General features: G+C 44.9%; 1 protein-coding gene across 1 annotated transcript; it reads right to left on the reverse strand.

Annotated features, from left to right (window-relative positions):
- Positions 1-24,928: 24,928 nt before the first annotated feature.
- On the reverse strand, positions 24,929-92,123 carry PLEKHG3 (pleckstrin homology and RhoGEF domain containing G3). Its single transcript, XM_073567292.1, has 20 exons — positions 91,779-92,123; positions 84,429-84,892; positions 79,213-79,313; positions 71,824-71,893; positions 70,017-70,063; positions 66,259-66,409; positions 60,709-60,840; positions 60,447-60,629; positions 59,151-59,243; positions 57,779-57,865; positions 55,835-55,868; positions 55,526-55,621; positions 52,721-52,747; positions 52,388-52,484; positions 52,287-52,297; positions 51,855-51,907; positions 49,135-49,473; positions 42,326-42,439; positions 27,917-29,336; positions 24,929-26,470 (listed from the first exon to the last, which is right to left on the reverse strand). Exons 1-20 carry the CDS (start codon positions 91,834-91,836, stop codon positions 25,596-25,598), a joined length of 4,452 nt encoding a protein of 1,483 aa, XP_073423393.1. The 5' UTR covers positions 91,837-92,123; the 3' UTR covers positions 24,929-25,595.
- Between the last annotated feature and the right edge of the window lie 52,056 nt (positions 92,124-144,179).

A 144,179-nucleotide genomic window follows, 5' to 3' on the forward strand; every position in this document is an offset into this window, starting at 1 on the left:
GCGAAAATTTTTAAAATTTTGCAATTTTCTAACTTTGAATTTTTATGCCCTTAAATCACAGAGATACGGCACACAAAAAGATTAATAAGTAACATTTCCCACATGTTTTCTTTACATCAGCATAATTTTGGAACCAAAATTTTTTTTTGTTAGGAAGCTATAAGGGTTAAAAGTTGACCAGCGATTTCTCATTTTTGCAACACCATTTTATTTTTACGGACCACATCACATTTGAAGCCACTTTGAGGGGTCTATATGATATAAAATACCCAAAAGTGACACCATTCTAAAAACTGCACCCCTTAAGGTGCTCAAAACCACATTCAAGAAGTTTATTAACCCTTCAGGTGCGTCACAGGAATTTTTTGAATATTTAAAAAAAAATGAACATTTAACTTTTTTTCACAAAAAAAATACTTCAGATTCAATTTTTTTTATTTTACCAAGGGTAACAGGAGAAATTGGACGCAAAAGTTATTGTGCAATTTGTCCTGAGTACGCTGATGCCTGATATGTGGGGGGAACCACTGTTTCGGCGCATGGCTGAGCTCAGAAGGGAAGGAGCGCCGTTTGACTTTTTCAATGCAAAATTGGCTGGAATTCAGATCGGACGCCATGTCACGTTTGGAGAGCCCCTGATGTACCTAAACAGTGGAAACCCCCCACAAGTGACCCCATTTTGGAAACTAGACCCCCCAAGGAACTTATCTAGATGTGTGGTGAGCACTTTGAACCCACAAGGGCTTCACAGAAGTTTATAACGTACAGCGGTACAATTAAAAAATCATATTTTTTCCACAAAAATGATCTTTTCACCCCCAATTTTTATTTTTCCAAGGGTAACAGGACCCTAAAAGTTATTGTGCAATTTGTCCTGAGTATGCTGATACCCCATATGTGGGGGTAAACCACTAATTGGGCGCATGGCAGAGCTCGGAAGGGAAGCAGCGCCATTTGACGTTTTTGGCTGGAATTGAGATCGGACACCATGTCCCGTTTGGAAACCCCCTGATGTACCAAAACAGTGAAAACCCCCAACAAATGACACCATTTTGGAAACTAGACCCCCCAAGGAACTTATCTAGATGTGTGATGAGCACTTTGAACACCCCCGTGCTTCACAGAAGTTTATAACGCCCAGGCGTGAAAATAAAAAAATCGTATTTTTTCAACAAACATGATCATTTAGTCCCCATTTTTTTATTTTCCCAAGGGTAATAGGAGAAATTGGACCCCAAAAGTTGTTGTCCAATTTTTCCTGAGTACACTGATACCCCATATGTGGGAGAAAACTACTGTATGGGTACACGTCCAGGCTCGAAAGGGAAGTAGTGACGTTTTGGAATGCAGACTTTGATGGAATGGTCTGCGGGTGTCATGTGCGTTTGGAGAGCCCCTGATGTACCTAAACTATTGAAACTCCCCACAAGTGACCCCATTTTGGAAACTAGACCCCCCACGGAACTTATCTAGATGTGTGGTGAGCACTCTGAGCACCCCTGTGCTTCACAGAAGTTTATAACGCCCGGGCGTGAAAATAAAAAAATCATTTTTTTCCACAAAAATGATATTTTTGCCCCCAATTTTTTATTTTCCTAAGGGTAACAGGAGAAATTGGACCACAAAAGTTGTTTTGCAATTTGTCCTGAGTAGGCTGATACCCCATATGTGGGGGTAAAACACAGTTTGGGTGCATGGCAGAGCTTGGAAGGGAAAGAGCGCCGTTTGACTTTTTCAACGCAGAATTGGCTGGAATTGAGATCAGATGCCATGTTGCGTTTGGAGAGCACCTGATGTGCCCAAACAGTGGAAACCCCCCAATTATAACTCCAACCCTAACCCCAACACACCCCTAACCCTAATCTCAGCCCTAACCCTAGCCCTAACCCTAGCCCTAACCCTAATGGGAAAATGGAAATAAATACATTTTCTTTTAATTTTATTATTTTTCCCTAACTAAGGGGGTGATAACAGGGGGTTTGATTTACTATTTATAGCGGGTTTTTATTTTTGGCAGCTGTCATACGCTAAAAGATGCTTTTTATTGTAAAAATAGTTTTTGCATCACCACATATTGAGAGCTATAATTTTTCCATATTTTGACCCACCGAGTCATTTGAGTTCTTATTTTTTTGTGGGACGAGTTGATGTTTTTATTGGTATCATTTTCGGCCACGTGACATCTTTTGATCGCTTTTTATTCCGATTTTTGGGACGCACTATGAACAAAAACCAGCATTTCATGAATTTCTTTTGGGGGGTGCGTTTACACCGTTCCGCCTGCGGTAAAATTGATAAAGTGGTTTTATTCTTCGGGTCAGTACGGTTACAGCAATACCTCATTTAGGTCTTTTTTTATGTTTTGGCGGTTTTATGCAATGAAAACAATTTTATATAAAAAATAATTATTTTTGCATCGCTTTATTCTGCGAGCTATAACTTTTTTATTTTTTCGCTGATGATGCTGTATGGTGGCTCGTTTTTTGCGGGACAAGATGACGTTTTCAGCGGTACCATGGATATTTATATGCGTCTTTTTGATCGCGCGATATTGCACTTTTTGTTTGGCGGTATGATAATAAATCATTATGTTTTGCTTAGTTTTTTATTTGTATTTTTTAAGGGGTTCGCTAAAGGGGTTAACTAGTGGGACAGTTTTATATGACGGGTCGTTACGGACCGAGTGATACCAAATATGTGTACTTTTATTGTTTTGTTTTGTTTTTTATTTCCAAAAATTGAATTTATTAGGGAATTTTTACAACCCCTATTCATCTGAACCCCCATCTACCCCTACCAGCTCATCCACACCCTCCCATCTAACCCTACCCATAGCAGCTCATCTACACTCCCATCTACCCATACTCGCTCATTTACCCTTACCACATCCGTGTGTCATCAGTGTGACATGTACTGGTGTAAGAGGGGGCCAAGACGGTAGTCGTAGCTGAGGACACCGGGGCTCTGGTGTCCTGACCTCCTCCCACAGAAAAACCATCAGCTTCTACCGGCGTACCTGTTTGAGGTGCTGGTCCACCGACAGGGATTCCACTGCGGTACGACCCAGCTCCTGCAGTTGGTTCCAGTGCTCAGGGTTGAAATAACGGACACAAATACCGGTTCTGATGCCAAATCAACGATTTCATTTTCTTCTTCAATGGTCCCAGACACATCAGTTACATTACGTTACGCCGCGGATGACGGGTGCAAGAGTTGACCCACTGGGCCGTGACGCCCAACCCTCCCCGTACGAGCACACCAGGTGGGACCAACTCCTATACAGGGACTGTTAGGGAGCAGGCTCAAGGAGTTCAAGCGCCACGGCAGCCAAGACCATGGGTCAGCTCAAGAAGATGGGCAGATGATGCAGAGCAGCCGGGGATCCGGACAGGGGTACAGGATAACCAGAGTCCGGAGGGAGGCGCGAGTAGGAAGCAGGATGGTGAAGAGACGCGGGAGGCCTGAAAGAGACTGGGCTGGAGCAGGAACTGCAAAAGCAAAGGACACACAGAGGATTAGCAGAGGATAATAACAGGCAAAACGGGGACCAGGGGTAGCGAGCGGAAGCAAGTGGGGCTAGCGGTAGTGAGCAGGGCCTGGACTCAAGGAGAGCTAACTCGATAGTCAGGCGCCTCCACTAAGGGAGGGCAGCTTGAAATACCTGGTGGGTGCCTCTGATAGGTCAGAGGGAGCTCCGGGTTAGGTCACATCAGAAGGCATATGAGCTGCAGGGACGCGCGGCCTGGCCCTCCGGCGCATGCGCAGAGGCATAGTGCGTGCGGTTGACGGCAGAGGAGAACGCCGGGAAGCCGCCTCCCGGAAAGCAGGCAGGAGGCGCGCGCTGGAGCGGTCAGCGTGGTGGACCCAGGGCCGATGGTGGTGAGTGGAGAGCCCTCAACGGAAGAAACCGGACCAGTGGCGGTGAGTATCGGACCGGCAGCGGGACCACCAGCGGGGCCAGGGGCAGCGCTAACAGTACCCCCTCTCTTACACCCTCCCCTACCGTGTTTTGATAAAAACCTAAGAATGTGTGGGGCATTGATGTTCTCCTGCGGCTCCCAAGATCTCTCCTCAGGACCAAAACCCTTCCAATCGATTAGAAAAAAAGTTTTACCCCTGACCCTTCTCGAGACCAAAATGTCTTTCACCTCGAAGGCATCATCATAACTGACAGGTAGAGGAGAAGAGCTTGGGGCAGAATGGAATCGATTCAAGACAACTGGCTTAAGGAGAGAGACGTGGAAGGTGTTGGGGACACAGAGCGAGGCGGGCAACTCGAACTTGTAGGCCACTCTGTTAATGCGCTTGAGAACCTTGAAAGGCCCAATGTAGCAAGGTCCCGGTTTGTAGGAGGGGAGCTTCAACCTAATATACTTAGCCGAAAGTCATACTCGTTGCCCCGGGAGATAAGTTGGAGAATCCAAATGCCTTTTGTCAGCGTGTCTCTTCATGCGCTCTCCAGACTTTTTGAGAGCTTCCTTAGTCTCAGACCAGATCTTGGAGAACTCTAAGGTCATGGAATCCGCTGCAGGCACACCGGAAGTAGCGGATATAGGTAGAGGAATACCAGGGTGCATCCCAAACACCACAAAAAATGGAGACTTGGCTGAGGACTCGCTTGAATGATTGTTGTAGGCGAATTCTGCCCAGGGAAGAAGATGGACCCAATTATCTTGATGAGCATTGGAGAACAGACGTAAATATGATGCCAGCACCTGGTTAACAAGTTCCACTTGACCACTGGACTGAGGATGATATGCTGAGGAAAAGTCCAATTTCACCTCCAGAAGTCTACATAAGACTCTCCAAAATCGAGAGGTGAATTGTACACCACGATCTTGTTAGGGTTCTAGGTAGGAACCCGAGAGTGGACTCTCTGGGTCGTGGCCCCAGAGCCCCCAAGGGCGAGCGGACCAGGTAATGACCACCCCCTATACAGGGAGCGTTAGGGGCAGGCCCAAGGGAGATGGAACCACGACAGCCGGAACGAACGGGACGAACCGGGGAGTATACAGGAGAGAAGGTCATAGAGCAGGAGAGTATACGAGGGAGGGTAAGGTCCCGAGGCAGGCGGAGAAAGGCAGGGAAGACTGGAGTGGATCAGGACGAGCGGAAACCTATAACTGAAATAGACGGAGGACACAAGGAGACTACGAGACACTGGAACGGGGAACCACTGCCAGCATACAAGGTGAGGGGAACTGCCAGCATACAAGGTGAGGGGGGAGAGGCACAAAGCACAGGGAAATGACAACTACAGAGGCAGCGGTGCAGGAGAGGAAGGTAGGACGGGAGGACGGAGGAGGAACCGAGAGCAGGGAGACACAGAACGAGGAGGCCAGGCAGGAGGCCGAGCAAGGCTGGCAGGGGCACAGAGGGAGCGAAGACACCTGAGAGTCAGGGGGTGACGCTGCGCATAGAGAGCTTAGCGCCACAGGGGATGACAGCCAGGCGTCTTACCTGTCGAGACGCCAAGTAGAAATACCCGGTGGGCGCCGCCATGATGGGGCAGAGCCACCGGGTCACGAGGTCCCAGGATGCCTGGCGGCCGGGGAAGCGTGAGCGCACCTGCGCAGACCTCCGAAGCGCCGTGACCCTGCAAAGCCAGGCGAAGGACGGCGTGAGAGTGGACAGGGAACGCACCGGGAGGAGGAGGTCCCTAGGTGAGATTCGGAAGGTGTAACAGATCTGAGACAATATGTTGCGGGAAGCCGTGAAGTCGGAACATGTGCTGGATAAAAATCTTCACCAACTCAGGAGCAGAGGGCAGCGCTGGAAGAGGAACAAAGTGGGCCATTTTGGAGAAGCGATCTACCGCTACCAGGATAGTTGTTCATCCGGACGAGCAAGGCAAATCCGTGATGAAATCCAAAGCTATATGTTGCCATGGAATCGAGGGAATCAGCAGAGGAAGCAGAAGTCCGGAGGGTGGCCGTCTAGGAACCTTGACCTTGGCACAAGAGGGACATGAAGCCGTAAAGTCAGTCACATCCTGACGAAGAGATGGCCACCAATAAAAACGAGCAATGAGGTCCAGTGTCTTTTTGACTCCAACATGTCCCGAAACTTTAGAGGAATGTCCCCAATGTAGCCCCTCTTTTCTGTCTGTCTCAGGAGCGTAGGTCTTGCCCAGAGGCGGAGTAATCAGTCTTACAGGAGCCACAGTGATGATCTTGGTTGGATCTATAATGTGAGTTGGTTCTTCCACTAAGTCTGTAGACTGCAGGGACCGGGACAACGCATCTGCCTTGACATTTCTAGGCCCGGGATGGAAACGCAGTTCAAAATCGAAGTGACCAAAGAAGAGAGACCATCTGGCTTACCAGGGGTTGAGTCTCTGGGCTGACTGGAGGTATGCCAGGTTTTTATGGTCAGTAAAGATGGTAAACGGGTGGACCGACCCCTCTAGAAGATAGCGCCATTCCTCTAGTGCCAACTTTATGGCTAGCAACTCGCGATCCCCGATGGAGTAATTACACTCTGCAGGAGAGAAGGCCTTTGAAAAGAACCCGCAGGTAACCAGGCAGCCGAACGGGGACCTCTGAGAGAGCACTGCGCTGGCTCCCGTGGAAGAAGCATCAACCTCCAGAATGAACGGTTTGATAGCCTCGGGACGGTGCAAAACAGGTGCAGTCGCAAAGGCTTGTTTCAAACAAGAAAAGGCTTCTTCAACCTCCGGAGGCCAGACCGAGGAGTTGACGCCCTTGCGAGTGAGGCTGGAAATACGTTTGATGACAGATGAAAAATATGGCACAAATTGACGATAGTAATTGGCCAAGCCGAGAAAACTTTGAATTACCTTGACCCCCACCGGACGTGGCCACTGAAGAATTGCCGACAGTTTTTCAGGACCCATTTCCAGTCCAGAATCCAAAACAATGTAGCCCAAGAAGAGCAAGGAAGACTGCTCAAAGAGGCACTTTTCAAGCTTAGTGTAGAGGCGATTCTCCCGCAGACGCTGCAGCACAAGACGAACACTCTTCCTGTGGGAAGCCAGATACAGGGAAAAATGAGGATGTCGTCTAGATACCCCACCACGCAAGAGTACAGCAGGTCTCGGAAGACATCGTTGACGAACTCCTGAAATACCGCAGGAGCATTGCAAAGGTCGAAGGGAATAACGAGATATTCGTAATGCCCATCCCGGGTATTAAAGGCAGTCTTCCACTCATCGCCGGGGCGAATGCGGACGAGATTATAGGCTCCGCATAGGTCCAACTTAGAGAAGATGCGGGCTCTACGTAGATGGTCGAAGAGTTCAGGGATGAGCAGCAAGGGCTACTTATTTTTCACTGTAATGTCATTCAGTCCCTGGAAGTCAATGCAAGGCCGGAGCGAACCGTCCTTTTTCACGAAGAAGAACCCGGCACTGGCAGGAGAAGACGATTTCCGTATGAAACCTCTGGCTAAATTCTCACGGACGTACTCGGACATGGCCGAGGTCACGGCTGGGGACAAGGGATAAATACGCCCCCTGGGCGGTGTGGTTCTGGGTTGCAAATCGATAGGACAGTCGTATGGGCGATGCAGGGGTAGTGTCTCTGCCTCCTTCTTATCAAACACGTCTGAAAACGACAAGTATGCGGCAGGTAAGCCCACAGGGCCTGAAGAGACTGGAGGGTAAGTGGCAGGACGGACAGGCCCCAGGCACCTCTCTTGGCAAGGATGCCCCCAGCGTAGAACCTCACTGGAACGCTAGGACTGGCTCATGTGTCCTAAGCCTGGGAAGGCCGAGCAGCAGAACATGGGATAGGTTGGGTAGAACGTAGAATGCGATCCACTCCTGGTGCTAGGCCCCAATTTGCAGACGCACCTCTTCCTTGACCGAGGATACGGACTCTTGTAGAGGCCTCCCATCCACAGAGGGAATAACGCGCGGAGTCTTCAGAGTAATCGCAGGAATCCGATACTTCTTCACCTCTTTCAGCCTAATGAAGTTCCCCGCCATGCCCGAGTCCACATAGGCCACCTCCGAGCCACGTCTCTGACCAAAAACCAGCTGACTAGAAAGGGTGAGACGATGAGAGGAATGGGACACACCTAGGAAGGCCTCTCTTACCTGACCTAGGTGGAGGAGTTTCACCTGGCAGGAACGCAGGAAGTGGGACGCGCTGCCACAATACAGGCATAAACCCTCCGTCAATCTCTCCTTCCGGCGTTGTTCCGCCAACCTGACCGCCAACCTGACCCGATCCACCTGTATCAGTTCTGGCGCCGGACTGGAGGACCTGATAGGACGTGGACTGGATGGCGTGTGAAGAGGAGATGGTCTAAGTGGTCTCCTCTCTCTCGCAGCCTCATGGGCGCGTTCTTGGAACCGGAGGTCGATACGTGTGGCCAAGGAAATAAGATCCTCCAAGGTGGTTGGGGTATCTCGCCCAGTCAGTTCATCCTTAATTTTGCTAGAGTCCACGCCAGAAGGCCCCAACCAAAGCCTTATTGTTCCACCCCAACTCAGAGGCCAAGGTACATAAACGGATGGCGTATTGTCTGACCGTAAGAGTACCCTGAGTGAGGCAAAAAAGTCCGGGCTCGTCAAAAACTTTTCGTAAAGTGTCCGTAAAGGTCTGGGCACTAGAGACTATGGGATCGTCCTGGTCCCACAGGGGGTTCACCCAGGAGAGTGCCTCTCCCTCCAAGTGGGACACGATAAAGGCTACCTTAGCCCGATTGGTAGGGTACTGATGGGGTAGGAGTTCGAAATGCAGCCGGCAATGATTCAAAAAACCCCTGCACAACTTTGGGTCGCCGCCATACCGCGGCGGTTTCCCAAGCCTAGGGGACGGGGCAGGGACAGGATCAGGACTGCGGGACAGGTCTCGCGAGGAAGCTGACTGTAGGGAAAACAGCCGATCGTCGACCGAAGCCATATAAGACAGAATATGGGCCTGGGTGTCACTTTGTTGAACCAGCTCCTACTGAAGGCTGGCCAATTGGGAGGTGTTATCAGGATCTGCGGCCTGCAAGGCCAACAAACGGGAGTCCATAGTCTTCATAAAAGACATTATATGGGTCTGGTTCTCCCATAGAAACACTAACTCTTTTTTGGCGGCGGCCCCGGCGAGGTCCATGGCCTGACTATTCTGTTACGCCGCGGGTGACGGGTGCAAGAGTGGACCCACTGGGCCGTGACGCCGAACCCTCCCCATGCGAGCGCGCCAGGTAGGACCAACCCCTATACAGGGACTGTTAGGGAACGGGCTCAGGGAGTTCAAGCGCCACGGCAGCCAGGACCAGGGGTCGGCTCAAGAAGATGGGCAGATGATGCAGAGCAGCCGGGGATCCGGAGAGGGGTGCAGGATAACCAGAGTCTGGAGGGAGGAGCGAGTATGAAGCAGGACGGTGAAGAGACACGGGAGGCCTGAAGGAGACTGGGCTGGAGCAGGAACTGCAAAAGCAAAGGACACACAGAGGATTAGCAGAGGATAATGACAGGCAAAACGGGGACCAGGGGTAGCGAGCGGAAGCAAGCGGGGCTAGCGGTAGAGAGAAGGGCCTGGACACAAGGAGAGCTAAGTCGATAGTCAGGCGCCTCCACTAAGGGAGGGTGGCCTGAAATACCTGGTGGGTGCCTCTGATAGGTCAGAGGGAGCTTCCGGGTTAGGTCACGTCAGAAGGCATATGAGCTGCAGGGACGCGCGGCCTGGCCGTCCAGTGCATGCGCAGAGGCATAGTGCGTGCGGCCGACGGCAGAGGAGGAGCGCGCCGGGAAGCCGCCTGCCGGAAAGCAGGAGGGCAGGAGGCGCGCGCTAGAGTGGTAAGCGTGGTGGACCCAGGGCTGATGGTGGTGAGTGGAGAGCCCTCAACGGAAGAACCTGGACCGGTGGCGGTGAGTATCGGAACGGCAGCGGGACCAGCAGCGGTGCCAGGGACAGCGCTAACACATTACAGTTCACACAGCATTCCTCCTGCACTTTTACATGCTTACTTTCTGTATCCTCACGCACATTCCGGGGTAGTAGCGCCCTTGGCGATACTGCAGCATCACTCTTGTAGGCCCTCAAGGTATAGGGGTCCCGTTCTTCCGCTTCGCCTCAGACTTGCAGGCTTCAGCCCTATTTATGATCTGTCACATGGTGAATACTCTGCGCCCTGCATGACTCTTGGACAACTTCTTCCTTTCTGTTCCTGCTGCTGTCATAATCGGCAGTTTCCCCAGGTGCTCCGATCTTATCCAACACCCATCTGACTGTGCCCGTGCTTTTCTGCTTTTCCACAACGTTGCGTAGCTGCTATGGCATCCTGGGTTTAGAGACCTTCTGACTTATTCCTATGACCTACACTTGCTTAACCTATAGCAGCTCCTCCTACAGTTAACCCTTATGTGAACTACCTATCAACTATACTGTTGTGAATTCACTTTCTGGTCTACCTCTGGTTGCTGGCAATGGTGGTGGAGCTGGTTGTATTGACAGAGGAGTCGTGAGTTCTCTTTCTGGGTTCCCTCTGGTGGTTGCAGGAGGTAATGAAGCTGATCTAATTAGCAGAGACCTGCCACCTGTTAATGAGGACGACGATTGGACATCTGGAGTCTCTGACTGGATTTAAGACAGCCGACTCCCTCTATCCCTGCTGGTGATTTTTCCTGCCTCCTGAGGTCTTAGTTTCCAGTTCAGTCCCTGCATTCTCAAGATAAGTGTTCTTTGCTATTGTTCACATTTGATTGGGTTTTGTCTATTCAGTTTTGTGTGGTCAGCCAGCCCCGGCTGGGGCTGTGCTGATCCTTAGGTTACTGTTTGTGCCAGTTTGCTTTTTGTCCCTTATTAGATTGGCATATTCTGAAAACAGAGCAAAAAGAGGCCAGAGTGCTGATATAGTGGGTGAAGTCTAGTGACTTCAGGGTTTTTTTTGCTATCAGAAGTGTTGGACATTTTTGCAGGGTTTTTTGGCATGATTGCAGACAGAGTCTTTCCTTTCCTGTCCTTTCTAGTTAGTGTGGGCCCCATTGTTTGCTCAGCCTATTTTCCTACCTGTGTTTGTGTTTTCATCTTATCTCACCGACAATATATGTTTGGGGGCTATCTATTCCTTTGGGGTCTGCTCTGGGGCAGTTTAGTTTTTCCCTTTTCGTGCTTTGGGCTTATTTAGTCCTCCGGCTGTGTCGAGGCGTCTAGAATCATCGTAAGTACGCTCCACGGCTACTGCTAGTTGTGTGGATAGGATCAGGGGTCTGCAATCCGCTTAGTTACCAATCTCTCTGGTTTTCTATGGCTTAGCTTGGTCTTGTTTTCCTCCTCGCTGACCCAATCATAACAGAATCACCAGCCTAAACCACAGATTCTAGGGTACTCAAAAGCAGGAAAGAATTGTAAAAAAAAAAAAAAGTGTCAGAATTTTTTTATATGTATTTTTTCCTCTTTTTCTCTGGGGCCATGGGACGATTTCTTCTTTAATGGAGATTAAGCAATTGTCTGATCGTGTTGAGCAGCTCGCTGCTGAAGTGCGGGTAATTTCCGCATATCTCGCTCAATCACATGCTGTTGAACCAAAAATCCCTACTCCTGCTGTGTTTTCTGGGGATCGGTCTAAATTTTTGAATTTTAAGAATAATTGTAAATTATTTCTTGCCTTGAAGCCTAACTCATCAGGGAGCTCTGTGCAGCAGGTTAAAATTGTCATCTCCTTGCTGCGCGGCGATCCCCAGGATTGGACTTTTTCTCTGACACCTGAAAATCCTATTCTGTCTAATGTGGACGCATTTTTTCAAGCCTTGGGGTTGTTGTATGATGAACCTAATGCTATTGATCAAGCTGAGAAAACCCTATTGGCATTGAACCAGGGTCAGGATTCTGCAGAGTTATACTGTCAAAAATTCCAAAAGTGGGCGGTCCTTACTACATGGAATGATGGTGCCTTGGCAGCTCTCTTTCGGAAGGGTTTATCAGAAACCGTAAAAGATGTTATGGTGGGATTTCCTGTTCCCTCTGGTCTTGATGATTCTATGTCATTAGCCATTCAAGTTGATCGGCGTTTACGTGAACGTAAAACTACGCGAGAGGTGTTGCCACCTTTTCAACAAATATCTGAACCTATGCAATGTGATAGAGTTTTGTCTAGGGTGCAACGTCAGGAGTTTAGAATGCGTAATAAGCTGTGTTTTTACTGTGGAGATGCCTCTCATACTATTTCTGTCTGCCCTAAACGAGAGAAATGTTTTGCACACACATTTGCTGTGGGCAGTGTACAACCTAAGTTCCTTTTGGCAATTACTCTGATCTGCTCCTTATCCACATTTTCCGCTAAGGCTTGTGTAGATTCAGGAGCAGTTTTGAATCTGATGGATTTGGACTTTGCTAAACGTTGTGGTTTTCCCATGATACCTCTGCGGACGCCTATTCCTTTGAGGGGTATTGATGGTACTCCTTTTGCGGGGACTAAACCTGTTTTGGACCCAGGTGATAATGCGGGTCGCCCCAGACCACCATGAAAATTGTAAATTTTTGGTGCTGCACAATTTGCATGATACTATTGTTCTGGGTTTTCCCTGGTTGCAAACTCATAATCCAGTTTTGGATTGAAAAACTGTGTCTGTGGTGAGTTTGGGTGGTCAGTGTGTTCTTAGTGACACTCCTGTTTTCTCCACCTCTCCTCAGTCTCATGACATTCCTGATTAGTTGGCTGATTTTTCTGATGTATTTAGTGAAAGTAAGTCTGCGTTTTTGCCTCCTCATAGGAGTTATGACTGTGCAATTGAGTTGATGCCCGGGTATAAATTTCCCAAGGGTCGGCTTTTCAACTTATCGGTACCCGAACATGATGCTATGCGATCTTATATCAAGGAGTCGATGGAGAAGGGTCATATTAGACCATCCTCTTCACCCTTAGGTGCTTTTTTTTTTGTGACCAAGAAAGATGGTTCATTAAGGCCTTGTATTGACTATCGTTCCCTTAACAAAATTACGGTTAAATATCAGTACCCGCTACCCCTGATTTCTGATTTATTTTCCAGAGTTAAAAGTGCCTGCTGGTTTACCAAGCTTTACCTCAGGGGCGTATAATCTTATTCGCATCAAGTACGGGGATGAATGGAAGACGGTGTTTAATACTCTGGAGGGACATTTTGAGTACCTGGTGATGCCTTTTGGGCTCACTAATGCCCCTTCTGTCTTCCAATCCTTTATGAATGATATTTTCCAGGACTTTGTGGATAAGTTTTTGATCATCTATCTGGATGATATTTTGATCTTTTTTTGGTATTGTCAAACCACTGACTGATCTGACCAAGATAGGCGCTGATGTGCTGAATTGGTCTCCAGAGGCTGTCTCGGCATTTCAGGAGCTTAAGCGGAGATTCACTTCTGCTCCGGTTCTACGGCAACCTGATGTCTCACTTCCATTTCAGGTGGAGGTAGATGATTCTGAGATTGGTGCAGGAGTTGTTTGGTCCCAAAAAGATCCGGTGACTTCTAAAATGAATCCCTGTGCCTTCTTTTCTCGAAAATTCTCCCTATCCGAACGTAACTATGACGTGGGGAATCGGGAATTGTTGGCCATGAAGTGGGCATTTGAAGAGTGGAGACATTGGTTGGAGGGAGCTAGACATCAAGTTGTGGTCCTCACCGACCTCAAGAATTTGATTTATCTTGAATTGGCCAAACGCTTGAATCCTAGACAGGCTAGGTGGGCCTTGGTTTTCACGCATTTTTATTTTGTTTTCTCTTTTCTTCCGGGCACTAAGAATGTTAAGGCAGACGCCCTTTCTAGGAGTTTCTTTGCTGATTCTCTTATTGTGACCGAGCCTACCACCATCCTAGGTGAGGGGGTAATTCTTTCTGCCATCTCGCCCGATTTGAGACACGCCCTTGAGGAATTTCAGAACAAACCTGAGCGTTGTCCTATGGGAAAATTGTATGTTCCTGACCAGTGGAGGAAGACAGTGATGTCAGAAGTTCATTGCTCCACATTGGCTGGTCATCTGGGGATTTTTGGTACCAGAGATTTGGTGAGTCGGTCTTTTTAGTGGCCTGCCTTATCTCGTGATGTCAGGAATTTTGTGCAGTCCTGTGGGACTTCTTCTCGGTCTAAACCCTGTTCTCGTTCTAGTGGGTTGTTGATGCCCCTGCCGGTGCCCAAGAGGCCATGGACCCATATCTCAATGGATTTTATTTCTGATCTTCCTGTCTCTCAGAGAATGACTTATCTGGGTGATTTGTGATAGATTTTCTAAGATAATCCATCTTGTACCACTCCCAAAGTTGCCATCTTCTTCAGAGTTGGTGCCCTTGTTTTTACAACAGGTGGTTCAGTTGCATGGGATTCCTGAGAACATTGTGTCGGACAGAGGAGTCCAGTTTGTTTCCAGATTCTGGAAAGCTTTTTGTTCCAATCTGGGAATTCAGTTCTCTTTCTCCTCTGCGTTTCATCCCCAGACCAATGGGCAGACCAAGAGAACAAACCAGACTTTGGAGTCCTATTTGAGATGTTTTATATCTGCTGATCAGGATGACTGGGTCTCATTTTTGCCCTTGGCCGAATTCGCGCTAAACAATAGAGCTAGTTCTGCCACTTTGATGTCGCCCTTTTTCTGTAACTTTGGGTTTCATCCTCGATTTTCTTCAGGGCAAGTGGAATCTTCAGCGTGCCCAGGTGTGGACACTGTGGTAGAGAGAATGCAGCAGATTTGGGACCAAGTGGTGGATAAGTTGTCCCGCTCTCAGGAAAAGGCCCAGCGGTTTTCCAACCGGCATAGGACCATTGGTCCTCGGTTTAAAGTGGGTGATATGGTTTAGTTGTCGCCAAAGAATATTTCTATGAAGGTGGCGTCTCCAAAGTTCAAGCCAAGATTTATTGGACCTTATAAGATTTTGGAGATTCTGAATCCTGTTTCTTTTCGATTGGCTCTTCCAGTTACGTTTAAGATCCATAACGTGTTTCATAAATCTCTGTTGAAGAGGTTTGCTGATCCAGTAGTTCCTATGGCGGCACCTCCTGACCCTGTATTGGTTAAAGGCAATGTGGAATATGAGTGTCATGTGGACCCGTCCTGTGTGACACGACCCGCAGGCCGGTAACTAAGACAAGACACGGCACGTGTAACTGTCCTGTGTGACACGACCCGCAGGCCGGTAACTAAAACGACAAGACACGGGGGAAGGGAAAATAGTTACAATGGTGGGCCCTGCGATAGGGAATGGGGACGTGGAGACCTCCTGCACTCCACTGAGTCAGTGTCCCTCATACTCCTAACGTTCCCTATACAGGCTCCTCACCTGTCGCCGAGCCGGAACCTGTCACCCTAGCACACCCTACACCTATCCCTTGCTAGGGAGCTGGGTGGTGCAGGCACTGGCCCCACCGCTGTACTAATACACACCAAGGAAAAATACAAACAGGGAAGCACCACTTAGCTTTGCTCTGTTGCTCTTGTTCCCAGCAACAGTCCACCACCAGAATGCAGTTTTCCTCCTGAATAGCTGCCACCAAGCTCTGTCAGAGCTGCAAGGAAATCCTCTCTGACTCCTTCCACACCAGGACTAACTGAGCTGCCAGGAACTCTCTCTCCTTCCTTCAACAGTCTTGGTTGGAAATGAGCAATATCATCAACAGTGATTGCAACACCTGACACACTTTTATAGCAGAGCCAGAGCAATCACACTTGCTTTATAATCACATGCACTAAACTAAAGAAACCAGAGTGCAATGATCCTAATGGCCACCGGGGGGCAAAACTAGAACTGAAACCACCACAGTGCAGCGACCCTAATGGCCACCGGGGGCCAAAACTAGAACTGAAACCAGCACAGTGCAATGACCCTAATGGCCACTGGGGGCAAAACTATTTTTAAGCACCACAGCTTAAGGAAAAAAAAAAGGTTACTAGTGCATTTTATCTGTCATGGTCCAGCATGCATCATGACAATGAGGTAGAGAAAATATTGGATTCTCGTTTGGCTAGACGGAGACTCCAGTACTTGGTCAAATGGAAGGGTTATGGCCAGGAGGATAATTCTTGGGTCTCTGCTTCTGACATTCATGCCTATAGATTGGTTTGTGCTTTTCACCGGGCCCATCCTGATCGGCCTGGTGGCGTGGATGAGGGTTTGGTGACCCCTCCTCAAGAGGGGGTGCTGTTGTGAATTCACTTTCTGGTCTACCTCTTGTTGCTGGCGAGGGTGGTGGAGCTGGTTGTATTGACAGAGGAGTCATGAGTTCTCTTTCCGGGCTCCCTCTGGTGGTTGCAGGAGGTAATGAAGCTGATCTAATTAGCAGAAACCTGCCACCTGATAATGAGGACGACGATTGGACATCTGGAGTCTCTGACTGGATTTAAGACAGCCGACTCCCTCTATCCCTGCTGGTGATTTTTCCTGCCTCCTGAGGTCTTAGTTTCCAGTTCAGTCCCTGCATTCTCAAGATAAGTGTTCTTTGCTATTGTTCACATTTGATTGGGTTTTGTCTATTCAGTTTTGTGTGGTCAGCCAGCCCCGGCTGGGGCTGTGCTGAATTTCCATCCTTATGTTATTGTTTGTGCCAGTTTGCTTTTTGTCTCCTATTAGATTAGCCTCTTTTTGCTCTGTTTTCAGAATATGCCAGAGTGCTGATATAGTGAGTAAACTCTAGTGACTTCAGGGTTTTTTTTGCTATCAGAAGTGTTGGACATTTTTTCAGGATTTTTTAGCGTGATTGCAGACAGTCTTTCCTTTCCTGTCCTTTCTAGCTAGTGCGGGCCCCATCGTTTGCTCAGCCTATTTTCCTGTGTTTGTATTTTCATCTTGTCTCACCGACAATATATGTTTGGGGGTTATCTATTCCTTTAGGGTCTGCTCTGGGGAAGTTTAGTTTTTCCCTTTTCTTGCTTTAGGCTTATTTAGTCCTCCGGCTGTGTCGAGGCGTCTAGAATCATCGTAGGTACGCTCCACGGCTACTGCTAGTTGTGTGGATAGGATCAGGGGTCTGCAATCCGCTTAGTTACCAACCTCTCTGGTTTTCTGTGGCTTAGCTTGGTCTTGTTTTCCTCCTCGGTGACCCAATCATAACACTATACCTAACAAGGCCCAATAGTATACCCCATCTAGTGGCCCACAACAGAACTACACTTACCCAGTGTATGGAACTACTGTATATGCTAACAGTGCCCTCCACTATTGAACCCGAAGGATGCACTGAATTACCATAATCTAAGCATTAATAAACGGCATACAATATAATACATCATGGTAACACATAATGTGGCAGTACCAATGAACAGAAGGTAATACACCATAGTGTAGCAGTACCAAAACATCATAAAATCTGTACATTATTTTCAATACTAGAAATAGGCCTGATGCTATCGCATCGGGAGTGCGGAGAAACATACACGTCACTGCTATTCCCCACGCAGGCACAGTAACAGCCTTGTTGTTACCGCGCATGCGCGGGTGGAATGCGCAGTTGTGGCTGTTACTATGCATGCGCGGGAATAGCGGTGACGTGAATGTCACTTGCGCAGGTGCAGTTCGGGGCCTTGGGTGAGCTTATCAGCAGCCCAGCCTCCAGCTCATGTCAGTTCTCCTGCTGTAATCATCCCAGCAGCAGCAGTAGGAGCAGCACTCTCCCCCCAGCGTCTCCCACACACTGCAGACTGCTAGGCGCTGCTCTGCAGATCAGTACTGTATGAAGACAGAGGTCATTGCTGCCCACACTGCAACAGGCACCGCTGCCACCCTGCCCGGCTCCTACCCACACTGCACGCCTAGGAGGAAGGTGTCTGATGGGATCATAAACTTCCTGTCTGCGTTCAAAGCCTCACTGGCTGCTGCACTGTAGTCACGTGATAAGGCTTATGTGCGTGGAAATAGCGGAGGTGACACTGCCGCGGTGCCTTAAGGGATTTGGGAACAGTGGCCAGAAGTCCCAACTGGGGATTATATATAGATATATTACTATTAGAACTCCTTAAAGGGGGTCCAGGAGATAATGATGGGAGTTGTATTAAGCAAAATGTATAAAATAAAGAGTTAAATTAAACAATTGGTGTGGGTTCCTGCATAATTTTAATAACCAGATAACCAGCAGAAGGGAAGTCGACTAATCTGGGGAAGGTAACAACATACCAAAAGGTTCTCAGGCTATTAACAAAAGCTCACAGCTGTTTGCTTAGCCTTTATTGGTTAGTTTACGGGGGATCCCAGAAAAAAATGAAGGTCTGGTCCCCTTGAAATTCTAAACCGCTAACGCTTAACACACAGCTATAGGTTGGTACTAATAATCTGGAATTCCTTGCCTGAGGAGGTGGTGATGGCGAACTCAGTCGAGGGGTTCAAGAGAGGCCTGGATGTCTTCCTGGAGCGTAACAATATTGTATCTTACAATTATTAGGTTCTTTAGAAGAACGTAGATCTGGGGATTTATTCCGACGGAATATAGGCTGAACTAAGTGGACAAATGTCTTTTTTCGGCCTTGCTAACAATGTAACTATGAGTAGTTTAAAAAGTGGGGTCACTTATGGGGATTTCTGCTGTTCTGGCAACTCAGGGGCTGTCCCAGTGGGTCATGGCACCAGCAAACCATGATAGTAAAATCTGCACTATAGTATGGCGCTCTTTCCCTTCTGAGCTTTGCACTGTGCCTGAAAAATATTTCCCAATTACATGTAGGGTATTGAAGATCTCATGAAAAAATGGCCCTCAGTTTGCTGTAAAACAATTTCCTATTAACCTTTAGCAAAACTTGGGGCTAAAACAACATTTTAGTGGTAAAAATGTAATTTACTCTTCACCGCTCAGTGGTATAAAATTTTGTGAGGCACATGTTGCGTCAATATGATCACTGCACCCCTAGATTAATTCATTGGGGAGTGTAGTTTGTAAAATGAGTTCACATACAGGGGGCTTCTGTATTTCTGGCACCTCAGGGGCTCTGCCAATGTGACATGGCACCCTCAAACCATTCCAGCAAAATCTGAAATCCAATATGGTGCCTCTTCCCTCCTGAGCTTTGCATTCTACCTCAAAAGTAGTATTCCCGCACATATGGGGGTATTGGCGTACTCAGGAGAAATTGCACAACAGATTGTATGGTGCAATTTTTCCTGTTATCCTTATAAAAATGCAAAATTTGGAGCTAAAAAACATTCTTGGGGAAAAATGTGACTTTTTTTATTTTCACAGCTCAACATTATAAACGTCTGTGAAGCACTTGGGGGTTCAAGGTGCTCACCATACCTCTAAATACATTCCATGAGGGGTGTAGTTTCCAAGATGGGGGTCACTTATGGGAAGTTTCCACTTTTGCTTTCAAAAAGTCAAATCACGCTCCTTCCCGTGCGCATAAACAGTAGTTTTCTCCCTGATATGGAGTATCGGCATAGTCAGGTGAAATTGCACTTCAAATTGAATAGTGCAGTTTCTCCTTTTACCCTCAATAAAATGCAATATGTGGGGCTAAAAAAACATTTTTGTGGGAAAAATGTGATTAATTTTTTTCATTTTCATAGCTCAACATCATAAGCTTCTGTGAAGCTACTGGGGGTTCAGTGTGCTCACCATACATCTAGATAAGTTCACTGAGTGGTCTAGTTTCCATAATGGTGTCAATTATGGGGAATTTTTGCTGTGTAGGCACATCAGGGGCTTTTCAAACGTGACATGGCATTTGCCAATTGTTCCAGCAAATTTTGTATTAAAAAATTCAAATGTTGCTCCTTCCCTTCCAAGCTCTCCTGTGCTCCCTAACAGTAGTTTTCTCCCTCATATGGGATATAGACATGCTCATGAGAAATTGCACTACAAATTTTTGTTCCTTTTTTCCTGTTACCCTTGTATAAATAAAGAAATTGGGTCTAAAGAAATTTTTTTTGTGAAAGTTACCATATATACTCGTGTATAAGCCGAGATTTTCAGCCCATTTTTTTGGGCTTAAAGTCCCCCTCTCGGCTTATACGCAAGTCATATACCAGGGGGGTGGGCAGGGGACGGGGAGCGGGGGCGTCAGAGATCATACTCACCTCTCCTGGCACTTCTCTGCAGCCTCTGTGTCTCCTTCCTGCATTCAGCGGTCACGTGGTACCGCTCATTAAACTCATGAATATGTGCATATTTATGAGTTTAATGAGCAGTACCACGTGACCAGCTGAATGCAGGAAGCAGACGGCAGTGGGAGAAGCAGGGGCTGCCGCTGCAGAGAAGACCTTGCGCTAGGAGCGGTGAGTATGACGGGGCAGTGATATTCACCTGTCCCCATTCCAAGCCGTGCACAGCTGTGTCTCCGAGTCCTCCTGCTGTGACGGCAGAGGGCGCAATGATTTAGTCAGTGCACGCCCTCTGCTGTCAATGCAGAGATCCGGGAGACAGCGGTGCACGGCTTGGAATGGGGACAGGTGAATATCGCCACTGCCAGGGGCTCCGGACACCGGCACCTGGCCCCCAGCGACGGAGAGGTGTCATTTTTTTCTATTGCAGCAGAAAATAAGGGGTATTTATGGAGCATCTTATGGGGTAGCATTAAACCTTGTGGAGCAGCATATGGGGGATATATATGGTGCAGCATTAACCCTTGTGGAGCAGCATATGGGGGGTATTTATGGGACAGCATTAACCCTTGTGCAGCAGCATATGGGGGGTATTTATGGAGCATCTTCTTGGGCCAGCATTAACCTTTGTGCAGCAGCAATTGGGGGGTTTTTATCTGTGGAGCATCTTCTTGGACCACCATTTAACCCTAGGCTTATACGCGAGTCAATAAGTTTTCCCAGTTTTTTATGGCAAAATTAGGGTGGGGGGGTCGGCTTATATACCAGTATATACGGTAAATGTAAATTTTTTTTCCACATTCCAAAATTTACTGTGTAGCTCCTGAAGGGTTAATAAACTTCTTGAATCTGGTTTTGAGCACCTTGAGGGGTGCCATTTTTAGCATGGTATCACATGTGGGTATTTTCTTCATATAGAACTCTAAAATTCACTTCAAATGTAAAGTCCCTAAAAAAAATGTTTTTGTAAATTTTGTTGGAAACATGAGAAATCGCTGGTCAACTTTTAATTCTTATAACTTGCCAACAAAAAATTGTTTCAAAAATTGTGCTGATGTAAAGTAGACATGTGGGAAACGTTATTTGTGTGGCATATCTCTGCGATTTTAGGGCATAAGAATATATAGTTTGAAAATTGCAAAATTTTCAACAAATTTCCTTTTTTTTTTTTCACAAACGCAAGTCATATCAAAATTTTTTTTTAAATTTAAATTTAATTTAATTTTTTCTATCTATAATGAAGTACAATATGTCATGGAAAAACAATCTCAGAATCAGTGCGATCCGTTGAAGCGTTCCAGAGTTATTACCTCATAAAGTGACTATGGTCAGAATTGTAAAAATTGGCCTGGTCATTAATGTGTAAACCACCTTTGGGGGTAAAAGGGTTAATGGCTTCTCCATTGCAAGGCGACATCGATTGCATAATCTGATCCTCCCAGCAGCTGTCACTCTACATACTGCGTCACAGTTGCCAAATAGTGAACTAATAAACTTTCAACGCCAAAAAATCATTTAAGGCAAATGTATAATGCATTGCCAAGAGGAACCACAGCAAGCATGATTGATACAACCATGTATGATACAACCTTATTCATGGCATGAAGAAAAGGATGAAAAGGGGCATTTATTTATTCAACAACTTTAGTCCCATTCGGGCTACTTCATATGCCAATTTTTTTTGCATATGTGAAAATTGGACCAATTCTCATCCAAGTCTTTGGTCCGAATTTCATCAGATTTTAGACCATGTGTCAGATTTTCAGCATACGTGTTTTCCAAAGAAAGTATTGAATCTGAACCTTGTTTTTGAGCTGTTCAGAATCAATTTTCTGTAATTTGTGACACAAGAGTTCATGGTTTCAGTGTTTTGCAGGATTGTTGCAATGCTTATGTGACCAACATGCATAGTTTACCAGTTGACCATGTTTTTTTGGCTTGGCTTTTGGCATTTGGGACGGCGATGACATGTTTGTGGAAAACCTGCCGAGCAGTTTGAAGGCCATGGGTTCATCCTATGTCTTCCAGTACCACTCATATTTTCATTTACATGCGTTGTATGTGGAACATCACCGACACTCTTCTAAATTTATTGCCTTTTACTGTCTTTTTGGACATTTGTTTGGCTAATGAATGAGTTGTGGCCAAAACTACTTTACAGTGACAACTGTATGTACATGGGTAGAGGGAAGACTACTTGTGATTATGAAGTGAGTGTAATGTTGATTTACTGAGTCTTGTTTGTACTAGTTTTGATGTTATAGATTGGCCAAATAAAGTGATCACCACAGACTTTGCTGAGAATATGTCTTAAGGACTGTCCACATGGTAATAAACTTTTTTTCTTTCCTCTCTTACTGGTTTGTTGCATCACTGCACTTTGAATTTCTACTTGGCACTTCCACCATCCCAGTGATTGACCAAGAAATGTAAGGACACCTATGGGTACACCTGATGACCAAGGTCATCCTTCATCCAACGGTGCAGGAGTGGTTGTTTATTGCTCAGGTCTTCCTGGATATTGCACAGTTTCCGAACTATGTTGGGACACTGGACAAAAAGCATTTTCAGCTTAAAGTCATCTAATTTAGGTTCCCATTTTTTAAAGTACAATAAATATTTTTCATTGATGCTGTTGGTCGTAGCTGATATCAATTAATGGCTTGTACTGGAGGTTGTTGGGACTTATGAAAGTGCGACACATGTTGGCATCTTCCACCCTTGTAGGGTTGGTCAGTTAGTGTTTGTTGCAGATGAAGAATTTAGACTGTTCATGAATGTAATGCGTCCCTTTCCTCGGCATGGGTTGAATATTCATAGGCACGTTTTCAACTATTGGTTTATATGAGCCGGCCTGTGGGCGAAGTGTGACTTTGGGATTTTGATTTCCAAGTGGAGAAACTTCCTTAGAAGCAATTAAATCAATCCTGATAATATCAGCGAGGTGATCCTGCTAAATTATAGTACAATCTATCATTCCACAGCAAGAGCTGGAACCTATGGCCTGTGCATCAGGGACTTATATGCATAATTCTTATGGTCACTTGAGGGATCATTCCTTAGTAAAATGAGCTTGATTCGTGGAAATCGTAAATTTTTTTTGTTTTCTTTTGTTTGGTATGATTTTCCGTGCTTCATGCAGTTTATGCACAGTTATTTTTATTTAGAGTTAGGAAAATCACAAGACAAGGACGACCCTTTACATATGTTGAAAACTTATGGTGCTTGTGCGAAATCAACAAATGTTTAATGCTTTGTCGATTGTCTCAAAATTGCCTAAATTAAAAATTGTTTTGGTTCTTTCCGTCGTTTGTTTTGTGTTGTGGCAAATGTTTACCCACTTTCGGGTTCCAACTAGGGATGAACAGATTGATCCGCAGAATGTTGATGTCAGGTAGTGACTAGGCACTGTGGGTGCCTACTCAATTCCTCGAACTAGGGGGCACCCTAGTCTATCCCTGTTCCCCAGAATGCTCATGTAGGTGGAGATGCCGGGGTCACGTGCCTTGCTCTGCTCCTATATTTACCCTTATCTGTTGCCTCCCTCACCCAGGGAGGTGTGAGACCGAAGTATATCCAGACAAACAAGGGAAGATGGACAGTGATAAATGAAAACTATAATCAATCATACAAAATTCACTCCCCAAAAGCAGAGTGGAACACTGGGGAGGTAAAGGAAGGTGAAACCAAATGGGAGAGGATGATGAAGATACAATCTCCTGAACAATTCTCCAAATGCCTACTCCAAACAGAATTTCACCTCCAACTCATACCCAGGCAGTGATAACTATCACTGGCAATTTCCAAGTGCCAATGGTGAGCATATAAATAGCAGAGGGGAGTGGCCAACACTGAACAGCTGAGGCAATCCAATTTGGAGATCTCCAGGAGATCAACTGAACTGACTAACCCTTGCACTGCCAGCAAGGAAAAAAACTGTACTGTTAAATAAGATGATGAAGCAGTTCTAATCAGTGCAGGAATTTGTGAAACCAGACACCGCAATCTTCTGTCGCGGTATCCCTGTGACAATTGAGTTCTAGTAGAATTCTCTGATTTTTCGTGGAACCGCGAATGACAAATTCTTTGAGATTAGATTTGCGAAAATCATCCAAAGAAAAATAAACTGTGATGTCATTTTTATGAAGCACAAATAGTTTGAAAATGGTACAAACTACTATAAAAACATAATATTTACTTCACTGCTCACCTCTCTGACTGCCCGCTATCTGGTCTTTCCTGAAGCCCCAGACTATAATGAAATATAGGCAGATAAGGGACATGTCAGCTCAAAGATGAGGTTCTGAGGACTGGACAGTGTGCAGTGAACCGGGGTAGGCAGAGAGGCGAGTGATTAGGTTTTTTTTTTAATGATTTTTACATCTCCAGTTTATTATGCTGTGGGGGCTGGAGAGTCCTGAGAGCATAATAAGGATCTTTGGATTAGCGGTGTGTTAATTTTTTGAAAATCAAATTTGAAGAGGAAAATAGGTTAAGTTGGCAAAATTAAAATGTTAAGTCTGCTCACCACTAGTTACAACAGTATAAGCCATATAATTTCAAGGCACAATAATTGCATAGATACAATGTCACAAGTATTGTGCCTCATATTAGTGTGTAAGACTTTGGTCTGCTTGTTTCAGACAAACCGGGATAAGATTACAACACTACATGACCTGGTACTACGTCAATCAAGAGGAGAATTCTTTTCTTTGGGTAGCTGAAACTTACCGGAAAGTAATGCTGAGATACCAATTTATTATTTATGATTATTTTATGGAAAAATAAATTGGTTTAAAAATTTTTTTCATCGCTGCTGTTTAGTTATGGCACATATCATGGACTGATATCTTTCTTGATAGGATAGCCATAAAAATATGACAAATGACATTTGTGTTAGCAAGCTATGCAGTTGTACAAGTAATATTTCAATGAGTTATTTCATTCCATTTATATTTTTGATCCAAGTAAATGCATTCATTTAAGAGATAGATTTATTTTTCGAAAACTGTAGTGAAAGGTTTTAGCAAAAAAACAAACAAAAAAACTATCAATATGATATTCAACGTAAATGATGACAACAATATACACACGTGTATGGTTAATAAAATACACTATATACAAAGAAGCTCATTCTGTCATTAAACTGTCTCTCTATAAATAGTGATTTTGCTGTATATTTCTGTGCTACTCATAAATATATAATTGTGAAACCTTGCGCATCTCATTATATAGAAAATCCCATTGACATTTTGCCTTGAAGGGAAATCAGTCAGCAGGTTTTTACTATGTAATCTATACATGTAGCAGTGGTCAGAATGCTGAGCTGTGGATAACCCCGCCCACACCCGATTGGCAGCTTGCTGACAATTTACACAGGAAGATGCCAATCAGTGGTGGGGGCGGGGTCACACAGATTAGCTGGACTTGTTTGCACACGACACCTAGTCCGGCAGTGATAATCTTCTGTTAATAAAACACTGATTGTATTGAAATGACAGCACACAGTCTAGAAAGTGACACATTCCTGGACTCAGGCTCTCTGCCCCAACACTATGCTGCTCTCAGATTAAAACAGCAACATCTTGCTGAAAGATTCCCCTTTAATGTGTATACATATAAATTCTTCAGTTCATCAAATAGTTAATTCTGAGTGCTGACTTTTGAATTTAAGGTTTGGAACTTCTCTCTTAAGTTTCTGACTCTATTTTGCAGTGCAATGTCATTAGTGGTTAAGACTTTCGGTTTTGATTGTTCTGGTGTAACGTCTGGTGTACCATCCGAGTTGAGGAGACTTTCCCTTATTTTATATTCCTCGGTATCCTGATAAGCTTTGCATCGTTCTATCACGGCTTTTATTGAAATCTTCTCTCTGCTAGTTGGGGATCTGATGTGTACATAGGTGTCATCTACATCGCAGACAGAGGCATCAGGGATCTTTTCCACAATTATTATTTTTTTGTTGTTGTTTTCTAGAGGAGCTTCCGCGCTAATGTAGTAGCAGTCATTTATCACTTGCCCATGGTCCCCATTGTGCAGGGCTTCAGGACTTACAGTCCTACTTGGATTTTGAACGTCTACTTTATCACAAAGATTTATTTCCTCCGATACACTTTTCATACTCACTGAATGTTTTATCTTCTTTTTGTATGAAGGGTTGATGTAATTTATGTTACATACTTCTGGCAGATTTCCCACATGGTCATCCATCAATTTATCAGGTACCGATAGGCTTCTGTTAACTGGAAGGTTTTTGACGAGCCCAGCTGTACTTGTGTACCTCGATCTCAGTTCTCGGACATCCGGCCAATGGAATATTTCTGTTGTGACCGGACTCAGGGGGCTTTTGCAGTCTGATTTTAATGGGGAATGTGTGTTGGAGCCATCAGGAGAATCGAATAATAATCGCCTGGGAGACTTCTCACTGTGTAAAGGAGAAGGCGTTGAAATTGTTGGGCTGCGTTCTTGTGAAACCATAGGATCGTCCATAGGAAAAGAAAGTACAGTCTTCAGTTTACCTAAAGCAAACAAAAAATAATTTTACAAACATTTCTAATCACTGCTGACATTATCTGATAATTTAATAAAGCAATATCTCCATATAAAATTATAGAAATGGCTGAGTGTAGAGATGGGCGATCGATTCGTGGGTCTCCAGCCCATCAGCCAGGTCAGTAGTATCTGGCCGCTGGATGGAAGAAGGGTGGCCAACTTGACTTTTTATTTTTTCTTGGCAGCTAATCAAAAAATAATGGGCAGACAATATTTTTGGAAAACCAAAATAAATAAGTGATCCATGTCTACAGCCCATAATTCTGATATTAAGACATCAGCTGCAGTCACTGTGAACTGTAAAATGAGAATTTCAAGAATAATCTGTATCATTTTCTTCAGGCTTCAAAAAATCACGGACACCTCAATTTTTTTTTTACGGACAGGGAGAAAATTGCCATATTTAACGGACTGTTATGGAATCTCTGGATGTCTGACAACCCAGGACAGGAGGCTCGCAAATCTCTTACCTTCTGTGACCCAGAGCAGCTTCTGATTAGCCAAACTGGCACGACATCATCACTGCAGCATGATGTTGATTGGTTTGGCTGGCTTATCACTGCACAGATGACATTGCGCTGGGGATCCCCAAGGTAAAAGACTCGCGAGTCTCTTGTCCAGAGAATACTGACCTAGCTGATGGAACGGAGTCCCTCAAATCAATCCACCCATCTCTAGCTAAATATTACCATGATTAAAAGATATTCTGAGGAGCAGTTTACAAATTTTAGAACTTTGTTTCAAGCACCTTCTTGCTGGGAACCTAACCTAATATGAATCCGCTCATTGTCTGAAAGCCTATATTTATCAGCCCAAGAGAGGAATCACATTAGGTTAAGTTCCCAGCAAAGAGGATCGCCTTGTCAAGGCCGCTGGGCACACATGAATTGGCCAATTTATGTGCTAAGAATCTTCATTTTTCCTATTTTCTAGAGCAGTAATGCAATTCCAAATTCATATATTTCTTGTCTGCATGCTATAACGTTACAGAGTGCAACTTTATTAGTTAGTTCTCCTTAGAATGGGTCATCAATGTCTTATTGGTAGCGATGCCAAAACAGACATTCTCGCCAATCAACTTTTCCCGATACCAGCTGAAACTGCTCAGTTGCGGCGCTCCGCAGCACAGCTCTGTTAACTGTTTAGTGACGGCACCTGGGTACTGTACATCCACCACCTAGTCTAGTCAGTAGGGGGCTGATGTCCAGTACCCGGCCAAGGCCTACATTCCGTTGACGGAGCCGTGCGGTGCAGCTCCACAACTCAGTACATCTAGCCGACAGCATTGGGAGTCACACCACCACCTATCAAACATTGATGGGCTAAAGTCCCGGACAACCCCTTGCTTATAGTTGATAAAAAGGCATTTCTGTGACTAAATGAATCTTTTGAAAATACTATAATATGCTTACATTTTCCTTCATTTTTTTCCTCTTTTACAGTAGGCAGACTGCCCCTTCTCATATCTTCCTCTATTTCCCAAAGACGCCTGTAAGCAACGGGTTTATTGCATTTAATCCGCTGGCTGTATTGCCTAGCAAGTTGATAGACTCTGTTCTTCACATTGTCTGACAGATTTACGTCGATATAGTTGGCAAGCTCCAGAAATGTGGGACTTTCCTTAGTAGGAGTCTTGTAGTCCTGATCACTAAAACTCTCATTGCTGCCCTGATTTCTCATCTGTTCAGGAGATGAATTGTTTGGTGTATGATTTTGGTATTCTTCTCGAATTGTACCCAAATCACTCTCCTCAATTATTATGAGCGGTTCATCAGACTGCACTGGATTTTCCACAAATCTTGATGGATAGATATTAGAGCTGTCATTTGCATTTTTACTTTTTTCAATTTGATCAAACACCTTAACCATTTCTGATGAACACTTGAAGACTTCGTCAGAAACCGGAAGTTGCTTCTCCAAAACATCACTCTTAGAAGATATACTGGGGAGCTGCATGGGTGTAATTGAGTAGGCTGGACACACTTTTTCTTCAAGAGTAGAAGCACCTACATATGTAGGGTGCTGGCTGTTCTCACCAATAGGACTACTGGAAGGTACTTCAGCTCTCGGTCTTTGATTATTACTTCCCGGGAGACTGTTCATCTTAAATATAGAGTTTTTAACGACTCCAGCCGGAATGTATGTTAAGCTTTCTCTGCGTTTGATGCTGAAAGCTGCATCCTGATGTTCTGCCTTGTCATAATATGTTTTTATCTTGTCGATAAGTTGTCTGTCTTGGTAGGAGAGAACCGACTCCCTTAGTTTACCAATTGGTCTTTGTTTTTCTTCAAAAACATTTTCCAAAGAATTAACTTTACTGATTGAAGACTCTACGCAAGACTTTTCACCATTCGGCAAAACATCTTGATGAGACTTTAGAAAATCAGAGGATCCATTCTGACACATACTTTTGTCTGAGCCATCTAAATTTATCAAACTGCTGCTCCTGCTCAAATGCCTTGGAGTGATGTACCCAATGACTTTTCCATCCTCTAAAGCCAAACTGCTCCTCCTAGAGAGATTATTAACAAATCTCTCAGCAATCACACTGGCTTGATCCAACACAGATGAAGGAAGGATGCTAGATGATTCATGGATGTTCGCTTCCTCTTCATCCTCTTCACTGCTAAAAGCCTTTATGTCTTCTGCATTATCGACAATCCCATTTTCCAGAGGCTTGCAGACATCAGAATAACTTTCTGTTTCTTCTTCAAATGGCTGGTTGTCAGTAGTTGCTAAAATAGTTTCCAGCGCAACTCCAGATGTAGTGATCATGCCTGCATCGTAAATGTCCTTTGGTTCAGAATTATTTTTTTCCATTTCATCCAACATCTGAAAAGAAACAAAAAATATGTCTAATTCTGAAACTTCATTTTACATTATGATGTTTGAACATATAACATAGCTTTACATTCTGCAATTATATCCACATGATTTCAGATAAAAATTAATGCTCAAATGAGCACTATTCATTTAAGAATAGGGGGTGAGCTGGTGCCATAAGCTGTGTGCTCTGATGGCACTTGTTTGAGAATGGATACTGTGAGAAAAAAAGTATTTACGGTACCTTTTAGTTACTCAGTCACTGAAAACTAATGGAAAACCTAAAATAAACACTATTTACCAGCAGATCTAGAGATAAGCTGCACCTGGCGATTACAGCACAGGCGTGACAATAGGGTGAAAAGAGACCTCCTTCCCTCTCCCAACCTTTTAGATGCAGCAGTCACCATTGATCACAGCATCTAAAGGGTTAAACAGCCTAGACCGATGCTAATAGAGACCCGGGCTGTTGCTTCAAGAGCTTGGAGGTCAGTTAAGAAGATCTCCTTTGGGGATCATGTCAAGGGCAGCTCCTGTGCATGGACGATCACAAAAAGATACTGGTACATCCATTTTCTCGAACTCCTTCCCAAATATAACATACAACGTGAAGGGTTAAATCTTGGATTTGACATAGCAATTTTATCTTTTATTGTTTTAGGATTCCTAAAATAATTTCTGGAATGGGTCATTTAACATTATGTTCCAGGTTTTTTTTACGGATAATTTGCATTTGAGCATGGGTTGCAAAAAAAAAGGGGGGAAAATAAAGACATTTTAAGTTTCATATTTGTTGCTAGATCTAACAACAAATGTGTGACGCCCAAAATGTTTTTATTTTCCCCACTTTTGTTTTTACTAAATTATTTCCTTTCTTCTGTTGACAACCATCCTTACTTCTAAATTACACTCTACCTTTCACTCCTATTATGGTTACTCAATACTTCCTATACATCAGTCTTTTGGTTATGACTTTTGTTTGATCATTAATATCCTCCTCCTTTGAACAATTCCTATGTATCCTCTCAATCTGTTCAATTGGGAGGTAAATCTATTTTAAATGGCCACTGTTAAAATCTGAAAGACTATTTGCATCAATAGTCTTCAAAAATAATTTACCGTAATTTAGTTTAAATTTTCCCATATTCTACAAAAATATGAAAATCCAGGAAGGAAATCTCTTCTCTACTTACAGTATATGTTGTTTAAACTTTAAGCCCCACTGAAAATTACTTGATTTAGAAATGCAACAAACTTCATTATCTTTTCTTCATCTTTCACTCCAAATTAATATAAGGTCATCTACACATCTTTTAGAGGAACACATAGAAATGTTCCAAATTCCTCCTCAATAAATATTTGTTCAAACCTGCCATAAATTTTTTTACAAAAACTGGTGTGCATTTTGCACCCATCGCGGTTCCTTTATCATGAAGATAAAACTTGTCATTAGATATAAAGCTAATAAAAAAATGCCCGGTCATATTAATAGTAAATTACTTCTTATAAACTGCCATTGCGGTCCTAGCATAAGTCGATTATGCTTCAATCAGTAATAATGTACGGTATTTAATTTTTCACGTACTGTTTTTGCATTATTTCCAAATAAAAATCAATGGAGCTTAAAGTTTACAGAACACAAATAGAAAAGAGATTTCTCTCCTAGATTTACAGATTTTTTGTACAAAAGGCAAACATTGAAGCTACAGTGGGGCAAAAAAGTATTTAGTCAGTCAGCAATAGTGCAAGTTCCACCACTTAAAAAGATGAGAGGCGTCTGTAATTTACATCATAGGTAGACCTCAAATATGGGAGACAAACTGAGAAAAAAAATCCAGAAAATCACATTGTCTGTTTTTTTTTCCTTTTATTTGCATATTATGGTGGAAAATAAGTATTTGGTCAGAAACAAGCAATCAAGATTTCTGGATCTCACAGACCTGTAACTTCTTCTTTAAGAGTCTCCTCTTTCCTCCACTCATTACCTGTAGTAATGGCACCTGTTTAAACTTGTTATCAGTATAAAAAGACACCTGTGCACACCCTCAAACAGTCTGACTCCAAACTCCACTATGGTGAAGACCAAAGAGCTGTCAAAGGACACCAGAAACAAAATTGTAGCCCTGCACCAGGCTGGGAAGACTGAATCTGCAATAGCCAACCAGCTTGGAGTGAAGAAATCAACTGTGGGAGCAATAATTAGAAAATGGAAGACATACAAGACCACTGATAATCTCCCTCGATCTGGTGCTCCACGCAAAATCTCACCCCGTGGGGTCAGAATGATCACAAGAACGGTGAGCATAAATCCATGAACCACGCGGGGGGACCTAGTGAATGAACTGCAGAGAGCTGGGACCAATGTAACAAGGCCTACCATAAGTAACACACTACGCCACCATGGACTCAGATCCTGCAGTGCCAGACGTGTCCCACTGCTTAAGCCTGTACATGTCCGGGCCCGTCTGAAGTTTGCTAGAGAGCATTTGGATGATCCAGAGGAGTTTTGGGAGAATGTCCTATGGTCTGATGAAACCAAACTGGAACTGTTTGGTAGAAACACAACTTGTCGTGTTTGGAGGAAAAAGAATACTGAGTTGCATCCATCAAACACCATACCTACTGTAAAGCATGGTGGTGGAAACATCATGCTTTGGGGCTGTTTCTCTGCAAAGGGGCCAGGACGACTGATCCGGGTACATGAAAGAATGAATGGGGCCATGTATCGTGAGATTTTGAGTGCAAACCTCCTTCCATCAGCAAGGGCATTGATGATGAAACGTGGCTGGGTCTTTCAACATGACAATGATCCAAAGCACACCGCCAGGGCAACGAAGGAGTGGCTTCGTAAGAAGCATTTCAAGGTCCTGGAGTGGCCTAGCCAGTCTCCAGATCTCAACCCTATAGAAAACCTTTGGAGGGAGTTGAAAGTCCGTGTTGCCAAGCGAAAAGCCAAAAACATCACTGCTCTAGAGGAGATCTGCATGGAGGAATGGGCCAACATACCAACAACAGTGTGTGGCAACCTTGTGAAGACTTACAGAAAACGTTTGAACTCTGTCATTGCCAACAAAGGATATATCACAAAGTATTGAGATGAAATTTTGTTTCTGACCAAATACTTATTTTCCACCATAATATGCAAATAAAAGGAAAAAAAAACAGACAATGTGATTTTCTGGATTTTTTTTTCTCAGTTTGTCTCCCATAGTTGAGGTCTACCTATGATGTAAATTACAGACGCCTCTCATCTTTTTAAGTGGTTGAACTTGCACTATTGCTGACTGACTAAATACTTTTTTGCCCCACTGTAAAACTTGATGCAAATAGCCTTTTTGATTTTTAATAGTGACCATTTTTTAAAAGCTGAAGGGTAACCTCCTGTGTGGACAGCTGGTGAGGATATGTAGAAGACTTTAAAGTGAATCTGTCACCTATTTTTTCGACTATCAGCTGCCGGCACTGTCATCAGGGGCTTATCTACAGCATTCTGTAATGCTGTACATAAGCCCCCGATGTAACCTGAAAGAGAAGAAAAACAAGAAAAACAAGTTACATTATACTCACCCAGGGGCGGTCCGGTTCGGAGGGTGTCGCGGTCCGGTACCTCCCATCTTCTAACGATGATGTCCTCTTCTTTGCTTCCCGTCGCGGCTCCTGTGCTGGCGCACTGCTCTGCCCTGTTGAGGGCAGAGCAGAGTCCTGCAGTGCGCAGGACATCTCTGACCTTTCCCGCCACCTGAGCACTGCAGTACTCTTCTCTGCTCTCAACAGGGCAGAGCAGTGCGCGTGCGCCGGAGCCGCGACGGGAAGCAAAGAAGATGACGTCACCGTTAGAAGATGGGAGGAGCTGGACCGGACCACGACACCCATCGGACCAAAACTGGACCCGGACCGCCCCTGGGTGAGTATAATATAACTCGTTTTTCTTCTCTTTCAGGTTACATCGGGGGCTTATCTACAGCGTTACAGAATGCTGTAGATAAGCCCTTGATGGCGGTGCCGGCAGCTGATAGTAGAAAAAAATAGGTGACAGATTTCCTTTAAATATCAGACAATAGTTATAACAAAAAGATTGCAGGATACAAACTATTCAGTAACCAAATTAGAAGGGGCAAGAGATAGGGCATTATCTGGAAGTTAGGATGATTACCCGCCTCATTCTACCACCTCACCACTGCCCGAGCTATCGCCTCATCAGCACCAGAGCAGAGCTGCTGCACCCCGACCTTCTGTCTCTTCTCCATTATCCCGTAGAATGTAAGTCGGAAAGGACAGGGTCCTCTCTCCTCTGCACCAGTCGGTCATTGTAAATTTGTTTACTGTTAACGATATCTATAACTTTGTATGTAACCCCCTTCTCATGTACAGCACCATGGAATTAATGGTGCTATAGTAAAAAATAATAATTACCCACATGATGGGGTGCGGCCTCGCTCCATACACTTGTATGGAGTGAGGCTGTGCCCGCTAGATGAGTTCTGCCCGTGGAGTATGCACATCACATACCTGACTGCTTTTCCCGGGGCAGAGAAAGGCAAATTCTCACAGTGCACAGTAAGCGGGCTGGGAGGATTTGAAAATGTGCAATCACCCAGAGTGACTGTATACTTTTCAATTTAGACGGGACAACCCCTTTTAAAAAACTAGATTATTATTTTAAATTGTTTTCTACAGAAGGAAAACAAAAAAATAAAAAACAATAAAACAGTCATATCCAAAACCGAAAGATATAAAAGAGAACAAAAGGGAGTGTGTGTGTGTGGGGGGGGGGCAAGGGTGGTGGTATTAAAATTAAAAGAAAATCTAAAGGTCTCTAAAATAAATGTGAGGGTTTCTGCTGTATTAGTACCAATTTGATGTTCACAATCTATTCCAAATATTGCACTCCAAGAAGTCAAATGGCTCTCTTTGCCTCCCGAACCCTGCTTTGTGCCCAAGTAGCAGTTCCTACCAAATGTTTGGGTCTCAGCGTACTCATGAGAAGTTGCACAAATTGTGGGGTCCACTTCTAATGTTTCCCTTGCGAAAGTGATAAAATTGATGCTAAATTAATATTTTTGTGGAAAAAAAAAAAAACTGTTCCATGGAGTGAAAATTATTTGCAGCACCTGTGAGTTCAAGATACTCATCACATCCTTAGATTAATTCTTAGAGGGGTGTAGCTTCCAACATGGCCTCATGTTTTTAGTGCAGTGTTAAACAATAGAAAATCTCCATTACATATGGGTTCGGAAGTACTTCTCCAGGAAGAGAGGAGAGCAGAAGCCTAGATCTCCTCACCCGAGTGAGTAGTAAAGAAACTACCATCGGTGGTTGTCTTATGTGGAGCTATGTCTACTCTCCATATTTTTTTCTTCAAAAAAGTTTTGTTTTATTCTCCTACATTCCCATATTTAGATAGGATCCTGATTGAAAAGACTCCTGTATTAAGTGAGGTTGGCGCTTTTTTCCAGGTAATAAAAAAAAACCGAATGTGCAAGACACGCCAATGTACTTTAAAAAGGCTAAAATAATTTCTGAAACACCCCTAAATTGGAGGAGGAAAAGGAAGAAGTGAGAGGAATGGGATAGTCAATAAAGAGAGATTTAAAAAAAAAACCAAAAAAAAAAAACAGATCACAACTAGGAAGAAAAACTGAGAAACTGCAGAAGAGCTGATAAGGAATTACGGAGCCAAGAAAAATGCAAAAATGTGGAGGAGAAGAAAAAAGTAAAGTAGAAACTGAAGAAATTATATCCAGTTATATTGTCTTTATAAATTGTGTGAAAATGGTTTAACCAAAATAGGATTAGTCAGTCACTAATGTACTGTCTGGAGCCGGTATCACATGCTGGGCAGCAGATCCTGCATGGTCAGTAGCAGAACTGAGTGTAATACATTTAGTAATTACAGGACCTTACACCATGTATACTCTGGCGACGTACCGAAAATTATTATTTCTGATGAATGGAGAGTTGGAAACAAATGGGTTGAACCTGGGCTGCCATGAAAAAGATGAGGAGAAGACAGAGATCCACATTATGCAGTTTATTAATCAATGCTGTTATGAATGGATCACCGAGGAGGAAAGCAAGACCAAGCTAAGCCACAGAAAACCAGAGAGGTTGGTAACTAAGTGGATTGCAGACCCCTGATCCTATCTACACACCTAGCAGTAGCCGTGGAGCGTGCCTACGATGATCCTAGACGCTTCAGCACAGCCGGAGAGCTAACTAAGCCTAAAGCAAGAAAGGGGAAATCTAAACTGCCCCAGAGCAGACCCCAAAGGAATATATAGCCCCCAAACATATATTGTCGGTGAGACAAGATGAAAACACAAATGCAGGTAGGAAAATAGTCTGAGCAAATGATAGGGCCCACACTGAATAGACAGGACAGGAAAGACAGACACTGTCTGCAATCACGCAAAAAACCCTGCAAAAAGTCCAACACGTCTGATACAAAAAACATTGACGTCACACAACTTCGCCCCCACTATATCAGCACTCTGGTATATTCTGAAAGCAGAGCAAAAAGACACCAATCTCACAGGGGATAAAAGAAACTGGCACAAGCAGCAATATATGGGCGGTGATTCAGCACAGCCCCAGCCAGAGCTGGCTGACCCGCACCAAGAAGAGATAGACAAAACCAGAACAAATGCAAACAGAATAGCAAATAAAGCACTTAGCTGAACATGCAGGGACACAGCTGGAGAAATCAGACCTTAGGAGGAACAGGAAGCAAATCACCAGCAGGGATAGAGGGAGTCGGCTGTCTTAACCCCTTAATCCCATATGACGTAGTATCCCGTCCATGTGCCCTGGGACTTAATTCCCAGGGACGGGATAGTACGTCATAGCGATCAGCGGCGCCCACGTGGTGAGCGCCGCTGATCGCGGCCGGGAGTCAGCTGATTATCACAGCTGACACCCGGCACAATGTTTCCGGGGCGGTCACGGACCGCCCCCGGCCACGTTAACCCCTTGCACACCGCAATCAAACACGATCGCGGTGTACCGGGGGATAAAAGGAAGCATCGGCAGGGAGGGGGCTCCCTCCATGCTTCACTGAGCCCCCACGGCAGTGCAATGTGCAGCGCTGCTACGGGGGGCTCCTTCCCTGCAGGCCCCTGAATCCAAGATGGCGACGGGGACCTTCCGGGGCATGCAGGGAGCCGGCTTCCTCAGTGCCTGCAAAGCGCAGGCACGAGGAAGCCTGCTGCACTGCCTGTGACAGATCGCTGATGCTGATCTGTCACAATGATCTGTGATGTGACAGATCAGCGATCTGTCACAGGACAGTGATGTCCCAACTGGGGCAATGTAATAACGTTAAAAAAAAAAAAGTGTTAAAATAATTAAAAAAAAAAAATCGCCAAATGAATTAGAAAAAAAAAAAAAATATTCCCCCAATAAATTCATTTTTTGGAAATAAAAAAAACCCAAAACAATAAAAAGTACACATATTTGGTATTGCCGGGTCCATAACGACCTGCCCTATAAAACTGTCCCATTAGTTAACCCCTTTAAAAATAAAAAACGAAGCAAAAAATAATGATTTATTATCATACCGCCAAACAAAAAATGCAATAACGCACGATCAAAAAGACGCATACAAATATCCATGGTACTGCTGAAAACGTCATCTTGTCCGGCAAAAAACGAGCTGCCACACAGCGTCATCAGCAAAGAAATAAAAAAGTTATAGCTCGCAGAATAAAGCGATGCAAAAATAATTATTTTTTATATAAAATAGTTTTCATTGCATAAAACCGACAAAACAAAAAAACGACCTAAATGAGGTATCGCTGTAACCGTACTGACCCGAAGAATAAAACCGCCTTATCAATTTTACCGCACGCGGAACGGTGTAAACGCTCCCCCCCAAAAGAAATTCATGAAACGCTGGTTTTTGTTCATTCTGCGTTCCAAAAATCGGAATATAAAGCGATCAAAAAATGTCAAGTGCCCGAAAATGGTACCAATAAAAACGTCAACTCGTCCCACAAAAAATAAGACCTCACATGACTCGGTGGGTCAAAATACGGAAAAATTATAGCTCTCAATATGTGGTGATGCAAAAACTATTATTACAATAAAAAGCGTCTTTTAGCGTGCAACAGCTGCCAAACATAAAAACCGCCATAAATAGTAAATCAAACCCCCCGTTATCACCCCCTTAGTTAGGGAAAAATAATAAAATTAAAAGAAAATGTATTTATTTCTATTTTCCCATTAAGGTTAGGGCTGAGATTAGGGTTAGGGGTGTGTTGGGGTTCGGGTTGGAGTTAGAATTGGGGGTTTCCACTGATTGGGCACATCAGGGGCTCTCCAAATGCAACATGGCGTCTGATCTCAATTCCAGACAATTCTGAGTTGAAAAAGTCAAAAGGTGCTCCTTCCCTTCCAAGCTCTGCCATGCGCCCAAACAGTGTTTTACCACCACATATGGGGTATCAGCCTACTCAGGACATTGCAAAACAACTTTTTGGGGTCTAATTTCTCCTGTTACCCTTAGTAAAATAAAAAATTGGGGGCAAAAATATCATTCTTGTGGAGAAAAAAAGATTTTTTTATTTTCACGCCCGGGCGTTATAAACTTCTGTGAAGCACTTGGGGGTTGAAAGTGCTCACCACACATCTAGATAAGTTCCGTGGGGGGGTCTAGTTTCCAAAATGGGGTCATTTGTGGGGGGGTTTCCACTGTTTAGGTACATTAGGGGCTCTCCAAAGGCAACATGACACCCGCAGACCATTCCATCAAAGTCTGCATTCCAAAACGTCACTACTTCCCTTCCGAGCCCGGACGTGTGCCCATACAGTAGTTTTCTACCACATATGGGGTAACAGCGTACTTAGGACAAATTGGACAACAACTTTTGGGGACCAATTTCTCCTGTTACCCTTGGGAAAATAAAAAATTGGTGACTAAAAGATCATGTTTGTGGAAAAAATACGATTTTTTTATTTTCACGCCCGGGCGCTATAAACTTCTGTGAAGCAGTGGAGGGGTCAAAGTGCTCACCACACATCTAGATAAGTTTCTTGGGGGGTCTAGTTTCCAAAATGGTGTAATTTGTGGGGGTTTCCACTGTTATGGTACATCAGGGGCTCTCCAAACGCGTCATGGTGTCCGATCTCAATTCCAGCCAAAAACGTCAAATGGCGCTGCTTCCCTTCTGAGCTCTGCCATGCGCCCAAATAGTGGTTTACTCCCACATATGGGGTATCAGCGTACTCAGGACAAATTGCACAATGACTTTTAGGGTCCTGTTACCCTTGGAAAAATAAGAATTGAGGGTGAAAAGATCATTTTTGAGGAAAAAATATGATTTTTTAATTGTACGGCTGTATGTTATAAACTTCTGTGAAGCCCTTGGGGGTTCAAAGTTCTCACCACATATCTAGATAAGTTCCTTGGGGGGTCTAGTTTCCAAAATGGGGTCACTTGTGGGGGGTTTCCACTGTTTAGGTACATCAGGGGCTCTCCAAACGTGACATGGCGTCCGATCTGAATTCCAACCAATTTTGCATTGAAAAAGTCAAACGGCGCTCCTTCCCTTCTGAGCTCAGCTATGCGCCAAAACAGTGGTCCCCCCCCATATATCAGGTATCAGCGTACTCAGGACAAATTGCACAAAAAATTTTGCAGTCCAATTTCTCCTGTTACCCTTGGTAAAATAAAAAAATTGAACCTGAAGTAGTTTTTTTGTGAAAAAAAGTTAAATGTTGATTTTTTTTAAATATTCAAAAAAATCCTGTGACACACCTAAAGGGTTAATAAACTTCTAGAATGTGGTTTTGAGCACCTTAAGGGGTGCAGTTTTTAGAATGGTGTCACTTTTTGGCATTTTCTATCATATAGACCTCTCAAAGTGGTTTCAAATGTGATGTGGTCCGTAAAAATAAAATGGTGTTGCAAAAATGAGAAATCGCTGGTCAATTTTTAACCCTTATAACTTCCTAACAAAAAAAAATTTTGGTTCTAAAATTGTGCTGATGTAAAGTAAACATGTGGGAAATGTTACTTATCAAGTTTTTTGTGTGCCGTATCTCTGATTTAAGGGCATAAAAATTCAAAGTTGGAAAATTGCGAAATTTTCAAAATTTTCGCCAAATTTCCGTTTTTTTCACAAATAAACGCAAGTTACTTAAATGAAATTTTACCACTAACATGAAGTACAATATGTCACGAGAAAACAACGGCAGAATAACCTGGATCCATGGAAGCGTTTCAGAGTTATTACCTCATAAAGGGACAGTCGTCAGAATTGTAAAAATTGGCCCGATCATGAATGTGCAAACCACCCTTGGGGCTTAAGGGGTTAAATCACAATCTGAAACCGCAGATCTCCAATCGTCATCATCATTATCAGGTGGCAAGCCTCTGTCAATCAGATCAGCTCCATTACTTCCAGTAAACACCAGAGGGAGCCCAGAAAGAGAACTCGCAACCCCTCTGTCGATCTGACCAGCTCCACTACCTTCAGTAATAACCAGAGGGAGGCCAGAATACGAATTCACAACACAATGCGTTTCAAAGTTTCCAACTCCTTCATCAGGACAAACCACCATGTCCTGATAAATTCTGAAACTGCGAAACGCGTCGACTAAGAAACCGCATACTGTGGATCTCTGTCTTCTCATCATCCTTTTGACAACAGAGCTAGTTTAACCCATGTGTGGGACCCGTAGAAACGCACACCTGCGCGAAATAGCCGTTGTCCTGACGTTCTGTCCACATCGTTCCCTCCTGCCTCTGCTGTTTTATGTGACTCCAAAATAAAGGATTGCTTTTAAAGGGACGGTGAGTGCTGCCACTTTTCTGACATACTATGGACTTGGGCATTGTTTTTTTCCATGGAGGAGCACCCCGGTACCACGGAGCAGGTGCATTTAATGCCAAAAGATATTTAACCCCAGCATACACGGGCTTCTTATGCGTGGTTGTGCCAAATCCATTTTTTCTTAATAGTGTATTAACTCATTTGTTGCCAGTTCTCCATGCTTCCTTCTCTGTAGGTCAGCAGCAGCCTATGTTTTTTCAGTGGTTGTGAACACACTCCCTGACCAGGTGAGCACAACTGTTCATTTGTTTCCAATACTTTATCCAGACTTACTGAAAAAAGCCCTATTAAAATATAACTTTTATTAAGTGCACTAAACAACAATTCTAAAAAATTGTATAAATATCCCTTATTAATTAGGCCTAGCAAAATTGGGATATTAACCTTGCTGGGAAGAAAAGATGTATTACAGATGAAACAAATCTACCCAGCCACATCTGGCAGTACAATCATCTGGTCAGGAAAATCTAAGTCCAAGCAGCCTAACAAAATACTGCAAAAAATTATTAGCCCAGAAAAACCTCAACAAAAAGAAAACGAAAAAAAGGAAGAAGCAAAAAAAGGGTATATTAAAAATTGATACTTCGTGTTACAACCTGATAATTTCACTCAGCCGATGTGTAGAAAAGAGTGACCTGACCCTATAAAAAGTTATCTGTCTGAACACTTACCTAGGTGCGGAGGATGGCACCCTAAGGAATACGAGAACGGCGCCGCCGCTCGTGCGATGGCTGTCCCTGTCCTCCTATGTCACCCTATAAGACGTAGAGTTATAAACAGAGAGCCAGGTGGCCTGTATCCACTTGCTTAAAGTATCTTCATGAGTGTAATAAGCTGAATTTATACAATCAGATATAGATGTAAGAAAAAGTGGAAAGTCCAGACAGTCTAAGTTAGTACACACCACTCAAATACAATATGAATTAAGCCAAGGATGTAAAATTAATTATGTAGCAAATTACCTCAAATGTGTCCCTTCCTAAAACCAAATGTTTGGAGTATATGATTTATCACAGCAGATAAAGGCACTACGTAATTCATGCTATTATGTCAGATGACTACTAGCATACAGACAGTACCCTGATCAAGTCCGCTAATATTCAGGATAGACTGTAGCCTTACAATGAGGACTAAATAACAGGCAATATAGGCTTATCCTGCTTTCAAAATATCACAGGTATCATAAACAGTCAATATGCATAATTTATAATGCTGGATCCACACACCAATAGATATATATGGTGTAATATACCAGTGGATACACAATCACTATCTATATTTATATATATTACATACCATTAATTCAAATCACCAAGTATCAGCATATATAAGCCCATTTGTGAAAGGTTATCTAGTACTTATCTGTGACCATATGCTCCTACACCATGATAGCCAAAAAGTCCATGATAACGTGATTTCTCAGATATAGTGAGCATACCCACCCTTTATCCTTTAGGGCAGCACGGTGGCTCAGTGGTTAGCACTGTAGCTTTGCAGCGCTGGAGTCCTGGGTTCAAATCCCAGCAAGGACAACATCTGCAAGGAGTTTGTATGTTCTCCCTGTGTTTGAGTGGGTTTCCTCCGGGTTCTCCGGTTTCCTCCCACACTCCAAAGACTGATAGGGAATCTAGATTGTGAGCCCATTGGGGATAGTGATGATAATGTGTGCAAACTGTAAAGCGCTGCGGAATGTTAGTGCTATATAAAAGTAAAGATTATTATTTATCCAGATAACACTCTATTGCGCCCTTGGGCCTTCCAGTTTTTATCACTTCTGAACTATAGTGACAGCAAGGAGTTTGTATGTTCTCCTCATGTTTGCGTGGGTTTTCTCCGGTTTCCTCCCACACCCCAAAGACATACAGGTTATTTATATTGTGAGCCCCAATGGGGACAATGCCAATAGTGTATGTAAAGCGCTGCAGAATATGATAGCGTTATATAAACAACGCATAATAAAAAAATAGTAAATTCCATTTTTTATTAGCCCTTTTAGTTTGTAGGCACTAACAAATAAAGCAGAGACCAAAGTATACTTTAGTTCACATGCTGTAAAAATATGCAAAATAACCATTCCCTACAAAGAATAAAACCACTGTCTCTAGTTCCATCTACGTTGTAGATATTTCTAAGTATTTAAGCATTTTATTTTTAACACATTGTTACCTCTTGGTTAAATGTTGTAACTTCAATACTTCTTCTCTTTTCAGAGTTCCTGGGAGAGTGACTATTTTGCCTTTTAAACCCTTTAGATACATCAAGCTGCAGAAAATCTTTGCTCTAAAGGAAAAAACACAAGATAAAACAGCTTAAAAGTGCTCCTACTGGAATAGAAAAAAACTAAAGGACAGAAAGGAAAAATCATTACAAATAAATTCCGAAATAAGTTTAATTAGCAAATCACAATCGTTTTGTCTAGAGAGGCAATATCTATAGAATTAAAATGGCCGCCGTCCTGTTACTGACATAAAGCCGTCCTAGAATGTCAGGACAGGAACAGGTGAGCATGTGCAATATGATGCTCCTCCCCTTTTCTCTAATACCACCGTAGATACCAGGGGAGCTGACGTAAGAAGAGGCCGCTCAAATTTCTGAGTGTCCTGTCTTTCTGAATGACTACACATTGGATAGCTTGTCTGCAGATCACAGCAGAGCTACACATGCTCACCTTCTCCTGGGCATGCTCACATTCTCCTGCGCATGGTCACAGGCATGCTCACATTCTCCTGCGCATGCTCACAGGTATGCTCACATTCTTCTGCGCATGCTCACAGGCATGCTCACATTCTCTTGCGCATGCTCACATTCTCCTGCGCATGCTCACACATTCTCCTGCGCATGCTCACATGCATGCTCACAGGCATGCTCACATGCTCACAGGCATGCTCACATTCTCCTGCGCATGCTCACAGGCATGCTCACAATCTCCTGCGCATGCTCACAGGCATGCTCACAATCTCCTGCGCATGCTCACAGGCATGCTCACAATCTCCTGCGCATTCTCTTGCGCATGCTCACATTCTCTTGCGCATGCTCACAGGCAATGCTCACATTCTCTTGCGCATGCTCACAGGCATGCTCACATTCTCTTGCGCATGCTCACAGGCATGCTCACATTCTCTTGCGCATGCTCACAGGCATGCTCACATTCTATTGCGCATGTTCACATTCTCTTGCGCATGCTCACATTCTCCAGCGCATGCTCACATTCTCCTGCGCATGCTCACAGGCATGCTCACATTCTCCTGCGCATGCTCACAGGCATGCTCACATTCTCCTGCGCATGCTCACAGGCATGCTCACATTCTCCTGCGCATGCTCACAGGCATGCTCACATTCTCCTGCGCATGCTCACAGGCATGCTCACATTCTCCTGCATATTCTCACAGGCATGCTCACATTCTCCTGCGCATTCTCACATTCTCCTACACATGCTCACAGGCATGCTCACATTCTCCTGTAGGCATGCTCATATTCTTCTACTCTTGCTCACAGGCATGCTCACATTCTTCTGCGCATGCTCACAGGCATGCTTGCATTCTCCTGCTCGTGCTCACAGGCATGCTCTTATTCTTCTTCTCTTGCTCACAGACATGCTCACATTCTCCTGCGCATGCTCACAGGCATGCTCACATTCTCCTGTGCACGCTCACAGGCATGCTTACATTCTCCTGCTCGTGCTCACAGGTATGCTTACATTCTCCTGCTCTTGCTCACAGGCATACTCACATTCTCCTGTGCATGCTCACATTCATCTGCGCATGCATTACAGAAATGGGCCTAAGATGGTGGTCATTATTACAGGAAGGGGACAGGAAGAGGGACATTATTAGGCTGCATGCCAACGTAAGCGTTTAAGCATTTGTCCCAGTCAAAACGCTTCAAAAACTCATAAAAGAAGCATCCCATTCATTTAAGTGAATTCCGCACCTTTTGTGCACATTGATGCGTTTTTTTCCGCTCAAAAAACGCTTAGCGGCAAAAACGCAGCATGCTCATTAATTTTGCAGAAAAGTCCGCGTTTTTGCTATTTTCTAATAGAAAACGCACGGAAAAACGCATAAAAAACATGCGATTTTTAAGCAATAACGTGCAAAAAACGAGCGTTTTATTTCCGCGCGTTTTCTGGGAAGGTGTCCGGTTTTGAAGCAGAAATTTTCTGCATACGTGGGCACATAGCCTTACAGAAAGGGGCCAGGACAGGGGATATTATTACAGGAAAGTGCCAAGATGAGGACATTATAGCACACGTCTTTAAAATGCTTTTACAGTGGGGAAAAAAAGTATTTGGTAGCCACCAATTGTGAAAGTTCTCAAACTTAAAAAGATGAGAGGTCTATAATTTACATCATAGGTAGACCACAACTATGAGAGTCAAAATGAGAAAACAAATCCAGAAAATCACGTTGTCTGATTTGGCAAGATTTATTTTGCAAATTATGGTGGAAAATAAGTATTTGGTCACCTAAAAACATGAAAGATTTCTGGCTCACAGACCTGTACCTTCTTCTTTAAGAGGCTCCTCTGTCCTCAACTCATTACTTGTAGTAATGGCACCTGTTTGAACTTGTTGTCAGTATAAAAGACACCTGTCCACAACCTCAAACAGTCACACTCCAAACTCCACTATGGTGAAGACCAAAGAGCTGTCAAAGGACACCAGAAACAAAATTGTAGCCCTGCACCAGGTTGGGAAGACTGAATCTGCAATAGTCAAGCAGCTTGGTGTGATGTAATCAATTGTGGGAGCAACAATAAGAAAATGGAAGACATACAAGACCACTGATCATCTCCCTCGATCTGGGGCTCCACGCAAGATCTCACCCTGTGGGGTCAAAATGATCACAAGAACGGTGAGCAAAAATCCCAGGACCACACAGGGGGGACCTAGTGAATGATTTGCTTAGAGCTGGAACCACCATAATATCTGATCTGTGTACATGAAAGTATGAATGGGGCCATGTATCGAGAAATTTTGAGTGCAAACCTCCTTCCATCAGTAAGGGCATTGAAGATGAAACGTGGATGGGTCTTTAAGGATGATAATGATCCCAAGAACACTGCCAGAGCAATGAAGGTGTGGCTTCATAAGAAGCATATGAAGGTCCTGGAGTGGCCTAGGCAGTCTCCAGATCACAACCCCATAGAAAACATTTGGAGGGATTTTAAAGTCTGTGTTGTCCAGCAACAAGCCCAAAACATCACTGCTCTAGAGGAGATCTGGTGAAGACTTACAGAAAATGTTTGACCTCTGTCATTGTCAACAAAGGATATATAAGGCTGGTTTCACATTTGTGAACCTAGCCTAACAAAATATTGAGATGAACTTTTGTTAATGACCAAATACTTATTTTCCACCATAATTTGAAAAATAAATCTTGCCAAATCAGACAAGGGGATTTCTGGATTTGTTTTCTCATGTTGACTCTCATAGTTGAGGTCTACCTATGATGTCAGTTACAGGCCTCTCATCTTTTTAAGTGGGAGAACTTAGACAATTGGTGACTGACTAAATACTTTTTTTCTCCACTGTACATCTGACCAACATAGAGATGGTTGCCCAGATCCAAGTTTTTGACAGCGGCCCAAGAGACACTAGTTACGCCATCCATCATCAGGTCATAAATCCACTGAGAATAGCTCACATTAAGGAGTTATAACCTCTTACAGAACATGTTCACCAACGGATTCTTAGCTCTGCAGCCAGCATTAAAGGGGGTTATAGAAGGCAAAGAGAGCAACATTTTTAAAGAGACCCAATAATAAAAAAAATTTCAGCCAAAAATACATATATTTAACTAAAAAGAGCCCCTTCCCCCTCCCCGGAAGGCATCTATTATAACCTATAGTGATTCCATCGCAACTGCTGCACCCAGTAAACTAAGTGATAGATCACTGGAATGAGGGTCATGGCCCCTACATCATGCCACTGTCAGATTACATAGCAAAATCCTGCTGACAGATTCCCCATAACAGGGTGCTTCCCCTTGTGAGCAGCTTATTGTCAAGGCACTCAAGATTTTCCAAATTGTTCTGCTGCTGGGACTGCTGACAATCAGATTTATTCTGAAGAAGCTAAACAGGACACTTCCAGTTTTACTTTATCATCAGAGTGTGGATTTAGACTGTCAGTTTTCGGCACAACAACACACCATTAACGGAGTGCTGATCAACTATATATCAGTCACTTGGCATTTATTTCCCTGCCTGAATAAACAGACAGATGAACGATGATGGGTCAGAACGATCGCTCATACATCATTCTGTCCCTCTAATCTTTTCTAAAGCGGACAGAACGCCTCCTTACCCTAGTAAACCATTTCAATTGGTGATAGGTTTGAGTCCTCGAATGCCAAGGATCCGCATGGGAGCTATTTAAATGCAATGACTAAGGATGCTGTTCTGAAGCGCACTTGTGAATTATTTTACTAGTTTTATTTTGCTGAGATTTTAATGTAATAAAGAAGAATTTTACACTGAGGTCTTGATCCGAGTGCAGGATTCTGTTTGGACGCACCCTCGCCGCCTGCTTGTTGTACTCAAGAATCTGCGCACAATACTCAGGGGAGCTAAAGCTTTTAAATCAAGCTTTAAACAGAGGTCTGAAAAGGGCACAGTGCATAACGCAGGGATTCAGACGAGACCGGTCATGCCCCTCATCCACCTCCGCATTGCCCTGGGGAGAGTATAATAGCAATTTAAAGAGCGCATGCTTTCCATTGAATCTGTACTCCGCTCTGTGGGTGCTTTCAGGCTGCGTCTGCGTGCTGCTGAGCTGTGCACTTTTCAGGGATCTACTGCACTGCGGTAGACATCTCAAGATCTGGACCCCTACCAATCTGCAGGCAAATCAAGTTTAGATACTCTCTAACACTAATCTAATGATGCCACTTTATTCTGTGATTAGAAATTTGCAGCTTTCTTTTGATAGCAAGCGGGAGTGGATCCCGATGGGTGTTGGCGCAATAAACATGGATCCCGATGGGTGTTGGCGCACTAAACATGGATCCCGATGGGTGTTGGCGCACTAAACATGGATCCCGATGGGTGTTGGCGCACTAAACATGGATCCCGATGGGTGTTGGCGCAATAAACATGGATCCCGATGGGTGTTGGCGCACTAAACATGGATCCCGATGGGTGTTGGCGCACTAAACATGGATCCCGATGGGTGTTGGCGCAATAAACATGGATCCCGATGGGTGTTGGCGCAATAAACATGGATCCCGATGGGTGTTGGCGCACTAAATATGGATCCCGATGGGTGTTGGCGCACTAAACATGGATCCCGATGGGTATTGGCGCCCTAAACATAGATCCTGACGGATATTGGTGCACTAAACATGGATCCCGATGGGTATTGGCGCCCTAAACATAGATCCTGATGGATATTGGTGCACTAAACAGCACTGCGTGTAACATGCTGTAAAAACATTTCAAAGAAAATAATTAGTCTTTATCAATTACCGTCTCCAGTAATGACAGACAACCTGTAATATTACACTACTTCCAGATCTGATACTTCCCGTAGCAGAGAATTCCACAGTTTCACTGTTTTTTTACACTAAATTATAACTTTTCTGTCCTTTAACCCCTTCCCAACTGGTCGATTTTCCATTTTTTTGTGTTTTTGCTTTTTCCTCTTCTTCCAAGAGCTGTAACTTTTTTTTAATTTTTTTTGTCGAAATAGCCATAACGGCTTTTTTTTTAATGGTACGGATTTTGCTTTTGAATGACACCATTCTTTTTATCATGTGATGTTTTATTTAAGTGGCAAAAAAAAAAAAAATTGTTAAAAAAATATATATATATATTTTCGCTTCTGTCATTCTGCCATTTTCTGAGCCCAGTATTGTTTTACATCTTTGGGCGATGGAGCTGTGTGAGGGGGCTTGCCTTTCACACCCTGAGCTGACATTTTTACCGATACCATTTTGGGTGTAGATATAGGGTTTTGGTCACATCTTTTTCTGATTACACAGTTTACTAATCAGGTTAATTAATTGTATATTTCTATAGATCAGACTTTTAGGGATGTAGCAATACCATATAGGTTTTCCTTTTTCTCATTCCTTTATTTTTATATATAAATATTTTTTTCAGACTTTCTCCTGAATTTAAGTCCCTTTTGGGGACTTGAACCTACGATCATGCGATGCCTTGTATTATACATGACAATACTACAGTACTGCTGTTTATAGTAAAAATCACAGTCTCTTATGAACGCCAACCAGAGACTGGATTTAACAGTAGAACGATCATGGCAGGCATGACAGGTCTTCGGCAGACCCTGGGCTCTTCTAGCAAGCCATCAACGCCTTCGCAATCCCGTCAGTGGTGTGCTGTAGGGCGCATAGGATGACGCACGCAGTAAATATTGCTGTAAGAGATTGACAGTGGCAGTTAACAGTCACAGGTGGAGTGAAGCACAGCTCGCAGCTGTTAGGGCAGATGATGGCTAATATTACAGCCATCATCTGCTGTGAGAGATGCGGACTCAACTTTTAAGTGTGTATCAAAGTCAGGGACCCGATCAATGCTGTAACTGTAAGTCATATGTCGGGAAGGAGTTAAGACTAAGCTACGGTGAGTATCTGGTGAGTTTTTGATGGTGCAGATTTTAATTAACTTGCATGGAATCATGTTGCAGTTACATGCAGATATAGGAGATGGAAAAGAGATAAAAATATTTCCATTCCAGAGATCGGTGAGGGCCAAGTTGTCAGCCCCACAAGGGCATGTAATCATGTATGAACATGAGATGGAAAAAAATCCCTTTAACTGCTCCAACTTTGAATTAGAGAAACTGTTCATTTCAAAATTGCCATGCGAGAAACAAAGCATCAGAGAATGAATGAATAAATTAATTAGAAGCAGCAAAGAAGAGAGATAGAAAGCTCTCACCACCATGTATCAAGCCAAGCCTTTGCCCAACGATGAGCGCCTTTTGGCATAGAGCCAGCACTTTTAGCTACCTGTCCGTCATTATCCATGTGCATCTCTTCTTCATTTTCTTCTTCAGATGCACTGAGTTCAGTCCCTGGATCGCAAATTAGCTCAGAACTGGCTGGATGCCCCTTAACGCCCTCAGTCTGAAGATCATTACAGTTTGGTATCAGACTACTCAAGCTGTGCTGCAGGATGTCGTCAAAATCCAGAAGAGCGCCATCACTGCCTGCATGCTGAACAAACAACATCACGTGGAGCGGACAGATTTCAATCAAACAGTAAAAATGTAAACGGAATCTGTCACCAGATTTTTGCCACATAATCAAAGAACAGCAGAACAGTTTTATCAGCAGGAGATTATCTTTAGAGGACTAGTAAACCTGCTGCCAGGTAGTCCTCCATATTCATGAGCTCTGTCTAACCCCGCCCTCACCACCGATTGGCAGCTTTCTGCTCAGTGGTGTGGGCGGGGTTATACAGAGCTCAGCATTCGGAGAACTGGTAGATCTGCAGCAGAGAAACATTGATTTTATGAAAATGACATCATGCAGACCTGCAAGTGACATCATTGGAATCAGGGTCTCAGATTACATACAGTATGAATACTTGTTGACATGTACCCTTTTAGGTCTTACAAAATTACAATTCATTTAGCATTGAGAATTCCTAATTACTATTATAAACTTGGGGTATGTGCACACAGCTTCATTGTCAGGTGGATATACTGTATATACAGTACACACACAAACAAATATATATTGTAAGGATTCACGCTCTCAGGAAGGCATTAGGTCACGTTCACACATGTTGATCCAAACAAGTGCAGTTTAAATGATTTCATAAAACACCAAGAAATTCAAAACAAAAAAACAGCCTCTTCTGGGCACAAAGGTATCACCGCAAATAAACAGTTCATTCAGCAGGCACATACAGTGAAGGAAATAAGTATTTCATCCCTTGCTAATTTTGGACGTTTACCCACTAACAAAGACATGAACAGTATATAATTTTAAGGGTAGGTTAATTTTAACATTGAGAGATAGAATATCAAAGTAAAATCCAGAAAATCACATTGTATAAATTCTATAAATTCATTTGCATTTTGCAGTGAGAAATAAGTATTTTATCTCTCTGGAGCAGTCAGACGTTATTTGCAGCTGATGATGAGGTTTGCCGACATGTCAGGAGGAATTTTGGTCCACTCTTCTTTGCAGATCATATGTAAATCATTAAGAGGCTATCGCTTGGCAACTCGGAGCTTCAACTCCCTCCATAAATTTTCTATGGGATTAAGGTTTGGAGACTGGCTAGGCCACTCCATGACCTTAATATGCTTCTTTTTGAGCCTCTCCTTTCTTGCCTCGGCTGTATGTTTTGGTTCTTTGACTTGCTGGAAGACCCATTTTTAATGTCCTGGTGGAGGGATGGAGGTTGTCACTCAGGATTTTACGGTACATGGTTCCATCCATTCTCCATTGATGCGGTGAAGTAGTCCTGTGCCCTTAGCAGAGAAACACCACCAAAACATAACGTTTCCACCTTCATGCTTGACAGTGGGGATGGTGTTCTTTGGGTCATAGGCAGCATTTCTCTTCCTCCAAACACGGCGAGTTGAGTTAATGCAAAAGACCTCAATTTTTGTCTCATCTGACCACAGCACCTTCTCCCAATCACTCACAGAATCATCCAGGTGCTCAATGGCAAACTTCAGACGGGCGGGCCTGCACATGTGCCTTCTTGAGCAGGGGGACCTTGGGGGCACTGCAGGATTTTAAACCTTTACGGCGTAATGTGTTACCATTGGTTTTCTTGGTGACTGTGGTCCCAGCTGCCTTGAGATCATTAACAAGTTCTCCCCGTGTAGTTTTAGGCTGATCTCTCACCTTTCTCATGATCATTGATACCCCACGAGGTGAGATTTTTGCATGGTGCCCCAGATCGATGTCGATTGACAGTCATTTAGCATTTCTTCCATTTTCTTACTATTGCACCAAAAGTTGTCTCCTCACCCAGCGTCTTACTTATGGTTTTGTAGCCCATTCCAGCTTTGTGCAGGGATATGATTTTGTCTCTGACATCCTTGGAAAGCTCTTTGGTCATGCCCATGTTGTAAAGGTTAGAGTCTGACTGATTAATTGAGTCTGTGGACAGGTGAATCCAGGCATTGCATGTCACTTGGAGCACTGCTGATGGAGACTATTTTAAAAAAAAAGTTTCCAAGAATATTAATTTGTTGTCGGTCTCCATCAGCAGCGCATCAAGTGACACACGATACCAGAGTTCACCTCCTGATCTACCCTACCCCCTTTCATTGAAAAAAAGCTCAATAACGTCTTCTCTTTAAGATGTTGATATGCCAGGCAGTATATAGTAACAGGAGGTCTGAGTTGGCTAAGAAAATATCAACTACGGGTATGCGTTAAATACTTAAAATAATAAAAGCATTAAAAAAAAACAACTGAAAAAATAAAATATTTGTACTGTATGACCCCTATAAAATAATGTATTAAGATATAATGGATACCAGACAAATATTGGAAGTATACTGTAGAAAGGACTATTTGTGACAGCACAGAAGTCGGTATACGAAGAATGATATGACAGCAATACAAAAAGTGGAAAATCACAAGTGAAAGTTTAGGTATGTAATGATATAGTTTCTTTATTTGACAACCTTTGGAAATAAATATAGTGTTGATACTAACCAAAAATGTATACACACAACCGATATGTATTTATAGCTAACAATCATAAAGATGGATGTGTCCTCAGATAAATTTGACCTTAGCAAAACGCATCCTAAAATGTGTTTTGTGAGATTACAAAAAACCTCAAAAACCATGACTTTGTGATACTCTGTCATGGGATGTTGCTGTATGTTTGTGTATGTGTGTCCACCCAGTGGTTGCGATGGAAATTGTAGCCTGTTGAAGGTTTTGTTTGCAGGCTGCGTTATGGTTTTGAATTGATTTTGTGAAAAATTGGGAGCACATAACGAAGTTTAAGGAAAGGGTGGACACATCTGTACATTTTATGAGGCCGCGTGCAACCTTGAAGCATTCCTGAAGTGTCTTTTGTGGCAGAGATTTTGGAAAAAAGCAGGAAAATATCTACTTTTTTCATAGAAAATCACAGCATGGCCTTAGACAACACAAAAATATTATAAAGTATATCTTACCTTTAAACCCACTGCATATTTAAAAGTCAGAAAGAAAAAGAAAAGAAATACATGTTAGAGTCTTTCATATGTCAATAGTTATAATTACACTAAAACTTTACTTTATGAAGTGCTGGTTTTCATCATCTGGTTCATACACGATGTTCTGAAATACTTCCAGATTTATCTGATACCATAAAACTAGTAATAAGTAAAGGTCTATAGGAGGATATATAAAAAGAAAAAACAAAAAACTAAACAAAAACACAAAATACTGAAGGGAACAGTGGGAATAATATGGGAACGCCAAAAACTGGCCAATTTTGACCTGTTGACTGGTCCGTCTTAAGAACGAGTTGGCCATTTCCTTTTTTTCCTAAAGAATGATTCTCGTTCCAGAAATTATATGTATTTCAGGATCCTGTCTTACACAATTCACAAAATCTTAATCTTACAATTCTCATCCTCCTGCTTTAATAAATCTACAGGAGAGAAAAAAAAGATATACATATAAAAAAAAAAAAAAAAAAAAAAAGGACTAAAACATTCACCCTACCAATAGATTAAGCATGACTCCCAAGTTCTGACACAGTTGTATTAAAATTTGCTTTTTTATCTGCATCCTGGAGCTTTTGTTCAGTGTACGAGACTATACATAGTGATTTCAAGAGTGGGATTATTAAAATCAGACCAAAACTAAAATAACCTGCATTTGCGTAAGGTGTAACAAGTATATTCGAGTGGGATCGCATTCTAATATTATAAAAATTTGAAAGCGATAAAATTCCAAATTTCTTTTTATAATAATTTGCTTCCGCGCGAATCAACTGTAAAAGACCATCAAAAGGTTAACAAATAAAATAAAAATACACACACTCACCTTACCGCTCACCTCGGCACCAACCCTCCTAACCGCTTATCAGTGCATCTTCATATCGCCGCCACTGAGTTCTGGGCCTCATCAGACCAGGCTGAGACTTCAAGCTCTGATGAGACTCAACGTTTTAGCGCATGCATGAACAAGATTACGGCGCGCGTCGGGACCGTGCGCAGTTTTTGCGCAGAGACATCCTGGTCTAGAGTGACGAGGCCTGGCGATAAGAAGATGCACTGAGGACCAGACAGGGGATGGTGAAGAGCTGAGGGCCCAGAGAGGTAAGTTGTAAGGGGATTAAGAGTAATTTTTTTTCCCATTTTCTACATTGTAAGTTTATTATGCTCCGTGGTCTGGACAGCATAATAAGAGACAATCAGTTCACTGAGAATAACTTTGCTGCAAATCAAATTTTCCAGTAAAATCTGTGTGATTTGGTAGATCTGCTCATCTGCAGTCACTGAACTTTCTGGTAAGTGTACAAATCATATGGGTGAATTGAGAAACATTATTTCTGGTCATTAAATGACTTGTATGCAGAAGTTTTTGCCATTTTCGTCCTGCACTATAGTCTAAGGCAGGGTTCCCCAACTCCAGTCCTCAAGGCCCACCAACAGGTCATGTTTTCAGGATTTCCTTAGTATTGCTCAGGTGATAATTGCTTCACCTGTACAATACAAGGGAAATCCTGAAAACATGACCTGTTGGTGTGCCTTGAGGACTGGAGTTGGGGAACCCTGGTCTAAGGGGTAACATTTCTCCTTGTGTAGAGTGACAAGCCAAGCTTGGCATGTCAGAGTGAGGAGACTTATAGGCAATGCATGCATCCCTGGGAAAGTAAATATGCAACCTGTCTTCAGAGAGGAAGAGGACTAGAACTTGGTTTTTATCCCAAGTCATATGCCAATCCTCGTTAAAAAGTCAATATTGACTTTTTGGATTGCTGCTTCCAATAGGTGGCGCTAGAGTTCTAGTCCTTGACCTTCTGCACTAGAAGTGTTAGCTGTTTCTCTTTGTGTCTTTTGTTTCCCTCCAGCTTCTCCGCTTCACCTACAGTACATATAGAGTTTTATAGCAGCAGATGTAATTTGATCACTCAGTGCAGACAGACTGGAGCCATAAATAGTATTGAGTATGGATTCTTTCTAGAGCAGCAGGTTACAACAGCTTGTAAAAAAAGCATGAACTAGGTAGTTAAAACAGCACTATTGGCACAGTGTTTCAGGGCAAAGGAAGCAAAAATAAGGTAACGGACAATACGGCAAAGATTCATAACGAATGATCATCTTTTGCATGCAAAGTAATTTAGTTGCTTTTAACATAATATAGAGAATTTAATTGCAAATTACTTGTATGTGAATATAACCTGAGGACTATAATATAGAACTTACACGGATGGACTAGACTTTCCTTTACTTTCCATAAAGGTTTGATTTACTTCCATATTAAATCAGTGTCTTCTTTTCTTAATGGAAGGCAATATATGTTTAATATGGTTTTATCTAAAGAAAGGAGCAGGGGTCCATCCTTTAGTTCCCAGAGGTTAGACCAAGAGGGCCCTGCAAATGCCTTTCTTAGGGTATGTCTCTTTATGGAATAAAATTCTTGGACTTATGTGCGCTGCTAGACAGAATATCAGATCCAGATCATGTAGATAAATTGACCTTTTATTTCCCAATGCGTTTCGAAGTCCATACACCACTTCCTCAGGGGATGACATATATCTATATGACATATGTCATCCCCTGAGGCAGAAGTGTATGGACTTCGAAACGCGTTGGGAAATAAAAGGTCAATTTATCTACATGATCTGGATCTGATATTCTGTCTAGCAGCGCACATAAGTCCAAGAATTTTATTCCATAAAGAGACTTACGAAGCGGTCACTGTGTGGACCGTTGGACGTGCAGCAGGCTGACAAATTGATTCTATACGCTCAGCTCTCTCTTGGAAAGGGTGATAATATCTCTATATTGTTTCTTATAAATCACCCGGATAAGACCCTATTGCGCTCTTCTCTACCTATAGTTTGAGCAATTTTCTTAGGGTATGTGCACACGGTGTGGATTTTGCTGCGAACACATGCTGCGGATTTTTCCGCACGGATTTGCTGTGGTTTTAAATCCGCAGCATGTCAATTCTTTCTGCGGATTCCGCTGCGGTTTGACCTGTTCCATTGTCCAGGCGTCAAACCACAGGGGAAAACCGCTGGCAAATCCGCAGGTAAACTACAGGTCACTTTACCTGCGGTTTTACCTGGAAATCCGCGGCTCAATCTGCACTGTGTGCACTCACCCTTAGCAGAGAAGTGGAATTTTTCCAATGTAATCTCCATAGTGAAGGAAAAATGGTTGTAGGACAAGGTCTGTAGTAACATGCATCATACCCGACTGCCGGCGTCCTGACAGATGTGAGATCATTGGATCAATCGCTGACATGGTTTTCTTCACTCTTTCTGGACTGTATCGATAACGTCCTGGATCTGGGAAGAAGATCACATCGATGCTAGAAACACCACATATTGCATTTAAGTGCTGCGTCTTTTGCATTATAAAGTCTATTTTAAAACTGGACAGATATTTGCAAATTAGGAAGACTGAACATTTAGTCCATGGAAATGGTGGCAACGTGGTATAAAACACTGGAATCCACAAAATGCTAGAAAGAGAGAATTTAGAATTTTTTTTAAACTTACACATGGCATCCATCTCTAGAATCGCTTCTTTGGCCTAAAATAAAATAAGGATTCTATTATTAAAAACTAAATAATGACTACAAATTCTATTGATCCTACTGCTGATTAGATTGTACAGGAGGGAGTAAACTATTACTAAATTATTTTTAAGAGTTTTATACCTCCAGGAGCAGCTAATGACAGTGGAGCAAAACAGACCTCCAGGTCCGTCAGAAACCACCGGTTCAAAAAGGCTCTCTCGAAAAGACGTGGCACAAGCCACTCCATGTGGCAAATTCCAGAGGAACCCCGAGCTTCATCCATTAACTACTGTACGGGGATCTGGTCTTATAGCAGGGGCCACTGGATTGCTTCAGCGGAAGGGCTGCCATCCGAAAGAGCAAGCCAGAGGAAAGGTAATTATGCAGGGTCAATATTGAGAAACTACGTCAAGGACAAAATCAAGAGGCAAGTGAATGGTCAAAATTCAAGCCAGAGTCAGAACATGAGACATATAGAATAGTACACAGGAGCCAAGTAACAGAGAGCTTAGATCTACCTGAACTAATAAATGGCAGATAGTTACTATCTGCTGGAGTTTATATACAAAGGAGTCATACTTATGGCTCTCAGCAAAAAGCTAATTACTTACCAGCTCACTGCAGCAAAACACATGTGTATTGGAATGGGACAGCTACTCTCAGCAAAGTCAATTCTAAAAACAGCAGTTGGCCACGTTCATGATAGGTCAACTGCTGACAGACACCAGAGATGTTTCCACCTCTACACTCGGACACCTAATGAGGCAGCTCAGCTGCCTTTTAAACGGGCTGCAAAGTCTGGATAGGAGAATGGTAGTGACCAGTCCGACTCAGATCTTCCAGTCATTCCTAAAACCCAGACCCAAAATCCAGGCCCATTAAAATATTTCTCAACATTATCTGTGCTGGAGCCTTTGTCTCTGGATCCTACATCACCAAGGCTAATCACTTCTGTCACAAATACCTCCCTTCCAGGGCTGCAACCTTAAAATATACGCTAGATCGATGGACAGAAAGCTAGATCGACAAACAGAGAGCTAGATAGACTGGAGCAAGATTAGAGAAGAGCTACCAGGATGGTGAGCAGACAACGAAGTATGTCCTACGAGGACTGGTTAAAGGATCTGGGAAAGTTTAGTTTGCAAAAAAGAAGGTTAAGAAGAGGCTTAATAGCTGTCTACAATTATCTGAAAGGCTGTCACAGTGTAGAGGGATCATCTTTATTCTCATTTGCACACGTAAACACAAGAAGCAACGGAATAAAACTGAAAGGGAGAATATACAGATTAGATATTAGAAAAACTTTTTGGCAGTGAGAGTGATTAATGAGTGGAACAGGCTGCCACGAGAGATGGTGAGTTATCCTTCAATGGAAGTCTTCAAGCAGGGGCTGGACAGACATCTGTCTGAGATGGCTTAGTGAATCCTGCATTGAGCAGGGGGTTGGACACGAAGGCGCTTCCCTTCCCTTCTAACATTCTATGATGGACAGAGAGCTAGCTAGTTAGATAAATAGACTATCACAGATATTAAGTGCCCTGGTGTAGTGTCAAGAGCCATATCTCAGGCACCTGTATTGCTGCTGGTTGACCATTACACACTTAGACAAAAGAGGCAATTATGACACCATATCTAGGGTCTCAAGTTATTTTTCAGGTCTATTTAAAAGTTTTCTTTTAATTTTATTGAATAATAGAACAGCACAGATTACCTATCTTTCTTAAAGAAATATCTGTATGAACAGTGTATGCATATAAGTATAATGAAGAGGATGAGCCAGGTAATATAAGCTACATACAAAAAACGTAAAAGATAAATGCCTTTATACTAGTATGTTTCTTACATATTCTCTTGTTAGTGTTCACTTTAGTGTTCTGCATTACAAATATCAAATAATTCAATAAATGACCCAAAACATCCCTACCTTTTGGGGAATAATAGCATGATGGTTCTCTAGTATAAGCTTCTTTATGTGATGGGTCCACAGACGTTTCTCTTCCACCGTTTTAGCCTATTTAAGAAAAAATAAATAAACAAAAATAAAAAAAGACCATTAAATAAGGTACACATCAGGTTTCTAAGCGCCGCGCGGCGCTCAGAAACCCGATGTGTACCTTGGTTACCAGCTCCCTGCACCAGCGTACCTTGGTTACCAGCTCCAGCGTACCTTGTGTACCTTGGTTACCAGCTCCAGCTTGCTGATCGCTGGTCTCCCGCCTGCACACGCAGCGATGCATGCTGGCCAGCGGGAGACCAGCGATCTAAAAAATGTCCTGGCCATTCGAGGACGATCAGCGATGCCTGGCAGGGGGGCCGGTCGCTGATAAGTGTCACACACAGCGATCTCGCTGGTGAGATCGCTATTGCATCACAAAACTTGTGACTCAGCAGCGATCTTGCTAGCGAGATCGCTGTGTGTGACGGGGGCTTTATCAGCGACCGGCCCCCCTGCCGGGTATCGCTGATCGTCCTCGAATGGCCAGGACATTTTTTTGATCGCTTGTCTCCCGCTGGCCAGCATGCATCGCTGCGTGTGGCAGGCGGGAGACCAGCGATCAGCGAGCTGGTAACCAAGGTAAACATCAGGTTTCTAAGTGCCGCGCGGCGCTTAGAAACCTGATGTGTACCTTAGTTAACAGCTCCCTGCACCAACGCGCTGGTAACTAAGGTACACAGTGGGTAACTAAGCAACGTGCGTCGCTTGTTACCCGCGTGTCGCTGTCCTGATTGCTGGTGAAGCTGCCTGTTTGACAGCTCACCAGCGATCATGTAGCGACACCAGCAATCCTGACAAGTTCATATCGTTGTCGGGATTGCTGGTGAGTCGCTATGTGTGACGGGGCCCTTAGTCGGGTGACTTCGAAACGCGTTGATCCTCACAGAAAGGTCTTCAACTGGTTATCAGTAGCGCAGTTAACCTATTTCTTTCCACCATCGTTTCTCATTGGTTTTTCCCATTTTAAGCTACATTATCAGGTGAGAACCCCTTTGCATCCTATCATTCTCCATCGCTGAGTAGGGCCATTATTTCTCCAGCCTCCTTTACTTATGCCTGCTAAGTTGAGATAAAAGGATATTTTCACTACTGGTGGAAAGTGTGTTTAAAGGGCTGACTCTATAAACAACCAGATTTTAGACTAGGGGTTAAACAAACTTCGTATCCTGATGATAGATTTGTTTTAAAGAAAATAAAAAAACACAATCTTTCACCTATTTATGCGTCAGACTCATCTAATTTTCCATAGTCACTATATTCTGCCTCCAGTCATGTACAACTGCTGAGTGATCCCACCTACTTGGACATTGTGCTGCTGTTTGCTGTTCTTATAGTGTGTTAAGGTAAAGCAGATGGAGTCTCTTGTGCTCTCGATCAGCATCAAGTGTGAACACTAGAAAAGAAAAAAAAATTAGTCGTTAATAAGTTCAACATAACATGTAAAGTGGTATCCATCACCAGGTGTTTGCTATACCATATTTGACCAGCATGATGTAGGGGAAGAGACCCTGATTCCAGAGAGGAATGCTTTCTGCCATTTAGATAAAATCCCTCTTTTCTCTGCTGGAGATCTAGCAGTTCCCTGAATGCTGAGCTCTGTAAAACCCCGCCCACAACATTGATCGGCAGATTTTTCTGTACATAAGCAAAACGCTACCAATCAGTGATGGGGGCAGGGTTATACTCATGAATGTGGAGGAACACATGACTACTAGTCCTCTAGTGATAAAATCACAGTTTTATCAGCAGGAGATTATCAAAATTACAGCACGCGGCCTAATAAGTGACAGATCGCTGGAATCAGGATCTCTATATTATACAGGGTGGCCCATTTATATGGATACACCTGGGTGGGCCATTTATATGGCTACACCTGAGTGGGCCGACTTCAAAATAGCCGCCATGGTCACCACCCATCTACTTTTTTTTTTTATTTTTTTTTAAATCCTGCTATACAATAAGAAAAGACTTATTGCTCATCCTTACTTTTCCCAGGGCATCTCACGTTCCAATACTACCTGCTCAACCAATTGTTGTCTCAGACAAGTTGCCACTGAGACCCTTTAAAATATTTTTTTTATTGACTGGACAACCTCCTTAAATGGAGTTCTCAGGGAAATAAAGAAAATTTTGAAAGAACCTGTCATATGAAAAAATGCTATTAACCTGCAGATATGGGGGTAATAGTGTTCTGAATCTGCCCGCCGTCGGCACTTAGGGCCCTGCTGCCAGGAGGAAATTACCTTTATCTAAAGATTCTAGAGGGACAATTATTAGGCTTTTCAAAATGGCTGCAGTAACATTACTGAACACAAAATCCATCTTTACGCAGATAGGTCAGCAGGATGTTGTGCTTCGGAAAGTCATTTTAGGGCTTAGAAGGCAGAAAAAACAATCCCTCCGGCAGATTTAGGGTGGGTTTTGCGTTCAATAATATGACAAAAAAAAATTTAAAAGTCTTATTAATGCTCCCTAGGTCAGATCAGCGTAAAAAAAGAAATAAAACAATACATCTATAATAATGTACTTTATTTCGTGTATTAGTTTATTTCCAAGAGATCGCCCCATAAGGATTTTCCTACAAATATTTGCTCACCGGAATATGGGTTTTATAAATGTAATGGTCTCCGCGTTTCTTTGTGATAAGTAAGACCTTGTCAAACAAGAAAAATGTCCTGTCACTGCGAGCACGCTGTACACGGAAGGTCCCCTCCAGGACCAGCTCTCCATACGTTGTCAGGTCCTGGCCATTCCAGTTCAGCAGCAAAGACTGAATCTCCTGTTAAACAATAACAAACATGTCACATCAACGCTTGGCTGGCTAGATTTCTATAGATTCCTAAGGTTATACTTCTTACCTGTTGTCGCACCGCATGCTCATGCTTTCTCTTCATGTCATTGATGTACCAGGCTACTCCTGTCATGGTCTCTATGGCCTCTTCCACCACCTCGTATCCTTCTTTATCTATATCAAAATGTTTTGCTATTTCCTAGCCGTACAAAGGAATGAAAAGAGGAATCAAACAACGAAAAAAAAAAAAAAAAAACACACACACACAAATTATATATATATATATATATATATATATATATATATATATACACATACATACACATATATATACACATACAGCTCTGGCAAAAATTAAGAGACCACTGCCCAGTTTTATAAAAATCAGCTTCTCTACATGTCTGACAGCCACTCCATTCCAGTGTCAGTTGAATTCCAACCAGAGGACACCTCATTCTACTTAATGTGCTTCTGATTAGGTGATCGCCTGAACCAAATCTTATTTAACGAAGTATAAAAAACTCTGCTATGGTGTTCACAATCCTCTTGCAAAAGGGCTCAATTCTGGCTTTACTATCAGAGAGATACAGTGAGTGTCATGTTGCCTCCATCCTAAAAATTTCTAAGACGGCAGTCCACTACAACAAGGTCAAGCAGCAGACAATGGGGACAACAAAGCTACAGACCAGCAGAGGGCGAAAACGACTCTCCACTGACCGGGATGACCGTCATCTTATTCGAATGTCACTCAGCAACCACAGGATGACATCAAGTGACCTACAAAAGGAATAGCAAATGGCAGCTTTGGTGAAGTGCGTGGCAAGAACAGTTGGTAACAGGCTCCTAGAGGCAGGGCTCAAGTCATGTAAAGCTACAAAAAGGCTTTCATCAATGAGAAGCAAAGGAGAGCCAGGGTGAAGTTTGTTAAAGACCATAAGGATTGGACCATAGAGGACTGGAGTAAGGTAATCTTCTTTGATGAGTCTAATTTTCAGCTTTTGCCCAACACCAGGTTGTCTAATGGTTAGGCGGAGACCTGGAGAGGCGTACAAGCCACAGCGTCTTGCACCCACTGTGAAATTTGGTGGAGGATTGGTGATGATCTGGGGATGCTTCAGCAAGGCTGGAATTGGGCAGGGTAATCTTTGCGAAGGACGTATGAATCAAGCCATATACAAGGTTATCATGGAAAAACAGTTGATTCCTTCTGCTGAGGCAATGTTCCCCAACACGGAGGACTGTTTTTTCCAGCAGGACAATGCGCCATGCCACACAGCTAGGTCAATCAATGTGTGGATGAAGGACCACCACATCAAAACCCTGTCATGGCCAACCCAATCTCCAGACCTGAACCCCATTGAAAACCTCTGGAATGTAACCAAGAGGAAGATGGATAGTCACAAGCCATCAAACAAAGAAGAACTGCTTACATTTTTGTACCAGGAGTGGCATAAGGTTACTCAAAAGCAGTGTGAAAGACTGGTGGAAAGCATGCCAAGACGCATGAAAGCTGTGATTAACAATCATGGTTAATCCACAAAATATTAATTTCTGAACTCTTCCTGAGGTAAAACATTAATATTGTTGTTTCTAAATGATTATGAAGCTTGTTTTCTTAGCATTATTTCAGGTCTGCAAGCACTGCATTTTTTTGTTCTTTTGACCATTTCTCATTTTCTGAAAATAAATACAAAATTTAGTGGTTGGAAATTTGAAGACATGTTGTCAGTAGTTTATAGAATAAAAGAGAAATTTACATTTTACTCAAAAATATACCTATAAAGAGAAAACTCAGACAAACTGAAAATTTTACAGTGGTCTCTTAATTTTTGTGAGCTGTATATGTATATACAAGCATATACACACATTATATATATATATATATATTGTAGGGATTCGGACTCGCTTAGGTGCGGCGGGAGTCAAACATGAGGCACGTTCCTTTAAAATTTCACAGGGTTTATTACTCCATAAACCAGAGACAGCACATAAACAGTCCTTAGCTGGGCTGTGTTCCCTCAGGTCCTGTGCACACAGATCAGGGCAATGTCCAGAGCAGCGCTCTATCTGCAGCCGCAGACACAGGAAGGCTTCTCCTTCCTTGGAACACAGACAACTCTCTGTAGTGTCGCACCTGGACACATGGAAGTCTGTCCACACTCTGCCAGACTTCCTCACAGTCTCTCTCACATGTGCCAAACACCTTAATTACATAGCCCTGTAACCACACCCATAGGTGAGGTATGGATCACATGAGCTGGTCACATGGTCAGGACTTCACCACATGTCCTGAACATACACATATCTTCAGGCAAAACGGAGTACATTCCGCACCCAGTGCACTAAATGACATCTTTAGTGCTCATGTACACTATAGGCAAAATACTCCGGGTTGCATCGCAGGGAGCATCCCTCCATGTGACATATCTCCCATTAACCATGCGATCACCTGTCACACCACATATCCCCCTCCTCTGCCTAAAGCCGTGGGGCTTGGCACTTTCTATTACTCGACCAGAGATCCTTCTCGGTCGTCTCTGCCAGTCAAATCGTCTATCAAAGTCAGACCCTGCTAGTGAACTCTTCAGTAGGCGTCCCTTATCCGACTCTGTCTTGTTCTTTGATAAAGATGGGCCCACGTCAGACCACCCGCATCCCCGGCGGTCAGTATGGTGTTGCGACTCCCTTGCCCCCATACCTCTTGTCTGGACTGACTCTTTGTCACCACGTCTTCTACAGGGTCTCCTGCCTAGGTCACTCAGCTCTGAGCTAACTGAGGCATCACTACTTCCTCTTCCATCAGGCCACCTACTGTCCTCTCTCTGCTGGCCATTTCTCCTAAGGTCTATAAGGTCCCGAGAGCAGCTCTTCCATTTATCTCTATGTACTCTCTTATCTCCATCTTTAGGACTTCCAGTCTTAAGTGAACCTCTTTGCCTTTCTATACCGCGAGTTGAAGGAGGCGGCCATCTTCTTTCCATTTCCTCCAGCTCTCTACTGATCTGCTTCCTCTCAAGTCTTAGCTGCTCTACTTCTTTCAGGTATGACACGCGATACTCCAGGAGCATCCGGATATTCCCAAGGCTCTCCATGGACCCGACAACGAGGAATGGAACCATCCCATCTTCACCCTTGTCCTGGGTTTCGTCATTAGCCGGAATCCTCACTCTCATCACGCCAGACCTGTTCACCATGTCCTGCATCACTTTCCCAAACCTTCCGATGACTTTCCTCACCAGACCTCCGGGCACTTGAATGATGTCTTCTGCAATGCCCTGCTGACTTTGAACTTTCCTCGCACACTCTAGACATCGAGCGGCTTCTTTTTTTCCCAACAGGATCATCTGCCTTGTGCGGAGGCATTGTAGATGCATATCCCTCAGGATAGTAACCCGCTTCCTTGTGACTTCCTTAGATGACAGTATGACCAGCTGCTTCGTCTCTGGTGCCCAGATCACACAACATGCTTCTATAGCCTTCCTAAAGGCCTCATGCACACCTTCCTCAGCACAGGCTTCCTGCATGTCTTCTGGTACATCAATTACAACCTTGAAGGTCGTGGACTTGCTCTCACCCTGAACAGATGGCTCTGGGTTCCCTACGGACACTTCCCTCAAGATATCTGTCACGATTGGATGACTGTCTTGTGCAGCCCTTGGCTCACCATCTTCCTGAGATTTACAGTCTTCAGGACCCTTTTCCAAGATGGGCTTTGGCAGTTCTGCCTTGCTATCAGGCGGGCACGGCTGCTGTACGTCTTCGCCCATCCACTTCTCCCGTAGAAGACCTTTTCCTACTCCACTGAGTTCTTGCAGAACTTTATCTCGCTCCTCTGCCAGGTAGCGACGCTCATCCTCTCTCCTGAGAATCTCCTGTTGATACTTCTCTTGGGCCTCTCTGAGCACCTCCATATCTTCCAACAGGGTCTTGTTCATGGTTTTACACGCTGACAGGTGACCTCTGAGCTCAGAGACTTCCTTCTCCAGCTCATCCACTCTGTGCTCAGTCACTTGTCTCAGTGCTTTGCCTGCCAAGAGCTCGGACTCTAGGTGGTGCAACCGCTCCACCTGCGCGGAGTTGGCGACTTCCAGACTCGCCACCTTCAGACACTCCCTCGCCAGCTGCTGACACATCTCTTCGCGCCCTTGCTCCAAGTCTCGTAGGTGCGCTTCTACCTGGTGCAAACTGTCATTACACTGGATTCGTGCTTCTGTCTGACAAACACTGTCTTCAGCCCTAGTGGTTGCTACTGGCAATAACATATTACAGTCACGCCTGGTACCTGTGTCACACCCCACCGCATGGGAAATGTTCATGTTGCTCTCTGTTCGGGTGTCAGGTCCATTCTTTTTAATTACCACACCACTATCAGTCTCTCTCTGGTACCCGTCAGGTGACATCATGTCCGTAAGTGGGGCCGACGCACTGTTCTCTCTGGTCATGTTTAACTTAGGCCTGTCAACTTTAGGAGGCGGACTTTTCACACCATTACCTCCCATACACATTATATCAACAGACACTTCTCCTTTTGTCCACCAGTCCCACAGGGCTTCTAAGTCCCGCCCTATTACCATAGTAGACTGTAAGTCTGGGTCTACTGTCACTACATGGTACGTGGAACTCTCAGTCGTGTCAATGTAGAGGTATGCTGTCAAAAGTTCTTTATCGTCCCCACCAAAGCCATTCACTCTCGTCACCGTCCCAGGCGACACAGAACGTCCAGGAGTGGTTTTTAGCACAGATACCGGACTCCCAGGGTCTAACAATCCCATCACCCGTTCTCCATCCAGCCAGAAGGGGCACTGTAGTGTTGGTTCACTGACCGAGCTACTCACAGTCGTCTCATCTCCCAGCCCACCATCCGTCATGTCACGAGACGTCAGGTCCGTAAGTTGGGCAGATGTCCTTCTCCTTCCGGTCAGTTCTACCTCTGACCTGTCTACGTCAGGAGCCGTCACTATCTTAGTGCCCGCATTCTCCACCAATTGTAGGGATTCGGACTCGCTTAGGTGCAGCGGGAGACAAACATGAGGCACGTTCCTTTAAAATTTCACATGGTTTATTACTCCATAAACCAGAGACAGCACATAAACAGTCCTTAGCTGGGCTGTGTTCCCTCAGGTCCTGTGCACACAGGTCAGGGCAATGTCCAGAGCAGCGCTCTATCTGCAGCCGCAGACACAGGAAGGCTTCTCCTTCCTTGGAACACAGACCACTCTCTGTAGTGTCGCACCTGGACACATGGAAGTCTGTCCACACTCTGCCAGACTTCCTCACAGTCTCTCTCACATGTGCCAAACACCTTAATTACATAGCCCTGTAACCACACCCATAGGTGAGGTATGGATCACATGAGCTGGTCACATGGTCAGGACTTCACCACATGTCCTGAACATACACATATCTTCAGGCAAAACGGAGTACATTCCGCACCCAGTGCACTAAATGACATCTTTAGTGCTCATGTACACTATAGGCAAAATACTCCGGGTTGCATCGCAGGGAGCATCCCTCCATGTGACATATCTCCCATTAACCATGCGATCACCTGTCACACCACAATATATATAAAGTACACCTACACAGAAGTATATATCTCCTATATGAGTCATGTTACCTGCAACAGAAGATGATATTTTAGTATTCTCTGGACTGGTTTTAAAAGATAGGACCCCAAGGGAAGGCTGTGTTTGAGCATCTCCTGCCTCTCTCGAAAAAATTTTGCCAAGACTTTGTTCCTCATACATTCAGTAAGGGTGGCTACGGAGCTGAAACAGAAGAAGCAGGATTTTAAGATATTATGAACCGCACTTGTTTGTTTTGTTACCAGTATTTTATTTTTATAGCCATGTAGAGGAAATTCGGAATCAGGTTGATCCCTATGGCAGAAGGCATTGCAGTAGTTCTGGATATTAGTTATTTGTGACCAAATACACCTAGGGATACCGTTCTATTGTTTTTACTACCAAAAGGGACCACTTAACATATTAAATTGTTTTCTCTTTTCTGTAGAAGTTAAATTTCGTATATGGAACATATACATAACATTTTATTTTGACAGTAGTGGGGCTAAAAACAGCAATTTGGATTGTTAGTGAGCTTTTTTTATTTTTGTTTATCTATTTCACACTTTATGCCTTCCTAAATACATAAAAAAACCTTTGGGGGCATTTCAACATTTAAATATATTTATTTGCCAATTTCCCTTGTATCTGGGGCTGTTATATTAGCGTCAGTTTCAGAGCAAATGCCGCCTCTTGCTTGAACAGCAGAGCAGATCTGGGTCTGCTAGGACCCAGCAGCTCCTGCTCCCTCCAGGCACTTGGTTAACACATGATTACTACTATGTTAGGACTTGTTTGGCACTGTATATAGAAGGATCAGTAAGTCAGAGATGTTAATAAGCCATCTATGCCTTCTCAGTGGGTAGTCTGGCTGTGTCTGACAGCCAGCTCCTGCAGCCAGACAATCACATGCAGCAGGTTACTTTGCAGTGATGTTTTAGAACGTCACTGCAGAGTAAAAAGTGGACCATTCAGACGCTTAATCCGAAAAAGTAGACAAGACAGCATCTGTATGTGGTCAAACCCATACATTTTTAGTTAAAAATTATATTAAAAACACATTTGACCCCATAAAAGAAGGGTTCACACTGTTACACATTTCAGGACGTTGTGGCTTTTGTTCGATTTCAACTTTTTCTGTTTCAAAAAAGGGGCTGAACTTTGCCGTGTAATGCGGCGATATGAGGCGAGTTGACAATTTCCTTTCTCTCCTGCCTGGATGTTTATAGTCTATAGGTGGTCAGGTAGTAGATAAGCCAGAGCACATAACAGAAAGGACTACTGGGCCTCATTTACTAGCATGAAGAGCATGGCTAGTTTATGGGTGCACAATTGGGCCATTGCCAAATGAGCAAAAAGATATGAATGACATTTGAAAGCATCTTTCAATCTATTCACCAATTACTACCATTTAGATGGAACTGCTCCATAGGATGTCCTGGCAGAGTTAAGACCCCCATAGACATCAGATGGTTGTCGATCGATGCTTCAGCCAACAGCCAGCTCTCCCAAACACAGAAGCACTCATTTGTCCGAGCGCTCCTGCGTTCTCTATGAGAAAGACGCCAACAGACAACTCTGCCAGCAACTTATCTCTGAAAAACAATGCAATCGGCACTCCAAAATCAGACATGTTGGGGGAGATACCCCATTGTTATCTTCCCCCAACCATCAGTCTGCCATCCCCCCCCCCCACCCCCCACACTAGAGTGTCAGCCAAACCTGTCGATATTGGCGGGTGCAAACTGACAGTCTAATAAGTATGGAATGGGGCTTTACCCCCGACAAAAAGGCAAAAAATAAACCATGAAAAAACATTTTTAATGCACAATCCTTAAACAGCACAGTGGTTTGTCACATATATTGTGACTGGTGATACTATTATATATTATATTATATTATTATATATTTATATAGCACCATTGGTTCCATGGTGCTGTACATGAGAAGGGGTTAAATACGAATTACAGATATCACTTACAGTAAACAAACTAACAATCACAGACTGATATAGAGGGGAGAGAGGACCCTGCCCATGCTACAGGATGGTGGGGAAGGAGACAGTAGGTTGGGGGGTTGCAGCCGCTCCAGTGATTATGAGGCGGTAGCTCCAGTAGTGCTGAGGAGGCAGCGGGGATCATTGCAGGCTGTAGGCTTTCCTGAAGAGATGGCTTTTCAGGTTCCGTCTGAAGGATCCGAGTGTGGATGATAGCCTGACGTGTTGGGGCAGGGAATTCCATAGGATGGGGGCAATTCGGGAGAAGTCTTGGAGGCGGTTGGGTGAGGAGCGAATAAGTGTGGAGGAGAGAAGGAGGTCTTGGGAGGACCGGAGATTATGTGAGGGAAAAGTATCGGAAGATTAGTTCAGAGATGTATAGAGGAGACAGATTGTAGATGGCCTTGTAGGTCAGTATTAGTAATTTGAATTGGATACGCTGAGGGAATGGGAGCCAGTGAAGAGATTTGCAGAGGGGAGAAGTGGAGGAGTAGCGAGGAGAGAGATGAATTAGTCGGGCGGCAGAGTTGAGGATGGACTGGAAAGGTGCAAGGGTGTTAGCAGGGAGGCCACAGAAAAGGATGTTGCAATAGTCGAGGCGGGAGATGATGAGGGCATGCACAAGTAGTTTAGTAGATTGAGGGTTGAGGAAGGGACGGTTTCTGGAAATATTTTTGAGCTGGAGGCGACAGGAGGTGGAGAGAGCTTGGATGTGCGGTTTGAAGGACAGGGCAGAGTCAAGGGTTACTCCGAGGCAGCAGACCTCCGGTACGGGGGAAAGCGTGATGTCGTCAATTGTTATAGAAAGGTTGGGTAAGGAAGATCTGTGGAATGGGGGAAAGATGATTAGTTCAGATTTGTGCACATTGAGTTTGAGGAAGCAAGAGGAGAAGAAGGAGGATATGGCTGATAAGACACTCTGGGATTCTGGAGAGCAGAGAGGTGACATCTGGTCCAGAGAGGTAGATCTGAGTGTCATCGGCATAAAGGTGGTACTGCAATCCGTGGGACTTTATGAGTTGCCCCAGGCCAAGTGTGTAGATTGAGAAGAGTAGGGGTCCTAGAACAGAGCCTTGGGGGACTCCAACAGAGAGAGAGTGGGATGAGGAGGTAGTGTGGGAGTGGAAGATGCTGAATGTGCGGTTGGAAAGGTATGAGGAGATCCAGGATAGAGCGAGGTCTTTGTGTGTCAGTGTCGTGGAGTGAAGATATGGAGGACAGTGGTAGGATAGGGTCAGAGAGTGTGTGAGTGGCTAGATGTGCGAGGTTTCTGCGGGGGTGCGCATGCTGCTGGACACGGGTGACAGGTGAGGAGGACAGGGATGAGAAAGTGAGTAGATGGTGGTCAGATAGAGGAAGAGGGGAGGTGGTAAAGTTAGAAAGAGAGCAGAGGCGGGTGAAGACCAGGTCTAATGTATGTCCATCTGTGTGGGTGGCTGAGGAGGACCACTGAATAAGTCCAAAAGATGAAGTAAGGGACAGGAGTTTGGAGGCAGCTGACTGGTGGGTGTCAATGGGGATGTTGAAGTCACCCATGATGATGGTGGGATTGTCAGCAGAGACTAATACCGCTGATAATCAATTCTAACCAGCCTGAAATGGTTAATCATTAATTAGCCTTTAATCATTTGTTAATACACAAATCTTGATGATAATTGCACGGTGTAAACAGATCTTCATGAAGCAGCCAAGTGACGGAAGAACATGAAGTGTAAAATTCTTGTCCATCACTTAAATACAAACCTATATATCTTAAGAGATATCCCTAGGGGTAAAATCTAGAAGTGCCGGGTATAATATAACATATAGACTTACTTGGGATAGTTGTTACAGTACTGGGTGTAAATATCGAAGTAATGGCTCTAGACATAAAAAGAGAAGACTCTTACAGTAGAATTCATTTTTGTCATCACCAAACATTATGCTTTTGTTTCATCAGTCTTTAGCATTATTTCACATGTACAATATAATACTCATTAAAGCCACTGATTTTTGGGCAAAACTGGAATGTGTGGAGAGAGGAAAATGGGCACATTTTAAGCACCCCATGGTGTATATAAGCTGTCACCACAAATGACTGTCAGCGGCTTATCCCCTTCTTCCCATACAAAAAGCTGGCCCATTCATTAGTATAGAGGGTTGGGGATGTGTATTGGGAAAAAAATGGTGTCTCTGAAACTCCAAATAAATGATAATATTTTACTGCACAGCTGTCTCTTCAATAAATCTTCTATCTGCTCTGTGTCACTGATATCGCATCTGGATACCAGCTGTGCCCTCAAGGAGTTCTCTCCACACTACTGTACTATATGATATGCATGACTTCCTAAAAGAGAATATATCACTAGGATATTGCTTCCCTATCAGAGAGGATCATGATGTAGTGGCAGAGACTTGGCTCGCATCTGCGCTTTGCTTCCCTCACCCCAGTCCGCTAGACTCTGTTGTCCTCCACATTGAGCTTTGCAGATGGCCCAGCATGATCCCATGTAAGCATCCACCCGACCAATACAAGGATGAACAAGACATACACCTTTGTCTTGGTATTAAGACTTGCGGTTGCCAAGACTCTGGCTTGCCCCAATTAACTCACCCTATTCAGCTACTGTCTGGGGTTTCCTGGACGTCTGCTGGCTGCCTATGGTTTCCAGCCTCCCGCCTGCTACTTGTGGTCTACTGAATGTCTCCCTCCAGCCTGCAGATTCCAGCACCATGCCTGCTTGCCTGTGTCTCCTGACTGCCTATGGTTTCCAGCATCCTGCCTGATCGCCTCCTGTTATCTTCTAAACGTCTCCCACCTGCCTGCAGTTTTCAGAATCACACCTGCTTTACTGTGCTCTACTAGACGTCTTCCGCCTGTCTCCGGGATCACACCTGCTTGCCTGTAGTCTACTGGACGTCTCCCATTTGCCTGCGGTTTCCAGCATCAGACCTGCTTCTCTGTAGTCTACTGGACATCTCCCTCCTGCCAGCAGTTTCCAGCATTACGCCTGCCTACCTGCGGTTCCCTGTCCATCATCTGTCTTTGTTCCACATGCCCAACCTAATGGTTGCACCAATGCCCGTGGCCCATATGCCCACCCGACCCTTGAGCTTGGAGAAGCCACCTCACCTGGTGAATCTGGCAATTCCAGCAATGTGTCACTTACTGGGCTGTTTGTTGCACTCTTGATGAAATCGCTGTTTTCATTGCTGCAGATCTAGCAGTTTTCTGAATGCTGAGCTCTGTATAACCTTATCTCTGATTGGCAGATTTCTGTGTACACTGTGCATAGTCAGAAAGCTGCCAATCAAAAACTACAGGAAACAGCCCAGTAAGTGGTACACATTAGGAATGGAGTCTTTACAATATGCTGCTCTCACATTAACTGGCAAAAACTTGGCGACAAATTCCTTTTAGGATAAAACCGTTCCTATTCTATGCATTTCAACACATAAGGGCTCTTCCAGACCTTGGAGACTATTTAGATAGAGTTCCTATATCAATATCAAATAAAGCCCTCTGCACTTATTATTCCCCCTATGCCATTTTTCTATGGTGCCCAACGCATAACTGTTAGAGATGTAAATATGAAATTCCCCATAAACGTTAATATGGATCTTCTTATTAGTCAATCCTAACCTTTTCCACGAAGCAGCCGGCAACAGCCACAGGGTTTTCACTGCAACTATCGAGGTCCTGGAGGAGCTGACTGAAAACAAAATGGCAAAAGTAAATCTGTGTCACAGCTGAAATAGTTTCTATTAGTGCAAAGAAAGACATCAGTTTCAAGACCTACGGAATATGTAAATGAATGGAAAAAATGGGACATGGAAAATTCACAGCAATTCTGTGCAGTCAGCTGAAGACACAGCTCCGTACACACAGCCACACCAAAACAAATACTAATTGGGAGAAAACGTTTCCGTCAGTAGCTAATATCAGCGGCAGCAAAACGAAATTATTTGCCTGATTTTAGTGTACATTGATGTATACTTACAGATTTTCAGTCTTCAATATTTTGTCATAGAGTTAACCCATAGGATAGGAAATATGTTGATTGTTGGGGGTCCGATCGACAGAACGGGGGATTTTTATCCCTGTTACATTGTAGCTGTGGTGCGCAGGCTCAACTGATGCTCCAGCCATCCCTATGGGGTGCACTCATTTCTTTTCAGCAGCCATAAAGAGAATGAATGGAGCAGAGGCCATGCACCGACTTACCGCTTCATTTTGTAAAGGGCAATTACGGTAAGTTCCTTGTAGGCGATAAAAATTCCCTATTTGACCGATTGGTGAGGGTCCCAGCGCTCGGACCCCTCGCCCATCAGCAAGTTATCACCTACCCTGACAAAGTGAGATGGCCAGGATATGCAGATATTCCCCAGCACATTAAATGGAATCTGTCAGCAGGTTTTTGCTATGGAATCTGATATGTTGAGACAGAGACCCTGATTCCAGCCATGTGTCACTCACCGTGCTGCTTGGTGGAGTCTTGATCGATCTAACAGAGCTCAGAATGCTGAGCCCTGTATAACCCCACCCACACCCCTGACTGGCAGCTTCCTGTGTATACACCGTGCATAGGCAGAAAGCTGCCAATCAGTGGTAATGGTGAGGTTACACAGATTAGCTTGACTGCTTTGCATGTGAGAAAATTAGTAAAAAGTTGAAATAAAAAAGGGGGTGATCAATAAAGATATCATAAATGCAGTAATGATGTGGGACGCACTATTACACTTATGTCATGCCTCACTTAAAAAACAAACAAATGAAAATCATGAAAAAAAAACCCCAAACATTTCATATACCCATGCATAAAACACAGCAACAAAATCACAAATACGTACATGCATTTTATATTACGTTCTTCAGCTTTTATTTGTAACATTATTAATGTGTTATTTGTGCAAGCGGCACCTTGGCTATGACCTACCTGCTAAAGAGTCACTAGTATGGGGGTCTTGAAACAAATATAATGAGAAAAGAATGTAGATAAGATTAGACGTGGGTGCAGAAGGATACCCATGTGACATATTCAAATTTAAAAATTATACTTAAAATAATGTTCTGAATGTACACTGCTCAAAAAAATAAAGGGAACACAAACAACAGAATACAACTCCAAGTAAATTAAACTTCTGTGAAATCAAACTGTCCACTTAGGAAGCAACACAGATTGATTATCAATTTCACTTGCTGTTGTGCAAATGGAATAGACAACACATGGAAATTACTGGCAATTATCAAGACACACTCAATAAAGGAGTGGTTCTGCAGGTGGAGACCACAGACCACATCTCAGTACCAATGCTTTCTGGCTGATGTTTTGGTCACTTTTGAATGTTGGTTGTGCTTTCACACTCGTGGTAGCATGAGACGGACTCTACAACCCACACAAGTGGCTCAGGTAGTGCAGCTCATCCAGGATGGCACATCAATGCGAACTGTGGCAAGAAGGGTGGCTGTGTCTGTCAGCGTAGTGTCTAGAGGCTCTACCAGGAGACAGGCCAGTACACCAGGAGACGTGGAGGGGGCCATTAGGTACCGAGATGAGATCCTCAGACCCCTTGTGAGACCATATGCTGGTGCGGTTGGCCTTGGGTTCCTCCAAATGCAGGACAATGCCAGACCTCATGTGGCTGGAGTGTGTCAGCAGTTCCTGCAAGATGAAGGCATTGAAGCTATGGACTGGCCCGCACGTTCCCCAGACCTGAATCCGATTGAGCACATCTGGGACAGCATGTCTTGCTCCATCCACCAATGTCACGTTGCACCACAGACTGTCCAGGAGTTGACGGATGCTTTAGTCCAGGTCTGGGAGGAGATCCCTCAGGAGAACATCCGCAACTTCATCAGGAGCATGCCCAGGCATTGTTGGGAGGTCATACAGGCACGTGGAGGCCACACACACACTACTGAGCATCATTTTGACTTTTTTAAGGACATTACATTCCACTTTATTTTTGTGTGGGACTCCAAATCCAGGGCTCCATTGGTTAATAAATTTGATTTCCATTGATGATTTTTGTGTGATTTTGTTGTCAGCACATTCAACTTTGTACAGAACAAAGCATTCAATGAGAATATTTCATTCATTCAGATCTAGGATGTGTTATTTGAGTGTGGCCCTTTATTTTTGTGAGCAGTGTATATAACAAAAATGCCCCTCAGGCCCTATTTTCTTACATACTAAAGTAAAATACAAGATCAGCATAAAGTTACATTTACTCATCTCTGTGGTCGGTCCTAAAAACATCACTGTGTTAAATGGTACAAATTATACGTGTGGATCATAAATTCACAGGTTAAAATGGAGTCTGTCACCCTCAAAATGCACATTATATAGGGGACTTAGCCCCTAAAAAAGATCAGATCTGATTTTTAGTAGTATTTGCATTGCGAGCCCTTCCCCTTATTCAGACTGACAGCCGGTCTCCTGCCCAGAAGCGAGCACTGCATGTAGTCACCCTATGGTCCTGACACTGTGGGGTCCCGTGATGCGCACACATTCCTCATTCTGTCTGCAACCACTGCAGGTACAGAGATACTCCGGAGTATAATGACTGCGGCTGTTTGGTGCATATTAGCTTGTATACATGCTCAGATTCACCGCAGGAGGTCAGATTTCTATGTTACTAGATGCCAATTAAGTGTTATTGATGCTGGAAATTAAAGGGAACCTGTCACCATGGAAATGCCGTCCTATCTACAGGCCCCATGTTATAGAGGAGAGGGAGCTGAGAAGATTGATATATAGTTTTGTTAGAAAATATTCAGCATAACTTGTGTTTTAATCTTTTAAACCTTTGCTCCTTCTGGGGTTTTCAGTCCAGTGGGCGGTCCTATCAGTGATTGTATAATAGTGCATACAGTGATACCTGTCAGTCACTGATAGGACCGCCCACTGGACTGAAAACCCCAGAAGGAACAGAGGTCTAAATGATAAAAACACAGGTAATACTGAATCTTTTCTAACAAAAACTATATATCATTCTGCTCAGCTCCTCCCGCTCTATAACATGGTGCCTGTAGATTAGACTGCATTTTCATGATGTCAAAGTCCCCCTTAAAGGGGGTGATCGGCCTAAGGCCATAAGTCTGCAGTCTATGTGAATCCTCACATTGTGCGCACTGTGTGGCTTCTCGGACGCCTGAAACGGTGGGCATGTGACTGCAAATATGTGATTGCTGTCGAGATGGGTTTAAGAGTACTGAGCAAGGCCGAACAAGTTTAGTTGGAATGTGGGCTGAAGTAAGCAAATCCCAGTGCTAACCACTGAGCCAACATGCTGACCGACATACAAAGCTTATTAAAGGGAATCTGTCAGCTTGAGGACAGCCCCAAACTATTTATATGTGCATGTGGCTCTTGCAAAGACAAGTCCATCATTACAATCCACTGAAAAAAGAACTCTAAATCGATAGAAAAACATCCCTGAAAAATTAGCAGCTGTACTTGCAAGACCATGTCCAGACACAAATGCAAAACAGGATGCAGCGGGTTCCCTATAATAAAGGTGGGGGGCAGCACAAGAGCAAAATACTAAACACAACCACTTACTAACCAACCAAACATCCATGGGAGGCTGCCTAGTATTCAGAATGCACACACCAGCCTGCCTGATATAATAGTAGGGGCGTCGGTAATAGGACGTTATATGGATAGCGGTGCCTCTCACGTAATGGCGTGAATGGGGCGCCCTACACAAGCCTGTGTGCTTTCTGACTACTAGGCAGCCACACCAAAGGTGTTGGGTGGGATAGCAAGTGGTTGTTTCATCAGTATTTTACACCTTTATCATGGTGACCTGCTGCTTACCTATAGTTAGCCAGTCCGTTCCTCCATCACAAACAAATCATTTCATTAAATATGCAAATGAGGCTGTGGTGATAAAGCACTTCCCAAGCCACTACCTCCAATCCTCGCTTAGCACCGACTTAACTGACAGTAACTTTGCTTGAAGTTGCACATCATAGGAGCCATCAGTCAGGTGGACACTAGGTGGGAAATAAAACAGGGCAAAAGTGCTTGGGAAGTGCTTTGTCACACCCAGAGCACTTCAGCCTCATTATACTTTTTTATTGAAACGGCCATTTCTCAATAAAAAAGTAACGGAATGGCTAATAAAGGTGAGGATAGACTTGTCTCTGCAAGAGCTACCTGCACGTCAGTTTTGGGAGAGGGGGATACAAAGCAAACTGATATATTCTCTTAAAAGGTTTAGAGCAACTTTACCTTTCTAATAGCAAACATCAATATTTTCCTAATTTTGCATGTTTTGTCTGATATTAGTAATGTTTCCCAACTGTGAAAATCCAATTACCATTAACCTGTGAATTTATCATCAAATTATATATGCACTGGCTGAAGAGCCCGGCGTTGCCCGGGCATAGTAACTATGATTATCCTTCATCCCATAGTCCCGTGCCCGTATACCCATCATACATATTTTTCATCCAATAGTCCAGTGCCCATATACCCATCACACATCCTCCATCCCATAGTCCCGGGCCCATACACCATCATACATTCTCCATTCCATTTTCCCGTGCCCATATACCCTCATACATATCCTTCATCCCATAGTCCTGTGCCCATATACCCATCATACATATCCTTCATCCAATAGTCCAGTGGCCATATACCCATCATACATATCCTCCATCCCATAGTCCTGTGCCCATATACCCATCACACATCCTCCATCCCATAGTCCCGTGCTCATATACCCATCATACATATCCTCCATCCCACAGTTGAGTGCCCATATACCCATCATACATCCTCCATCCTATAGTCACGTGCCCATATACCCATCATACATATCCTCCATCCCATAGTCCAGTGCCCATATACCCATCATACATCCTCCATCCTATAGTCCCGTGCCCATATACCCATCATACATATCCTCCATCCCATAGTCCAGTGCCCATATACCCATCATACATCCTCCATCCCATAGTCCCGTGCCCATATACCCATCATACATATCCGCCATCCCATAGTCCTGTGCCCATATACCCATCATACATATCCGCCATCCCATAGTCCTGTGTCCATATACCCATCATACATGTCCTCCATCCCATAGTCCCGTGCCTATATACCCATCATACATATTCTCCATCCCATAGTCCCATGCCCATATACCCATCATACATATTCTCCATCCCATAGTCCCGTGCCAATATACCCATCATACATCCTCCATCCCATAGTCCCGTGCCCATATACCCATCATACATATCCTCCATCCTACAGTCCCGTGCCCATATACCCATCATACATATTCTCCATCCCATAGTCCCGTGCCAATATACCCATCATACATCCTCCATCCCATAGTCCCGTGCCCATATACCCATCATACATATCCTCATCCCAGTGTTCATTCTCTTATATAAGAAATTAAATATATACAGCAAAATTATTAATTTCGCTACTCCCTCCTAATAATGTAGGTAATGTAGTGTAAGTGCAGTTACCGATTGCCTCGTTTCCCAGTTTCCAGCGAAGCTCTAGTCCTCTTCTTAGCCCACGTGACCTGAAATCAGTCTGTCCGGCTCACGTAGGGTGGAAGTCGCTGTAAGTCTATGGAGCCGTGTTCTCAGTCCTATAGACTTACATTGGTAAGACAAGACAGAGTGAGCTGGAAAAACTGAAGCGCAGTCAGAAGTGGAGCGGAGGGGCGGTGGGAACTGGGGAACATGGCGATTGGTAAGTATTTTAGTACACTTACAGATGTATGGTTGTCCTGAAGAAGGAGTCAGTGTGACTCTGAAACGGGTTGATAAACCAGCATGTTATATCCGATGTGGATGTCATCTTTCCAGTAAACGCAGAATACTTCCACTTCCCCAGCAATCTTTTTCGGTCACTTTCATAATCAGCAGCTGCAACATCTGGATTTTAGCTTTTTCATGCTTTCCTCTTGTGTACATGAATAAGACCCTATTGCGCCCTTTTATTTTATCTGATACTTACACTACATTACATACATAGTTAGGGATTAGGGAAAACATTTTAGCTGAGACATTGTAACCAGTAAGATTGGTTCCTGAGCTGCAAAGTTATAGTGTAGAACTCAATTAACTCTATCCAAACACTTAAAGAGTGTTTAATTTTTTTTCCTTTTGAGCATGTGAAAATAAGAAGCTTTGTAATATCTCTTATAATGCTGTGCATTATGTTCTTTTTTTGGCATTTTTTAGCACCTTTTCAGGCGGGTTCCACCTGAAAAAGACATGTGCACATAAACTTACAATTATATGCTGCAAGTCAAAATCTTAACTTTCCCAAATGAGCTATGCTTTGAAAATCATGTCACAAAATTAGGGTATGTGTACACGTAAAAGCAAATCCAATGCAAAATAGTGTGGTTAAAGGTGTTGTCCACCTATGGGGGACATTTAATTTATTGCTTAAAAGCAAGCAGTTGGGGCTAAAAATCATTTTTGTAATTGGGTTGCAATAAAAATTGTGCACCATTTGCCTCCTATATTACACTATGAACTCATTCTGCAGCCAGCAATAGACAGTGATTTAATACAACAGCTATAGGAGGCAAAGGAATCTACTATATAATCGTCTAATTCTGTCTGTCTGTCTCTCCGTTTGTAACGGAAATCCCGTGTTGCTGATTGGTCGCGCCCGACCAATCAGCGACCGGCGCAGTCCGGCCGCGAATTGGTGCGGAATTCGAATGACGCACTCCACCCCTACCGTCGGGAGGTCTGCGGCGCTAGCCGCTGATCACCCAACGGTTGCCGCGGGTCATCTCCTGCCGCACGGAGGTCAGCGGCGACGCAGCCGGGAGATGACTGGCGGTAGTCTGAATACCCGATGCGTTAGAATCGAGCCACCATCTAGTACATATATATATATATATATATTCCACATAGCAGAAGAGGAGCTGCACAAGTTTAGGATCCACCAAACCTCTTACAAAAATGTAACATGTGAGCGAACAGTAACATACAGTATTGCATCAATTCTTAGAGAAACAAAGAGAAAAGATGTATCACCTGTTTAATCCATAAATATCCTCAATGTTTCCAAAAAGGGCGCTGACTTGCTCTGGCTTCATAGGTAGCTCATGTTTGTCTATGATGCCTCCAAGGTAGTCCTAGTGGAAATTTACAGGCATTTCAATTGCACACATCAATTAGGTTTTATTAGTTAAAAAATTTACAAGCTGTCACAGTCATTATTCACAGATACATTATTAGCTCTACACCAAATCTTCAGTTTAAAGGGAATCTGTCACCATGTTTTCTCCATATAAAGTACGGCCAGCATCTTTCAACCCTTCGCTACAGCATTCTAGAATGCCGTATGTCTGTCGGCAATGCACACTGCATAACACAAAAAATAAAGAGGAGGCACTAGATCATCACAAGATATGACCTTGGGACCGGTCTGTGCCGTCTGAGTATAATAAAAGCTTTTTTTGTGATTGGCGACATATGTAGATACAGCATACCAGAATGCTGTAGCAGAGGGCTTACCGATGCTGGCCATACTTTACATGGAGAAAACAAGGTGACAGGTTCTCTTTAATATCAGGTTTATAAGGCCGAGTGCAGACGTACTTTTTGGCCCTGCGGATTTTTCCAGGCAGAATGGAAGAAATCCGCAGGTCAAATGACCTGCATTTTTCCTGCGGATTTGTTCCATTTTTCATGCGATTTTCGTGCGGTTTTCCATCGCGCTTTTCCCCCTGCGGATTTGGTGACAGGGGAGATGGAAAACCGCACAAAAGAAGTAACATGCTGCGCATTTTGTACCGCGGAAAAATCCGCAGCGTCTGCACAGCGCTTTTTTTTTTTACATTGAGTTTAAGGCTACTGTACATCACAATGCAGAAATGCAACGTTTGTGCGCGGTAAAATCCGCTGCGGATCCGCTGCAAATCTGCATCGTGTGCACACAGCCTAAATGTGTCATGCCGGCTTCCGGGTACAGCAGTCACATTAGTGACTTCCCTCAAACTCAGGATCGTCGTGGGACATTATGGTTTATTTCTTCAGTTCGGACAGATGAGTAATATTGTTGCTTATTATTTTAATTCTTTTGCAGGGGACATTGGCATCAGTGGACTGAGCGATAACGTGTGTATGGTCTAGTTTACAGTAAATAAGGAGTCTGTCATTATTTCAAATAAAAAGGACTTTATTCTAAGTATGTGCTTTTTTTTATATAATTTCACTATGGGGTTAGTAATGGGGGTGTCTTATAGACACCTTTCCATTACCAGTCCCAAGCTGTCAGCTTTAGCTTGGCTGGTTGTCAAAAATGGGGGGACCCCACCATGTTTTTTTTAGATTATTTATTTAAATAATTATAAAAAAAACAGCATGGGGACCCTTCTATTCTTGATAACTAACCTTGCTAAAGCTGACAGCTGAGGGTTGCAGCCCCCAGCTGTCAGTTTTGCCTGGCTGGTTATCAAAAATACAGGGGAACCCACGTCAATTTAAAAAAACCTATTTATAGCGCAATCGATGGGTCAATTGATGCCATTTTTCCTGGTGTCTACCCCTAATTTGAGTTGTTTGGCAGCTTTTCCCCTCCCCCCCACCGAAGGTGTTGTCTATGCATTTGGTTTTGCCTCCCATTGAATTCAATGGTGTTCAGTTATGTTTGGCAAACATTGGGAAGGTCATTGAACAGAGCCGAACCGAACCGTAAAAGGTTTTCTCATCTCTAATCTGGAACAGAACAGACATTTCAGAACTTTCCTAAATTCTTATGAAAACATTTACAGGACATCCTGCAGTGTACTACCGTACCCAATTTATTAAATATTTTAGGAGTCGATCCATTTTATTTACTCCGACACCACCAAAATGGACTCCGACTCCACAGTCCTATGTAAAACATTCGTAAATCCATTTCTTTTAAGTCAATGAGGTGGACTCAGAGTTAGGAATCTTATAAACCCCATACTGATGAATGAAACCATTGCAGAAATGTTTTTAAAGGGAACTGGACACCCTGGGGCCGCACGTACCAGGCCATATATGTCTGACTTTGAAGCGCTGCGGGGTTTCACAGAACACCATATTTAAGAGTCGCAGGAGACCGAGCCGCACGGATGACTAGTCATACAGGCGGGTCCTTGGTGGCTTCTCCCTGCCCTCTGATAGTGATTGACAGGTTTCTCCTCCTGTGCATCTATAGGGAAAAACTTTTCAGTCAATGGCAGCAGGCAGGGAGAAGCCACCAGGGAGCGAACCCATGTCACCCGTGTAGCTCGGTCTCTAGCGGATATTAAAGTATGTTTTTTTCTGCGTTTTAGTGTCAGACATAGATGGCTGAGATCATACACTCAGTCCAAACTATATAATAAACAGCATAAAGCACATACAGTCTGTTGTAATAGTTTCCTTTATATTTATACTTCAATCTTTTAGATTAACCCCAGAATATATTCATGGAATCAGTGATCAAATTCAAGGAATCAACAATCGCCATAATCACCATAGAGAAAAAAGGACACAGACTCCGATGCAACAGGTCCAGCTGCTCCATGCAACAGCCGGCATGTGGAAGCAGAGAGGCTGACTGACGATCCGAGATCCACACCTGCAACAACGTTTCGGGGGTACGCCCCTTTCCGCAAGCTTTCATGAGTCACAACCATTTTTTCCCCATCAAAATAGCTGTATGAGGGCTTGGGGCTTTTTTGAGGGGAGGGAGAGGAGTTGTAGCTCTGAATGACACCAGTTATTTAACCATATATTGCACGGATAAACAGGAAAAAAAATCTAAGTGCGACAAAATAGTGAAAAAAGCAATTCTGAAATTATTTTTAGGGATTTCATTGATTATTACCATATGGTAAAAATGACTTGGTAACATGATAATTCAGGTCTGTATGATTACAATTATAACATTGTAAGATTTGTATATCTATCTATAACTGCGGATTGGTGACACCAGAGGTTTATGGTAACAGCTCCTTAGGGGCATATTTACATAATGTAATACATTTTATTTTTTACAGTAATTTTTGCAGGACTGTGGCAACATATGCTCTTTTTGTAGATGAGGCACTACAGTAATAGCACTTTCATACACTGCCTGTAACTCAGTGAGTAATACCAACGTTTCTTTTGGGGTTTTGAGGGGGCCACTATACAGTGTGGAGGTCTGTGTTGACCATTATACTGTGTGGAAGGCTGTGGGGGCCATTATACTGTGTGGAAGGCTGTGGGGGCCATTATACTGTGTGGAAGGCTGTGGGGGCCATTATACTGTGTGGAGGGCTGCGGGGGGCCACTATACAGTGTGGAGGTCTGTGGGGGCCATTATACTGTGTGGAAGGCTGTGGGGGTCATTATACTGTGTAGAAGCTTTTAGGCCGGTTTCACATTAGCGCATTTTCAGCGCGCGCACGGCCGGGGGTAGCTCCGCCCCCGATCCGGCTCTCTGCCCGGCGTGCCCGCCCCTTCCTTGTAGCGCCGCCTCCTAGCGGACAGCGGCGCCTGCGATCGGCGCACCCTATCTTTAGCATAGGGTGCGCCGATCGTGCGCAGGCCGTGCGCTAGTTGCGCTTTGACCTGCGCTGCGCACTTTTGACGGTGCGCCGTGCGCGCCAAAATCAAACTTTTCGGATTTTGGCGCGCACGGCGCACCGTCAAAAGTGCGCAGCGCAGGTCAAAGCGCAACTAGCGCACGGCCTGCGCACGATCGGCGCACCCTATGCTAAAGATAGGGTGCGCCGATCGCAGGCGCCGCTGTCCGCTAGGAGGCGGCGCTACAAGGAAGGGGCGGGCACGCCGGGCAGAGAGCCGGCTCGGGGGCGGAGCTACCCCCGGCCGTGCGCGCGCTGAAAATGCGCTAATGTGAAACCGGCCTTATACTGTATGAAGGGCTGTGGGACATTATACTGTGTGGAAGGCTGTGGGGGCCATTATACTGTGTGGAAGGCTGTGGGGGCCATTATACTGTGTGGAGGGCTGCGGGGGGCCACTATACAGTGTGGAGGTCTGTGGGGGCCATTATACTGTGTGGAAGGCTGTGGGGGTCATTATACTGTGTAGAAGCTTTTATACTGTATGAAGGGCTGTGGGACATTATACTGTGTGGAGGGCTTTGGGCACCATTATACCTGTGGTGGCCATTATACTGTGTGAAGGGCTGTGAGGGTCATTATACTGTATGGGAATCATACTGTATGAAGGGCTGTGGAGGGAGGAGGAGCATTATATTGTGTGGAGGTATGCAAGAGCCTTATACTGTGTGAGGGCCATTACACTATGCTTTGAGACTGGTGGTCATAGCACTGTGCTATAGTCATTGGGGCCCTCATGTTTTTGAGGGAACTGTGGGGGCACTATGAGCAGGGCTGTGGAGTTGGAGTCGGAGTCATGGAAATTGAGGAATCGGAGGTTTGGCTTACCGACTCCACAGCTCAATCATACTGTTCTTGTGAAGGGAACTGTGGAGGAATTCACTGTGGAAGTATTTGGAGGTAATTTTTGTTGGCATCATAGTTTATGGGGGTTATGAAAGGGGTATCATAGTGGATGAAAAGATTAAGGGGCTTCAATAGGGGAAAAATTACTTTGTAAGTGCAGAAATACATGTCCTTCTCTGTGTTAAAAAATGGGAGATACACCTTTTTGTGACTATACCAATCTGTTGTCACCCCACTAAATATTGTTTTCTTAAGGAGTCTGAAGGGCCCAATTAGGAGTTCTACTATGGGGTCCTATGACTTCTATGCATGACATTGCCAATTGCAGCGAAAAGGAATAGGAGATTTTGCCCCCATGTACATGAACATTGGTGCTTCCAACGATGGGGGTCATCCATGATCAAACACTTAACACTCCAGAGAGAATTGTTTTTCATTGGAAGGCACGTTTATCAATAGATCGGAGGGGAAGGATAGGAGTGGGAAAACGAATGGGCAGGTTAGGACAGGATATGGGTTGAACTAGATGGACTTAAAGTCTCCCTTCAACCTTAATAACTATGTTACTATAAATAAGACCACGCGAGTTTGGCGAACAGTGAGGTGTTAAGAAGGTGTTGGGGACCTAAAAGTGATTAACCCCAAAAGAAAAGGAAGAAGTATATACAGTAGATCGGTAACAAAGCAATAGAGAAAGGTATAACTATAGCGAAGGTCTATAGAGTGAAGCATACGGAGGAGCGGTTGGTGGTCTACAATGTCACATGCTGAAGACTGATCCAGGAGAACCAAAGAATGTGAAGAAGTCCTACATACCTCCACGATACTTCGAAGATCTTGAACATACATCCTCTCAGTTTCTATAATTTCGCACACAACACGTTCCACATAGTTTAGTTTGCGAGACATTACACTAACTTTGCTTTCAAATGGAGAAAAGGATGTAGAGCCAAGATGGCCATATCTGTTTACACCGACGTTACTATTCATTGTGTTGCCATTTTTCAAACCAATGTGCATTTCCAGAGTCTGAGGAGTCTCAGTAGTGAATGAAGGCAGGTCCATGATTAGATCAGGTGAACTTTTCCTCAGTTGCTCATTGTTGACTGCATTGCCATTTGTATTTCCATGGAGCTGGTAATGGTCTCGGAGTGAGCCAGAGGTTACTGGTGAGAGGACACTTAGAGGACCCTCAGAATCGTAAAACACAGCACCGAGTGATGGAGAGCGGGATAACTTCTCATTGCTGTAGGATGAGGGGGCTGACAGCCTTGGGGATTCTGGAAAATAAAAATGGTCAATGAATGAGTAAATCAATAAAACTAATTACTAATCGTGGTAATATGGAAGCTTTCTTCACAGTTGACGCTCGGCTAGAGCAACATTCGAAATGTGAAAACTATCACTTGACCACGGCGCATTTTCATTGATTTGAATTACTGAAAAGTAGTGATGAGCGGACGTGCTTGAATAAGATGTTATCCATGCTCGGGTGCGAACAGAGTGACTTTGGCGTGTTCGAATAATATGATGAAGTCCCTGTGGCTGTCCAACAGCTATAACACACGTGTGATCTGTCCAACAATCAAGCAATGATGAAAATTCTCCTGCATTCTGTGACATCATGTTGACAGAGCATATCCTTCTCTCCCGCTCTGCTCTGTGCATGGGGTGTCACTGCCGACTGATGCAAGCTCAGTCATGTCAACAGAGCAGAGTGGAAGAGAAGGAACTGCTTTGTCAACTTGACTGAAAGCAAAATTGTTGCGAAAGCCGACTGTAAGGGTACCGTTACACGTAGCGACGCACCAACGATTCCGACAACGATACGACCTGGCTAAGATCATTTGTGCATCGCTAGTAAGCAGTCATACAGGCCGATCTTCATAACGACGCATCAGCGATCAGCGATGTCACTAACGACTACAGCGATCGTTGGTACCGTGTCACACACTGTCTATAATAGCGATTCAGACTTTGAATAGGCGTCCTTCAGTGCTATCTATATGAGTTCAGAGTTGCCAACGAGGTCGCTCGTCGTTGATAAGTGGCGTCAAACACAGCGATGCATGCTGGTCAGCGTGACGCCAGCGATCAAAAAATGATCCTGAACGCTCGCGCACGATCAGCGACATCGCAGCAGGGAGCCGGTCGTTTCCGCGTGACACACTTAGAGAGATGGCTAGCGATGTCGCTGTTGCGTCACACAATCGTTGTCGCTTCAGCGATAACGATAGCGATCTCGCCGTGTGTAACGGGGGCTTAACTGCGCTGAGCTGGGAGAGATCGGTGCAGGGTGGTAAGGCTATTAGTTAGCAACTACCTGCTGAAACGGTAATAAGCCTCATTGTGAAATTTACAAAAAAAAGTCCCGGATAACCCAAGTTAAAAAAAATAGGAAACTTTGTAATATATCTTATCAAAGAAATTTGCTTCTTTCTCCTCCTGGACTGATCATTCATTCTCAAAAATTACTATGGTAAAATCTGTCTTTACTGAATACAGAGTTTCTCATTACGGAGATGACAGTTGGTGCTCATAAAGTTCTATGGATAATTGTAATTTCAGGAAAACTTGCAGCAGAATGTCTGTGTCGGCCTCTAGCTCCTCTGTACTCCATATAATCTTATAAGCACCAACTGTCATCTCCTATGTCAGTAATGGGAAAATCCGCCTTCAATTAAAGGGAACCTGTCAGCTTGTTTTTCCGCAATAAGCTGCGGCCACTGCCTTTCAGGGCTTATCTACAGCATTCTGTAATGCTTTAGATAAGCCCCAATCTAACCTGAAAGAGAAGAAAAAGGAGTTTTATTATACTCACTCGGGGGAGGTCCGGTCCGATGGGTGTTGCGGTCCGGTCCGGCGCCTCCCATCTTCTAGCAATGACGTCCCCCTCCTCTCTTCGTGTTGCGGCTCCTGTGCAGGCGTACCGATCTGTTCTGTTGATTGCAGAGCCAAGTACTGCAGTGCGCAGGTGCTGGACCATTCCCAGCGCCTGCGCACTGCAGTTCTTTGCTCAACATGGAAGATCAGCACGCCTGCACAGGAGCCGCAACACGAAGAGAGGAGGGGGACGTCATTGCTAGAAGATGGGAGGCGCCGGACTGGACCGCAACACCCATCGGACCGGACCTCCCCCGAGTGAGTATAATAAAACTCCTTTTTCTTCTCTTTCAGGGTAGATTGGGGCTTATCTAAAGCATTACAGAATGCTGTAGATAAGCCCTGAAAGGCAGTGGCCGCAGCTTATTGCGAAAAAACAAGCTGACAGGTTCCCTTTAATACAGATTTTACAAACTTTATCCAAGACTTGACAGTGAAATAAAGATTTTGCGAACAAGATATATTACAAAATTGCTTATTTTTATGTGTACTATTTATTTATGAATTAAAAAGTAAACTCCAGGATAGTCTAAGGCTGTGTGCACAAGCTATGTTTTCCGGATGGATTTGCCATTTTACAGTATCAGCAAAGTGAATGAGACTTCCGAAGTCTCATGCACACGTTGCTTATTTTTTTCTTGAAGATTTGCAGTATGTCAATTTTTGAAGCATATTACACCCATTCATTAGCTTTATTTTTTTTTTGTCAGAAGTTTGTAACACTGCAGAAAAATAAAAAATAGAGAACAAATATAAACCATATGAATACAATACACATAATAAAAAAAAAAAAAATACACATAATAAAAAAAAAGAAAAGAAAAAAGCATTTAATTGCATAGGTAACATTTTGTCAATGGGGAGAAAAATGCAAACTCGTTAATATGCAAATGTAAATGACTAGATCACATATCATTAAATCTTTTGTTGCACAGCTTGCCCCAAGGCATACCAAGATCCCTTTTATTTTTAAAAGGAGATAAAGTAAATCCTTCCTGCCAAGAAAAACTAAAAAAAAAAAAAAAACCTGTTGGAATGCTACTCTACAGTAAACATAGTGTGAATGAGGGCAACCTTTAAGGGTTTAAAGTAGCACTCCAATTTTTGTTTTTATTTACTTCATTAGCCATAGTTATAATATGCACAATGCAAGTATAAAAAAAAAAATCTTACCATAGTTCTATAATATACATGTATAATATTTAGAATTGATATTGCCCGTTTCCAGCGCTGTACCGTCCTCTTCTGCACTACACGACTGTAGTTCTCACCATCCGCCTCATATAGAATCTTCTCTGTGGATCAGAAGTTGCTTTTTCAATGTAAGTCTATGAGAGCCTCGATGTGAGACCCATTAGGATATATTCAAAAAGTGACTTCCACTCCACATGGAAGAAACAGCGAGAGCAGCGGAGTACCGGAACGGGAAGGGGAGCAAAGATCAGTGTGTGTTTTCACGCATTCACTGTGCACATAACTATGGCTAAAGTGGAAAGTGCTAAAATAATAAAAAAAAAAAAATTACCAAAAAATATGGGTGGGTCTGTGATGCAATATCCATACCCCCCCATTCGGTAAAAAAATATTCGCAGCTGGAAAATGGATAGAAGAGCACAAGTAAAACTGCCCATCTGAAAGGGGCCTGAAGAATTATTCAGTCCTGCTCACTATGGATTGCAATATTTTTTGCAATAAAAATAAAGACATTTGAAAATAAGTTTTTATTCATTTGCGGCACGAGTCTGAGTGTTAAACCGAAAATCTGAATTAAACATGTCGACAGGACACCCATCTGAATGAGGGCTGGGTGTCATTTCCTGGCAGGAAGGAGGATCCTACAACTCCTTCCAGCAAACCATGACTTATTAGGCCTCAGGCGACAAGACATGTAAATGATTATAAACCAGTCTGGAAAATGGAAGCGTTAGGGCTCAATGACATTCACATAATAGGGATCCAGAATTATTATTATTTTTTCTTTTAGCACTTTATTCTTTCGCTTATAACCTGTTGAGAGTTTGGGCAGCACGAGTCATGTGACAGGTTCCCTTTAAGCTTATTCAAAAATCATTGTTCTCGGCAGCACATCATCCTGTGTAAACAAGAGCAGTGCTGCCGAGAATAATGATTGCTCAGTGCGCGTAGGCTATTACGGATCGTTGTGTGCACAATGGAAGCCAAACTCCTCTGGCTTTGACTTATTTCACAGAAAACCAAAAGAAACAGACATTGAATGAAAAGTGGCCAAGTTTTGTGTTTGGAGGGTCTCCAGAAAACTTTGAGATTGATGAATCCCTGCAGTTTATAGCCAAGTTCTCCTGTAATGGCACATTCCAAAATGTTCCCGAAAGGAAAACCCTAAGATCCTTTTTTTTGACGGAAGCAGTGAGGGCATTGTTCTACACTGCTGCCCTTCATGGGATTAATACAATGAAGGCACATGACAGGGCTGTTTGTGCAACACTGAGCGATTTCTCAGGGACTGGAATGAGAACATCCTACAGAAATGCTTCACCAGACGTGTTAGAACAGTCACCATTGTGCCTCCCTCAAATGGCAGCCAGCCACGGTAACATCTGACAGCGAGCCTCATATTTACGGATTATTACTTTTCCTCACAGATTATACACCATTCGGACAGTAATTTTGTAGGAAATAATTTTTTTTTAGAGTTTCTGAGAAACGGATTCTGTACAAAGACCCAAAAATCTGAATTGCGTATGTAAAGGCCCCCAAGCACATTAGATAAAAGTCAGCGGAACCTGTCAATTTTAGGGAAATCTGACAACCATTTAAGGTGTATGGGGAGGGGTCCTCCGACAACCTCCCGATCCTTCTGTTTAGTGGGCAGATAAGTCAGAGTCAGATGATTCTGGCGGCTGCTCAAGGATAACACAGAAAATCATGGTCAAGCCGATGGTTCCCATGTATGAGGGATTCGGGAGAGATAGTGGTCAACAAAAAGACAGTTTAGCCGGCATCGATCTAATGTATTTGGCCAGCTTAAAAGGTGTTGTCCACTTTCAGAAAAGTGGGCCCCAAACTGTGTAAAATGCCTAAAATAATAAACTCAGCCAGTACTAACACTCCTTGGGTCAATGCCGACGCACCGCTGCTGCTCTGGTCCCATTGTTTTGGCTGAAGTGGTGACATGTCGGAAGGGCACATCACCTCTCTAGCCAATCAGTGAGCTCAGATACTGTGCCGAACTTGAAGTGACATCACTGCTACAGTCAAAACACCAGGACAGGACAGGAAATGGATGATGGACCTAGGGACGGCGAGTATCTGCTGGCTTTATTATTTTAGGTATTTGACAATTTGGTGCCCATTTTCCGGAAAGTGGAAAACCCCTTTAAGGCTTCTGTGGAGCCACTATTAAAAGGGGTTGTTCACTGGTGCCATTCCAGCGGTGTCAGAACTCTGGAGCGGTATAACGACCTGTGATGCCTGGCGCCCAATCAGCTCTGGCGTCACTGTCCCCGCCTTCGTACAGATTAAACATGAAGAGGAAGTCTGGGCTGCAGCTGATTTCTGACTTCCTCTTCATGTTCAGTCTGTACAAAGGCGGAGACAGTGACGCCTCGCATCATTCCACTTCACCAGAGCTCCTGGACCGCGAGTGCCAAGATCGCGGGAATAGAGCCAGCACGGGAGGTGAGTTTAGGCTTCATTTTTTTTTTCATTGGCGATTAACTTTAGTTCAAGAAGGGGCTGTCCAAGTTGTGGACAACCCCTTTAAGAGGAATGTTTCAGTTACCTTCATTGTAACCAGAAAAAAAAAAAATCACATCATGCTGCATTTTTTGTTGCAGCAACACCTTGCCTTGGCAGCCAATTTTTGCACTTTCATTTTTTCTTCCCCTTCATCCAAGAACCATAGCTTTTTATATTTCTGTCTACATAACCGTATGAGGAATTTACTTTTGCAAGGCGAGTTCTAGTTTTCAATGCCACAAATCAATGTGCAGTGAGATATATTATAGGTAAAAGGATGTTCTCCTATAAAGCCTGTGGGCTTCACAGAAGTGCCAACATGATGGCCATACGGACCCTAGGAAGGCCCCTGGCGGCCACGTCTTTCAATCAGTACCATGCGATCCCATCACGGCAGGGCCAATGGTAGCCCGGAATGGTTCGTCTCTGGGACAACACGTAGACATCCGTTTGTCTCATACGAGTTCTAGGTGTGTTTTTCAGGAATAGTAATCATACCGATTGTTCATATATCTACATTTTTTTGGGAACCAAGTCGTCTGCACAACGTCATGGAGACATGTCCGATCTTAATATGATTCTCAGATCAAAATCACCAAGTCTACGGGTCCGTGACAAAAAACGAACAGCACTCGGATGTCATTTATGTCCGTTTTTCTCAGACTCTTTGATAGGAGGAGCTGGAGAAAGCTTCAACATTTTTTCCCCCATATGAAAAAAATTGATATTAAAAAAAAAACACTGATGAAATTAGTACCCATTTTTGCATACGAGAAAAAGCACCGCAGCTATACGGTTAGCAACTTTGTTACATTTGTCGCGGTGAGAGGCAGATGCTGGCTGTGTAATACAGCCAGCATCTGTTAGGTACAGCACTGTCATAGGTCTTAAGCAGACTTTATATACCTGAACCTGACTTGCGCCATAAATGACCAATGAATATTGGGAAGGGACTAGTGATGAGTGAGTATACTCGTTGCTCAGGTTTTCCCGAGCATGCTCGGGTGTCCACCAAGTATTTTGGCGTGCTCAGAGATTTAGTTTCTGTCGACACAGCTGCATGATTTGCGGTTGCTGGACAGGCTGAACACATGTGGGGATTGCCTGTTTGTTAGGGAATCTCCACATGTATTCAGGCTGGCCAGCTACCGCATATCATGCAGCTGTGTCGACAGAAACTAAATCTCCGAGCACGCCAAAATACTCGGAGGACACCCGAGCATGCTAAGGAAAACCCGAGCAACGAGTATACTCGCTCATCACTAATTAAGACATAACCTTTTGTTAAAAACCACAATAGTCGATGGGGGCTGTCAGGCACCATTTGTGTCCATCATGAGATGGATGGGGTTGCATTTTTCGGTTTGTATAACCAAATCAGAACACCAGTGTGAACCCAACCTTATAGAATACACCAAAAAGTTACAGAACTAATCCATAAAGCTGGATCAGGCAGATCATGGAGATAGGTGGGAATGTACTTGTTTTTTCAGAGACAGGCAAGAAGCACAAACTAACAAAAACCCAAAGATACAAAGAACTATCAAGGAACAATATTTCGCCTACCGAACAGTCGAGAGATCCTACGGTTGAATCCTTCAAAGCGTCCTTTCTCGTCAAACATTTTGTGTGGATTGGAGACTCTGCTCCTGGTAGAACACTCTCACTTCATGAGATCCCAGCGCTCTCAAGGTGTGGACAGACTGACATCATTGTATCACCTGCACTCTCCCTCTCCCTCCTCCGCCTCCAGACAGGAAACAAACGTCAAAAGATCCATTTTCTTCCCTCCCATCATAACACAATGAGGTGTTTCCCAGGTAGACTTGTAAAAGGAGTTAGAAATGTAAATCTTCCCTTATTACACATCCTCAACACCATTTTAAGCTCTTCAAGGAGCTCCCATGGCCATGGTCTATCCAAAGCTTCAGAGGTCTATGAATAACAAAGACTCTGAAACAAATAAACTTCTGCCCTTCAGAGGGTTAAATACAAACGAAGGCAAGTGACCGGGCTATTGGGGCAACAAGGAGATTTCTCAATAGCAGGAGTGAGAAGGTCCTTCAGCAATGCTCCACCAGACACTACAGACTATGCCTCTGTGTCCAACATGCCAATGCACTGGAACCAGCCATTACAAAACCCCCCCCAAAAATTGATTTGTACTGAACAAATTACCGTAGTGAGAATCTTCATAATGGAAAGATTGTAATTTCTCAAAAAATACACAAAGAGGAGAGAAACCCTTGCTGAGAGTTAGAGAGAACCCATCTGACAGAGAGAGACCACAGCTGAGAGAGAAAGAGAGATTCCAGCTGAGAAAAAGAGACTCCAGCTGAGAGGGAAAGAGACCCCAGCTGAGAAAGAGAGATTCCAGCTAAGAGACTCCAGCTGAGAGAGAGAACCCAGCTGAGAGACCCCAGATGAGGGAAAGGGGGACCCCAGCTGAGAGAGAAAGAAAACCCAGCTGAGGGAAAGAGAGAACCCCGCTAAGAGAGGGAGGACAAGAAGTAGAGAGAGGGAGGAGGATTGAAAAGAGAGGACCACAGAGCTTACACTCTAAATTAGAGACAGTTTTTTTCTTGCATTTTTTTTTTTTTTTTTTACAGACACAACAAATCGAATCTAAAAATGTTTGAATTTCTAGAACGGATAATTGGGATACTAATTGAATGTGGTCCAGAGATATGTATTTATTGTATTTATTTTCCGGAAGGCTATATTTATTGCTAAGAAAGCAGTAGCACTAAGATAGATTGGGGGGGGGGGTTGAATTTCCCACTATCATCCAGTGTAAAAAATTAGTGAATGATATAATACCACATGAGAATATAATATATAGAAATAGAGGATGTCCCCAGAAGTTCCACTGGATTTGGGGGGGGGGGGGTGACTCGCCCTTAACGCACTCATCCTCTAATGCCATGACTTCGTTAATCTCACGTTGCGAGCCCTGGTGTGTGTTCCTTTAAAGGGAATCTGTCACCCCAATTTTTGAGTATCAGCTACTGGCACCGCCATCAGGGGCTTATCTACAGCATCTGTAATGCTGTAGATAAGCCCCCCCCCCGATGTAACCTGAAAGATAAGAAAAACAAGTTATATTATACTTACCGGGGGGGGGGCGGTCTGGGTCTGATTTTGGTCCGATGGGTGTTGTGGTCCGGTCCGGACCTGAGTAGTCTCGAAAGCTTGCAATGTGTTACCATCTTTTCAGTTAGCCATTAAAAGGTATCAACCACTGAGGACTCCCAATTCTGAATATTTTTCTATCTACTGGCTAACACGGTACAAAGATATACATCTTTCCTGTATCATAAGGAACCAGCTAATTTAAGGCCCCGTCTCACTAAGCGATCTCGGTAGTGAGATCGCTGCTGAGTCACAACTTTTCCTACGACTGTACACTCTTTGGTAATTATCAAACACAAAAGTAAAACACAAGCCCTTCATGTTCCCAACTGCATTTTAAACTATGGTGTAAAATTAAAACTGATTTTTTTTTTTGTCTTTGACTACTTTTTTCATCTTTTTAAGTCCAAAACCCTTAAATAAATAGTCACACGTCTGGCTAAAAATGTGCCAAGTTGAAAACTCTGCCAGAAACCTTATTCTACAGCAGGGACACAGAGTGAGAGGAGCCAAAAATATGTGACATTTGGTAAAAGCCGCATCTCATTAATCTAAAACATTTTGAAACGCAAACTTGTGGTTGTTGCTGTTGGAGGGAAGTGTGAGCCAAACAATCCATGTGAAGCGTCTGATTGGCTTCAGCGCCTATGTAGCATAACAATGACATGCAATCATCAGGAGACTTGGTGCTGACTTCGGAATTGTGCTGGCAAATGAGATGAGTGTCTGGGGTGTTTTTTTGTTTTTATTATATATTGAGGATTATAGCACTTAAAAAGTAGTTGTCCAAATAATAAGCAAATCATATAATAAATGAATGGTAAACTTAAAAAGACTTTTACGTCTGTTCATTGCTGGATCTTCTCCTGGCTTTGGCTCAAAAGTGCAAGTGTGTTTCCAGCCTAAATGACAACACATGCTGTGTCCCTAATGCGCCAGAGCGCCCCGATTCTTGAAACGACAATTTGCTAGCCAATAGCTGGGAAGCATCAAGAATTTCAGGCACGCTCCTCAGTAGGGAGGTGCCTGAGTAACCACTTTGATTTGGTTAGTTTTGTGTAGTGGCCAGGTCCCCCGTAATGTCTGAATCTGAACCTATTCCTGAAACCCTTGTAATCTAACCAGTACCTGTTCCTGAGTCTCGAGTAGTCTGAACCTATTCCTGAACCCGCTTAGTCTGAATCTAAACCTGTGTCTGTGACTCTCGCTGTCCAACCAAGAACCTGTTCCCGTTGCTTGTGTTATATGAACCTGGAGCTGCTCCGGCATTACCTGAACCAGAAACCGCTCCGGTGGTACGTGAGCTTGAAGCTGTACAGGCGGCACCTGAACCGGAGACTGCTCCGAAGGTACTCGAACCTGAAGCAGCTTCTGCAGTACCAGAGCCTTAGGCTATGTGCACACGCTGCGGTTTTTGCTGTGGTTCTGCTGCGGTTTTGGCCCTGCGGAACTGCAGCAGTTCCGCAGACATGGTACAGTACCATGTAACCCTGTGGGTTTTCAAAAAGGCTGTGCTCACGCTGCGGTTTTTTCTGCGCGGTTTATAAACCGCAGCATGTCAATTGTTTCTGCGGATTCCGCTGCGGTTTCACACTTTTAACATAGTAGAAGTGTGAAACCGCAGGGCAAAACTGCAAGCCAAACCGCAGGAAAACCACAGGTCACTTTACCTGCTTTTTTACCTGCGGTTCCACGGGGAAAAACCCGCAGGTGATTCCGCAAAGTGTGCACATAGCCTCAAGCTGCACCAGCAGTACCAGTGTCCGTACTGTCTTGTGATCCAGAATCCACACTGTCTGAACCAGAATCAGTATCCGAATCCTGTCCTGCAACATGATGCCGAATCTGTGTCAGTGACATTGATCCTGAACCTTGGAGTCAGCTGCTGCAGCACGGAGAGGGCTACCAAGGAGTGGTACCTGGTGGCTACCTGTAGCGCAAGTGTGGCGCCCCTGAGGGTTCAGTTGCCACAGAGGTACTGCACCTCCTCCTGAGGTGTGGTGCCCCACCATCCAGGTGAGTTGGAGGCTCCTAACCACGCTCCAACACTCGCATCCCACACAACACGGTAGTTCAGCAAAGCCACATTGCGGCTCCCTGCTTAGAGAGTAGCAGAGCACCTTTGGTGGCTCCCTGCTTGGAACACGAAATGTGCTGGGAGGCGGGTGGAGTTTAGAATACATAAAAGAGTGGGAAGGTTTAGAATGTCAGTCAGTGAGTTCGAGGTCAGTGAGTGAGGAGAGAGGATCCCTGAGAGAGGGATGGAGGAAGGAGGTGCTGCAGCAGATCTCAGTGACCTGGGTCTGCTGGCACGGGAAAGGAAAGAAAGAGAAAGACATTGAACAGAAACCTGATCTTCCATAAGAAGGAAAGACTAGTATGGAACGTAGGAGTAAAAGGGAACAGAGGACGTGGGTTAGAGGAAGAACCCTGCCTAGAAGTTCTAAGCGCAAGGCCGGGGCTCGGTCCCCAAGGTTGTATGGACACTAATGGTTCTGTAGCAGACACCGGTGGAGTAGTGGGCTGTAAATGCACTACTCCCATCTCAGACTTGGGGGCACAACAGCAACATTGATAGTGAGCCGGGACTCAGGAGTAGAGAGTCCCCGAAGCAGGCTACAGCTGTCTGCCGTACAAGTATAGTTCTTGGGAACATGTGTCAGGAGGAACTCCAGTGTAACTCAGTACTAGGAGATCTTCACACTTAAAGGCGCTATAGAGGAGACGTTCAGAAAGGCACATGTTGGCGGGGAGCGTTCTATCTTGCCTGGAGGTCGACTGAGTCCCTGACCCGGAGGACACAGCACGGAGGCAGGCACCTGTGTGTACTACAGACTGTGAGTAAAGCTTTGGAACTACAAGCCCTGGTGTCCTCCAGTCATTCCTGCGCCAACACACCTGGTAACGCTACATCTGGGTACTAGTTTCTACACTGCTGCGCCTCTCAACTACCCCTACAGCTACACTGCCCTGGGACTACAGCTCTACCTGTGGGAAGCTTCACCATCTTGGCTGCAACACACCAACAGGCCCAGAGGATCTGCATGTAGCGTCGGCTTAACATCTCCCTTGCCGAACACCACAGGTGGCGTCACGAACTATTCATCAATTCTATTTAATTGTTCTTTCACCCCCTTTTGCCATGGAGCCTCAGGGCCACGGACTGGGTCACAGCTTCCGTGACAACTCCCATTGAGATCAACGGGCCCGGTGCCGAGTACCCCGATAGCCCTGGTCGGGCGCTCCACAAGCGTCACTCCACCATCAAGCGCTCTAGCGAACACCAGGTAGCCACTTAGCCACTCACTTCCTGGGTAAGCCTAGATTGTGGCACAGTGTGTCCAAGATCCATGTGTATGACACTCGCATAGACTCATTCTGCGTTGAAATCCATTGCATTGCTCCAACTTGTTGAAGCGGATATATTTGTTTAAATCTCTCCCCACACTTGCTGAAAATGTATGAAGCAAGTTGGGTGCAGGTGTAAGGGGCAGACTTCCATAACCAGCAGAAAATGCACAGCCAATATTTGCCTCTAACAGCTGCCGTTTTCACTAATGGAAAAGATGCTTTCCAAATGATATGGTAGAACCGTGACGTTCCCTAATTAGAAAGGGCCTTCAAAATCGCAGACTCAGTGGTCGTGCTGGTAAATTAAATGACCAAGAATTTGGGTTGAAGAGGATACCCTTGGGAAAGGTCTATCTGGATGCTATGGATGGTGCCGGGGTGCATCTGCAACAAAGAGTGGGAGTTTTGGACTAAATCTGAAGAATTCTGAGCTTAGCAGGCATTTAAAGCTTTAAATCCAGAATAGGGCAAGGACAATCCAGTACGGATAGGGAAAGATCAATATTCTCCTGGAATGTAGAAGTGACTTCACCTACGCCCTGAACCCATGATCTACCATAGGGAACTCTAGTAAGGGAGGTACTCATCCAGTGAGACCATCAGGGACATAACATTTTCAAATGCCCTGGCTGTGCAGGCAACACAACAAACATCAACCTGCTTTAAGCCTCAAATGAGATGGGCCTGAGCAGCATTACTCATAGGAGGTGAGAGGATGAAAACACTGCTAGTCAGGGTCGGACATAGCGCATGTGCAGCCGATGCTGCTGCATCGGGGCCCAGAGGCTCCGGGGGGGCCTGCAGGGCAGCTAATAATGAAGGCAATCTGGCCTGTTTATCCCCAAGGCTCCGAGCCAGATTGCTCTCATGTGCGGGGGGGCAGGGAGAGATCCCTGCAGCTCCGCTGCCTACAACAGAAAATGGCAGCGGAGCTGCAGCGATCCGTTCAGCAATCAGCCACGGCTGGATGACATCATTCAGTGCCATGGCTGTACCAGAGAGAGGAAGCTGACGGTGATGCTGCGGGAGAGCGTGCGGAGAGGTGAGAGGTGCTGTGTGTGTGGATATATGTGTGTGTGTGTAGAGATGAGGAGTGGTGTGTGTGTGTGTAGCGCCGCGGGTGACCGTTCAAAGAGGTGAATGGTGCTGTGTGTGTGTGTGGGTGGAGAAGGGAGCAATGATGGGGGTGATAGAGGAGAAGGCAAGGAAGGGGGTGACGGAGAGGGCATTGATGGGAGTGAAGGAGAAAGCAATGATGGAGGTGGTGATAAGGACAATGATGGAGTTGTGGAAAGGGCAATAAAGGGGGTGGTGGGGGAGGAGGAAATGATGGACGTGTTAGAATGGGCAATGATGTGGTGTGGGGAAAAGGCAATGATGTGGTGGTGGAAAGAGCAATGATGGGCATGGTGGGGGAGGAGGAAATGGAGGTGGTGGGGGAGAAGGCAATAATGGGGGTGGTGGGGGAGAGGGCAATGATTGGGGAGAACGCAATGATGAAGGTGGTGGAAAGGACAATGACGGTGTGGTGGGGGAGAAAGCAATGATGGAGGTAGTGGAATGGGCAATGATGGAGGTGGTGGAAAAGACAATGATGGAAGTGGTAGAATGGGCAATGATGGGGGAGGAGGAAATGATGGAGGTGGTGGAATAGGCAATGATGAGGGTGGTGGGGGAGTGAGCAATGATGAGGTGGAGGAAAGGACAATGATGGGGATGGTGGGGGAGAAAGCAATGATGGAGGTGGTGTAATGGGCAATGATGGGGTGGAGGGGAAAAGGACAATGATGGGCATGGTGGACAGGGCAATAATGGGTGGGTGGGGAAAGAGGAAATGATGGAGGTGGTGAAATGGGCAATGATGGGGGTGGTGGGGAAAAGGCAATGATGGTGAGGGAGAAGACAATGATGAGGGTAGGGGAGAGGACAATAATGGGATGAGGTGTAGAGGGACAATGAGAGGTGTGGGGGATTGGGAAGGGAGGAATGGGGATTTATAATATATTTAGAAACAGGGGGAGGTGGAGAAAGGTGTTATTATCGCTTATTATGTTTAACACACTCCCTTAGTATATAGTGTACTCACTTATTATACAAAGCACAGCAACTTAGTATATAGTGTACTCACTTATGTATCGCACAGTCCCTTAGTATATAGTGTACTCACTTATGTATAGCACAGTCCCTTAGTATATAGTGTACTAACTTATGTCTAACACAGTCTCTCAGTATATAGCATACTTACTTATTATGTATAACAGTCCCTTAGTATATAGTGTATTCACTTATTATGTATAACACCATCCTTAGTTACATAGTTTCCTCTTTTGTTATGTATAACACCGTCCATTATTACATCCTATCCTCTCTAGTTATATATGATGCTGTCCCTTATTATATAGCTTCCTCTAATGTTATGTACAGTGCTGTCTCTTACATAGTGTAGTCTTGTTGTTTTTGTTATTCACAGCGCCCTCTTTTATTACATAGCCCTCTCTCATGTTAGATATAAAATGACTGCTGATGGAGGAGCCGGTGACCAGACTACCAGACCATCATCTCCTCCATTAAAAAAGAAGCTTTCCCATGCTCCATCAGCCATCATTGCATTCTAGAGCTAACAAGACAGGATGATATATAATATAAAACAGGGCTCTATATAATCCAATATGAAAGGGACAGTGCTGTACATAGCGAGAGGGCACTGTATAAGGGATGGCAATATACATAATAAAGGAGACGATGTAATATATACACGTATGTGTGTGTGGCTATATACTGTATATATGTAGCTTTGTCACCATAAAAGGAGGGGGACCCAGACACATTTCTTGCACAGCGGCCCCAATCTGTGAGTGTCCGCCCCTGCTGGTAGTATGCTCTAAGGGTCCCGTTTCACATAGCGACGCTACAACGATCCCGACAACGATACGACCTGGTAAGAATCACTGGTGCATCGCTATATGGTCGCTAGTAAGCTGTCAAACAGGCAGATCTATTCAACAACGCAGCAACGATACGGCGATCAGTATAACGACCTCGGCGGTCATTGGTAACTTGTCACACAGCAGCTATTCTGACAACTCACGCCTGAGTTCTGCGTCGCCAACGAGGTCGCTCGTCGGCGTCAAATACAGCGATGCATGCTGGCCAGTGGGACGCCAGCGATCTAAAAATGGCCTAGGACATTCGAGCACGATCAGCGATATCCAGTGGGGGGGCCGGTCGCCGCTATGTGTCACACGTAGCGAGATCACTGTCGAGGTCGCTGTTGCGTCACAAAACCCGTGACGTTTCAGCGATCTCGCTAACGATCTCGTTATATAATACGGGGCCTTTAGAGTGTGACCCGCCAGCATCCCTCACTGCAAGGTAAAATAGACTATCTGAGCAGTGCAGTCACCCCTGCTTCTGGAATTATAGGAAAGGTTCTTCCTAAAGGATGGAATCACCAATAAAAACTGAGCTATCCTCCTCCAGCACAAAATGCTGGAGTGAGCCTATCTGGACTGCTTAAGGGATGCTCTTAAGCGGAGAGATCTCTTCCAGAGAAAACTATTCTGGCTGAAAGTTAAAGAAAAACCCAAAAGCCATGAACCCAAACCCAAGAAGTCTCTGCTGGTATGTCCCACTCAATCAAGGGGTCAGGGACCTATCTGGGCCTCCTGTGAATTATGCTGGACTGACTCAACTAGGATGACACCAGAGCACCCATTTGTCCATGTATCTGCTGGATGGCGACTCACCCTGGATAGTGGTCAAAATGCAGACTGGATTGCGTGTATGATCAGCCCTACAAAAGGTCTTGCTTGTTGTGCTGACATGTTGTAAAAAATGGTCAGAGTACTATCTGGTTAGCCTGTATGATTTGCAATACCAAAGATATCTTATAAAGAGGTACTTGCCAAGGGAGTTGGTCAGGATTGGATACAAGCTACCTACAGCTAAGGAGTCTCTGCCCATGATGTGACTCACCCAGAAAAGATCATGGCCTAATAGTGTAATACATCCTGGGCGAGATCACACTCGATTGTAGCGGCTGGCAGAGGCAACTGGAGAGAGCACCGCCTATTTTGCTTCTACAATACACCCTGGTGAGATGTCTCAGATTGCTGTTCTGACTCATTCAGGAGAGAGGTCAGAGTACAGACAGGTTCACACTTGGGTTGGAAAGTCTCTGTTTGAGCAGAAATACCATGGGAAGAGCTTTGAGTACCGGGTGGCTTGCTTGTGCGATAATAACCAATAATGAACATTGTAGTGTTCCCGAAACTGGGCGAAGTGCGGCACGAGGGCCACATCTGGCCCTCGGGCTGTTGCCATCTGGCCTGTGGACTGAGATAGCCAAGGGGTTGAAAACAGTGGCCTAAGGGCTGCACCTCGTTCTTCCCAGCCTGTCCACTGTCACCGCTATCTATCTGCATCCTCGGGAAGCAGGCAGCGGGGAATGCATTGGTGTAGGAACCGCTGTCCTCTTCTTCCACCAATCAGCGTGTGAAACAGCTAACACGATGACGTCATTTTATCGCATCAGCTGTGCACCGCGGAGAGTCGGTGCATCTGAGAGAGCAGAGGTAGAGTGCCAAGGGAATAGGAGCGAGGTGAGAATTTTTTTTTTTTTCATGATTATGGGATATTTTACTGCACATGGGGAGGGTATGAAGGTCTCATGCTATACATAGGGAGACTATGTGGGTCTCATGGTATGCATGCAGAAGCTAAAGAGTTTCATGCTAGACATGGGAAATGGGGGTCTCAGGCTGGACATGGGGAAGCTATGGAACGCTCATGCTGGATATGGGGAGGCTATGGGGGTCTCATGCTGGACATGGGAAGCTATGGGTTTCTCATGCTGGACATGAGGAGTCTATGTGTTAGGGACGGCGGAATGCACCAAATATAAATAATAGGAGGTGCGTTCGCCGCCTGGGGTCCACTGTGCGGTAGGTGACTAGACCGCTGCTGGACAATGGCAGATGCACCAGAAGGTGCCGTAGTGCGCACAGGTTAACGTCACCCGAACGCAAGGAGCTGCTCTGTTCAGAGTCGCTTGGCAGAAATATATGCAAAGGCGCTGGCCCTGTTAACGTCACAGGAGCCGGCGTGTGGTGTCGCAGCCGCGAACACCAATAGCTGCTGGTAATGCAGCGCAGCGGCAACTAAAGCCGCAAGCGTCGGCGCTGAGAACCGGGCACCGACGGACGCTAGTGTAGGCGTGGATCGCACTGTGGCGTGTAGCTTGCCACAACCTGGAGCTGACTAACCCAACACACAGTCACCAATCCTATTATCCAAGGGATGGGTTTCATAATAAGTCAGTCACCAGTCCATGCATCCATCACCATACACATACAGCATAATATGCTACACTAGTGCATGGCCGAGACGCCAAGCGGGCTTTTTATAGCCATGCGCTTCCGGGACCTTCCAGTACCCTGGAAAGTACCAATCAGATCCGACGCAGGACCTGAGCATGTGACCCCTGCTCTCCAGTGAGAGGTCACCTTGCGGGCATGCCCAGTAGCACGGCATGAGGACTTAGCCTCTGGAGCGGTTCCCTGCAGAACAGGATGCGCTACCATTGCTGCACCAGAGGTGGCAGCAACATCCAGGCTGTCAGCGCAAATCTGAGTAGCATGCCTGGCTCGCTGTGATTGCTGAGCAGCACCCGGAGCGGTCGGAGGAGAATGGGAGACCGCTGGATGTCTGGCTCTGGATTCCCGCTGTGCAGTATCCGGAATCCGACTCCTAACATTACCCCCTCTCCTAAGGCCCCCTCCCCTCTGCGCTTCACTGCGCTCAAAAGCCGCGATCAGGAGCGGTGCGTGGATATTCTACACTGGCTCCCAGGTTTGAGCCTCAGGCCCATGACCCTTCCAATCCACTAAATAAAATTTTTTGCCACGGACAAACCTGCGCCCTACGATGGCATTAACCTCAAACTCGTCAGACGATAAGTCTGACAACCCGGCCGATGACTCAGAAAACTGGACCATGTGAACTGGTTTGAGGAGGGACACATGAAACACGTCCGAAATGGCTAAATGTGGAGGAGGAGCCAGGCGGTAGACCACCGAGCTAATTCGCTCAAGGACCTTGAAAGGTCCAATATATCACGGCGCGAACTTAGGGGACTCGACCCGTAGTTTGATGTTTCTGGTAGAGAGCCACACCATGTCGCCAGGGGAGAAGCTTGGAGCGGGTCGCCGATGCGTGTCAGCGGACGCCCTCATCCTCTCCTTAGAGGCACGGATAGCATCCTGAGTGCGATCCCAGATGTCCCGGGCCTCCACTGCCCAGTCTGACACCCTGGAGTCAGTGGAGGACACTGGCATCGGGACAGGGACGCGTGGATGTTGGCCGTAGTTTAAGAGGAAGGGCGTCTGTCCAGTGGAATCAGCCACCGCATTGTTTAGGGCAAATTCAGCCCAAGGTAGCAAGGATGCCCAGTCATCCTGCCTGGCAGAGACAAAATGCCGTAGATAGGTGACCAAGGTCTGATTGGCTCTCTCGACCAAGCCATTCGTCTCGGGATGGTAGGCGGAGGACAGATTTAGCTCGATGCTGAGTAGGCTGCAGAGCTCCCTCCAAAACCGAGACGTGAACTGGGGACCTCGGTCACTCACGATTTTGTCCGGCATGCCATGCAAACGGAATACGTGCTTAATAAACAAGGTGGCCAGACCTCGAGCGGAAGGCAGGCGTGCGAGTGGCACCAGATGCACCATTTTGGAAAAATGGTCGGTGACCACCCAGATGACCGTACTGCCACCAGACTTGGGCAGGCCAACTATGAAATCCATGCCAACCATCTCCCACGGTCTATCCGCCACTGGCAGGGGATACAACAGCCCCGCCGGCTTCTGTCTAGAGGGTCTGTTTCGAGCACACGAGACGCATGCTTGCACGTATTCCTTGACATCTCGAGCCATATGTGGCCACCAATATGACCTTGCCAGGAGTTTGGTGGTCTGTTTATTGCCAAAATGACCACCCACCCTGGAGGCATGTGCCCAGGCGAGGACCTCCGGCTGTAGCTGAGGAGGCACCAAGGTCTTGCCTGGTGGCCCTGACTCGAGAGCGACTGGAGCCACGGTCGTAAAACTCTCCGGTGGGAGAATTAACCGAGGCTCAGCCTCTCCTTCTTCCGCCGAGACCACCGAGCATGAGAGCATCCGCACGGACGTTCTTCTCTCCAGAAAGGTAGTGTAGGGTGAAGCGGAAGCGGGAAAAGAAGAGCGACCACCTAGCCTGACGGGAATTCAGGCGCTGGGCAGTCTGTAAATAGACCAGATATTCGTAATGGCCATCCCTGGTATTAAAAGCTGTCTTCCATTCGTCTTCTTCGCGAATGCGGATCAGGTTGTATGCCCCTCGCAGATTCAACTTAGTAAAGATCTGGGCCCCTCGCAACCTGTCAAACAACTCAGAGATCAATGGTAGAGGGTATTTGTTTTTAACCGTGATCGCATTGAGACCTCTGTAGTCAATGCAGGGGCGTAACTCTCCGCTCTTCTTCTGAACGAAGAAGAACCCTGCACCAGCCGGTGACACCGACTTTCTGATAAAGCCTCTAGCCAGGTTCTCCCGGATGTATTGTGACATAGCTTCAGTCTCAGGGAGAGATAGTGGATACACACAGCCTCTAGGAGGTTCTGTGCCTGGCATGAGGTCTATCGGGCAGTCGTAAGGACGGTGCGGCGGGAGCGTCTCTGCAGATTTTTTGGAGAAGACGTCCGCGTATTGGTGGTAGGGTTTAGGTAGTGCGGAGAGATCCGCAGGCACTTCAGTGGAAGCCACCTGAAGACTGCCCCTCAGACATCTCCCCTCGCAGTCCTTGCTCCAGGCCAGTATCTTCCCTGTCGCCCACTCGATATGAGGAGAGTGGCAGGAAGCCAGGGAACCCCGAGCAGCACCTGATCGATGCCGTCTGGCAGGATTAGCAGGGACAGAGTCTCATGATGAGAGGGTGAGATAGTGAGCCCTAGTGGAGCTGTCTGATGGGTCACCTGAGAGGGTATCGGTGCTCTGTTAACCACCCTGATGGTCAGAGGCTGAGGTAATAATACCAGGGGAATGGCGTGGTTTTGGGCGAAGGTAGAAGACATAAAGTTCCCCTCGGCCCCAGAGTCCACGGTAACCTCTGCCTCCCAGGTGGAGGACCCACTGTCTAAGATGCCCCGGAATACCAGTTTGGGTGAGAAGGGTTTCATATTGGACTGCCCACTACCTACGGACACTGGGCGTGGACGCCTTTTCGCCCACAGAGGACACGTGCTAGCCGGGTGACCAAACTGTCGGCACTGATAGCAACGTGCAGAGCTTCGCATCGGTCGTGGCTTAGAGCCGGTGCGAGACACCTCCATAGGTTCAGAGGGTGAAAGCTCCTGTGCGGGGTATATTAGTGGTTCGGTGAATGTGGGAGCCAAGTTAACCCTATGTCTGGATTGTGCCCGTTCCAGCCCGCGCTCCGTAAACCGGAGGTCAATGCGGGTGGAAACGGCAATCAAATCCTCCAGACTTGTGGGAACCTCTCTGGTAGCTAGAGCGTCTTTAACGTGCTCAGCCAACCCTCCAAAACACCAGGACTAAGGCTTTGTCCGGCCACTCTAACTCGGAAGCCAATGTCCGGAACCGGACGGCATAATGGCTGACCGAGAGTGACCCCTGTGTTAGGGAGAGTAATTGTAAAGAGGTGTTGTGCGTGATCCGTGGTCCCAAAAAGACCTGCTTCAGGGCCGCGAGGAACTGCGCAGCACCCTGAACCACGAGATCATCACGTTCCCACAATGGCGTGGCCCACTGTAATGCTCTGCCAGACAAAAGTGACACAATAAACCCCACCTTAGCCCGCTCTGTAGGAAACCGTGCAGCCAGTAACTCAAGCTGAATTGAGCACTGACTGACGAATCCCCTACTGGTGGCGCTGTCACCCGAAAATTTGTCGGGAAGCGGGAGGCAAGAAAGTGTCGGCATGGGCAAAAGAGCGGGCGAACGTGAGACAGCCTCGGCGACTGTCTGGGCAGCAGCTAGCGCGGTATTCGCTGCTGAGTTGGCACTCTCAATAGCCGCCAACCTGCTCTCCAGCTGCCGAATATAGCGCTGCAACTGCTGCACGTCTGTCATTGCCAGCCAGACCCTGGCGCTAGTGTAATGTTAGGGACGGCGGAACGCACCAAATAAAAATAATAGGAGGTGCGTTCGCCGCCCGGGGTCCACTGTGCGGTAGGTGACTAGACCGCTGCTGGACAATGGCAGATGCACCAGAAGGTGCCGTAGTGCGCACGGGTTAACGTCACCCGAACGCTAGGAGCGGCTCTGTTCAGACACAGAGTCGCTTGGCAGAAATATATGCAAAGGCACTGGCCATGTTAACGTCACAGGAGCCGGCGTGTGGCGTCGCAGCCGCGAACACCAATAGCTGCTGGTAATGCAGCGCAGCGGCAACTAAAGCCGCAAGTGTCGGCGCCGAGAACCGGGCACCGACGGACGCTAGTGTAGGCGTGGATCGCACTGTGGCGTGTAGCTTGCCACAACCTGGAGCTGACTAACCCAACACACAGTCACCAATCGTATTATCCAAGGGAAGGGGTTTTATAATAAGTCAGTCACCAGTCCATGCATCCATCACCATACACATACAGCATAATATGCTACACTAGCGCATGGCCGAGCCGCCATGCGGGCTTTTTATAGCCATGCGCTTCCGGGACCTTCCAGTACCCTGGAAAGGACCAATCAGATCCGACGCAGGACCTGAGCATGTGACCCCTGCTCTCCAGTGAGAGGTCACCTTGCGGGCATGCCCAGTAGCACGGCATGAGGACTTAGCCTCTGGAGCGGTTCCCTGCAGAACAGGATGCGCTACCATTGCTGCACCAGAGGTGGCAGCAACATCCAGGCTGTCAGAGCAAATCTGAGTAGCATGCCTGGCTTGCCGTGATTGCTGAGCAGCGATCGGAGAATGGGAGACCGCTGGATGTCTGGCTCTGGATTCCCGCTGTGCAGTGTCCGGAATCCGACGCCTAACACTATGGGGCTCTCAAGCTGGACATAGGGAGTCTATGGGGGTCTCATGCTGGACATGGGGAGGCAATGGGGCTTTCATGCTGGACTTGGGGAGGCTGTGGGGGGTCTCATGCTGGACATGGGGAGCTTCTATCACTAACCACCTCTCTAGGCCTCTCACAGATTTCAACCTCTGAGACACACAAGGACGGTAACACCCTTGATCTCGTCTTCGGCCGGCTCTGTTCAATCTCCCACCTAAATAACTCACCGCTTCCACTCTCTGACCACAACATTCTCTCCTTCACGCACAAAAATCCTCGCCCACCCCAGCTCACTCCTACCTACCACACAGTCAGTAATCTACAAGCCATTAACCCTCAGACACTTTCAGACTCCCTGCACTCATCACTGTCCCCAATCTCCTCTTTTTCTGTCCTAGTCTGGCTGTTCATCAATACAATGACACTCTAAGGGTGTGTGCAGACGCTGCGGATTAATCCGCACGGATTTTGCAAAAAACGCAGATAAACCGCAGGTCAAAAGACCTGCGGATTATCTGCGGTTTGGTCCTGCGGATTCACCATCTCCACAATGGTGGAGATAGGAACCCGCTGCGGATTCCGCAGAAAGAATTGACATGTCAATTCTTTCTGCGGTTTCAAAACCGCAGCAAATCCGCGCGGATTTTTCCGCAACGTCTACACAGCGGGTTTTTTTTACCATTCATTTGAATGGTACTGTACACCGCAGCTAAAACTGCTGCGGGTCTGCAGCGGCCAAAACCGCTGCGGAAACGCAGCGGAATCCGCAGCGTGTGCACATACCCTTAGAAGCACCCTTGACCAAGTAGCTCCCCTCACTTTCAGAACCTCCAAGAACAGAGGAAAACAGCCCTGGCTCACATCGCAAACTCAACTTCTCCAGCGATGCTCTAGGAGTGCTGAACGCCTATGGAGAAAAACCTGCACACCAGAAGACTTCATCCACTTCAAATTTATGTTAAGAACCTATAACGCTGCCCTTCACCTCGCCAAACAGACCTACTTCACCACCCTGATCTCCTCACTAGCCAACAACCACAAGAAACTTTTTGACACTTTTCACTCCCTCCTCAGGCTGAAAGCGCAAGCCCCTATCATAGACATTTGTGCTGATGACCTGGCCTCCCACTTTACAGAAAAAATAGATAATATCCGTCAGGAAATCTGCTCCCAAACACCAAGTGCTGTGACTCCCATCCCTTCCTGTGTCTCCCCTGGCTCACTTTCCACATTTGATCCCATCACAGAAGAAGTCTCCAGACTCCTCTCTTCTTCTCGTCCGACTACATGCACTACCGACCTCATTCCCTCACATCTCCTCCAGTCTCTCTCTCCAGTCGTCAGAACCCAGCTAACTACAATCTTTAATCTCTCCCTCTCCTCAGGCATTTTCCCATCCTCCTTCAAACACACCATCGTTACTCCATTACTAAAGAAACCCGCTCTCGACCCATCCTGCACAAACAACTACAGACCAGTCTCCAATCTACCCTTCATCTCTAAACTTTTGGAGTGCCTAGTTTACTCCCGCCTTACCCGTTACCTCTCCACTCACTCCCTTCTAGACCTTTCACAGTCCGGCTTCCACCCCCTACATTTGACTGAAACTGCACTCATCAAAGTGACCAATGACATTCTGACAGCAAAACGTAATGGTGACCACTCTCTGCTCATGCTTCTTGACCTATCTGCAGCTTTCGATACTGTTGACCACCATCTTCTACTCTCTAGGCTCCAGTCACAAGGCATTAAGGACACTGCTTTCTCCTGGTTCTCTTCCTATCTCTCTGACTGCTCCTTCAGTGTTTTGTTCTCTGGCTCCACTTCATCTCCTCTTCCTCTTGCTGTCGGGGTACCTCAGGGCTCAGTCCTTGGCCCCCTTCTCTTCTCTCTCTACACAGCCCCAATTGGACAGACCATCAGGTGATTTGGCTTTTGGTACCATTTTTATGCTGATGAAACACAACTATATACGTCTTCCCCCGACCTTACCCCCTCTGTACTACAGAACGTCAGTGACTGTCTGTCCACAGTCTCCAATATCATGTCCACTCTCTATCTGAAACTCAACCTCTCCAAAATGGAACTTCTTCTGCTCCCGCCGTCTACTAACTGTCATGATCCAGGTTGGATCTGACAGATTAAATGCACAAAGTAACCTTTTTTTTTCCTTTGGCTGTGTGCCAAAGGTGGTTTTTGCCCCTGGTAGCCATTTAGGTCATTGCACTGTGGTGATTTCAGTTGTAGTTTTCCCCCCGGTGGCCATTAGGGTCATTGCACTCTCGTTACCTTAGTTTGTGCACGTGATGATGTACAGGTGTGATTACTCTATAAAAGAGTGTCAGGTGTGTCAATCACTGTTGGTGATAGTTCCTCATTTGCAAGCAAGCCTGGGTAAAGAATGGAGCTGAAGGAGAGTCACTGGCAGCCCAGTCAGAGCGCCAGAGTAGCAGCTATGGTGTCTGCAAGGAGGGCTGGCATGGATTGGTGGAGTGTCAGCTATGGTGTCTGCAAGGAGGGCTGGCATTACTTGGTGGATTGGTAGCTATGGTATAGAGCTGCACTCAGGATGTTGGACTCGGTTGCGGAAGGCTGGACTCAAAATGTTGGACTCTTTGGCAGAAAAGCTGGACTCATTTGCTGGACTCTGTTTCTGGACAGCTGCACGCAGGCGTGGACTCTGTTTGCTCCAAGACAGCACTATAGTGCTGAGAAGAGTCCAGGACAACAGTCAGAGTCCTGGAGTGGCAGCTATGGTGTCAGCGAGGAGTTCGTGGAAAGCTTGGTGGAGTGGCAGCTATGGTGTACAGCTGCACTCAGTTGCTGGACTCTTTTGCTGAAGCCGCACTCAGGTGCTGAACCCCGTTGCTGGACAGTGCACCCAGATGTTGGACTCGGTGGAGGAAAAGATGCACGCAGGTGGTGGGCTCTGTTGCTGGAAGCGTAAGCAACAGAGCAAAGCTAAGTGGTGTTCCCCTGTTTTGTCATTTTTCCTTATGTGTGTTTAGTGCAGTGGTGGGATTAGTTTCCGCACAGACCAATTTCCTAGTGAGGGTTTAGGTGCAGGGCGAGTCGGGGTTTTTAGGTTCCTGATCGGCGCTCGGTGCGGAACCGGCCTAGGGAACGTTAGGAGTGTAGACTCTGACTCAGGGGAGTGCAGGAGGTCTCCACTTCCCCGTTCCCTATCGCAGGGCCGCCATTGTTATTGTTACCCAGGTTTTCCCTATTCCCTTGTCTTATTGTATTAGTTACCGGCCTGCGGGCCGCGTCACATAGGACAACTACACGTGCCACGTCCTGTGGTATCAGTTCCCGGCCTACTTCCGTGTCACTCAGGACGGGGCATGTGACACTAACCTCCCTAAATCTGCCATTTCCCTCTCTGTGGGTGGTACCATAATAACTCCCCGGCAGCATGCGCACTGTCTGGGTGTTATGTTTGACACCAATCTCTCCTTCATATCCCATATACAATCTCTTGCCCGCTCTTGCCGCTTACACCTAAAGAACATCTCTAGAATCTGCCCTTTTCTCACCATGGAAACAACAAAAACCCTCACTGTAGCATTGATCCACTCCCTCCTGGACTACTGCAATGCTCTATTAATTGGCCTCCCCGTCACTCGACTATCCCCTCCCCAGTCCATACTTAATGCAGCAGCCAGGGTTGTCCATCTGGCTAATCGGTACTCGGCCGTGTCCACTGTTCGTCAGTCATTACACTGGCTGCCCATTCATTATAGGATCCAATTCAAAGTACTTGTTCTCACCCACAAAGCTCTCCACGGTGCGGCACCCCCCTACATCACATTTCTGTCTATCGGCCTAGCCAATCGCTGCGCTCTGCAAATGACTTTCGACTAACCTCTGCACTAATCCGTACCTCCCACTCCCGACTCCAAGACTTCTCCCGTGCTGCTCCTATCCTCTGGAATGCTCTACCCAAAGAAATTAGGACTAACCACAATTTGCATAGTTTTAGGTGCACCCTCAAAGCACATTTGTTCAGAGCGGCTTATCACGTTCACTAATCAAAGTCATTCTATGTGTAAGTGTGCGTGTAAAGCCCATTCACTATCTCCATCCATCCTTCACTCCCTCAAGATGGCTGGACCTTCATTGTAAATATACAATTGTAAATACACACCTGTACTTTGTAGCTCCCTCACCTCATGGTAGATTGTAAGCTCTCACGAGCAGGGTCGTCTTGTTTTGCTTTAATTATTGTATTGTTAACGTGATACTTATGACTTGTGTTTTGAAACTGTTAAACTGTAAAGCGCTGCGGAATATGTTGGCGCTATATAATGATTATTATTATGGGGGTCTCATGCTGGACGAGATGAGGCTGTGGGGTTCTCATGCTGGACATGAGAAGCTATGGGGTTCTCATGCTGGACATGGGGAGGCCATGGGGCTCTCAAGCTGGACATGGGGAGGCTATGTGGCTCTCAAGCTGGACATGCGGAGGCTATGGGGCTCTCATGCTGGACATGGGGAGGCCATAGGGCTCTCAGGCAGGACATGGGGAGACCGTGGGGCTCTCATGCAGGACATGGGGAGGCCGTGGGGCTCTCATGCTGGACATGGGTAGGCCATGGGGCTCTCATGCTGGACATGGGTAGGCCATGGGGCTCTCATGCTGGACATGAGGAGGCCATGGGGCTCTCATGCTGGACATGAGGAGGCTATGGGGCTCTCACGCTGGACATGAGGAGGCTATGGGGCTATATGTTAATATTAATTTTGATGAAGGAGCAGCCGCCATCTTGGATATGGGGCCTAATGCTCGCCTCATGTCTGAGCTTGGCCTGTCCATTTTGGTCTGAGTTCACAAGAATTACAGGCAGCTAACTGCTCCTACCCCCCAAGGGCCTGTAAGCATATTGAAGAAAACAGGATTTAGTACTCCAATGTTGAATAGCAAGGTCTTTTAGTATGATAATGAGATAAAGCCAAAGCAGAACTTCAAAGCTTGAGTAGGAGCCACGCCAGCATGAGGCAGGAAGGTGCCTGGGGGCTTCAATTAGAATATACCTGTCAGCTGGACACAGAACTAAACATCCATTGTTTCTCCCAGCCTCTTCGACTCCATCCTAGGATCATGGATTATGAGCACACCTTTCGAGTTATAGACTCATAAAAAATATACGCATGACCCTGAGGAAATCGCGCATCTGGCAGTGCGACTCCTGAGTCGGTGAGGGCCCTGGGACCTGAGATATAGAGATTGGCCCTCCACAGCGACCCAATGGGGCCATGTTTGCTCTCCACACGACAGGCAAAACAATAATAATAATCTTTATTTTTATATAGCGCTAACATATTCCACAGCGCTTTACAGTTTGCACACATTATCATCACTGTCCCTGATGGGGCACACAATCTAAATTCCCTATTAGTATGTCTTTGGAATGTAGGAGGAAACCGGAGTAACCACAGGAAACCCACACAAACACGGGGAGAACATACAAACTCCTTGCAGATGTTGTCCTTGGTGGGATTCGAACCCAGGACTCCAGCGCTGCAAGGCTGCAATGCTATCCACTGAGCCACCATGCTGCCCTCATTCACTGGTACCTCTCGTGTCCTGATCCGATCATGCTGTAAAAAGTTACCCCCTTTCTTAGATATTGGGAATAAGTTCTGCAGGGAGCTAAAGGGTGGAGATTATTAGCCCACCCTCTGACACAGGGTGAGGAACCCAGCATGCTTAAGAACTAGCAGCACATGGCAGAGACACTCACTCTCTCACAGAAGAACCAGACGATGATGATCTAAGAAGGAACTGGGGACAGATCTGCCAAGGGGAGCAGCGGCCCGCGCTTTGGGGTCTGTCCGGCAACTAAGATTCTTGTACCTGTGGACTGCAGAGCTCCCGGCACCCACATGGAACCTACAATCTGGTAAATTGACATCCAGCTTAATATCTCTAAGTCTTGTACCCTTATTGTTACATTTTACTCTGACTGCAAATCAGCTGTAATTCCATTGTATAGCTTACTGTATATTTCTGTAATCATCTAGTGCGCCTTTAAGGCAATTAAACCATAAAATGAATCTTGGGCTGATGCTTTTACTCTGATTACGAATCTTAGAATACCCAGCGAGTAACAGGACATCCTCCCCGGCGGCCATTTGCTCTAGGTGCAATTCCCTTACTGACCTGAGAGACAAAGGAGGCGCCGGAGAGCTGTGCCTGTGTAGTTACGTCACATTGGTGATGTGGGAGGAACTGGTCCTGTCCTTCACATTAATATTGGGCAGAATTTAAGCTTATTGGTTCTGCCCTCCACAACAGTCACAGTCTCTCATGTGGCCCCTTGGGAAAATTAATTGCCCACCCCTGGTCTAGAAGCTGTCATGGACGTGATTTTTTGAACCACGGACCGCGGAGAGCCTGGAGAGGCATGACTAAGTGAGCACCGGACTGTTCACTAGCGCCCCTGATGGTGAGGTTAGACTTGGCTCCCGATGGATGTCAGGTGCCACTCCAGGACAGACCAATGGACGTGCAGCAGCAGGACCCAGTAGGACTAACTGGATGGTGCAGCAGGCAGGGTCTGCACCAGAGTGCAGCAGGCAGGCAGGGTCTGCACCAGAGTGCACCAGGCAGGGTCAGCACCAGAATGCAGCAGGGACTGATGGACTGATACGCAACCATCCACAACTTAGACTGCGGAACAGGAAGGTTGCTCAGGCACCTCCCCAGTGGGGAGGAAGCAATATATACATAATGCCCCCCAGCCATTGGCTAGGGAGAAAATAGCAAGTGCACGCGCTGGTCCTTTAAGAGGGCGGGAGCGTACGTGTTGTAAGGACATGGCTGGGGGCCAAGCTAGAAGCATGCAGAGCATGGGGAAGGGAAGAACCGACCGCAGCGCGGGTGAGTGGAGTGACACTCCGGAGACCCTGCCTGTCAGAGCAGGGATCCGGCGTGGTGCTAACAGAAGCACAAACTGGCCATAATGTACTGAGCAATTTTCATTCTGCAGCATCAAGTGCATGCTTATTTTATAAAAACACTTTACGGGGTCAAAGTATTCACAACAACTGTAGACAAGTTAGTTATTTTCGAAATGCATTTTGGAGGTTTTCTGCTATTTTAGAATGTTAAAAGCACTGTAAATGGAGCAGAGCAAAATCTGTCCTCAAAAACCCAAATGGCACTCCATCTGTCTAAGCGCAGCCGTGCACCCAACAGTGGTTTCTACTTAAATATGAGATGTTACCACATTCAGCAGAACTTCTGCAACAAAGTGTGAGAACTGTTTTCTCCTGGTACCTTTTGTAAAGATGTTTTTATTTTCATCACTAATGGGAAAAAATAGTGAATCACCTGAGGGGTAGAAAAGCTCACTACACCCTTTGGTGTGCTGAGCAAAATGGGCAGAATCTTTGGAGTGTTTCTGCTTATCCGATTCCTCAGGGGCTCTGCTAATGTGACAGTAAACACAAGATCTTTAGTGTGCCTGAATAGTAGTTTGCGACCACATATATGTATTGGTGTGCACAGGACCAAATTGCATTACAAATTGTGGAGTTCTTTTTCTCCTGTTATCCCTTATGAAAAAGAAAAATTTGGGGTTAAAGCAACATTTTAGTGGAAAAACCTCAAAAAGAATCTGTCAGTAGGATCAAACTTTCTGAGCCAATGTAAGCATATGTCTATATCGCCATACAGGTCATAGAAAGCGGAATAAAATGATACCATAATATCCATGATCTGACGTCCTGTTCTAGAGAAATTCGCATTTTTCTTAATATTTAAATACTGTAAGCTGTTGATCTATGGGCCAGACATAGATCTTCCTGAGAATCTGCCTCCAGAGATTATTGTAAATGAGAGTTACCTGACTGCTAGACTTCTCTAATTCACTTCAAAAGTGAAGTGGTCCTTTAAAAAAAAGGTAGTAAATTTCTCTGAAAAATGCAGAATTGTTGATAAACTTTTAAGCCTTCAATTATCCTAACAAAATAAAAGGATGCTTCAAGAATGAAGCTGAAAAATAGTCATATGATACCATAGATGTTAAGTATTAACTATTGTGTTGGTGTCAGTTTAGGGCATTGTAGGGGTTCACTGTCACAGGCAATGCAATTTTGGTCCAAACACATGCAATTTGTATTGCTTTCCACAGGTTGCTCAGCACCAAAAACAAACTCAAATATAAATCCCTAGCCTTGGCCAGTCGACAAAACAGAACGTGGCTACTCATACACGGCTGAGCTAGCCCCAAGTCAGTCAAACACAATGGCTATTGTTCATAGAAACCACTGATATTTGCGGTTCTCTGCACAAGGCCTGTGCATTTAATCATGATCATATATGTCAGTGTGGGCACACTCAAACAGATTACAGTCCATTCTCCCAAAGCAGACTTCATACACAGAAGAGGCACAATCCCTGCAGTCTTGTTATCCCACAAGTCCCATAGCACGCAACAAGTCCTTGACCGCTCCCACTACGTGGGACACGGAACCACATCTTCTGCTTATGTCGACCTGGGCCATGGGAATGTTCTTGGCTTGCCATCGATACACCTTACTCTCACCCCAGGGATTAGCACATGCAGAAATGTGTCCCTTTTCAGGGTCACCAAACTATGAGTCACAAAGTTCCGTCACTTGGACACCATTCCACAGTCACCTGGCACTAATAAGGTCCCTTGCCAGGATAAGGAACAGCACTGCAGAGGAGTTGTGCCGGCTAATGCTGCAGTTCACCAGCATCGAAGCACCTCGTTCTCCTCCGTACCACTACACTTAAGGCCCCTTTACATTTAGCGATGCACCAGCAATCCCAACCACGATATGACCCGGTCAGGATCGCTGGTGCATCGCTAAATGGTCGCTAGTGAGCTGCAAAACAGGCAGATCTCACAGCAACGTAGCGACGCAGCAGCAGTCATTACTTACCTTTCAGACGCGGCGATCCTGATGTCCTCCCGCCCGCGTCCACGTGTCGGCGCCAGCAGGAAGCCCAGCAGGAAGCGCCTGAGAAAAAGAGCTGCACAGTCTCGCGCGATCAGCGACAGACAGCGGGGGAGCCGGTCGGAGGTAAGTATCACACATAGCGTCACAAAATCGGTGACGCTTTAGCGATATTGCTATGTGTAAAGGCCCCTTTAGACTGTTCCTGGTGCCATATCACCTTCCAGCAGACTGTTTGTAATGCCGTAGCAGCTTTTACTCAGGACCTTCAATCTTTACACTGCAATCGCATGTGCTCTCTGGGACATCATGCCCGCATTCTCCACCATTTGTAGTGGTTCACTCTCTCTGGTAGGTGTTAGGCCTTAGGTGGCGTTCATACAGGCAATGCAATTTTGGTACAAAAACATGCAGCATATACATGAGAGGTTTTGAAAATAGTGCATTTTTTTAAATGTGTTAAACATCAGATATTTTCATAAATTGACATAAATCAAACTAATTTAACACTAACAAAAGTACACTGTGTCACGTAATAAACAAAAAAAACGCGAAAAAAAAAATCCAGAATCACTGGAAAGTGTAGAAGCATTTCAAAGTTATTACTGAGTAGTGACAGAGTTGTAAAACCTGGAGGAAGGGATCAATATTTATAGCAATATAAACATTAAACTAAATAATTTCTAAAACACATATTTAACATAAAAACTTAATTTAAACAATATGACATTTTTCAGATCTCACATTCCCTTTAAAGAAAAAATCTGGCAATGCAATTTTACATAATTTATGTAACCTTTGAGTCAGTAATACATGGCCAGTCCGCTCCGTGGGCCTAATTCAGACATTCGATATTCTCACATACGAGAAAAACAAATTGATCAGTGTGGTCCGAGTGTCACCAATTTTTCTCGTATGTGGAGAAAGAGGTTTCTCCACCTTCTCCTGTCTGACAGTCCGTGAAAATCGGACTGCACTCGGGGTGTGGTCCGTTTTTTTCGCAGACCCATACACTTACATTGATGATTTGGATACGAGCCTTGGATTAAAATTGGACAGGTCTCCGTGATTTTTCTCGTGATTGGTCTGTGAAAACCATGAATAGCACTCATTCCCAAAAAGTGGACATCTGAATGAGGTTGAAGAATCCGCATTTGAATTGATATGCAAATGAGACTGAAGAACTATTTCTAGATTTGAAGCCTCTTTCACTCCCGCTCTATTCCCTGCCCGGCACCACCTTCTCCTGATTGACTGATGGTTCCTTTGCCTAAAGTCATACAGCACTGAGACTGTCAGTCAATCAGGAGAAGTAAGCGTTGGGCAGGTAATAGAGCCGGAGTGACTGAGGCTTCAGATCTACCATAGCTCTTCAGCCTAATTTGCATATAATTCGAAAAGCTGACTTCTCATCAACAGCTGAGCAGACCAGCCATGTAAAGGTATTGTTGGACTGGTCTATGAAAGAGCTACATGTGCATATAAATAGATAGGGGGTTGAAAGCCTGCTGACAGATTCCCTTGAGACATGGGCCTTTTCATTTAATGATAATTTTTATGGTCTTTATCAATGGGGGCTTGTTAGAGATGATCTGGGGGCGATTTGAAGGCTGCTCTGTAGTTTTCTCTTTGAGCCACGCCTCATTCAAAAACATTATAAAAATTAAAACTAAATTAAAAGGAAAACACAGGATCGATTTGTAAAGTAAAAAAATAAGAAAACCCCCCAACAGATTCATTAAAGGGTAGTGGGAATAAAAGAAGACCAAAAACTGATCACTTTTGACCTGGTGACAGGTCCCGTTTAATATTCTTACTCCATGGGAATATCTAGGAAAGTGCAAAAGGCAATCTTTACAAATCCATAATGTAATCAAATTTTGTTCAAAATTTGTAAAAATCCCACTCGATTTCAATGAAAAACTTTGAAGAGTTGTTGGATAAAGAGGCCTCGCGACTATTACTAACATTTTCGTCCTCATCTAGGAAATCTTGGCTTTTGACCTCGAATTACAGCATGAGTCACTGGCAAAGTATGTGTTTTACAGGCAAGTTATTGAGAGCGGGACCAGGTGTGAATTATACTCACAGATAAAGAATGTGAATATCAACATGCAAAAGACAACGAGGATCCTTGACATGGGATGCGGGCTTGTGTATTTTGGACACAATATTGACTAATAGATAATGTTTTTAACTCTATCCTGACTTTCCATTTTTTTTTGCGCCCTCATTTTTTCCTTGCCTTCTCCCAAGAGCGGTAGCTTTATTTTGCCATAAACCTAGACTAATTGACGGCTTCTTTTATTGCGGCACAAATTGTAGATTTGAATGACACTCTTTATTTTACCATACAATGTACTGAAAATAGGGAAAAAATCCAAGTGAGGTGAAATGGAGACAAACAAAGCAAATGGAAGGACTGATAAATACAGGCGATGGTGTGGGCCCAGGAGCAATGCCCGGAAAATTGTCACCGCGAGGTCGGCTTAAAGGGAATCTGTCAACTCTTTTTTCGAATGAGCTGCCGGCACCGCCATCAAGGGCTTATCTACAGCATTCTGTAATGGCACCTCCCATCTTCATACAATGCCGTCCTCTTCTTTCCTTCCTGTAGTAGCTCCAGCGCAGGTGCACTGCTCAACCCTGTTGAAGGCAGAACAGAATACTGCAGTGCGCATCGCTCCACTGTCCCAGCGATCCCACCAACCATCTGACGTGGATGGGATCGCTGGGACATAGTTAGCTGATCGCTGGTGAGCGGTCACATAGACAGACTCACCAGCGATCAGGACCAGCGAGCAAGCTGGTATCCAGGGTAAACAGCGGGTAACTAAGAGCCGTGTGGCTCTTAGTTACCCGCTGTTTACCCTGGATACCAGCTCCCGGCGTCGCTGATCGTTGGTCTCTCGCTGTCACACGGGAGGCCAGCGGGAGACCAACGATAGAATTATGGCCCAAACCATTAGGCAACGATTAACGATCAGCCAACTGATCGTTGCTACATGTCACACGCAACGATGTCGTTTCGACATCGCTGCAACATCACCAAACTGGTGACGTTGCAACAATACCTTTCACAATATCGTTGTGTGTAACGGGGCCTTTACACTAGTAACCCCCCTTTCATATCAAATAATCTCTGGAAGCAGATTCTCAGGGAGTGCCCATAGATCTTAACAACTGATTTACATATCAGAAAAACATGGATTTCTCTAGATTAAGACATCAGATCGCAGATAAGGGTCAACTTCCTACAATGAGCATGTCCATAAAAATGACTTAGGAGGGTGGCTCCTACTGACAGATTTCCATTAATGCAGATCATCTGTCAGGAAAAACAACTTGACATGTGATTTGCCCACGATACTATTATGTCCCAGGATACTGCAAGTTATAAAAAAAAAGCTGACTGCATACGGACAACAAACACTGACATGAATAAAGCTTTTTGGAGATGACAGAGAAAACAAAGCTGAGATGCTACCACCCAAGATAGCTAGGATGTACACCTGATGAAGGGTGGATAGTCGAAATGCGTTGTGTTTTAGCCACGCTGGCAGAAAACCACTATTAGGGATCAACAGCGGAATTTCTTTCTTTACAGAGTTGTGCCTCGTTGTACAACTCCAAAAAAGGTGAGAAAAATCATTTCTCACCTTCTATTGGTTTGTAAATTGACCTGCAACTCTTAGATAGCAAACCTGTATTTCCTCTTTCTTTCCAGGCTACAATTCATTACCATGAATAAAGCTTTATACAGGCAACAATGTTTGTCCTCTACATGGCATGAGTATTTCCACTGACAGCACGCTGACACCTCATGTACTAAGCAGATATTCACATGACTGGTGACTGATGGTCTGCATTAAAAAAAAAAAAAAAAGAACTTCACTACTCTAGTACCGTTTATGGAGAGAACTTGCCTAATTAAATGAAAGGATCAGTAGAGAAAAACATAAAAGTTCATGGATAGCTTCAGTTTTTTTCACTGACTGATTGGCTGGAAAAAGTTTGGAAAACTTCTATCTTGTTTTTGTGTACTAGAAAAACAGATGACACGAAAAAATAAAAAATAAAACAGACAAATGAAAATCAAAAGAGCATAAACAGATGAAAAATGGCAACTCTACTGTCCCTGCGGTAATTGGGACTAGTCTGAGATGGCGGTCAGTCAAAGCTACTGCACAATGGGAGCACTCCCACAGCAGTGTGACGGACATCCCGGCTGGCATGTGCAATGAGACTAGGGAGGTGCGAGACCCGGGGTATCAGTCACACTGTATTTTGTTAATTATGCATGCTGACAGCAAAGTGAATGAACAAAAAAGAAATCTAAATCACATCAATATTTGGTGTGACCAGCCATTATCTCCAAAACACGATCACAAGAGTCACTTCGTCTTGGTACACTCGTACACAGGTTTTGAAGAAACTGATCCTGGAGGTTGTTCCAAAAATATTGGAGAACTAACCGCAGATCTTCTGTGGATGTCGTTTGTACAAATCCTTCTGTCTCTCCATGTAATCTCAGATAGCATTGATGATATGAGATCAGGACTCTGTGAGGGCCGGATCACCACTTCCAGGACTCCATGTTCTTTGTTACTCTGAAGATACATATTAATGACACTGGCTGGATGTTTCGGGTCATTCTCCGGGATAATAAATTTGGAGCCAGACTCCCCTCTGACGGTATTACATGTTGGATAAGTATCTTCCTGTATTTCTTAGCAATAAATCTGCACCGTTGAGGAGCATAGACCCAGGGGTCAGTCAAGGAAACTTTGGGCAGAGGATGAAAAACACATCATGGTTACTTCCCTTTGACATTGGAAGATTTGAAGATCCGACCCCCACATAGCCCTGACCTCAACATCATCAAGTCTGTCTGAGATTATATGAAGAAAAAGCAGTATATGTACAAGCCACATACACAAAAGATCTGAGATTAGTTCTACAAGATGTTTGTAACAACCTCCCTGTAGAGTTCCTTCAAAATCTGGGTGCAAATACAAGTGTGCCTAGAGGAACTGATACTGATTTGAAGGCAAAAGGCGGTCACAGATAATGTCGGGTATAAAATAAGTGAAATATGAGTCAATTGTTGCTAAACCAGGGAAAAAACAGTACAGCTAATGATTACTTATGTGAAAACTGTCTTTCCAGCTACGTCTTACCAACAACTGGTGGAGCTTTGCTGATGGGATCCAGCACAGTTTATAAAGCATGGCTTTCATCCATTCAAAAATCTCTAAAAAGGTAAATAAAAAAAGTTTCTAAACCAAACAACCCCTTGAATAAAATTAATTAATTCATAAAGTCTTAATAAATTAAAAAAATACTGCTTTAATTGGACCCATAAGCACAACACAGACGCTGATGTGAATGGAAATTTCCACTGTAGTTATGGAAACTGGAATAAAGGCAAGGCAGAAGCACTAAAATCGTGAAAAAGAGGTTAGCTACAGTTGAAACCAGAAATTTCCATCCACTATATAAAAAGACACATCTGCATGTTTTTCTCAGTATCTCACATGAAATCAGAATAAACCTTTCTCATTTTAGGTCAATTAGGATTATTATAATTATTAATATTTGCCAAATGCAAGAATAATGAGAGAATGTTTCAAGGAATTTTAATTACTAACTGCAAAGTCAAAAGTTTACATGCATTTCATTAGTATTTGGAACCATTGCCCATAAACTGAATGACTTGGGTCAAACGTTTGGGATATCCTTCCACAAGCTTCTCACAATAGTTGGTCAGAATTTGGGCCCATTCCTCCTGACAAAACTGGTGTAACTGATCCAGGTTTGTAGATCGCCTTGCTCGCACCGGCCTTTTTAACTTTGCCCATACATCTTCAATATGCCCGTTTGAGGAAGCCGGTCAGGCGAAACAGTGCTGTCGGGGTAAGCCGGGGTGGTCTGGTTAACCAGGAACTTTTCACTGTGAGTAATACATTTGGATCAGTTTGTGATATATAATGATTGCTGGATCAAACATTTTTGGCTGGTAGCTTTTTGGAGCAGTGCACGAAGCACTTTCTTTTTATCATGCCATTTTTGTTTTATGCGGTATGATACATTTTGGTCAGGAAATTACAAGGAATGGTGTATTATACACTGCATTTCATAAACTGGCCCTCATACAGCGCAGTTGCACGGTGCACTTTATATTGCTTATTCTGATTGCAAAAAAACTTTCAAAAATGTTTCATTTTATTTTTTGTACTCATTATTATGTGGCACAGTGCACTTTTCATTGTTTTGTTAGTTACTATACACTGCATTTCATTAACTGGCCCTCATATAGCGCAGTTGCATGGTTCACTTTATAATGCTTATTCTGATTGCAAAAAAACTTTTTCAAAAAATGTTTTTTTATTTTTTGTACTGATTATTATGTGGCACAATTGCACGGTGCACTTTTCATTGTTTTGTTAGTTTCATAATATATGTTCATATATATTTCTTTTTTGCTATGTGTGTAACTATATATCTCATGACCTTATAGCTTTCACGGTTTTTCTATACCTCCGGTTTTTTACCTATGAGGATTCCTTGTTTAGGTGTCATTATCATTATTTCAACATGTTTGAATAAAATTATTTTAATTAATACTGTGTTAATGCCTCTATATCCCCGTTCATGTTTGGGGTTGTTGTTTAAATTAAATCTTCAATAGGATTGAGATCAGGGCTTTGTGATGGCCACTCCAAAAGAACATGTTATCCTTAAGTGACTTTGTTTCCATTTTGGCAGTGTGCTTCCATTTGGAAGAACCATTTCCTCCCAAGCTTTAACTTCCTAGCTGATGTCTTGAGATATTGCTTCAGTATTGCCAAATCTTCTTTTCTCATGATGCCATCTATTTTGTAAAGAGCACCAGTCCCTCCTGCAGCAAAACGACCCCACAACATGATGCTGCCACCCCCATGTTTCACAGTTGGGATGGTGTTCTTAGGCTTCCAAGCTTCTTCCTTTTTCCTCCAAACGTAACGATGGTCATTATGCCCAAAAAGTTCAATTTTAGTTTCATCAGACCACAGGACATGTCTCCAAAAATTAAAGGGAACCTGTCAGCAAGGTTGTGCACAGGAACCTCCAGGCAGTGTCAGGTCGGCGCCATTATACTGATTAAAATGTGGTTGTTCTTTAATGTTTAGTTTCAGTTCCTAGTTAATGAGATTCTCGAGTCCTAAGGAGGGGTTGGGGTATGTGGTGCCCTAATGAGCTATTCACAATGCAGATTGCTGACAGGTCACTGATCCCTGAGGTGTCAGCCGTCCACCTGCTTTGCAGCAAAATCGCATGTTTTGTGTGCCAATAATACATTTTATTCAGGTTATTCAGCTAGAGGGAAAAAAAAATCTATTTGAAAATGGGGCCTGCCGCGCCTGTGCAGTAGCAGCTATCGGTGTATATAAAAGTGATCTGATAGCTGCTACTGCGCATGCGGCAACTGCGCCATCTTACTGGAGAAGAAAAAAAATTCCTCCTCCAAGATGGCGCTGTCTGCGCAGTAGCAGCTCTCAGCTATCTCTCCGAGCTTCTACTGCGCAGGTGGCGCTATCTTGGAGGAGGAATTATTTTTCTTCTCCAGTAAGATGGCGCCACCAGCTCATGCGCAGTAGTAGTTATCGGATCACGGCTAGACACCAATAGCAGCTATTGCGCAGGCGCCATTTTCAAATGGATTTTTTTTCCCTCTAGCTGAATAACCTGAATAAAATGTATTATTGGCACACAAAACATGGGTTTTTGCTGCATAGCAGGTGTCATGGCCGGCATCTGCCTGCAGAACGTTTTATATTCATGCAAACTAGGGCTCAGGTCAGTGAGGGATCAGTGACCTGACAGAAGTCTGCATTATGAATATTTAATCAGAGCAACACATACCCCAACCCTGCCTTAGGGAACGAGAATCTCATTAACACAGAATTTAAAATAAAAATTAAGAAACAACCACAAGACGGATTTCATCAACCAAGGTATCATTGTAATTAGTATAACAGCGCTGACCAGACACTGTGTAGGTTACTGTGCACAATCCTGATGACAGGTTCACTTTGTTCCTGTGGGCATTTGCAAACATTACTCTGTTTTTTTATGTTTCTTTTGGAGTAATGTCTTCTTCCTGGCAGAGTGGCCTTTCAGCCCATGTTGATACAGTACTTGTTTCACTGTGAATATTGACACAATCTTACCAGCTTCCGCCATCATCTTCACAAGGTCTTTTGCTTTTGTCCTTGGGTTTTATGCACATGTCAGACCAAAGCTCGTTCATCTCTGGATATTCCCATCATGTTGGAACTTGCGTATAATTGTTTGTACAGATGAACGAGGCACCTTCAGGCACGTTGAAATTGTACCCAAGGATGAGCAAGACTTGTGCAAGTCCATAATTCTCTTCCTGATATCTTGGCTTATTTCTTTAGACTTTCCCATAATGCTACACAAAGAAGCAGTGTGTTTCAGGTGTGCATTAAAATACATCCACAGGTATGTCTCTAGTTAACTCAGATGTTGCCAAAAAATCAGAAGCTTCCAAACACGACATCATCATATGGGCAGTTGTTGTGAGTTCATTTTTCCCTTCACCAGTGAGGTCTGATGAACTCCCTCTTCTGGCGAAGGAAGGTAGTGAGGCTGATTACCAAACAGCTGAGCAGGTAGATGATGACTGGGTCACAGGAACTGATGACTGCTGCCTTGCTGGTGATTTTTCTGCTGGATTCTTGGAGAGACCAGTCTGATTTTTGCTTCTCAAAGCTAAGTTTTGCTCTGCTTTTTGTACACTTTAGTTCTGTTTTGTTTGCCTTGTTTTTTGGAGTTCAGCCATCCCCGGCCAGAGGTGAGCTGAATTCCATTTTTGTCTCTGATCTGTTGATCTCTGGCTCTGTCTTCAGAATATACCTGAGTGCTGATATAGTCTTTTTCAAGCCTAGCGACTTCAGGGCCTGTTTTTCCTATCAGTCTGTTGGTACATTTTTGGATAGGGTTTTTGCGGATTGCAGACAGCAGCTTTTCTATCCTGTCCTATTTAGTTAGCTTGGGCCCCATCATTTGCTCAACCTATCTTTCTATCTGTGTTAGTGTTTTTCATCTTGCTTCACAGTCATTATATGTTGGGGGCTGCCTATTGCTTTGGGGTCTGCTCTGGGGCAGTTTAATTTCCTCTTTCTGTCTTTAGGCTAATTTAGTTCTCCGGCTGTGATCGAGGGGTCTAGGGCACCGTAGGAACCCCCCACGGCTACTGCTAGTTGTTGTGGATAGGTTCAGGGGTCTGCAATCCGATAGCTGCCAACTTCTCTGGTTTTCTGGACTTCGCTATTATTTTTGTTTTTTTCCTCCTTCGGTGACTCATCCATAACAGAATCACCAGCCATACCGCAGATCCTAGGGTACTCAATAGCAGGAAAGAATTGTTAAAAAAAAAAAAAAGGTGTCAGAATTTCTTTGTGTATATTTTTTCCTCTATATCTCTGAGGCCGTAGGGGGAATTTTTTCTCTCAATGGACATGAAGCAATTGTCTGTGTCTGTCGTGTGGAGCAGCTCGCTGCGGAAGTGCGGGGAATTTCCGGCTATCTTACTCACTCACATGCTGCTGAACCAAAGATCCCTACTCCTGATGTGTTTTTTGGGGATCGGTCTAAATTTTTGAATTTCAAGAATAATTGTAAATTATTTTTTGCCTTGAAGCCTAACTCGTCGGGGAGCTCTGCGCAGCGGGTTAAAATTGTCATCTCTTTGCTGCGCGGCGATCCCCAGGATTGGGCGTTTTCTTTGAAACCTGATGATCCTATTCTAAATAATGTGGATGCATTTTTTCAAGCCTTGGGGTTGTTGTATGATGAACCTAATGCTATTGATCAGGCTGAAAAGGCCCTGTTGGCATTGAACCAAGGTCGGGATTCTGCAGAGTTGTACTGTCAAAAATTCCGAAAGTGGGCGGTCCTTACTACCTGGAATGATAATGCCTTGGCTGCTCTCTTTCGGAAGGGTTTGTCAGAAGCCGTAAAAGATACTATGGTGGGATTTCCTGTTCCCTCTGGTCTGGACGATTCTATGTCATTAGCCATTCAGGTTGATCGGCGTTTACGTGAACGCAGGATTGCACGAGAGGTGTTGCCACCTGTTGAACAAATGTCTGAACCTATGCAATGTGATAGAGTTTTGTCCAGGGCGCAACGTCAGGAGTTCAGAAGGCATAATAAGCTGTGTTTTTTTTGTGGAGATGCCTCGCATATTATTTCTGTCTGCCCTAACCGAGAGAAACGTTGTGCTCACACGTTTTCTGTGGGTGGTGTTCAACCTAAGTTTCTTCTGGCAATTACTCTGATCTGCTCCCTGTCCACATTTTCCACCAAGGCTTTTGTGGATTCGGGAGCAGCTCTGAACCTGATGGACTTGGATTTTGCTAAACGTTGTGGATTTCCTATGACGCCTATCCCTTTGAGGGGTATTGATGCGACTCCTTTGGTGAAAAATAAACCTCAGTTTTGGACCCAGGTGGTAATGCGGGTCGCCCCAGACCATCAAGAAAATTGCAGATTTTTGGTGTTGCATAATTTGCATGATACCATTGTTCTGGGGTTTCCCTGGTTGCAAATCCATAATCCAGTTTTGGATTGGGAATCTGTGTCTGTGGTGAGTTGGGGTTGTCGATGTGCCCTTAGTGATGCTCCTGTTTTCTCCACCTCTCCCCAGTCGCATGATGTTCCTGACTATTTGGCTGACTTTTATGATGTATTTAGTGAGAATGAGTCTGCGTCTTTGCCTCCTCATAGGAGTTATGACTGTGCAATTGAGCTGAGCCCGGGGTGTAAATTTCCCAAGGGTCGGCTTTTCAATTTATCTGTACCCGAGCACGAGGCTATGCGATCCTATATTAAGGAGTCGTTGGAGAAGGGTCATATTAGACCATCCTCTTCACCCTTAGGTGCTGGGTTTTTTTCGTGGCTTAAAAAGATGGTTCATTAAGGCCTTGTATTGACTATCGTGCCCTTAACAAAATTACTGTTAAATATCAGTATCCGTTACCCCTGATTTCTGATCTATTCTCCAGAGTTAAAGGTGCTTGCTGGTTTACCAAGCTTGACCTCAGGGGGGCGTATAATCTTATTCGCATTAAGCATGGGGATGAATGGAAGACGGCGTTTAATACTCCGGAGGGACATTTTGAGTACCTGGTGATGCCTTTTGGGCTCACTAATGCCCCTTCTGTCTTCCAATCCTTCATGAACGATATTTTTCGAGACTTTGTGGATAAATTTTTGATTATCTATCTGGATGATATTTTGATCTTTTCCAAGGATTGGGACTCTCATGTGGAACATGTTCGGACTGTGTTCCGGATTTTGAGGGAGAATTCCCTGTATGTCAAGGGATCGAAATGCCTTTTTGGGGTACAGAGGATTTCATTTTTGGGATTCATTTTGTCCCTGTCAACTATTGAAATGGACCCGGCCAAGGTACAGGCCATATATGATTGGGTTCAGCCCACTTCTTTGAAGGCCCTCCAGAAGTTTTTGGGTTTTGCTAATTTTTATCGGAAATTTATAGCTAATTTTTCTAGTACTGCCAAGCCATTGACTGATTTGACTAAGAAGGGTGCTGATGTGCTGAATTGGTCTCCGGAGGCCGCTTCGTCCTTTCAGGAGCTGAAGCGAAGATTCACTTCTGTTCCGGATCTGCGGCAACCTGATGTCTCACTCCCGTTTCAGGTAGAGGTGGACGCCTCTGAGATTGGTGCAGGAGCCGTTTTGTCCCAAAAAGATCCTGCGACATCTAAAATTAATCCCTGTGCTTTCTTTTCCCGAAAGTTCTCCCCATCCGAACGTAACTATGATGTGGGGAATCGGGAACTGTTGGCCATGAAATGGGCATTTGAGGAGTGGAGACATTGGTTGGAGGGAGCTAAACACCAGGTCGTGGTCCTTACTGACCACAAGAATTTGATTTACCTGGAGTCGGCCAAACGCTTGAATCCTAGACAGGCTAGGTGGGCCTTGTTTTTCACACGTTTTGATTTTGTGGTCTCTTTTCTTCCTGGCACTAGGAATGTCAAGGCAGACGCCCTCTCTAAGAGTTTCTTTGCTGATTCTCCTGTTGTGACCAAGCCTGCTACCATCTTAGGCGAGGGGGTAGTTCTTTCTGCCATCTCGCCCGATTTGAGACGTGCTCTGGAAGAGTTTCAGGAGGACAAACCTGAGCGTTGTCCCAGTGGAAAGTTGTATGTTCCTGACCAGTGGAGGAAGAGAGTGATGTCTGAAGTTCATTGCTCTGCATTGGCTGGTCATTCAGGTATTTTTGGTACTAGAGATCTGGTGAGTCGGTCTTTTTGGTGGCCTGCCTTGTTTCGTGATGTCAGGAATTTTGTGCAGTCCTGTTGGACTTGCTCCCGGTCTAAACCTTGTTCTCGCTCTAGTGGGTTGTTGATGCCTTTGTCGGTGCCCAAGAGGCCATGGACCCATATTTCAATGGATTTTATCTCTGATATGCCTGTCTCTCAGGGAATGACTGTTATTTGGGTGATTTGTGATAGATTCTCTAAGATGGTCCATCTTGTACCACTCCCTAAGTTGCCATCTTCCTCTGAGTTGGTGCCCTTGTTTTTGCAACAGGTAGTTCGCTTGCACGGGATTCCTGAGAACATTGTGTCTGACAGAGGAGTTCAGTTTGTGTCTAGATTTTGGAGGACTTTCTGTTCCAAGCTGGGAATTCAGTTGTCCTTCTCCTCTGCGTTTCACCCTCAGACCAATGGGCAGATGGAGAGAACAAACCAGACTTTGGAGTCGTATTTGAGATGTTTTATTTCGGCTGATCAGGATGATTGGGTTTCATTTTTGCCCTTGGCCGAATTTGCTTTAAATAATAGAGCTAGTTCTGCCACTTTGATGTCACCTTTTTTTGTAACTTTGGGTTTCATCCTCGATTTTCTTCAGGGCAGGTGGAGCCTTCTGCCTGCCCAGGTGTTGACACTGTGGTGGAGAGAATGCACCAGATCTGGGACCAAGTGGTGGATAAGTTGTCTCTCTCCCAGGAAAAGGCCTAGCGGTTTTCCAACCGGCATAGGACCATTGGTCCCCAGTTTAAGGTGGGTGATATGGTTTGGTTGTCATCAAAAAATATCGCTATGAAGGTGGCTTCTCCTAAGTTTAAGCCTAGATTTATTGGACCTTACAAGATTTTGGAGATTATTAATCCGGTCTCTTTTCGGTTGGCTCTTCCCGTCACATTTAAGATTCATAATGTGTTCCATAAGTCCTTGTTGAAGAGGTTTGTTGAACCAGTAGTTCCTGGGGTGGCACCTCCTGACTCTGTATTGGTTGAAGGTAACATGGAGTATGAGGTAGAGAAGATACTGGATTCCCGTCTGGCTAGACGGAGACTCCAGTATTTGGTTAAGTGGAAGGGTTATGGTCAGGAGGATAATTCCTGGGTCTCTGCCTCTGATATTCATTCCGAAAGATTGGTGCGTGCCTTTCATCGGGCTCACCCTGATCGCCCTGGTGGCATGGATGAGGGTTCAGTGACCCCTCCTCAAGGGGGAGGTACTGTTGTGAGTTCATTTTTCCCTTCACCAGTGAGGTCTGATGAATTCCCTCTACTGGCGAAGGAAGGTAGTGAGGCTGATTACCAAACAGCTGAGCAAGTAGATGATGACTGGGTCACAGGAACTGATGACTGGATATAAGGCAGCCGACGCCCTGCTGCCTTGCTGGTGATTTTCCTGCTGAATTATTGGAGACCAGTCTGATTTCTGCTTCTCAAAGCTAAGTTTTGCTCTGCTTTTTGTACACTTTAGTTCTGTTTTGTTTGCCTTGTTTTTTGGAGTTCAGCCATCCCCGGCCGGGGGTGAGCTGAATTCCATTTTTGTCTCTGATCTGTTGATCTCTGGCTCTGTCTTCAGAATATACCTGAGTGCTGATATAGTCTTTTTCAAGCCTAGCGACTTCAGGGCCTGTTTTTCCTATCAGTCTGTTGGTACATTTTTGGATAGGGTTTTTGCGGATTGCAGACAGCAGCTTCTATCCTGTCCTATTTAGTTCGCTTGGGCCCCATCATTTGCTCAACCTATCTTTCTATCTGTGTTAGTGTTTTTCATCTTGCTTCACAGTCATTATATGTTGGGGGCTGCCTATTGCTTTGGGGTCTGCTCTGGGGCAGTTTAATTTCCTCTTTCTGTCTTTAGGCTAATTTAGTTCTCCGGCTGTGATCGAGGGGTCTAGGGCACCGTAGGAACCCCCCACGGCTACTGCTAGTTGTTGTGGATAGGTTCAGGGGTCTGCAATCCGATAGCTGCCAACTTCTCTGGTTTTCTGGACTTAATTATTTTTGTTTTTTCCTCCTTCGGTGACTCATCCATAACAGGTACGTCCCTGTAGTGAGCAGACTAATGAGTTAGTCCTTGCCACTCACAACAAAACTTTGGTTATATCAGAGATGCCGTATCCCCCGGGTCGTGTGGAGGAAGACAACCTGGGAGTGTATATTTCCTCCTCATCCTCAGAAAGTACTATGTCAGCAGAGGTGATGGTTGGCGAGGTACCTGAGGGCATATCAGTGCTTGTTAACAGCTGAGCAGAAGTCAGTCTGGTGGATGCTCAGTTTGTCCAGACTCATGGTCTGAGTGTTGAGACGCCGGACAAACCCATAAGCGTCAAGGCCATTAACTCTGTCCCACTGAGCCAGGGGGGGTTAAACAAAGTCGTAGAAGACATTGTGCTGTATAGTGAATATCATGATGAGTCCCAGTCATATTACGTCTTGGAGGGAAATCCAGCACCTATCCTTGTGGGCCCCCCTTGGTCTAAAAATCACAACCCGGTTTTGGATTGGCGGACTAGGGAAGTAGTCAGCTGGGAGCAGTCATGTGAAGGTTGCTGCCTAGGGGCTACTGAGAGCAGCGGAGGTGCTGCAGGAGAGTAGGGGCAAGGCTCAACCCTCGCCATTAGCCAACCCTGAGAGTCGCACCCCTCATAGTAGGAGGAGTTGGAGGGTGGTGTTTCCCTCTGTGAATTGCGGGGGTGTGAGTGTGGTGACACAGGGGGACGCCTCTGTTGTCAGTTCCAGAAAGAGTTCACTGTATTGTGACAAACGAATGTGTGGCAATAAACGTTCAGGTCCGGACCTGTATGTGAACGAGCATGTATGGGTGGTCACCAAAAACATCCAGTGGAAGTGTGTTGCGGGGGGGTATGGAATTCTCAGGTGATCGGGCCATATCTGGTGTCGGTTGTCCAGGGCCCAGAGACTTACCAGCTGGAGTTACCCACATACTTGCCCATACACCTCTCGTTCCCCAGATCGGCGCTTTGGAGATGGGTGGTGCCTCCGGAACATACATTGCCAATACCAGCTGTGCTCGTTTGTCATAAACCTGAAGTGCAGGTAGTTGCTGGAGTGAACTCTGGACCTGAACATCCCCACTGTAGGTGGTTCCCTGATGAGGAGCGGTCTTGAGGGTCCAGAGGCCCCTCATTAAGGGGAGGGTACTGTCATGATCCAGCATGGATCATGACAGATAAAATGCACTAGTAACCTTTTTTTTTTCCTTAAGCTGTGGTGCTTAAAGATAGTTTTGCACTGTGCTGGTTTCAGTTCTAGTTTTGCCCCCGGTGGCCATTAGGGTCATTGCACTGTGGTGGTTTCAGTTCTAGTTTTGCCCCCGGTGGCTGTTAGGATCATTGCACTCTGGTTTCTTTAGTTTAGTGCATGTGATTATAAAGCAGGTGTGATTGGTCTGGCTCTGCTATGAAGAGTGTCAGGTGTTGCAATCACTGTTGGTGATATTGCTCATTTCCAACCAAGACTGGTGAAGGATGGAGAGAGAGAGTTCCTGGCAGCTCAGTCTGAGTCCTGGTGTGGAAGGAGTCAGAGAGGATTTCCTTGCAGCTCTGACAGAGCTTGGTGGCAGCTATTCAGGAGGAAAGCTGCATTCTGGTGGTGGACTCTGTTGCTGGGAGCAAGAGCAACAGAGCAAAGCTAAGTGGTGTTTCCCTGTTTGTACTTTTCCTTGGTGTGTATTAGTACAGCAGTGGGGCAAGTGCCTGCACCACCCAGCTCCCTAGCAAGGGATAGGTGTAGGGTGGCTAGGGTGACAGGTTCCGACTCGGCGACAGGTGAGGAGCCTGTATAGGGAACGTTAGGAGTGTGAGGGATACTGATTCAGGGGAGTGCAGGAGGTCTCCACATGCCCGTTCCCTATCGCAGGGCCCACCGTTGTAACAGTTTTCCCTTCCCCCGTGTCTTGTCACGACAGTACACGACACGACAGGACAGTTACACGTGCCGTGTCTTGTTGTCTTAGTTACCGGCCTGCGGGTCGTGTCACACAGGACGGGTCCACGTGACAGCGGGCTTTCATATGTCTTGCACTGAGGAGAGGCTTCCATCGGGCCACTCTGCCATAAAGGCCCGACTGGTGGAGGGCTGTAGTGATAGTTGACTTTGTGGAATTTTCTCCCATCTCACTAATGCATCTGTGGAGCTCAGCCACAGTGATCTTGGGGTTCTTCTTTACCTCTCCCACGAAGGCTCTTCTCCCACGATTGCTCAGTTTGGCTGGACGGCTAGGTCAAGGAAGACTTCTGGTGGTCCCAAACTTCTTCCATTTAAGGATTATGGAGGCCACTGTGCTCTTAGGAACCTTGAGTACTGGAGAAATTATTTTGTAATGTTGGCCAGATCTGTGCCTTGCCACAATTCTGTCTCTGAGCTCCTTGGCCAGTTCCTTTGACCTTATGATTCTCATTTGGTCTGACATGCACTGTGAGCTGTGAGGTCTTATATAGACAGGTGTGTGCCTTTACAAATGAAGGAGTAGAACCATCTCAAGGAGGATCACAAGGAAATGGACCGCATGTGACTTAAATGTGAGTGTCTGAGCAAAGGGTCTGAATACTTATGACCATGTGATATTTCAGTTTTTCTTTTTTAATAAATTTGCAAAAACTTCTACATTTCTGTTTTTTTTTTTTTCAGATAGGGTGCAGAGTGTACATTAATGAGAAAAAAATGAACTTTTTTGAATTTACCAAATTGATGCAATGAAACAAAAAGTGAAAAATTTAAAGGGGTCTGAATACTTTCTATACCCACTGTATATTAGCATACAGTTTGTCTAACTGTATCAGAAGGAACTGTATACTGCGCTTTTCAAGAAAGAGGAACAGTGCTGAGATAAAGTGTTATTTCAGCATGCTTGTGTGCTAATTGAGTGTCTCTGACGTGCTCGAAAAATATGTTCCAGTTCCCACGGCTGCATGTCTCGCGGCTGTTAGACAGCAGCAACGCATACAGGGATTTCCTGTTTGTTAGACAATCCCTGCCTGTGTTGCGGCTGTCGAACAGCCACAAGACATGCAGCCGCAGGGACTCGATATTTTCGAGCACCCTGAAGTCACTCGATTAGCACCCGAGCATGCTCAGAAAAGACCTTATCCGATCATGTTTGCACATCACTACTAGTATACGTTGTGGCAAATGGTGGACAGGCGTATATGGCCTCCACTGTCTGACATACATATACTTAAGCGTATGCCCCTGAAAGTGGTGGACACAAATGCACTCTACACCAAATTCCTTCCCAGTAAAAATTAATATACAAATTTGGAGCCATTATGAACAAATATTTCCAATTTTCTTGCAAAAATCCCATCTCATAGTAGCGCACATGTGGCTTGACAGTAGCATAAAAACATAATGAGGAACATCTTCTTTCAGACAATCTTCTTCCAGAAACGAGCCAGATCAATATGTAAGAACACTTTCACACTGTAGATTTTAAATCTTTTTTTTTTTTATCAAAATAGTGTTAACTAAGTACCCTATGTTATTTACATGTACTATTTACATTTACTTACTATAGGGTATATGCTCATTTTTTGGCTTGGGTTTTGTATGGCAAATGGCCAGAGTGTGAATGTGTTCTTACACATGGCACATATTCCAACTTTTGATCCGGCTCATTTCTTTGGTTTTTCTGTAGTTTCTAGTACTTTGTCCAAACATGGGTGTGGCCCTCCTTTTTGAGCTAGGCATTTCATCTATACAGCTTCCCACAAACAGGTGCTTGACAAGTCGGATCCTTGTCCTGCTCTGCCCCTATTCACATTGAAGTCGTCTGACACAAGGTAAGACTTTAATACTTGAAACAGGATAGAAATTTCCAGATTGGGTACACCTTGTTGTGGTGGGATGGCCTTTACCCTTTTTTGATCAAAATACCATTAACGAACTACCTTATGTTGTTACTTACATGTACTATTACTATGTACTTACTATTGGGTATATGCTCAATTTTTTTCTTAGTTGACCAAGTGGCGGCACAGGCACCTGGCCCCCATAACGCGCTGGTGTCCCCGCCTGCTCAGAACTCCGGCACTTGCCCGGGTGCTAATGCCAAATGTCGGCCCTGTCAGAAGTCACCGGAACACTCCCAGAGGTTGCAGGGGCGCACAGATGAGCGGGAGAGACCGGGGAACACCCTCACTGCAGTGGAGAACAAGGAAGTGGGACGGTGAGTCGTGTATAAGCCGTGGGGGGGGGGGTCTTTTTCAGCAAAAAAAAATGCTGAAAAACTCGGCTTATACACGAGTATATACGGTAACCCTCTGGTTAATGGATAGCTAATGCTCTGAAAGTAGGTTTCTCAATGTAAGACTATGAAGCTTCATTCTGAAGCTTCAAAAGCTTACATTAAAGTAAGTAGCACCACCACAGCCACAGTGGTCCCTGACCAGGGACTCCCTATGAGCCAGCAAAGCTGAAGAGAAGCCACATGGCACCAGAACCACTCTAAACACTGATGATGGAGACAGGCAAGTATTGTAATTGTAATTATTATTTATTTATTTATACAGCACCATTAATTCCATGGTGCTGTACATTAGACGGGGTTACATCAAAATACAAATAACGTATATACTCGAATATAAGCCGAGATATTCAGCCCATTTTTTTGAGCTGAAAGTCCCCCTCTCGGCTTATATTTGAGTCATATACACCAGGGGGTCGGAGGGGGAGGGGGGCAGGGGTGTCAGGTCATACTTACCTGTCCTGGCGCGGTCTTTGCAGCCCCCAGCTTCTCCGCAATCTCCCTTCCTTCAGCAGTCACATGGTACCGCTCATTAAACTCATGAATATGCGCATATTCATGAGTTTAATGAGCGGTACCACATGACCGCTGAATGCAGGACGGGCGACCGTGGGAGAACGCAGAGACCACGCCAGGACGGGTAAGTATAGCGATATTCACCTGTCTGGGGTGTCCATCGCTGCTTGCTGCTATCTGGCACGTCATTTGTCAATGCTGTTCAGACAGCAGAGGGCACGGTGACGTGGTTAGTGCACGCCGTGCACCCTGCAGTCTGAACGTCACTGAGATGACATGCCAGACAGCAGCAAGCAGCGATGGACCCCGGACAGGTGAATATCTCAGGTGCCAGCAGTGACACCGGCACCTGGCCCCCAGCGACGGAGAGGTATGTCTTTTTTTATTTTTAAATGCAGCAGCATATGGGGGCATAATGTATGGAGCATCTTATGGGGGCAGCATATGGGGGCATAATCTATGGAGCATCTTATGGGGGCATAATCTATGGAACCTCTTATGGGGCCATAACCTTTATGGAGCAGCATATGAGGCATATTATTCTATGGAGCACCTTGTGGGAGCATAATTAACCTTTGTGCAGCCTTATATGTGGTGTATTTTGTATGGAGCATCTTATGGGGCTATCATGAACTGTATGGAGCATTATGTGGGGCTCCTGATTCAATATGGATGTTCAAAAACATTTAACCTACCGATGTCTCAATTCATTTTACTTTTATTGGTGTCTATTCTTATTTTTGAAATTCACCAGTAGCTGCTGTATTTTCCACCCTAGGCTTATACTCGGGTCAATAAGTTTTCCCAGTTTTTTGTGGCAAAATTAGGGGGGGGTCGGCTTATACTCGGGTCGGCTTATACTCGAGTATATACGGTATCACTTAGAGTAAACAAACTAACAATGACAGACTGGTACAGAGGGGAGAGGACTCTGCCCTTGTGGGTTTACATTCTACAGGATTTTGGGGAAGGAGACAGTAGGTCGGGGGTTGCTGGTGTTGAGATGGCTGCTTGGTCATTACAGGTTGTAAGCTTTTTAGAAGAGATGGTTTTTCAGGTTCCGTCTGAAGGATCTGAATGTGGTGGATAACCGGACGTGTTGGGGCACAGAATTTCAGAGGATGGGGGATATTCGTGAGAAACCTTGGAAGCGATTGTGTGAGGAGCGAATAAGCGTGGAGGAGAGAAGACGGTCTTGGGAGTATCGAAGATTATGTGAGGGAAGATATTGAGAGAATAGTTCGGAAATATTCGGAGGAGACAGGTTATATATGGCTTTGTAGATAAGTGTTAGTAGTTTAAACTAGATATGCTGAGGGAATGGGAGCCAGTGAAGGGATTTGCAAAGAGGGGAAGCAGGAGTGTAGTGAGGAGAGAGATTAATTAGTCGGGCAGCAGAGTTAAGGATGGACTGGAGGGGTGCGAGAGTGTTAGAAGGTAGGCCACAGAGGAGGATGTTGTAGTAGTCGAGGCAGGAGATAATTAGGGCATGCACAAGAATTTTGGTAGAGTGAGGGTTGAGGAAAGGATGGATTCTGGAAATATTTTTGAGCTGGAGGTGACATGAGGTGGCGAGAGCTTGGATGTGCGGTTTGAAGGACAGGGCAGGGTCAAGGGTTACTCCGAGGCAACGGATTTACAGGACAGGGGAAAGTGTGATTTCATTTATTGTGATAGACAGATCAGGTAGGGAAGGTATGCGAGATGGAGGAGGGATAATTATTTCAGATTTGTCCACTTTGAGCTTGAGGAAGCGAGAGGAGAAGGAGGATATGGCTGATAGGTGACATTTGGTCCAGAGAGGTAGATCTGTATTGTATTGTAATGCGCTTACATATCAATACAAAGATAATTTAGAGGGATTACAACATATAAATTTTAACGAGAGGCAGTAGTGGCCTCATTGTGTGGTTTCAAGGATAAAGTGGAGTCAAAGGGAAAACATGTAGCCATTAAAGGGAACCTGTCACCTCGTTTTTCAGCTTATGAGCTGTGGCCACTGCCTTTCGGGGCTTATCTACAGCATTCTAGAATGCTGTAGATAAGCCCCCGATCTAACCTGAAAGATAAGATAAACAAGTTTTATTATACTCACTCGGGGGCACTTCGGTCCGATGGGCGTCGCAGGTCCGGCGACTCCCATCTTCATGCGATGTCGTCATCTTCCTTGCTTCGTGTCGTGGCTCCTGCGCAGGCATACTGATCTGCCCTGTTGAGGGCAGAGCCAAGTACTACAGTGCGCAGGCACCGGGAAAGGTCAGAGAGGCCCAGTGCCTGCCCATGATGTGTGGTTCGCAGGTCTCCAAATGGCAAGTATTCCCCCCCGCACAGAAAAGCAGATCTGGATGTGTATATACTGGTGCAGGAAGAGGGAAGAAAATAAATATGGTTAGTGTGAGATAAAATTATACTGCCAGTTAGAGGGGTGCATGAAGCTGGATAAAATAGTGCGGTGGGAGTCCTTGATGTGAGAATATTGAATGGGGTTAAAGTGGGAACCCGAGGTTGTAAGTATACTGCCTATAAAGAAGCTTTGGCGGTCATCTTACTGCTAATGGGGGCTCTGGGTGTCACTACTGAGAAGTTGGGGTGGCTTGTAACAAACTCTCAAAAGCTTAATGTGGCTCATAAGGTAAGAAAGGATGGAGACCACTTTAATCAAGTATACTGAGGTCTATGGGTTACATCATACTGTTTACAGAGGGGCTGTGTGGGACATCAAACTGTATAGGGAAGTATGGGGGACATCAATCTGAATATAGGGGACTGCTATTAGGAGATGTGCTGATGAGAACATAATATGTAAGAGGATAGATCAATCTATTAGTGATTGTTCTATGTCTGTCATTCTTTTTCAGCCTGTATAAACAGGCAGTAAACAAAGAGCCAAATGATTGGAATATAGTCAAATGGTGCCCATTTAACAATCAAAACTTTGAGGGTAAAGGCCCTTTTACATTTAGCGATGCACCAGCGATCCAACCAGCGATCTGACCCGGTCAGGATCGCTGGTGCATCGCTAAATGATCGCTAGTGAGCTTTCATACAGAAAGATCTCACAGCGATGCAGCAGCGACGCAGCGCACGATACTTACCATTCACACACAGCGATCCTGCGTCCTCCCGCCCGCCTCCACGCGTCGCTGGACGTCACAGCAGGAAGTCTCAGCAGGAAGCGCCCGACGAGAAATGGAGCCGGACATTCTCGCGCGATCAGCGATGGACAGCGGGGGAGCCGGTCGCTGGTAAGTATCACACATAGCGATATCGCTAGCAATATCGCTATAACGTCACAAAACCAGTGACGTTTTAAGCGATATTGCTAGCGATATTGCTTAGTGTAAAACCCCCTTAAGTGCACACGTAGTTTTTTGGTTGTGCGGATTCTTTTGAGAAATCCACAGGTAAATCCACAGAACAAAAGTCCTGCGGTTTATCTGCGGTTTTGCCCTGCGGTTTCACACCTCATAATGATAAGGTGTGAAACCGCAGAGGAAACCGCACAAAGAATTGACATGCTGCGGATTGTAACCCGCAGCAAATCCACACGGAAAAATCCGCAGCATGTGCACTGCGTATTTTTTACCCATAGGAAATAAAGGTACTGTACAACGCAGCAGAATCTGCTGCGGACCCGCAGGGCCAAATCCGCTGTGGATCCGCAGCAGAATCCGCAGCGTGTGCACATACCCTTATTGCGCATGCTGATTGCAAGTATGTTAACATTTGGGCCCCACTTTTAATTTTTGCCAGGGCTACGCTGTCTTAATAATAATAATAATAATAATAAATTTTATTTTTATAGCGCCGACATATTCCGCAGCACTTTACATTTCAGAGGGGATTTGTACAGACAATAGACATTACAGCATAACAATAATCACATACAGTAGATTATAACTAATACCAAGAGGAGTGAGGGCCCTGCTCGCAAGCTTACAGTCTATGAGGAAAGAGGTAGACACGAAAGGTGGGTGGTAACAGTTGCCCTGATTGTATGGACCAGCCATAATGTTAAGTGTGTAACAGTACAGACACAGAGGGCTAATGGATGCATAAAGCATGTGGGAACATGATGCTGGGAACCTGGTTATGGTAAAACTTTTGGCTCTGCCACACAGGGATAGGTTAGGTTAATGTGTTGAGGCGATAGGCCAGTCTGAATAAATGCGTTTTCAGGACACGCTTAAAATTGTGGGGATTGGGGACTAATCGTATTGACCTGGGAAGTGCATTCCAAAGAATTGGCGCGGCACGTGTAAAGTCTTGGAGACGGGAGTGGGAGGTTCTGACTATTGAGGATACTAACCTCAGGTCATCAGCAGAACGGAGGGCGCGGGTAGGGTGGTATACTGAAACAAGGGAGGAGATGTAGGGTGGTGCTGAGCCATCGAGGGCTTTGTGGGTGAGGGTAATAAGTTTATACTGAATTCTGGAGTGGATGGGTAGCCAGTGTAATGACTGGCACAAGGTAGAGGCATCGGTGTAACGATTGGTGAGGAATATGATCCTGGCTGCAGCATTCAAGACAGATTGGAGAGGGGAGAGTTTGGTAAGAGGGAGACCGATTAGAAGAGAGTTACAATAGTCGAGACGAGAATGAATAAGAGAAACAGTAAGTTTTTGCAGAGTCAAAAGTAAGAAAAGGTCGAATTCTAGAAATGTTTTTGAGGTGCAGATGACAAGAGCGAGCCAGTGATCGAATGTGGGGGGCAAAGGAAGGCTCGGAATCAAGTATGACCCCAAGACAGCGGGCATGTTGCTGGGGAGTAATAGTGGAACCACACACGGAAATGGCAATGTCGGGTGTAGGTACATTAGTAGCGGGAGGAAACACAAGGAGTTCAGTCTTTGACAGGTTCAGTTTCAGATATAGTGAGGACATGATATTAGACACAGCGTTTAGACAATCGCCAGTGTTTTCTAGAAAGGCTGGCGTGATGTCAGGAGAAGAAGCGTATAATTGGGTGTCATCAGCATAGAGATGGTACTGGAAACCAAATCTACTGATTGTTTGACCAATAGGGGCAGTGTACAAGGAGAAGAGGAGGGGGCCTAGAACCGATCCTTGAGGAACCCCAACAGTAAGGGGAAGGTGAGAGGAGGAGGAACCGGCAAAAGAAACAGTAAAGGAGCGGTCGGAGAGATAGGAGGAGAACCAGGAGAGAACGGTGTCCTTGAGGCCAAAGGAATGGAGCATAGTGAGGAGGAGCTGATGATCCACAGTGTCGAATGCTGCAGAGAGATCCAAGAGAATTAGCATGGAGTAATGACCATTTGATTTAGCTGTTAGCAGATCATTAGAGACTTTAGTGAGGGCAGTTTCAGTGGAGTGTAAAGAGCGGAAACCGGATTGGAGAGGGTCGAGAACAGAGTTTTCTGAGAGATAGCGGATAAGACGGGAGTGGACCAGGCGTTCCAGGAGTTTAGAGATGAAGGGAAGATTAGAGACAGGTCTATAGTTAGCGGCACAGTTTTGGTCGAGGGATGGTTTTTTAAGTAGTGGGTGTATGATGGCATGCTTAAATGAGGAGCGAAAAATACCAGAAGAGAGAGAGAGGTTAAATATTTTAGTTAGGTGAGGGGTGACAGCAGGGGAAAGGGACTGGAGGAGATGTGACGGAAATGGGTCACTGGTGCAAGTAGTTGGGCGAGAAGATGCAAGGAGCCTGCTTACTTCTTCTTCTGTGACTGGTTCAAAATCAGAGAGTGAGTTAGATGCAGTGGGGGAGGGAGGACAGTGCATGGTATGAGGGGATTTGGAGATAATTTCCTGTCGGATCTGGTCAATTTTTTCTTTGAAGTAATTGGCCAGATCGTCAGCTCGGAGCTCCGTGGTTGGGGCCTGTACTCTTGGATTGAGTAGAGAATTAAAAAAGTGTCAAAGAGATGTTTCGGGTTATTGGACAGTGAGATGATGAGGGTGTTGAAATAGGTTTGTTTGGAGAGGTGAAGGGCAGTGTTGTATGTTCTAAGCATAAACTTAAAATGGATGAAATCTTCGTGTAGATTGGATTTTCTCCACAGACGTTCGGCGCACCTGGAGCACCGCTGCAGGAAACGTGTTTGCACCGTGTGCCAGGGTTGTCGCCGTCTGCGTTGTGGTGTTCTATTTATAGGGGGTGCAAATTCATCCAGGGCACTTTGAAGTGTTTCATTGTAATGCTTCAATGCAGAATCAGGACATGAGAGGGAGGAGATAGGGGCCAATGAAGACTGCAAGTTCTTCATAAGTTTCTGGGTGTTAATGGCCTGTATGTTTCTATAAGTCTGGACAGTGGGGGTGACCTGAGCAGCCTGGCAGTTCTTGATAGAGAATGAAAGAAGATTGTGGTCAGAGAGCGGGAGAGGGGAGTTTGCAAAATCATCCACTGCACAAAGCCGAGAGAAGACCAAGTCGAGGGAGTTTCCGTCTTCACGCGTTGGAGAATTAGTAAGCTGCGAAAGGCCAAATGAGGAGGTTAGAGATAAAAGGTGAGTAGCAGATGGGGAGAGGGGAAGAGCAATGGGGATGTTGAAATCTCCCATGATGAGGATAGGGATGTCACAGGAGAGAAAATGTGGAAGCCAAGTGGCAAAATGATCCAGGAACTGATGGGAGGGGCCGGGAGGACGATACACCACCGCCACTCGCATGGAGAAGGGGGTGTTAAACCAGCCCTGCATACATGGAGACTGTAACATTATTTTGAAGACACTTGTCATCTGCAAATAAGCGCTAGAAGAAAACACTCTCACGGGAAGACATTACCACATTCAAACCATTTTCACATTCACGTCTCCCCTCACATCTGCTAAAAAGGAATCTTTCACAACTCTCATATCTTCTCTATCTCCCATCTCTATCTTCTACCCCGTCTCTGTCCACCATTGCCCTCTTTGACACTCCTTCATTTCTGAAGAAGACTGTGCCTCACATTTTAAATATAAGATCGACCAAATTTGACAAAGCCCAAAACTCTCTGTATAACAGAATATTGTCCCTACCACATAAGCTTTGTTCCCACGATCACTGAGGAAAAGAAGACTCGTCTTCTCTCTGAATCACACCTCAATATTTGGTGCTAGATCAGCTGCTTAGAGAAGTACTCACAGGAACACTTTCCGTTTAAAGGGAACCTGTCAGCAGGATTGTGCTCAGTAACTTACAGATAGAGTAAGGTCGGCGCCGTTATACTGATTACAATGATACCTGGTGATGAAATCCGTCTTGTGGTTGTTGTGTAATCTTTATTTTCAGTTTTGAGTTAATGATATGCCCGTCCGGGGCGGCCTGTGGGGGGGGTCTTCATGTGGTGCTCAAATTAGGTATTCATATGTATGGCTTCTGACAGATCACTGATCCCTCACTGACCTGCCCCTCATTTTGCATAATGAATATTATCTGTATTGGAAAAAAAATTCTCCATGATTGCATGTATAATGTACATTTAATTATTTTATTTGATGCTATAAATAAATTAATTAAAAAAAGTCTCAAAATGGCGCCATCTGCGCCTGCACAGCAGCAGGTATCGGCAATCTGATAGATGCTACTGCGCAGGCGGCGCCATCTTGGAGGTGGCAATTTTTTTTCTCTAGCAAGATGGCGCCGCCTGCGCAGTAGCATCTACCGGATTGCTGATAGCTGCTACTGCGCAGGCGCGCAATTTGAGACTTTTTTTAAATGAATTTATATATTGCATCAAATTAAATGCACATTATACATGCGATCATGCTGATTTTTTCCAATACATATAATATTCATTATGTAAATTAGGAGGCAGGTCACTGAGGGATCAGTGACCTGTCAGAAGCCATACAGATGAATACCTAATCAGAGAGGACACCCCCCCCACATGCAGATCTGGAGCACGAGCATATCATTAACTCAAAAATGAAAATTAAGATTAAACAACAACCACAAGATGGATTTCATCACCCAAGGTATCATTGTATTCAGTATAACGACGCCGACCTGACAATGTCTTAATGTTACTGTGCACAATCCTGCTGACTGGTTCCTTTTAAGGTTTCCACTGGTTTATTAAAAAACATACTGCATAGTCCAGTCCAGACCTGGCGTAACAGGAAAAAAACCAAATAGCATACAGTGCAGATAGTGTTGCTGCAGGGTGTACCTGTTCAGTTAAAAAAAAACATGGTTCAGTACTCTAGCACAAGTACAGCACTGGAGTTCTCATCTCCAGATACACTGAACACCAAGTGAGTCCAAAAGCTCCACATTTACCTTCTGGTGAACAGACTCCCATACACTGTTCAGATGTTCACTAGAGTTGATATGTGTCACTGAGGATCTTAGCCTCTGTGATATGTACACAAAAGTATGCTCCAGCATGTTATGTGCTCAGAGGGGTCAATCGGCCATAATAGGGCTTGTTTTTTTGGCGAACACTAGAGTTGAGCGAATATTTTCGGTTCCCCGCTTATTCAGCAAGCTATAACGCTTGCCGAATAAGCTACAGCGGGAACCCGGCTTCCTGGATTGCACCGGCTGAACAGCGGATCACCGCCGCAGCTGCATGTGTGGCGGCTGTGTCACAGCACATGCATTGAAAGCCTGTGAGTTGGGCTCTCCATGCATGTGCTGTGACACAGCCACAACACATGCAGCTGCAGCGGTGATCAGCTGTTCAGCCGGTGCAGTCCAGGAAGCTGGGTTCCCGCTGTAGCTTATTCGGCAAGCGCTATAGCTTGCTGAATAAGCGGGGAACCGAAAATATTCGCTCAACTCTAGTGTTCGCCAAAAAACCAAGCCCTATTATGGCCGATTAACCCCTCTGAGCACATAACATGCTGGAGCATACTTTTGGGTTCATATCACAGAAGCTAAGATCCTCAGTGACCCATATCTCCACTCCAGTATTTTACCAGTGACCTTCTCTCAACTTGTGCACTTAAAGATGTTTTCCAAAGAACAAAGTTAATTTTAAAGTTGAGATAATCTTATAAATGTGCCCCTGCTGTGCACTGTGTAATCGATGTGTCTCACCGTACAGGGACATGACAAAATACAATAACCAAGGTATATATGAGCATCTTATATGTAAAATCATAACACACTGGTGCTCAGGTATAGAACAATCATGGATCAGTCGCTGCTATACATTAAACATGAGTGTGGAGACCACAAAAATACGACCAAAAGATCCTTTATCATCATATTTATATTTCTTTATTAGAAAGGACACAAAAAGGACAAGAAGGGGACATGTGCAAATTGCAGACTAAAGTGCAGCAGTGCCTAAAGACACACTGGACCACCACCAGCCACAGAGGGAAGGTAGAGAGATATACAAATCTATTATTCAAGAGGCATTTAGTATATTAATGGGAAACAGAGGCCAAAGTCAAAGGTATATGACAGAGCT

This window comes from Dendrobates tinctorius, unplaced genomic scaffold (genome assembly GCF_039654945.1).
Source record: "Dendrobates tinctorius isolate UK_male_01 unplaced genomic scaffold, ASM3965494v1 ptg000019l, whole genome shotgun sequence".
In the NCBI taxonomy this organism is placed as follows: domain Eukaryota; kingdom Metazoa; phylum Chordata; class Amphibia; order Anura; family Dendrobatidae; genus Dendrobates; species Dendrobates tinctorius.

What these genes read in the sequence shown, in the direction of transcription:
- PLEKHG3 (XM_073567292.1), bottom strand. Translation starts at nt 91,836, where the DNA reads ATGTTTGACGAGAAAGGACGCTTTGAAGGATTCAACCGTAGGATCTCT. An exon ending in TAGGATCTCTCGACTGTTCG is followed by an intron (nt 84,893 to 91,778) that starts GTAGGCGAAATA and finishes TTTATTTTCCAG; the next exon opens with AATCCCCAAGGCTGTCAGCC. An exon ending in GTCAGGACGCCGGCAGTCGG is followed by an intron (nt 52,748 to 55,525) that starts GTATGATGCATG and finishes TCTCTCCTGTAG; the next exon opens with ATTTATTAAAGCAGGAGGAT.